Source organism: Ochotona curzoniae, unplaced genomic scaffold, assembly GCF_017591425.1.
Source record: "Ochotona curzoniae isolate NIBS_2020 unplaced genomic scaffold, NIBS_Ocur_1.0 contig_3037, whole genome shotgun sequence".
NCBI classification, from domain to species: Eukaryota; Metazoa; Chordata; class Mammalia; order Lagomorpha; family Ochotonidae; genus Ochotona; species Ochotona curzoniae.
Window position 1 is genome coordinate 5,865,153 of NW_024465699.1, and position 130,221 is coordinate 5,995,373.

At 49.0% G+C, this 130,221-nt stretch overlaps 2 protein-coding genes across 3 annotated transcripts; one reads left to right on the forward strand and one right to left on the reverse strand.

The window, feature by feature from the left end:
• The first annotated feature begins 25,246 nt into the window (after window positions 1-25,246).
• ARHGEF4 (Rho guanine nucleotide exchange factor 4) lies at window positions 25,247-83,220 on the forward strand. Its single transcript, XM_040979180.1, has 11 exons — window positions 25,247-25,304; window positions 67,507-67,646; window positions 76,735-76,914; window positions 77,812-77,988; window positions 78,071-78,250; window positions 78,924-79,156; window positions 79,478-79,607; window positions 80,907-81,038; window positions 81,590-81,833; window positions 82,506-82,583; window positions 83,002-83,220. Exons 1-11 carry the CDS (start codon window positions 25,247-25,249, stop codon window positions 83,151-83,153), a joined length of 1,704 nt encoding a protein of 567 aa, XP_040835114.1. The 3' UTR covers window positions 83,154-83,220.
• A 1,463-nt stretch (window positions 83,221-84,683) lies between these two features.
• Window positions 84,684-120,744, reverse strand: FAM168B (family with sequence similarity 168 member B). Of its 2 annotated transcripts, none has more exons than XM_040979142.1 (7): window positions 120,619-120,744; window positions 113,281-113,361; window positions 102,588-102,671; window positions 91,692-91,834; window positions 91,413-91,590; window positions 89,146-89,271; window positions 84,684-88,924 (listed from the first exon to the last, which is right to left on the reverse strand). In XM_040979142.1, exons 2-6 carry the CDS (start codon window positions 113,348-113,350, stop codon window positions 89,159-89,161), a joined length of 588 nt encoding a protein of 195 aa, XP_040835076.1. In that variant the 5' UTR covers window positions 113,351-113,361; window positions 120,619-120,744; the 3' UTR covers window positions 84,684-88,924; window positions 89,146-89,158. The 2 variants fall into 2 exon arrangements, with proteins under 2 accessions (XP_040835076.1, XP_040835075.1); XM_040979141.1 differs by having other exon boundaries at window positions 91,413-91,611.
• Window positions 120,745-130,221: the final 9,477 nt, after the last annotated feature.

Consider the following 130,221-nt stretch of genomic DNA (forward strand, 5'->3'; position numbering starts at 1 on the left):
GGCAGTCAGCGCAGGGATGTGCGCTTGCCCGGTAGGAGCAGTGCCGTCTCCATGGTTTCTCTGGGACACTACCAGGATGGGGACAGCGCTGCAGGCCACTGTGAAAGGGTCAGGTCCCCCACAGTCCGGACCTGCCTCCTGCTCTCTCTGCAGACGCTCAACCAGGACGCCCAGCAGGAAGAGTGTGGCAACAGAGGCCCCGGTCACCCCTGCCTGCGCGCGGCACCCTCGCTAAAGGACCTTGCCAGGGGCGAGGTGAGTGATCGCTACTGACCCCCAAAGGCAGGAGGAGGGAATTGGGGCTCAGTGCGTCTTAACCCATGTCCTCCAACGCTGGCATCCTGTATGGGCACAGGTTTGAGTCCTGGTTGCTGTGCTTCCGAACCAGCTCCCTGCTAATCCACCAGAGAGAGCAGCAAAGAATGGCCTGGGCGCTTAGAGCCCTGCACCCACATGGGGGACCGGGAAGAAGCTCCTGGCTCCTGGTCTTCCCTTGGCCGAATCCTGGCTGCTGTGACCATGTGGGGATTGAACCAGCAGATGGAAGCATTGCCTCTTTCTCTTCTTTCTCTCTCCCCTTCTCTGTGTAACTCTCCCTTTCAAATACATAAATCTTTAAAAAAAACAAAATAGTGGGGGAGTGAGGAGGAAGGAAGGGGAGAAAGGGAGAGAAGCAATCGGGAATTTTCCTAAGTGAGAAAAGAGGCAGAGGACGAACTGAGACGGCCCTAGTTATACTCCAGCATGGTGAGGGACCAACTTCTTACTACATTTTTAAATTTTCACTTTTATTTGAGAAAAAGAGCAAGATCTCCCACCCACTGACTCACTTCCCAAATGCCAACAACAGCCATGGCTGAGCCAGGTTGGAACTGGGAGCTAGGGACTCCATCCCAGTCTCCCACCCCTGGGTGGCAGGGTCCCAAGCACCTCCCCAAGGTGCACGGAGCCTGGAGTCAGAAGCTGGGCTACAAATGGAACTCAGGGGATATCTGAACTTGTATCTGGGTGCCGTATAATACCATGTATCAATGGGTCATAGCCAGATGGTGTGATCTCTACGTCGCAGGTGTCGGGACCCTTCAAGTTCATTTCCTCTCATTATTTTGAAATACGTAATTAGTTGTTGCCAATCGAGTTACTTCCTCCTGTGTTTTGCAGTATTAAGACTACTTCCTGTCCTCTGACAGTCCTTTGGTACCCAATCTGTCTCTGTGACATTTCACATCTTGTGTTTCCACTTGGCCCTATGTCACTCGAGCCATGTGAATTTCTTCCATTGTTAACGGCTTGTCCCTAGCCTTCACTCAGTTTCTATTGAGTGGTTGGCACACAGGGTTTTTCTGTTTTTGGTTGGTTGGTATTTTTATTGTTTTTGTCAAGCTTCGTCCTTTCTATTGCAACACTGAAGACAAATGTTGTTATCTTCTACTGCTTTAACATTTTTCAAGACATATTTTTATTTGAAAGACAGAGTTACAAATAAAGGAGAGATAGAAATCTTCCATCTGCTAGTTCACTCCTTAGGTTGGCCACAATGGCTGGAGCTGAGCTGAGCCAAAGCCAGGAGCCAGGAGCTTCTTCTGGGTCTCCCACGTGAGTACAGGCGCCCAAGGACTAGGACCATCCTCTGCCACTTTGCCAGGCCAGGAGCAGGAATCTGGATCGGATTGGCAGGAGGATTCCAATCAACAGAAAATAGTCTAAATGCTTGGACCTCACATGGGAAACCCATATGGGCACCGGTTCACATTCCAGCTGCTCCACTTATAATCCAGTCCTTGTTTATGGCCTGGGAAAGCAGCAGAGGATGATTCAAACCCTTGGGCTTCTGCACCAACGTCGGAGACCAGGAAGAAGCTCCTGACTCCTGGCCTCAGATCAGATCAGCTCTGGCCATTATAGCCATTTGGGGAGTGAGCCAGCAGATGGAGACCTCTGTCTTTCCCTTTCTCTCTTAATTCTTTCAAAGTAAATAAATCTTTTTTTTTTTAAGTCCTATAAGGAAAAAAAACCTATCCATCCTGCTATTTCAACAAGCATTTGAATTATCTTTCATTAATGCATCCTTTCATAAGTAGGCCTTATGGAGGGAGTTTTGGAGAAACGGGTTATATGATAGGCTCACACATGTATTACTATATCTAACACAGGTGGGGAAGGGTTTTTTTTTTTTTTTTTTTTGCCAAGGGTCATTTGGATATTTGTAACATTGGGCCATACAAAATTATCAACTTAAAAATGAACCTGCTACAGAGTAACATTTTTTTTTAGGTTTTATTTATTTATTTTTAATTGTTATTAACATTGTATTTTGTGATACAGTTTTATAGGCACTGGGATTCCTCCCACCCCTCCCACAACCCTCCCCTCATAGTGGATTCCTCCACCTTGCTGCATAACCACCGTTCAAGTTCAGTTGAGATTCCTTCATTGCAAGCATATTACAGAGTAACTTTTGAGTCCCATCTGCTGTTGCCATGGTAGGGCCAGGCCCGCTGATCCCAGGGTCCTCACCTGGCCCATGTGTCACACATTCCTCACTCCCACACTAAAGTCTTCCAGCCACTCATACTGCTCTCTCCCCAGAAGTTGCACAGTATTTCATTGTACTGTATGCCATGTCACAGTTCTCCCGAAGATTGCCACAGAAGTCTTCCCTACCTTGAGTCATCACGCATAATGCTGCCACGGCATCCTCCACAGGGACCCTTGGGTCCAGGTCCTTTTGTTTCTGTAGGATATCAGACTACTGCCTCCAAGGACCGCGGCAATTCACGCTCAATAGCATATAGGACTGCCCACTTCCTGACACTCCGTCCACCAAGTTACCTGTTGATCTTTTAAAACTGCCACTCTCCAAATGCAAAGGAAATGTAATTTAAAAATAAACACATCACAACAGCGACTCCAAGGTGCGAAGACAGTGACTCAAGAATTGTCAAGGCTGACTCAGCAGGGCTGGCTGAATGTGTGTGTGCGTGTGCAATACTGACACACAGGGAAACAGACATCGCTACAGGCCATCCCCTTGCACCTGTGGGTGCTGTGTACGAGACAGCAAGTGCAGTGGGGCTCAGGCAGGCACCCGCACAGCCTGCACCGTGTTAGGCTTTTCTCTTCTAGACAATAGGAAGTTTGCACTTTTGCACATCAGACCAAAGACAGGGAAAGGGAAGAGGGAGAAAGCTAGTTTCTCTCTCTCTCTCTCTCTCTCTCTCTCTCTCTCTCTCTCTCTCTCGCTCGCTCGCTCGCTCTCGCTCTCGCTCTCGCTCTCGCTCTCACGCTCTTTCTCTCTTTCTCTCTCCCTCCCTCCCTCCTCTCCCCCAAATGCTAATGGAACCTGAACCTCCTTTTGGAGGTAGGATTGCTCCACCTTGTGGACGCTTCTGGGAGAGCGGCCAGTGCAATTGAGCTGGCGTTCTGATTTTCTTTCTTTTAAGGAGCAGCTGTTCTTTCCCTGCAGCGCCTCGAGTAAACCATTCCCAGAACTTCATGACATTTCGTCCAGCTTTGCCTCCCATGAATAAGTCTGTGCTGCTGCGGGCCGTGTGTCCGCCCTGCACTGTGGCTGCACAGATGTGTGGGTGTCTCATGGCGCACAGCCTCTTATCTCATGTTCCTTTCGCATCACAGACGTTGACTGAGAGCACACTACAAGCCAGGCAATAGCCCAGGGGCTGTGGGTGCAGCTCTGAGAGAGGCAGCGTCAGTCATCCTCAAGACAGGGGGCAGAGATGAGCAAACGAGATCACCTCAGACACTGATGACTGTAGAAAAAAACAGGGCTTTTTAAATTAAAATATATATGTATTAATAGGCTAAAGTTAAGGGGCTTCAGTGGGCCTCCTTAGCTTGGAGGTTTGGGGTCTGACACTTAAAGGTGGCCCTGGCAGATCCAGTCCAGCATTTCAGTAACAGCACAGCCATCTCCAGGCTGGGGTTGGAGATGGTTTGTACTTCAGATGCTCTTTTTTTCTTTTGAAATATGTTTTTTATTTTAATGGACATATGATGATGGTACATAGTTCCGGGTTACAACATTTCAATACATTGTATGCAATATGTCATCAGAGTAACTGGTAGATCTGTCACCTCTGACAATTATTTCTGTGAGTTGGGAATGCAACAAAGTCCTGCCCACGAGCTGTTTTGAACTATTCAGTCCGTTGTTCCCAAACTGCCTCGTGGAACCTGAGAAGCCATTCTTTTCCCATCCGACACCAGCTGCGATCCAAGAGCTGTCCTCTCTCCATCCCTTCCTCCCGTCCCCTGTGCAGCCTCTGTTCTTTGAGATGACACTTTCAGCTTCCACGTGCATCGTTTATCTCATTGCAGGATTTGTTTCAGGTAGCATAATCTCCAGCTCCGTCCACGTGCTGCCAAGAACAGCATTTCCTTCTTTTACGGCTGAAAATTCCAATGTGTATGTGAGAAGGGGTGTGTGTGTGTGTGTGTGTGTGTGTGACATCTATTCTACCCCAGTATCTGTCCCTGGGCATCCTTGTTGATTCCATATCTTGCCTGTTGTGCTGCAGTAAGCAAGCAAGTACAGACATCTTTATGGCGCTTTTATTTCCAGTCTTTTGGACATACACTTAATTGCATGATGACTGGATCGTGCAGCAGCTCTACCTCTGGGTTTCTGAGGTGTGTCCATACCGATCTCCATAATGGCCGCACTCGTTTACACTCCCTTTGCATCCACACTGACATTTGTCATTTGCGATAATATGCCATCCAACCAGGGTGAGACAGTATCTCATTATGATTTTAATTTGTATTTCCTCAATGATGAGTGACGCTCAACATTTTTTCATACACTTTTTTGCTGTTCATATACTGGTTTTTTTTTTGGAGAAGATGTCAGTTTCTATCCAATTGGCTGTTATTCTCGTGTTGAGTTTCTGACTTTCTCAAACGTTCTGAGAATCAGGCTCTTGCCAGATGAATAATTTGCAACCATTTGCTCCCGTCATGCAGGGAGGCTGGTTACTCTGTCTCTCCTTTTCATGGCTGGATAGAAGCATCTGAATTTGTTGTAATCACATTTGTTCATTTTTTGCTTTCACTGCCTGTGCTGTGGGCATCATTTCCCAAAACAACCTTCTCCCAGACCCATACCTTGAAGTGTTTCCGCAATTCTATAAGTAGTTTCGAAGTTTCTGGTCTCTAAAGGTCTGAACAGTACATATGATGAAAAAACTACGCATGGACTTCAAAACTTTTGCCTCGTGATTATCTTTTAATTACACTGTCTCTTTTTTCTAAAACGTATTTATTTTATTGGAAAGGCAGATTTACAGAGAGACAGAGAGAAAGGTCCTGCATCTGCTAGTTCACTCCCCAAATGGTTGCAACAGCCAGAGCTGAACTAATCCGAAGCCAGGAGTCAGGAGCTTCTTCTGGGTCCCCCACACAGGTGCAGGGTTCTAAGGCCTTGGGACATCCTCCACTGATTTCCCATGCCATAGGCAGGCAAAGTGGAGCAGCTGGAACATGAACCAACACCCATACAGGATCCCAGCACTTGCGAGAGGAGGATTAGCCAAGTGAGCCATTGTACCAAGCCCATAATTATATTTTCCATGGACCTTTTCAAATCTCTCCAAATACACCTATTTGTAGACACCAGATTTTTATCAAAGCAGCTGGAACATGCATTGGAAAATGGAAGATTGCTTCAATAAACGGTGCTGAGAACTCTGGATAGGTTTTGGCAGAAGGAAGGAACTAGTTCTGTATTTCTCACCACATACAAACCTCAACTCAAACTGGATCAAATGCTTACATGTAGGCCCAGAGTTGGATTGGACGTGTAGTCAAACTGGCACCCATGTGGAATGCCCAAACTGCAGACAGTGACTTTATCCACTATGCCACAATGTCAGCCATTTCTGATATTTTTGATTTCTTAGTAATTGCTTTTCATGTGGTTTCTTTTTTTATTGTTGTGTTTTGGTAATTTTCCGTCATGATAAGGTTTGACTCTTCTCTTGCCCTCTTTTCTGTATCTTCTATGAATGAATTATACAGTATATATATAGTTTCCATGATGGTTATGATAATACTTTTACTTCTAGTGTAAGTTTTCCTTTAGGCTTTCTTGAAGGGCTGGTCTGGTGCCAATGAATTCCTGCACTTTGCTTGTCATGAAAGACCCTGTCTCCTTCAGTCCTAAAGGATAGCTTTGCTGGACACAGTATTCTTCATTCAAGATCTTGACTGTATCATTCCATTTCATTCTGGCCTGTGAAGTTTCTAGGGAGATATCTGCTGTTGGTCTAATGGACTCTGTTTTACACATAACCTGATGCTTTTCTTTGTGTTTAGAATTCTCTCCTTTAACTTTTTACAATCTTGACTACAGCATTCCTGGCTGATCTTTTTTGTTTGAGTTTGGCTGGATCCTCTGAGCGTCCTGTGTCCAGGGGACTACATCTGTTTAAAGGCTAAGAAAACACCTAAGGTGCAGTCCAGCTCAGCCAGCACGCTCATGGGGACCTAGGGATGCGGGCTTGCAGGGGCCTGGGGGATGGTGCTGGCGGGGACAGCAGGGACCTGGGAGTGCATGCTCAGGCAGGCAGAGTGAGCCTGAGGTTTCTTCATGCGCTTGGGTGGCGGGAGGGGAGAGCCCTAGGCTAGTATGCTTAAGAGCTAGCAGTGGTGACAGGCTGAGCTAGGCATGACCATGGACCCCTCCAACACTCATGATGCTGGGGTTGGGAACAGGCCAGGCTGGTCCAGGCTGTAGCACCCACAGGCACACCCAAGAATAGGGTGTGGAATAGGCTGGGCCACAACATCCACCAGCTCATACAAAGGCCAGGACAGGGCAAACTATGTCTAGTACCCACTGGCACATGTGAGATTTGGGTCTGGGAGTGGGCCTGGTGGGGGAACTTAGGAAACTCCCCTGGGGGGCTCTAGCTCCCACTGGTGGGCATGTGAGTCAGGCCTGGGTATTGTTCAGGCCAGGCAAGGTAACCCATCAGCAAGTATGTGGGTTGGATCTGGAGAGGGGTGTATTGGGCAAATCTCACATGTGCCAGTGAGTACTAGACATAGTACACGTGGGTGTAGGGTCCCAAGGCTTGGGGCCATCCTCTGCTGCTTTCCCGGGCCACAATCAGGGAGCTGGGTGGGAAATGGAACAGTTGGGCATGAACCAGCACCCATATGGGATCCTGGCACATGCAAAGTGAGGACGTTAGCCACTAAGCTACTGCACCAGGCCCTGTTATTCGCATATTTTAAAGCTACAGGTTTTCCTATGTTGATAGTCCTGCAACTTTGCTGAGTTTATCAGTTCTAACATTTCTTGGTAGAGAGAGACATATATGTCATGTCATCTATAAGCATGAATAGTTTAAATACTTTAGTTTTGGATGTTCTTTCTCTTGTCATATTGCTCTGGGTAAAACTATTATTACAACATAAAAGTAGTAAAAATAGTCACCTTGTCTTGCTTCTGATCTTAGAGAACATCAGCTTCTCCCCACTCAGGAGGATTTGCCTGCAGGCCTGTCTCACAGAGCCTTTCCTGTGTTGAAGTACGTTCCTTCTGTCTTATTTGTGAGGACTCGATGAGATAGGACTCCCACTTACTGAATGCTCTCTCTGCCTCTTTTGAGATGACTGTTACATTTAGCCTTTTAATGGTGTCCCTTAATTCTCGAATAGCTTGACTCAGTTCCTCTTTCAGATTTCCATTTTTCCTTCAGTGTTGAAGGAAATGTGTTACAATTCTGAGATTCGTTCTTCTGCCTCATTTACTCCATTATTGAGGCTTTCCACTGAATTTTTAATTTGCTCCTTGTGTCCTTCATTTCTAATACTTCAGCTTGACTTTGTTTCAGTGTTGCTATTTCTTGTGTAATATATTCTTTAAATTCCTTGAAGTTCTGTATGTGCTTCTCGTTGTTGCTAAGAAGCTTTATGACAAGTTTCTAAAATTCTTTATCTCCCATTTTCTCCATGTCTTCCTCAGTTAATTCTGAGGTTGACAAAGACTTCTGCTCCTTTGCAGGAGAGTCTTCAGTAAAACTTATTGTGCCTCTGTCTCTTCTTTTGCTCTTGGTCATTGCTATTCTGGCTAGCAGATGCCTCTCCTTAGGGCCAGTTTCTAAGTTGTGGTGTACAATGGCCTACAGGTTGGTTTTACTGACTGCATTAGGTATCCAGTTCTTCATTTGCAGTCACTTGTGCCACTCCCTCCAGCGAGTTTAAGTCCTAGTTTCTTGTGCTAGGCTTCTACAATGGTCTCCATAGCCCCAGCTCCTGGCTAACCACTCTCCACCCCCTGTGATCCTGTGCTGTGCCCTCACCGTTACCTGTACAATCTTTCTCCCACTTCCAGTTTGAGCAATGCCTGAGATTAGGGAAACACCAGCTGTTCTAAGTCATTGGGTTGTCAGCAGTGCTAGTCTTGCTGGAACCTGCTGGCTGTTAGGTCTGGAGACCACTTGGACCTATTTTGAGTGGAAATTATAGGATGCCAAGTCAATACTATTTTCCATGTGGGACCAGTGCTATGCATTGAGACAGATGTGAGTTCTTTCCAGCTCAACGCATGTGGACCTCGCTGTTGTTCCTCCAGCACTCCTCCCCCAAGGCTTTTCCTCAATACACAAAATGGAGCCCAGAGTGGCACTGATGAGGGGTCTGGGCCTGTTGGTCATTAGGTCTGGGGCCACCCGTACCAATTTTGAGTGGAACCTGTAGGATGCCAAGTAGGTACTAGTTTCCCTGTGGACCTAGTGCAATGAGCGAGCCAGAAATGAGCTTACTCCTGGCTCAGCGCGTGCACAGCTCGCTATTGTCTCTCCAGCCTCACAGCCTTTTTCTCAGTGCATGAAATGGCACCTGGTATGGCACTGGTTGAGTCTGAGTCATGAAATCCATCCTGTTCTTCCACCTACTTGCTTGGGCTCTGCCATTCTGCTTCTACTCAAAGTTGAATCAAGCACATCAACAGGACAGGCAGAAAACTGCCTGGGTTCACCTCCTGAGCTCCTGGTGAACTCCCCTTGCCACCTAGCTGCTGGTGGAGCTCTAATCATTGATCACTGACCACTGCTGGGATATCTGGCCACTGGAACACCACTCCACTCTCTCCGCTGCTTCCCCATGTCCACAGGTCTCCAGGTGTCCCTCTTTCATCCTCTCCTATTCCCATGATCACAGCCTCTCTGGTTCACCCTGGTTAATGATTTTCCATCTGTTTAAACAAGTCCTTACCCTATACTAACCTTTTGTCTCTCCTAGCAGTATTCTTGTAGAATCCCCCATGTGAGTGTGGCTTGCCTTCCTTACAGATGATTTATGTCATCTGCTCCCTAAATGGCTCTAGAAGGACCCAGTTTCTTTTTTTAACCTTGTATACAAAAAATACATTCCCTGGAGCTTCGTATGAAGATATGCTCAGTTAACATCCGTTCGTTTGTGGTTCCAGGTCTCTACCAGCTACAAAAAGCTGTGAGATGTGGCCTCTGCCTAGTTATGCAGATATGACTTCCACCTATGAAAGATCTGACACAGAGCACTGAAAGGACACAGGACGTAGGGTTAGCAAACCACAGTGACACGCAGGACTGTGCATGCAACTCGTACAAGCTCCGTGAGGTTTTATCACTCCACCTAAACGACAGGACTGATGCTTCAGCAGTTTCTAGACCACAGAGAATCTGGGAAAGAGAAAACTGGGCCTTTTCAGAACATAGAGCAGTATTTGGAAGCCAAACAAAAGATATTATTGGTAATTCCCTTAGCTGAATATTGGCATCACCTGGAAAGTCTGGGGGACGTCTCAGTTCCCAGGCTGTACACCAAAACCATTATGCAGCCATCCGGCCATCCATCTCTCTCCCCCCCTTTCTCTTCCTCTCCATAATTATATGATTGTGTATATGCTTCTTTAAAAAAATACTTGTTTTTATGTGAAAGCCAGAGTTAGAAAGATATGTTCCATCCCATCCCCTGGAAGGAATGGCCACAATGGCAGGAACTGGACCAGTCCCAAGCTGAAAGCCATGAGTTTCTTCTGGGTATAACCTGTAGGTGTAAGGGGTCCAAGGCCTTGGGCCATCCTCTGCTGGTTTCCTAGGCCATTAGCAGGGAGCTGAATCAGAAGTGGGGCAGCAGTGGGCCCTGTGCGATGGCCCAATGGTTTAACTCTCACATTGCACACACTAGGATCCCATATGGGCATTGGTTCGTGTCCTGGATGCTCCATTTCCCATCTGGCCCCCTGCTTGTGGCCTGGGAAAGCAGTAGAGGATGGCCCAAAGCCTTGGGATCCTGTATCCATATAGGAGACCCAGAAGAAACTCCTGGCTCCTGGCTATGGTTTGGCTCATCTCTGGTCACTGTGGCCAACTGGGGAGTGAATCAGCAGATGGAGATCTTTCTTTCTCTCCTCAACTCTATAAATCTGCCTTTCCAAAAAAATAATTTTTTTTTAAAAAAAATGGGCCAACCAGGATTCCAGTTGGTGCCCATAGAGGATGCGAGAGCCTCATACAGAGTATTAGCTCGCTATGAACCATGTAGGTCCCCAGCATATACATTTTTAAAAGACTCTTGAAATGGTTAAAAGAAGTCCCACCTTCGTTTCTTTCAAAAAGGCACAGGGTATATGTGGACGGCCTTCCACAGAGGTGGTTGCTGGGAAGGAAGTGTCTCCTGGGCTGGAGCAGGGGTGGGCAGGGAGTAGGGCATGGCTACACTAGAATAGCACATATGGGGAAAAAAAAGGCTTTCGTCTCAGTAGCCACAGGTTGATTGCAAAGACCAGAGATACCAGTGCTGCCCGCACAAGCTCAATGGCTCTGCGGGTGTGGGAAGGCAGTCTGAGAGCATATATGGGACAGCAATGCCAGTGGGTGTGGGATGGAGCCACACATAACTTCTGCCAACATCTGTGTCGAGCAAGACTAAACCTTGCCTGGAGTGTGCTGCTGCTGCTGCTACTGCTGGAATTCTGGTCTCCAGGGCCATTGTGCCAGCAGGAGCCCAGGGCCACCGTTACTGACCCATGCAATATATTTTTAATGAGCAAGTTGTTGCTTTCAAGAGCTAATTCTCTGATCAAAGTAGAAGATGGAATGGTTTGAAATGGTCTTGAAAGTAGGCATTTGAACCAAGAAAATACTTGTTTTATTCCTAATCTTCACATATTCAGAAGTGACTATGAAAAAAAAAAAAAAGGATTTGGGGTCTGCCATCGCAGCACCACAGGGTTAAGCTGCTATCTGAAATGTTGGCATCCTCTGTGGGGGCCACGTCAAGTCCCAACTGCTGTACTTCCAACCCAGCCAATGCACCTGGGAAAGCAGTGGAAGATGGCCCAAGTCCATGGGTCCTGACACACACTCATGTGCAAAACCTAGATGCAATTCCAGGCTTCTGGCTTCAACAGCTTTTTCCCAGTCTGGGCCATTGTGAGAGTGAATGAAAGGATGAAAGATTCTCTCTCTATGATTCTGCCTTTCAAATGTTTACATCTTAAAACAGAATCTCATTGGAATTTGTACTTGGAGAACATAGTGCTGCATCTAAGAGAAAGTGAACAGAGGAAGGACGATGCACCCCCATGCACCCTGTGCCCTCTCTGTCCTCTCTGCCATGCCTGATCCCTGCTCTCTGCTCTGCAGGACCCTGACACCTGGGAAGAGTCTCCAGGCGAGAAGTCCAGTCGCTCCGGCATGCAGAGAGCTTTACACGCAGAGCCAGCTCAGAGGTCGCTCTCCAGCGCCCAGGTGGCAGGGTGGATGCTCCACTCCCTCTCTGTAGGGGCTGCGCCCAGGGAGCCCCTCGCCCCTGCCAGGAGCAGCCCCTGGCGCCCACACTGCAGTGTGGATGACCTGTGGCTGGAGAAGACACAGAGGAAAAGGATGACAAAACTGGCCCAGGTGGAAAGGAAGATGCGAGCAAGGGTCCTGCACAAAGACAGTGTCCAGGTAAGCCAGGACTTGCCGGCAATCTCCTGCTCCCCTGCAGCTGCCTGCTGTTCCCTGACTGTCCTGTGCTGTCCCTCATCACCCTCAGGCCCCCTAGGTTACCGCAGACTGAGCCCCTACCCAGTCACAGCAGCATGCTCCCCAGAGCCACCGGGACTGGGGCTCCCTCCTCTTCCCTGGAATCCCTGTTTGTGCCCAGCCTTGCAAGGCCCTGAAGCAGAGAGGAGGAGTGGGGAGCCCCCTGGCACACCACAGGGACTTGACCACAGTGGTCACTTTTAAGTGAGTGTCTACTGTGTATCCAGAACTTCCTTGAAGATTTCTGGTTTGTTTGAATTATGTATGTGAATAGCAGCTTGACTGAGGGAGGGATCTCCCACACCTTCCATCTTGCTGGTTCATTCCTCAAATGGTCCCAATGGCCAGGGCTGGGCCAGGCTGGATTCAGTAGCCTGGAACTCCATCTGCGATTCCCATGTGGGTGTCGAGGCCCCAGGCATTGGGCCATCATCCATTTGCTTCCCAGGAGCATGATCAGGGAGCTGGACCTTTTGGTCAGTTCCCTAGAAGTCCAGGGCTTTTGTTTTTTTCACTGTGCCACTGACTTCCTGAGCCTGGAGAAAGCTGACAGGAGACCAGAAGGAAAAAGGAAATGGGAGCTTTCCCCTCCTCTTTTGGAACTGCAGTAGCCAGGTCAGAAAATAACCCCCTCTCTCAGAGTTTTAGGATTCTGCTCTGCCACCCTTGCCATGAATACATTGTGACTGCTGGGGGTGGGGTGGAGGGTGGAGTAGGAAAAAATAGCATCAAAATATACAAGATTCTCCCATGTCCTCATGTCTGTGGCCCCCCTTTCCTCTCTTCATACAGAGAAGGCTTATTTTGGAAATTCTCCTGGTTCACATCTGGTTTCAAGCTGCAGTTGGGTTTAGGCCAAGGGATAGATACCACAGACACAACCAACCAGAAACTCACCAGAGGATTGCTATGATTCACATCTGGTTTCCTTCTCCAGTTCACCTGCTGCCATGTGGCTTCAGACTCCTCAGATGGCTGGTCTACGCCACCTGCCTGGTGCTTTTAGTTATATTCAAAGGGAGAGTGGGGATAGTATGGAGTATGCCACTGCACCTTGACCCTTTTTTCCTAGTTTCAGAAATCACTAAAAGAATTTCCTAAGCACTCATTTTCTTAACAAAGCCAAGATTGCAAAAGCAAAAGGAGAGAGGACAAGCATTTATTGGAATACACACAATGGTTTTTACTTGTTTGTTTTTAAGATTTATTTATTTTATTTAGAAATTGGAGTTACAGAGAGAGGGAGAGACAAAGAGAGAGAAAGATCTTCTATCAGCAAGTTCACTGCCCAAATAGTTGCCAACAGCCACAGCTGGGAGCCAGGAGCTTCAAAGAGTCTCCCACATCAGTGCAGGGACCCAAGGACTTGGGTCATCCTCCACTGCTTTTCTAGGCACATTAACAGGGAGCTGGATGGGAAGTGAAGCAGCCAGAACTAAAACTGATGCCCATATGGGATACTGGTACCGCAAGTGGAAGATTAGCCTGCATGCCACCATGCCGGCAATATACCATGGCTTTTTATGGTGTTTTATTATTTGCATGTACTTATTCACACACACACAGATTGGGGAGGGAAACAGAGGGATGTTCTATCAGCTAATGCACTTCTCAAATGCCGGAAACAGCAGGGTCTCTCACATAGGTAGCAGCAACCCAAGCAGTTGAGCCATCATCACCTACTGCCTCACAGCAACATTTGCAGGAAGCTGTAAGGGAACTGGAAGAACAAGGACTCGAATCAGCACTCTGGTGTGGATTATAGGGTGTCCCACAGCATCCACCCACATACAACTATTTTTTTTAAGTTAATAACTTTATAAAACAGAAAAAAAAACTGTAGGGACCAAGTTTCTGTCTGGATGATGGAATGGCAAAGCAAACGACAACATACCTTGGCTACCCAAGACCCCACAGAACACTGATGCCTCCTATCTGAAGGGTAGGGCTTATTCTGCAATTACAAGCCATCAACATTTTAACTAAGTGCCTTCAAAATAATACAATTTAGCTTAGTCTAGTAGACTTATGGATCAGAGACTTCAACATATCAAACAGAGCAGGGCTGCCACACCATAGCTAGGCAGGCTGCACCCAACAGATCGCAGGAGAAGTTTCCTCAGGCTTTACAGTGTAAGGTGCATCTCCAGGATCTCTGCCCACCTTGACTGTGTGCTTTGCTCTCAACAAGGGCCCTGGGCACCAGGAACAACGAGGAGGTGGCAATCGCAGCATGTCATCTCTTTTCCTCATTGCCCTCTGCCTCTCCTTCCCTCCCAGGACTGCAGGAAGATGACTGTGGCCTCTCCAGTTTCTCTGAAACATTCCAGAAGAAGCTGTCCACTCTCCCAGAGTGCCCCAGCAGCACTGAACCACCTGGGCCGGCCACAGCACACACCTGTCAATGGTGAGTTTGCACGCCTCCTCTTTTTTGTTACATGTTCCAGTGTCCTGGCAAGGACAGGAGTGAATGTTGTTGGAGGCTTTCTCCATAGAAGTAGTCTTCAGGTGAGAGAGAGAAAAATAAGTGTCTCGTCCCCTTGGTTAGGAAGGAATTCTGCGTCCCAGAGAAAGGGGGATCTTAAGCTTGCAATAGATTTCATTGTTGAAGCTCTAACTTGGATTGACTGTGCCTGGATCTTACAGATGTCTAAGATGCAATTTGAAGAAACACTAGCCACATCATGGCTGTCTTCGGTGTCAGAACTTGCGGGTTTCCCCTTGTGAGAAACAGCAGCCTTTTCCTTGAGATTTATGGCCAACAGCGTCACATGCCATACTGATTCAGAAAAGAACTGGCTTTTTGTGCTAGAAGAAACTTGTGCCCAGGTGAGGGTCAGCCACAGCTACCACCTTGCTTCATCCTGACCGAGGATGGACTGTGTATGCTGAGAATGTTCAAGGGCTCCTGGTTGGCAGACACAGGTTGGGTCTCACATCTGGAGCAGGTGATATTGTAGTACCAACGGTTAAGAGGAAGCAGCCAAATGCGGTGCTTAAGAAAGAGAAGTGAGGGTACATCTCTGCACAGAGATGAAGAAACAAAACAGCTATAGTTGTCAAGCACACGTGCATGTTGTCCAGGCTTGAGGAGTGATGACTGAGTGGGGTGGCATTCGTGGCTGTCACTAGTTCGACTTTGTTGGAGCTTAAAGAAAGCCAGAAAGGTTGAGCAGATGATGAGGCAGAAAGATGAGTAAATGCCAGTTTACGCCAAGCAGTAGAGTTTGGCACCTTGCCACATGAAGGAGGTAATACTGATTAGCCAGATCTAGGATTGGATTTCTCATGCCTTTTTCTGTCATGGGTGTCAATACGTCATTCCTTTTTTGTGGCTGGACAATAACATTTCTTTGCATGGATATACTCTAATCTGTGTTATTCGTGAACATTAGGATTGTTCCCACCTCTTGGTGATTTTGCATAATGCAGCTGTAAAATCTGGGTACAAACTGCTGCCCAGATGTGTTCTGACTTCTGTTGGGTATATTCCTAGAGATGTGTATGCAAATGTGGGTCACACGGGGACTCTATTTTGAAGCACCTAAAGAACTGACAGCTGTACCAGTTGACATTCCCACCAGCAGCGTGTGAAGGCCCCATTTTCTCTACTTTCTCACCAACCTTTGATATCAAACTTTGGATTTTAGCCAAACCAGTGGTTATGAAGCTACATCTCATCATGGCTTTGATTTGTACTTCTGTGGTAACTAATGATGTCGAGTATATTTTCCTGAGCTTTTCAGCCATTTGAGTTTTTTTTTTTTTTTGGAAAGATTTATTTTTCATTGGGAAGGCAGATTTACAGAAAGAGGCAGAGACAGAAAGATCTTCCATCCACTGGTTCACTCCCCAAATGGCTGCATCAGCCAGAGCTAAGCCAATTTGAAGCCAGGAGCCTCTTCTGGGTCTCCCACACAAGTGAAGGACCCCAAGAACTTGGGATATCCTCCAGTGCTTTCCCAGGCAACAAGAAAGGAGCTGGAGGGGAAGAGGGGATGCTGGGATATGAAGTAGTGCCCATATGGGACCTGGCACTTGGAGGTGGAAGATTGGCCATCTGTATATCTTCTTTGGAAAAATGTCTATCCAAACCCTTCACTTCTTTGTGAATGAGGCTGTTTTTTTTTTAAAAAAAAAAAGTTGTGAGTGCTCTTTACATTCTAGATACAGTCCATTTTCAGATATGATTACAGACATTTTCCCTAATTTTGTGCATTGTCTGTTCATTTTCTTGATGGCTTCCGTTGATGTTTCTTGAAAGTGTTGAGGAAGTCCATTTTATCTTTCCTTTTTTGTGTGCATGCTTTTGGTGTCACATCTAAGAATTCTTTGTCGAATCCCAGCTCAGAAGCAGTTGTCCCAGGGTGTTCTCATAAGAACTCTATTGTGTTAGCTCTTCAAGCTCCCCTTTGTATACAGCGTTTAGTAAGGGTGAAGCTTCATTCCTTAGCTCACCAATTGTCCTCTCACCATCAATTACAGGGTGTAGTCTTCTCCCCCTATGGATGGTCTTGTCACTGCTTTGAAAACTGAGTGAGCTACACTCATAGGTTTTTATCGGGACTGTCCACTGCACTCCCCTGGTCTATTTGCTCCCCTTTGTGCACAAAATACACTACTTCACTACTATTACTGTACAGTAAGCCTTGAAATCGGGAAGTAGGAGTTTTCCCACTTGATTCTCAGGATCTTCTTGGCTAGCCTGAGTCCCTTGCAAGTGCATATCAGTCTAAATGTCAGGTTTTCACTTTCCACAGAAGAGTCGGTTAGGATCCTGATATATTGTTCCGCATCTGTATACATTTTAGGGAAGTACTATCAACTTAATACGAGTCCTCCAAGGCATGAACGTGGGAGTTTTACATTTACTCGGAACTTTTAAAAGTACTTTCAACAATATTTTATTATTTTCAGAGTCTTAGGTTTTTACTTGTTAAATTTATTCCTAAATCGCTCATTTTGACACTTATGCACCAAATAGAATCTCCCTGAAAAAAAAAAAGTCATAGAGTGGAGCCACATTATTCTCAATGTCATTGGATAGTGGAGACAGGGCCTTGCCATGGTCCATTCTATGTTGCTGGAAGAGAGTTCTTGAAACTGAGTAACTTATGAGATATGCTTCTCACAGTCCCGCGGGCTAAGTCCAGGGTTAAGGAGACAGCATGTCCCCTCATGCTGCATTGTAACTGGGCAGACAGCATCATGTCTGTGACAGAGTAAGAGAGAGAGATCAAGAGAGGGTCTAGTCTCTCTTATATATTGGGTCCCACCTCCCAATAAGGTTGCACAGGGAATGAAAGCCTAACATTTGAACCTTGGAAAGCACCTTGAAACCATGGCATTCCAGTCCTGCCCCCGCCAATTCAATCCTTACATGCAAATACAGTCATCACTCCATCATAGCAGCCCGAGAGTCAACTTATCCCAGCCTCAGCTCAAAACTCAATGTCAACGGGACAGCACTGTGGTACAGCAAGTTAAGGACATCCCCTATCAGAGTGCCATATCACAACCTGGCAGCTCCTCTCCCAACCCAGCTTCCTGCTAACGTATCCTGGAAGGCAGTAGATAATGGTGCCAGTACTTGGGCCCCTGCCACCCACATGGAGATTCAAATGGAGCTTCTGGCTCCTGGTTTCAGCAAAGCCAGCTCTGGCTGTTGCATTCGTTTGGGGAATAAGCCAGTAGATGTTACCAACATGTCTCATTCCCTCTGTCTCTCTGTCTCTCTTTCTGTCTCTCTCTGTTACTCTGTCATTTAGGTAAATAAATTTTTTTTTCCAAAACTCCATTAAGATAAATAAATAAAATACCAGGTAAATAAATATAGTAGTTAAATAATTTTTTTAAATCCAAAGTCCAGAACCTCCTCCAAATCAGATATGGCAAAAGGATTCATCCCAAAGGAAATTCCATTACCACTCTGAACCTGTGAAATTAAACAAGTTATCTCCCTCCAACCTACAATGGTTTTAAAAGCATAAGATGAGCATTTCCACTTCAAGGAGGAAACACAGACAAGAAAGGCATCATTGGTCCCAAGAAAAAAAAAAAAAGCTAGAGAAGCAGGTGAGCATAAGAACCAAGGGAGCAGCCCAGACCATGCCAGGTAACAGCACCCACCGGCATGTATCTGGCTCAGATCTGGGGTGAGCCAGGTTGGGCCAGTTCATATATAAATAAATATAAATAAATAAATAAATAAATAAACATTTAAAAATAATATAATGTAAGTTCTCTCCCCTGATTGATATTCTGCTTTTGCTATAATATTACCTCTGTGTCTTACATTATGGTTTCGTTTGGCTCTGCAGATGTGTTTATAAAAGTGACTACGTTTTGTTCTGATGACTCTGCCATCTGGGCACTCTCACAGGCGCTCACCCTCCCTGGTTGCTCCTCCAGTGTGTGAGTCTTACTTTCTGGCTCCTCTGCCTGTCTCAGGTTTTGTTTGGAAACTGGACACTGTGGCTCTCGTACTGCGGTACCTTTGACAACTGCCTCTTCACCACAGGCCTGCTCTTGTTCTTTGATTGTCTGTTTAGTGAGTCATTTCAACGGAGTGTGTTGTCCTTCTTGAAGCCAGTGATGTGCCTTGGGGAGGCGCAGCTCTGAGAACGTCCACGGTCACCCTCAGCGGAGAGTGGCCCTGCCTGCCGGGTGTCTTTGACTTTTCTCTGGCCACACTCAGCTGTTAAGCTGTATGCATTGGCAGCTGCTTGCTCTGTGGTTTTTTTTGATACCGTCCCAGGGCATATGTTGTTCCACAAACCGCTCTAATCAGAGTCTGGTTCGCTGGAGGGAGTACAAGTGCCTTTGTTCCTCATAGCTGGTTCCAGGACCCTGAGGGAACATCAATATTCAGGGAGTGTTCAAGTTGCTTAGTCAGAATGTGCAACATTTGCAATCAAACCTAAGTACATCCTGCTTCAGACACTTCAAATCATCTCCATGCTAACACAATGCAGAAGCTCTGTAAATAGCTCTTGCGCTGTATGAATGAGGGAGCTAAAAGCAAGGGAAATAGTTCATCCACGTTCAATGCAGATGCATTTTTCTCCCTGAATATTTTCAACCTGTGGCTGCAGGAGCAACAGATAAAGAAAACTCTGTCCTTCTGGAGGTCAAGGCTTGGTTTTGTTTTGTTTTGTTTTGTTTCATCCTCCAATCTGTCTTGTTCTCACTTCTCTCATGCAAACCACTGTGGTTACAGCAGAGGCTCCACCTTCAATAGTTCCTCAAATCTCTTTATTCCTTTAACCACAACCTCCATAGCTGTGGACAGCACCTAGAGGTTCGAAATAATGCAAAGCAGGTCGGCTCCTTTGGAATGAGTTGAGAGGTTGTGTTTCATAGATGGCTTCTGGCGCTGGGGGTGACGGCAAGAGTCAGCTTCTTGAGTGACATTCTGTGGAGTCCTTGGCTTACGGGAGCAGTAGCTAAGGTCCCCTCAGATCAACTCTCCTGGCAGGGAGCCGTGACTTATAGGCAGAGAGAAGGACTGCCAGACCATCCTGATTCCCAGGAGGCAAAAGGAAGCCTCCACTCTCATCCACTCTCATGCAGCAACAGGAAGTGGAGGCTAAGGGGGAAAAATACTGATGAGCACCCAGCCTCTGGCTGGGCGTGGGGGACAAGGAGTCCTGCGCTATTGGCTGCAGCAATCTGCAGCAGGCAGGTCTCTGCCTTGCTGCACTGTGTCTGGGATAACGAAATGCATTATCCTTCCTGCAGCCAGCAAGACATACCCTTGGGAGCAAGGGAGCAGTCTTGGCTCAGAGGCCATGGAAGCTTGCCTTTTTTCCTGAACAGTCCAGGAGAGTTGTTCCTTTATCTGCAAAAGAGGCCTGACTGGATATTTATAAAAGGCTTTATCACCAGGCAATGTGTCCCTGGAGTTCTCCCGCCCAAAGCTGGTTATCCATTCGAACTCTGGAACTGCACAAGTGAAAGGACTTTTGTTTTTGAAGTCTTAAGCATTGTAGCTTTGGAAAGGCAGGCTCAGGTAGCTCTGAATGACTATTCTAAAGAAAGGCAGGAAGGTGCAGACTTAATATGGGCAGCACAGGCTATGGGACCAAGAGAGAATAAAGCACGGACAGAGTGGAAATGTCATAAAGCAGGGTCCCCTAACCCCTGCTGTGCTTCTTGAACCTCTTGGGCACAGCACAATGGCCCCTATTGCAGGCTGCAGCTGGAATCCTGCCTAACTCCTGCTGTCAAAGTGGCTCATTGACGCTATTTTGAGAAGCACTGTCAATGTTGTTCTCATCGTATTCTCCTTCTGTTTCCACAAAGTCTTCCCTGTTTTCACAACTTATTGGTCATTTCAGCGAGCGCTGTCAAGGAGTTACGCTGGATGGCTTATGAGCTCCCATCGCTTCTGCTCTACATCCAGTCCCTAAACGTCCCCCTCATCTCCCAGTGGCTAGCATTGTGCTCTGCGCATAGCAGGCCCACAGTGTCACCTGCCAAGGACACTGACGCTATTCCAGCGAGAAGTGTCTGAGGTATATGCAGAAAGTGGAGGAAGGCCATTCACCGTTATGGAGACACAGAAAGTGTGCAAGGCAACCACTTCCCAGGTGCTCGACCTTGACTTTCCCAGAGCCTCAGTTCATTGCAACCACGGAGCGGAGCTAATAATAGCACCTATCAGGTAAAGTTATGGAGATTAAATAATATATGCAAAGTACATAATATCTAGAACATTTTGATCAGTACAGGCTTCTATTTTAGACATGTGGCTAGGCACTGTTGCCTCTCTAGGCATCATTTCAACAATCCAGTAAAAATGCCTGTGAGTATTCCTACTGGATGGGTGGGGATAGAGATACAGGTAGGTTGCCCAAGGTCACAAGTGGTCAGAGGGACAGCAAGAGTTAGAATCCAAATCACTCCGGCTTTATATGTCTTGCCATCCAGCACCTTTGTAGGAACCAAGCACTAGATTGGAGACCCAGGACAGAATCCAATCTCCAGGTTTAGCTTAGTTTCGATCCTGTTGTGGTTGTTTTTATCTGTACACTGAACTTCACTGACTTCACACCATTGAGCCTACCTCAAGAAACACGAATCCCTCTGTGTTGGCCTTTCTGGTTAAGACACTGAGTATTGCGACTCTCTATATGTGTGTTACAAACATGCATTGACACATGAGCACAACACAGCCCTTCACAGAGATACAAGACTGAGAAAAACCTATCTGAAGACTGGTAAGTGGATATCGCAGAGTGTTATCACACAAACTAGAATGGCTAGAGCGGGGCCAGCTTTGTGGCAAGGCAAGGTAAGCCACCTCCTTCAGTGCCAGCATCCCATATGGATGATAGTTCATGTCCCAGCTACTCCACTTCTGAGCCGTGTACTCACTAATGTACCTGGGAAAGCAGGAGACGATGGCCCGGTGCCTGGGGCCCAAGTGCTTGGTCCCCTGTCCCCATGTGGGAGACCCAAATGAAGCTCCTGGCTCCTGGCTTCAGCTTAGCCCAGCCCTGGCCATTGTGGCCATCTGGGGGTATGAACCAGTGAATAGAAGATTCTCTTTTTCTCTCCCTTTCTCCCTATGCTTTTGCCTTTCAAATAAATAAACCAAAAGAGGAAAAAAGATGACCACAATGTACCAGGAGATACAGTCTTATGAAAATGTGGCCCAGTATGCAACCTGCTGACAAATGCCTTTATGTGGCACATATGCATGTGTGCATATAAGCATATTACAAACATATATATATATATAAACCTAGTTATTTACAGCTGTAAACCTTTATTACAATGTTCGTGCATATATGTGTGTGTATATGTGTACATATTCTCTATGTATGAACAATATATGTAAGAACAACTTAATAGTTATTAACAAGTATGAGCCTGTCATGGACCACTAAGGGAATCAATCTCTCACTTGTCTCAGTGTCAGTCACAGAGCCCATAAGCTTTGTGGGGGCCGAATTTCCCCCAGTGGGGGCAGCCAAGAGTCAGGGTACCAAGCTTCGTCCACAGCGATCCCCCACCCCTGGCCGAGTGAACAGTACCTTCAGCTGTTGTCACCACTGGGCCACACGAACAAACACAGACTCGTTTTTCACACTGGAGCTTTCAGTGGGGATGCCAGACAGGACCCCTGGTGCAAACTGAAGCCTGGAGAAGGTTTCAAATGGAAGGGGGACTCGTGACAGCAGAGAGCTCACATGTCCGGCAGACACAGTGGCTTTCAGAGGGACCATTCCCTGCCATTGGATGCACCTGCACCTCAGAGAGAAGCCTCTTGCCTAACTGGCCTCCTGCTCAGGTAAGAACCATTCATTCCCCCTCTGCTGCTGACCAAGCACCAAGGCTGCAAGAGGCACCATGGAGACACAATAGTGGGCAAGGTGCCTCTGTACTCACTCAAGCTGAGCAGCAGACAAGGGCAAAACATATGCTGCTGACAGATGAAAGTAGTAGGAAGGACTAATCAAACGTAAACAGATCTGTGGGGATGAGAAGGAGCTGATAGCATGGAAAGCAGAGAGGAGCATCCCACTAAGTGCCAAGGCCCTGAGCACGCAGGAGAGGCAGCAAGGCTGACCACCATGGCTGCCAGGCAAGCAGCAAGGGACTGACGGGAACCAGGAATCTGCGGGGTCGGTACACGCAGAGAGAACATGAGACCTTGTGAGGGACAAGGGAGACCTCTGAAGATGGGCAAAAAGCCAGTGAGGGCTTTGTGCCCCTGGGGGCTTGGGTTACAGTCCCCAGAGGCTAATGTCGAGAGGGACTCCCCAAGCAGAAACGAGAAGGAGGGTGGGCAAGGAACAGGACAGAAGGAAAAATGAGGCTATGTTGGCATGCTGCTAGGGACACCTGGCACCCATCAGCAGAGTCCCCGTTCGGCTTCCTATTCCAGTACCCTGCTACCGCACAGCAGCAGGTGATGGGCAAGTGCCTGGGTCCCTGCCACCCAGGTGGGAATCTAGGATGGAGGTACTGGCTTTGGTCTGGTTTAGCGCCGGTTGTTGAAAGCATTTAGGAATGAGCTGGCAGGTGGAAACAGTCTTCGTGTTTCTCTCTCTCTCTCTCTCTCTCTCTCTCTCTCTCTCTCTCTCCCTCTCTTCAAGTACAGTGAAAAAATAAAACTTTTTAAAATGATGGACCTAGGGGGCAGATGTATGCATGCCATGTTTGCAGCGGTAAGAAAGGCGCACAGATCCCCCAAAGGGGATGGTCAGCTAAGGACCTAAGGCACCTCCACTCAACACCCAACAACACAGTACTACCTTGTACATGCACAAAGCTGGGTGCTCCTGCCCCGCCCCTGAACGAGCAATCAAGCCTCGTAAAAGCACATGATCTTTCACCTGGGCCACCAGCATCCCATATGAGCACCAATCCAAGTCCCGGCTGTTCTGCTTCTAATCCACTTCCTTGCTTACAGCACAGGAACCCAGCATTGGATGTTCCAAGGCCTCGGGACCCTACACACCAAAGTGGGAGATCCAGAAGGAGCTCCTGGCTCCCGCCTTCAGACTGGCCCAGCTCTGCCCATTTGGGGAGTGAGCCAGCAAGTGGAAAATCCTCCTCTCTGTCTGTATGTCCCTACCTCTCTTGCAGCTCTAACTTTCCAAGTAAGATAAATAAATCTTAAAAAAAAAAAAAGTGCATGGGCATTAGGAATCAGAGTAAGGTGAATACCCAGCTTAGAAATGGACATGAGCTGCAGCAAATGTGAGAGCAGGCAAGGGGATGCCCACTTCCGAGGCGCACACCCTCTGCTGACCAGCCAGCCAGGGCACACAGCATGCGTCTCTCATCCTTCCAAGGGCCACGGAAGCTAGAATCAACTCCGGTATGCTGGAACGGGATGGGGTGAGGACGATGCCCTGCATGGGACTGGGGGTGGGGGGGAGGTCCATAAACCTTCTAAGTGAGCCCAGAGTCCACTGTGTCTCGCCTTCTGAATTCTGTAATTCTCACATTGAGGTAGGGCGAATGGCCCGGTGTGTTTTAACCGCATCTCACCTGTTATCCCAGGCACAGGCAAAAGTGTCTGGAACTCAAGGGAGAGACCCTCAGAGAGACCACCCTCTCCTGTCCCCACTCCCACTCCGCACGCACACCCTCGCGGAGAAAACCACGCCATGCACATCCCGTACCCCGGTTTCTGGGCCGAGTGCCTCGTGGCCTCCATGGTGTCCGACCGACAGGTTCCTGAACTTTTTCACGCACTCTGCAAAACTATTCGGCGCGTTCCGTGACCTTACTTGTCCTGGCACTTCCTGCCTGCTGTCAGAGCACTTGGCCAGGCCCAGCACGGGGGCGTGTCCCGGCCGAGCGTGCTCCCCTGGCGGGCACGTTTCGCCTGCGAGGGTTGGAGTCCAGCCACCCACCTGTGACCCCGCCCCAGCCGCTGCCTGCCGGAGAGCTAGCACCTCGCGGAGGCCAAGCGAGCGCCCGCCGGCTCTACTCACCACCTCGGCGCCGCTTCTCTGAGATGGCTCTGTCCCGGTCCACGCGTGCGAACGCGCGGCCCCGCGGGTCCAGGGCGGTCCGGGGGCCCCTACGCGCCGCGCCCGCGCCCGCTGCTGCCGCCGCCGCCTCCAGGTCTGCGTGCGCGCGTGCGTGAGCGCGTGCCGGCCGGGCCCGCGACCCGCAAACGGGGTCGCCGTCGCGGCTCAGCGCCCGCCGGGCTGGCCGGGAGCGGAGACGCCGCGCGCCCTGCCCGGTGGGCGCCTGGCCTCGCCCCGAGCCGCGCGCGCTCTCGCGCGCCCGGGCGCCTGCACAGAGGGTCCCCGCGGCCGAGCGGGTGGTGGCCGGCCGGCCGGGAGCCTCCTTAGCGGAGCCCCATGATGTCAGCCGGCCGGGAGCAGCGGCCGCGCAGCGGTGAGGATGGGGCCGAGGACGCCGCGCGGCCGCCCGCACGCCCCTCGCCCTCGGACGGCAGTGCCCACCCGAGCCCCGGCTCGCGCGCCCCGTCGCCCGGCGGCCCCGCAGCTACCGCCGCGCCACCACCCCCGGCCCAGCCTCCCCCGAGCCTGTGGCTGGAGCTCGGGCCCGCCTGCATGAGGGCACAGCAATGCCCCAGCGAGTCAAGCGGCCAGACAAGCGGCGGAGACCCCGGCACTAGCAGCAGCAGCAGCAGCAGCAGCAGCGCCGGACTGTCCCCGGGCTCCGACTCGGACAGCAGCGGCGTGGTGTGCGGGGGCCGCGGCAGCAGCGGGGGCATGCGCGGCGCCCTGTCCCGCTCCTGGAGCCTGGAGAGCCTGCGCTCGGCCACCGCCGGTAAGGGCGCCGCCGCCCTCCGCGCCCAGTGCGCGCGCTCTGTCCTCTCCCGCTCCTTTACCTCCCCTGCCCTCAGCACCGTCTTTCCTCTTCCCCCTCTTTTTCCGTTTTTCATCTCTACCTCCTCGTCCCTTCCTCCCCCGTGGCGTGCCCAATTCTGTTTTTCCCCTTTCCTGTTGTTCAACTGATCCTCTGCTCTGCCCCGGCTACCTAGCACATTTCTGACAGGCGGACACCTGTTACGGCCTATGTATGAGCCAAGCGCATCCTCAGCCGAGGAAGCTGAGCGTTTGCGGTGAGACAAGAATTTGGCTGGGTGTGCTCGCCCCGTTTTCTGAACTATGTGTTAGTGACCTGTAGCACTTCTCTGGCGCTTTGACCTCTGTCTCCAAAGTCGGGAAAAGGAAGGCGAGCCCGGTGGTTGAGGGTGGGCAGGTGCGCCACCTGGCTGTGCGTGCCCCAGCTGCTGGCCCCCCAGGAGGGCTGCTTCAGGGCGCTCTGGAGCAGGAGGACTGGCTCTGTTGGAAATCCCAGAACCTTTGTGGTGCCCCCCTGTCAACTTAGAGAGCCCGGTTCTGGCTACTGGCTGAGAGGAAGGTTTTGGCTCTGAGAGGAAGTCCAGAGTGGTTTTGTGAGCGGGCTCGCCTGTCCTCAGCCCCTTGCTCTTTATCTTTTGCTGCATGAAAGTATCGTGAGCGTCCTGGGTGGGGCTGCGAAGGAGGACAGCTGCTGCCTGGAAATCAGCGAGCTGGAGCAGCCCTGGTGCTTGTGGGCAAGGCTGGGAGTGCGGCCTCTGGAACCTGCAGGGCACTGCCCCCCAACAGATGCTGAGAGGGACGTGGTGTGCCCCAGTCAAAGGAGCCCTGAGGGTCCCTCTCTTCCTTTCCCCGGAGGCAGCGCGCGCCCTGCTGGCAAGGACTGTGACTGAAGGGATTCTGGCGGGGCTGTGAGAGCAACCCGAAAGGGCAGGCGCGGGGTTTGGACTTGTTGCTGCTGTTCAGTGAACTTAGAAAAGGGAAGTGAACGACACACAGGAACTTCTGCGGTGAACGCTGCCTGGCTCCCAGAGCCAGCGCATTAAACTCAGTGAAGTTCAACAGTCCCGTCACTGGTGCCTCTGCCAATCGGAAGTTCCGTCCCTCTGAGTCCCTCCGTGTCCCTTGAAATACTATTCCCTCCTTCCTCACACTTAAATTGAACCTCCTTTTGAGAAAGCCAAGCTGGATAATACCCTAAGGGGTTTGAAGCGTAGGAACAAAGAACCCCTGCCCCTCTTTCTGCGCCGGTGGCTTTCCTTCCACTTCTGGGGAAGCTGCTCTCACCTCAGCACCTGCAGACCCAACCCAGGAGGCTCAGGAAAGGGGGCCCCCGGTCTCCCTAGGGAGTCCTCCTCCATTCTTCCTTCTGTCCCATGGCACATGCACCAGTGAAGAGATGGAGAGGGCAAAGACCTTTATTTTCGTTGAAAACCCTGAGACTGAGGGACTCCCCAGCCCTGTGCAGGAGCACAGAGGCAGTCCGGAGGAGTTTCAGAGAGAGAGCAGCCATGCTTGGCTGAAGGTCTGAGGCCTTGAAGTATCTGTCTTAGGCAACACATCAACTCCTTTCTCCTCTTCAGTGAGGCTGTTGGCCATCCTTGCGAGAAAGTGTGAAGACAGGCACTAAAGGAATTCTCTTTGGATGTGTGGTTCAAATGAGGACATCTCTGGAAAAAGCTGCCAGAGAGGAGAACTTAGTGGGAAGGAAAAGAGAAACTTAGATTCTTTGGGCAACTTTCTGCAGCTCAAGAACAATGTTCTCTATTCATCTGGATATGAAAACAGCCTCAGAGAGGTAGGGCCATTGACCCAGAGTTGCCCAGGCCTGGACTGTTGTGACTGTGATGGGGTTTGGAGTGGGGAGCGGTCTCAGGCTAGGCTAGGAAAGGCCGAGTGCTGGTCGGGTTGACCCGTGGAAGCAAAGCTGTGGTTCCACACCCACACTCACGCTGCCGATACCAACAGTTGTGACCATTTTTGTGGATGGCAGCTTCCCCGTGTGCAAACCAGCTGAAGCTCAAAGGTCTGGTGTTTGTTCAACCCAACTGTGAACTTGCCTGATTCTAGCACACGTATTAATTTGGAGTGGGCCCTTCCCCAAGCTTGCGCTTGTGGCCTCTCTTGTGTCTCAGTTTGAATCTGTTTGTGCACCTGTGACACAGCACCTGTGTATGCAGTTCAGTTGTGTTCCTCTTGCAGGGAAAAAAAAAAACCTGCTACCAGCAAGAGATTCTTCAGCAAAATGCATTGTTATCTTTTGATGGGTGAGGGGAGAAGAGCTATGGTATGGCTACTCTCTCCACACACACACATACATGAATATATTGCAGTTTCCAGCAAAACCCAGAAAGGCTAGTACTTGGGCTTGACATCCCAGCTTGCCTAAAAAGCAAAGCATTAGGGGAAAAAAAAACAAAAAACAGGCAGGAGCTGCAGTCTGCAAGTTGCAAATTAAATGTCCAGCATTGGCATTTCCCACCGAAGTGTCATCTGTCCTGCTGTGGAGAAGAATGTTCTGGAAATCAGAATCCATAGACGAAATGGGGTTGACAGAGTGGAATGCCCATGGCCCATCTTTCTGTCCCAGTGTCCTCATCTCCCGTTAGCGTCAAAGCCTACAGAGCCCTTGGCTCTTATCACGCTGCTGTGACTTGACTAGGGCTTTTTCAAATTTCCACCCTGTACATGTTGTCTGACAAGCTGAATCCTCAGTCTGGGTTTCTGAGATTGACAGCTGTTACTCCCTCAGCCTTGGCACAATCTGTGTCTCCCATCTCTTCTCATGGGAGAAGATCTATGTCACCTCCACAGCCTGCAGCAGATCTCAGGGGCGTGGGGAACTTGGGTGGGAATCAGGTGTTTGAGCAGGCAAGGTCACACATTTGTTTATTTTTTTTTTAAGATTTACTTATTTTTACTGGAAAGGCAGATATACAGAGAGGAAGATCCTCCATCATTGATTCACCCCCCCCAAGTGGCTGCAATGGCCAGAGATAAGCCAACCCTAAGCCAAAAGCCAGGAGCTTCTTCTGGGTCTCCCACATGGATACAGGGTCCCAAGGCTTTGGGTTATCCTCGACCGCTTTCCCAGACCACAGGCAGAGAGCTGGGATTAGAACTGGCACCCACGTGGAATCCCAGTACGTGCAAGATGAGGACTTTAGTCACTACCATGCTGGGCCACACATATTTGTTTTTATTCGAAAGATAGATTTACAGAGAAGAGACAGAGAAAAAGATCTTCTGTCTACTGGTTCTCCAGACAGCCAGAGCCAAGCTGATCCAAAATCAGTTCTCCTGGGTCACGATGCAGTCGCAGAGTCCCAAGGCATTGGGCTATCTTCTAGTGCTTTCCCAGGCCACAAACAAACTGGAACACTAACTCGTGCCCATATGGGATCCAGGCTCTTAAGGGTGGAGGATTAGCCAATTGAGCCATTACGCAGGGTCCAAGATGACACATTTAATGCTTGTTGTGAACACAGTCCCAGGCCCCAGACATGGTTGATGAATCACAAGGGTTCCCTGCACTTAAGGAAATCATTGCCCATAGCAGTGGGTGTTCAGCCTGGTGATTAGGACACCCACATTGAGTGCCTGGATTCGATTTCTGGCTTCGGATCCTTATTCCAGCTTTCTGCTGCTTCAGTCCCTCGGAGGCAGAGATGATGACTAAAGGAATTGAATTCCTGCCACCCACTGGGGGAGACCTGGATTGAGTCCCTGGCTCCTGGCTCCAGTCCAGTCTAGCCTTGGCTGATGGAGACATTTGAAGAATGATTCAGCAACATGGCAGCTCTCTCTCTCTCTCTCTCTCTCTCTCTCTCTCTCTCTCTCTGGCTGTCTCTCACACTCTATGTCTCCACCTTTCACATAAGATGAGATTTCTGAGAAGTCATGGCACAGAGAGAAGCAGACAAAGTTGCCCCCACGATGCACGCTGTGAGGGAAGTTAGCTCAGCAGAGTGATGTGTGAAGGGTGCCAAAGGCGCATCCTCAGCCAGGAATTTGCTGCAAGGAATCAGAGCTCAAAGATGCTGGTGTATCACAATGACAACAGAAAGATGAAAATCAGTGAAGACCTGGGAGAGACAGAGACACAAGCTCCCAGGTGTCCTTTCCCATGGAAATGCATGGATTGCACTTAATTTGTCCAGCCATGCTATGTGACTGCATGTGCGCCTGTTGCCAATGGCAGAGTTCCCCAAGTCTCAGTGTCCATTGTTGGTTATTTTTTCACTCAGTCTCCAGCCCCTGCAGAGGGCATGCTGATGCAGAGTAGCTCAAGGTCCCCATCGTAAGCCACATAGTTGGGATCAACTATCCAGCATGGCCAAGGCCCTGAGTGTGATATCAGCAGGATATTCCAAGGGCTTCCAAGGGATCTGCTAGGACATGGTCCAGTTCCGTCTTCAGCCAGGACTTCAGTGCATGAATGAAGATCAGAGAAGATGTGGGGAGGAACGGACAGGAAGAACTTTGGTCCAGGGAAACCTGTAATACCTGCTAATTGCCTGGGCTAAGGGGCAGAAGAGACTCATGTGGCCAAATGCACAGTCTGTGTGAAGGCAAGTAAGGCCCGTGTTCACTTCACCCCTGCACTGGCTCCTGCAGGATCTGTCGGTGTGCAGGAACTGTAGCCGGTATGGAATGACAAGCCTGACAAGAATCACAGCCTCAAACCAGGCTGGGGCTGCAAAATAGGAAATCTGGGCTAGTGTGCCACTCAGAGCCGTGGAGTCCCATCTGTGCTTACCCCAAGTCTGTAGTTTCAGTGGGATCCAATGTATCATCCTTCTGTAAGGGGACATCATTCTGGTTCAGTATTAAGAACTGGTTAGCCTAAAGTCACAGAGTACCTGCTATGTTTCCTTCTAGAACTACTGTGGTTTCATAGTCTAGATTTAAGTGTAGAATCTGTTTTTGAGTTACCTGGAGTTTGGAATAAGGGATAGGATTCATTGTCTTGCATGTGCGTATCCAGAATTCCTATCCATTCTGCATCAATTACCTTTGTGTGTTTGCCAGAAACAAACGATCTGTATTTGCCTGGGTTTGTTCTAGTCTCCTGTTTCTTTTTTTTTTTTCCATTTTATTATTTATTATTATTATTATTATCTTACTTAGTTGATTAGGGTACAAAGGGTCAAGGGCTACAGGAAAGTGGATAAGACCATTGTTTCCACACTAATATCATCATTTTTCCCCCCTGTATCTGGGGTCAGGGAAGAAACAAAGGGAGAAGCCCCAGCCTGCCTCCCTCCCATCTCAGGTCCCCGACGTGAGGGACGCTCCAAGGGTCCTGCTCTATCCTATTTCTGCAAGTCAGGAGTCTTCCAGTTTTGTTTCTCCTTTCCAAGATTGTTTTAGTCAGCCTCTTCCTTCCGGCTGTGTTTTAGAATCAGCTTGTCAGTAGCTACAGAATATCCTCTTGTCGTTTTGGAATGGGTGATGTTGAGCCTGGAGATCAAATTTTTTGGAGCATTAAAATATGAACAATATGAAGTTCTCTATTTTGTAAACAGCAGACTTGTGAAGCTAGGAGGCCGAGGAATGTCCAGCTATCCCTTCTCCAGGACCCAAAGATTTGAGTGAATTTCTATCTGCTTGAGGTTTCTAAGATGTCCTAAATTCCTAGACCTGCCAGAGTTAATGTCTCTCACTGATATGTGAGACTTTTATCATCCAGCTACTTGACCTGTTTTCCCAAGAAAATGATGAAACTCTTGGCTGTGTATAGTATATGGTAACTCCTTAAACATGTCTGCAGATAATTAAGTGAGCCTCATTCTCAAATGTGACATTCCAGACAAGTTCTTAGTTGCAAAGCCAATATTTCTGGTAGCTGTCCTGCTACAAGGAGGACAGGTTCTAGTTGAACTGAAATTGTTGTATCTCCAGGAAGATAAAAATACTCAATAGGAATTATTAAATTCTGGATGGATGAGGCAGAGAGAAATGTATAGAATTTATAAGTGTTTCCAGTCACAAAAGCATACCCTACTAAATGGCTCTATTAAAGGTAACCCAAACAAAAAAAAAAAAGAGATTTCAGAAAATAGAACATGAAGGCATCTGCAGTGTTGTAAATAAAGTAATCCCACCTGCGTTCCTCTGATTTCGTGTGCAACAGGCATTCTGTAACTGCACACTCCACAACCAACCCAGGTCAGAAATCTTTGGGGGAAAAGATTACATCTCTACTAAGCTGGTACAGACTTTTTTTCTTGTCATTGGTCTTTAGAATGATTTAGAAAGCATCTGTGTTGCATTGGGCGTTGTAAGTGGTTGAGTGCAATGAAAGTATAAAGGAGGAAGCCTCAGGTCGCATGCGTGTACTGTGCCATGTAGAGATGCCTTGAGCATGAACCAGTCCCTGTGGATGCTGCCAGGCAGAACTGAGGTTCTTTATGATCCTGTGTAAAAGTGTTTAGCTCTTTCCCAAGTCAGAAACTTTTATTTTCTTGAATGATCAAGGACACGACAAGATCAGACTGGTAATCCAGCAAAAACTGTTTCTGTTTTAACATAGAGAACACTAAATTCTTCTTTGCATCAGGATAATAGTTGGTACTAAAACTGGCCTAAACATTTATTTTAAAATCCATGAAATCTTTGAGCATGACGAATAAAATTTTGCTTTGGTATCCTTTCCACTTCTTTGTATGTCTTCATATGTCTGTTACATACAATTTCTCAACACTAAAACCAATCACAAGTAGTTCAGAATGTATATAACTTCTGTGTAGCATGTAGAAGTAAAAAAAAAAAAAGGGTATACAAGTAAATCGCATTGAGTAATCATCAATACTTTATCAGTTAACTCCAAGATTTTAAGTTACGTTAAAAAATCTCGGAATTTTGCTTCCAACTTATAGAGTGAATCAGAATAATGATTGATGTATATTTTTCCTACTATTGAGCAAAATATTGCTATTTTTGTTCAATCATAAAACCTATCCTGATTTTTTAAGATGAACAGATACAAGTATAATAAAAATCTACACTTACAGTTAACATGGATGAATCACAAAAGATATCACTTGTGTTTATTAAACCAAATATCAAACTGCTCTCGTTTGTTAGAGTGATCTAAATAATGTGAATTTGAATATGTAAAACATCGAGGTTTTGTTAATAAGAATACCTCCGTTGTTTGTCAACATTGTAAGCACTTGAGACTCAGTTCCTTCAACTTCTGTTCATTTTTTTAAACTTTAGGATTTATTTTATTTATTTTTGTTGGAAAGTCAGATTTACAGAGAGAAAGACCTTCCATCCACTAGTTCACTCCCCACGTGGCCATGACAATCAGAGCTGAGCCGATCTGTAGCCAGGAGCCAGGAGCTTCTTCCAGGTCTCCCACGTGGCTGTGGGGACTCAAGGCTTGGGGTCATCACCCACTGCTATCCCAGGCCACAAGCAGGGAGCTGGACAGGAAATGGAGCAGGTGCCCACATGGGATTCCGGCACATGCAAGGTGAGGACTTTAGCCACTAGGCTACTGTGCCAGGCCCAACTTCTGTTAAAAATATTTTTTTAAAAAGATTTATTTTTATTATTTTTTTTTTATTGGAAAGGCGGATATACAGAGAGGAGAGACAGAGAGGTAGATCTTCCGTCCGATGATTCACTCCCCAAGTGAGCGCAACGGGCCGATACTATGCCGATCCGAAGCCAGGAGCCTCTTCTGGATCTCCCACACGGGTGCAGGGTCCCAAAGCTTTGGGCCATCTTTGACTGCTTTCCCGGGTCACAGGCAGGGAGCTGGAAGGGAAGTGGGGCTGCTGGGATAGAACTGGCGCCCATATAGGATCCCGGGCGTGCAAGACGAGGACCTCAACCACTTGCGCCACTGCGCCGGGCCCTAAAAATATTTTTTAAATATTCAGTTTGTACAGGTGCTTTCTTATCTCCAAGCCAATCAGAACAGAGCCCCTTTAGGAGATTTTTGTTTTGCAGACTTATTTTATTTTTATTTGAAAGGTAGAGTTACAGAGAGAAGGAGAGAGACAAAGAGAGATATTCCGTTCTTTGGTTCACTCCCCCAAATGACTGCAATGGCCAGAGCTGAGCTGACCCAAACCAAGGAGCCAGGAGCTTCCTCTGGCTCTCCGACATGGGTGCAGGATCCAAAGGACTTGGCCCATTCTCTGCTGCTTTCCCAGACTGTAAACAGAGATCGGGATAGGAAGTAGAGCAGCTGGGACATGAGCCAATGTCCATATGGGATGCTGCTGCTGGAAATGAAGTCTTAGCCTAGTACATCCTGGTGCCAGCTCCTCCTCTAAGAGATTTCATATCAGATCTGGTAACTCCATCTGGAATTAGAAAATTATCACACACATGCACTAAGAGAGAACAACTTTTCTGAGTTACAGCCATAAACATGCGGCCACGCCGAACACAGAATTTCAAGTATGAGTCAAGGACAAATAGAGAAAAAGTGAAACTTATAATCTGAATATCCCCTTCCCAGTGAACATGAACTTGTAATTGATCTGAGCTCAGGACAGGCAAATAGAAAAGGCCAACAAGAGCAGAGTCTATGTCACCCTTCACTAAATAGAAACAAGATTGCTGCCCACGATGAATCTGATTCCAGCCATCAGGCCTGAGATCAAAAGAAGCCAGCCTCAGAACCCCAGAGTCCCCAAAATGAATCAAAATCCAATCCTTACAGTGCAACCCATGGGCACAAGACTGGAAGTTGGTTATATCATAGGTTGTAGATCTCCAGGTGGGCCCAGCCCTATCCAGATCACAGCACCGAAGCTGCCTAAGACAAAGTGTACAGGACAAATCGTGGACATGGTTTTGTTGAGGCTGTAGTAATAGGGAGGATATTCATTGATGAGGAGTGTCTTAAAGTGGGAGAACACTGCATTTCTAGTTTTTCTTCAAGGTCAGGGCCATCATTTAAGAAGTGGAGAAATCAATTTTACACCCAAGACCTAAGAAGACAGGCAGGTGGACCTTTGTGGCCAGTCCTCTCTCAAAGCCCAAGAGGACCCTTAAAAAAAAAGGCAGGATTGGCAGCTGTTAATGACACTGCCTGGGCTGTCCACATTCTGTGTTGAGAGTGCTCCGTTCCACTTCTGACTCTGCATCCTTGTTCGTGTGTACCCTGGGAGGCAGCAGGGATTGGCTCAAGTCCTTGAGACTCTACTTCCCACATGGGACACCAGGATTGAATTCCAGGTTCCTGGCTTCTGCCTGGCCCAGCCCTGGCTGTGGAAGGCATTTGGGGAGTGAACCAGCACATGGAAGAACTGTTTCTCTGTTTCTCACCTTCGACACAAAATTAAAATGAACCAAAAGTTAGAAGTTTTCAAAGGTAAAGGTGACAGAACAATGCTTAGATCAATTTCGGCCTTGTTGGAGCTGTTATTTGTGGGATTATGTTTTCCTGAGATGTTTGGGTAGAATTCAGTCGTGTGGCCATCTGGGCCTGGGGGAGTTTGCTCTTGAGTTCAGTTGTTTGAATGTTCTTATATACATATAGTGTCGTTCGCTTTAAGGACTGTGACTAGCCTGTATCTTTATAAGAATTGGCCCATTCATCTCAGTTGTCAGATTTATGGAATAAGATATTCGTTGTGTTGCTTCTTGGACTTTTAGCTAAGATCCAGTGTAGATAATCATTGAATCCTCTTATGCTTTTAAGGTATTAAGAGCTAGTGTGTCCTTCTTAATTGTAGTAACAGTATTTTGTGGAAATTTTTTTGAATTGTTAAGTCAGTTTGACCAAAAAGACTCATCGGCTTCAAAATATTGTGTGTTGGTTTCACTGATTTTTCTCTGTTTTTAATTTCACGGATGTGTTGTGTCTGAGTTATTTACTATATTCTGCTTCGAATTCACATTGTATTCTAGTTTCTTCAGAGGTAGACAACTGACCTGAAACATGTCCTCTTTGCTGTTAGAATTATGGCAAAGCTATAAATGTCCCTTTAAGCACTGCTTTAGCTAACCTCACAGCTTTTGATATGTTGAATTTTCACTCAACTAAAAATATTTGATCACTTCTCTTGCAATTTCCTCTTTTTTTTAAAAAAAAGTATTTATTTGAAAGACAGGAATTACAGAGAGAGAGAGAGAAACAGAACTTTATTCTATCTTCTGACTCACTCTCCAAATGGCTACATTGGCTAGAGCTGGCCCAGGCTCATGTTGGGAGCCTGGACCTCCATCTCTGCCCTCCCACAGGAATAGAAGAGCCCAAATACTTGGCCATCTTCTGCTACTTTCCCAGGTGCGTTAGCAGGGAACTGGATCAGAATGGAGCAGCTGGGATGTGACCCTGCTATGCCACACCACTGGCCTGGTAACTTCAACTTTAATGGATAGGTTATTTTGAAGTATATTTATTTAATTTCTAAAGATTTTTACTAACATCTTTGTAGATTTCTGGTTTTATGCAGCTATTTTACACATCATAATCTCATCTTTCTATTGAGGGTACCTAGGACCCTCGCTGGGCTTATTCTAAGCCCTTGTTTGTATACGTTGCACAAATCATGGAGGAAAAGCATGATTTTTTTTTTTTTTTTGAAAAGCTGGTACACACTGCGACCCCACCAAAGGGGGGTGCGGTCATCCTTTTATAGGGTAATACTCTAGCTGAATAGTCAAATTATCCTAATTGAATAATCAAACAGGGTGGAGTTTGGGCAGGGCTTGTGGGTCGTTTTCTTCCATGTCCTTTTTTCTTGGGAAGCCTTTGAAGCGTTCTGGCATCTGGTGCATGATGGGAAGTGAGACTCAGGTGCATGATGGGAAGTCAGTGTGCTGAGCATGCAGCCATGTTGGATCTGCACGGAAGGGGACTGGATGCATGGGGCTGCAGCACAGATGCTGGCTGCAGTCTCTCACTCCTTCTGGCTCCCTAGCTACCTGCCTGCCCACAGCATGTCTAGGTTAGTGTTGGGTGCAAATCCTATTGTAGAAAGTCATTGTCTTTTCTATAGCAAAGAGACCAAGCAGGAACCCATCCAGAAAGGAGCTGAGATTGGGAGAGCAGAGCTGCCAGGTGTTGGAGTCATCTGTGGAAAGACAACTGTGAATACAGCATTCAGCTGCTCATTATGTAAGCAAGAGGAAGCAGCACAGGCCTCTCCCTGCTGCTCTGCTTTTGCCCATGCAACAGGTCGAGTTGAAGGTCAGGTGCATCAGCACAGATGGCATTGTCTCCCTAAAGGGGGCTCTGAGCGGAAGGCATCTGCAGGTTTATGTTCCCAGGAGACACAGGTTGGGAGCAGGGGCTAGGACAGAGGCCGAGAAGTACTGGTGCCAAACCGGAGCATGGAAAAGGGTTCCTGGATCCCTCCTGTGAAGTTCCAGCACAAGCACCCAAGGGATACCTTGACTGAAGCCCCTGGATAATGAGGCCTCTGGTTTTTTTTTTTTAATAAAGATTTATTTTATTTTTATCACAAAGTCAGATATACAGAGACAGAGAGGAAGATCTTCCATCCAATGATTCACTCCCCAAGTGGCTGCAACAGCTGGTGCTATGCTGATCCAAAGCCAGGAGCCCAGATCCTCTTCTGGGTCTCCCACATGGGTGCAGGGTCCCAAGGCTTTGGGCTGTCCTCAACTGCTTTCCCAGGCCACAAGCAGGGAGCTGGATGGGAAGCAGGGCTGCCAAGATTAGAACCAGCACCCATAGGGGATCCCAGCATGTTCAAAGCGAGGACTTTAGCCACCAGGCCACTGTGCTGGGCCCTAATGAGGCCTCTGAATGGAGGCTCCTGTAACACTCCCTCTGGCCAAGAGGTCAGGAACCTTGGCTGCATCCCCATCCACACAGGGACAGCAGCGTCATGGCCTTTTTCAATACCTGGTGTGGCATGGGGCAAGCAAAGCCTTAGTCACTGCCTGTGATCAGGCCTGAAAGATACTCAGTAGCCTGAAGCTGGACTCCTATGTGGGACGGTTGCCTTGAGCTAAAACACTAGCAAGTGGGAGAGGGCAGTAGACACACATGGAGGTGTTAACCACAGCTTGGTTGGCAAATAGGCTAGGGTTTCCTGGGGACAGGCCTGAAATATAGAAGATAATGTCTGAGGGGCTCAACTCCAGAATAGGGAAGGGAATAGTAGGATAGGGGGTGGGGAAGGGAGTAGCAGAGGGTAGAGGGAGAAGCCCAGCCATGGATGCAGACCTGACAGCTGCCTTGCCCAACTTCCCAGAGTCCCAGGAAGCTGGAGTGGACCTCCAGGGTTGTCTCAACCAGAGCAAGATGAGGCACACGGGCCATGCCTTGCAGGGGTCTGGTCTAGGGCAAAGGCTGGAAGGGGTTGTTGCTGAAAGCTCTCTGTCCCCGGAAGGCAGACTTGGGGGCAGCAGGTCCTCCTGGCAGGGTTCAGAAAGCCAAAGAAAAGGTTTGTGACTCCAGGGATCCCACCTGGCACCTCCAGGTGAAGGCCGGGATGCGCAGGGCAGAGCTGAGAGCTGACCATGCTGACAGCTTGGGACTCCATCCACGGCTGAGGATCAGGGCCTCTTCTTCCATGCGAGCAAGGCTCTAACTGTATTCATCACTTTGTGTGTTTCCTAATGCTTTGACAGCCTTGGGACCTTGCAGGAGAGCCTGCATCTCCCAGGGTTGGCTGGCTAATTCTTAGAGACAGCACTCACTCACTCTTCTCCCTTCTTTGACATGGCTGTAGAGCCACCAACCTGTCTTTGTCACCCTGAGGGCCAGGAACTAGGCACCCTGGGGCATCCCCATAGCCCAGAGGCACAGAGAGTATTCAAAGCAGTACTAGACCTGCTCACCCCGCCCCACTGGCCTCTTCCACAGAAACCACAGGATAGGCTCTCACTCAGGCTGTCCAACTCTCCCCACCCTCAGTGGCAGTCACACCTCCCATTTCTAAGAAGCTTTGAGTGTTAACTTCTTCCCTGTCTCTGAGTCTTACTAGACCAATTGAAACAAATACCAAGTACATTTAAAAATGCTAATTACCCTAAAGCAATGACTCAGGGGATCTTGGCTTCTACACACACACACACACACACACACACACACACACACACGTGTGCGCGCACGCGCGTGTGTGTGTGTGTGTGTGTATGTGTGTGTGTCCATGTCCATCGGAGAGACAGGGCAAATGCCTTTTCATTGTGGAATGTCCTTGGTTCTCTTGTCCAGATCGGAGGAATGGGAGCTCACAGAAAACTATAAGGTGCCCGTGGGGGTCCCAGTCATGCAGGGGGTTAGTAGAACAGCTTAAGGGCCAACACTGTGGTGCAGCAAGTTAAGTACCTCCCATATGGGTGATGCTGGCATCCCATATGAATGCTGGTTCAAGTCCCAGCCACTTCATTTCTCATCCAGCTCCCTGCTGATGTGCCTGAAAAAGCAGGGAAAGATGGTGCAAATGCTTGGGCCAATGTACCCATGTGGGGACCCTGATGGAGTTCCTGGCTTCGCCCTGGGCCAACTGTGACCATTGTTGCCATTTATGGAGTGAACCAATAGACGGACTGTCTCTTCCTTTTTCTCCTTCTCCCCCTTTCCTATCCCCTCTCCTCCCTCCCTCCCCCGTTCTCTCCCTACCTATCTCTTCCCCCCCAACTCTGCCTTTCAAATAAATAAATAAATAAATCATTTATTTAAAACAAAACAAAAACAGAGCAGCTTAGATTTGACTCCAGATCTGTCTGATTTCCACCTTTGTCCCATTGTGCCTGCCTCTGATCTGAGGTTCCTGTTTGGTTCCGGGGGAACCGATGGGGAAACAACGCAGAGAGAGGCAGTCCAGGACATCGGTGTCAAGGTGAAGCTCGAGTCATGTTCTAGTGTGTCTCAGCAGGTGTGGCCTGGCTGCACTGCAGGCTTGGGTCTCTCACTCTGCTCTCAAAATACCGCGGGCCAGGGGACTTACAAGGCAGAAGGACAAAGTCAAGGCCCTCTGTCTGGTGCTGGCTTCTTGCTGGCAGGGTCCTGAGACAGCACAGGGCATCCCTGGGTGAGTGTTGGGGAACATGTGCGGGAGTCTGCTACTGGTCTCTCTCCCTGTTCTTGTGTTCTTAGGACCTTGTCGTATCCCAGGCACCACCCCTCTGTCCCACTTCTGAACACCACAGGCAGGTTAAGTTCCCACCTCCCCTACCTTCTCAGCACCACCTGCTGAGGATGAGACCTCAATACCTGGAGCCTTGAGGCACTCTGAAGCCTTTTGCAAAGCATGCAGGGGCACTTCAGAAAGCTCTTGAGAAAATAAATATAATTCGGTGTAAACTCTTATTGAGATACACGTCGTTTTCCCATAATGTGCATTTTCCATGACTTTTTTGTAAGACCCTCCATAGAGAATAGGAAGTGGGAGAGGGACCCGTGAGGCAGGTGAGTTTGGGGAACACAGGTCACCCATCTCAGGTGTTCTTACCTGCCCAGCACTGAGCTCTTAGGAGTCATTGGTTGGTGTGTGTGGGTGTGTGTGTGTGTGTGTGTGTGGTCATCTGACAGAACTGGTTTTCTGAGAACCAGGCTTGGGAATACTCAGCTAGCACCCACATGTCCTGTCCCTACCCGTACTGGGCTGTGAGCTTGGGAAAGCAGTGGGCGGGCTGTCTGGTGGGAGATGGTTTAAGGCATCCTTGTGCCTTATGGTCACTGACGTCAGCCAGGAATGGTGCAAGGAAATGAACACTGTGAAGGCAGAGGCAGAAACCTTATTCCAGAAAGTTCCAGAAAATAGACAATTCCTCATGAATCCAAAAACCCTACTTGAAAACCTGAAGGCACACTGAATAAAGAAAAGGTGGGATCCTTAGACTGGGGAAAAAAGGAATATAAACTAGAAGGCAGAGGCAAAAGCAGAGGTGTGCTGGGGGCGGGGGTGGAAATGCAGTCCGGCGTACTGAGAGTCTGGGAATCAGGCAGATGTGTGTGTATGCATCTGTGAGCGGGCCTGGGAGAGCTCTGTGGTACATGGGGCTGTATGTATATGGTTAAGGTTGTACATTTTGTAAATGTGTGCTGTGGTTTGCATGTCGTCTGTTCATGTGTCTGATGAGAAGGTGTCTGTGTATGTATATGTGAGATGGTGTGGTAGAGCTTTGTAGTATGTGTGTGGTGTGTGTCACTTTATGTATGTAGTGTATTTTTGCATTTTGTACATATGTGCTGTGGTTTACGTGTTGTGGGTTCATGTGAGTGGTATGTGTTGCATGTGTAAGGTGTGTAAGCAGTGTGTGTGTGTGTGTGTTGCTGCCTTTCTCTGCGTCAGCTTCCTCCTTTCTGTACTCTGGAAATCGGTGAGTCTTCCTGGGTCTTTTGGGGTGGCCCGCAGTGTCCAAGGTCACACATAGCAGACTGTCCACAGGGAGGGAGAGAGGCCAGGTGTCCCTCATTCTCGCTTCCAGATCCCCGGGGAGGCTCCTGACTCACCGTGTGGACCAGACAGCCCGAGCTCCAAGAGCAATCAACTGCCGAGTGTCTAGACTTGCTGAAAAAGATGCTATTTATACACACGAGGCAAAGAAGGCACAGATTGCTGGAAAGTGTAGCCCAGACAAGGTGCTGAGGCATTGAAGGGGGGAGAGGCTCCCATGCAGTGAAAGATTTGATCTGAGCGGGTGTAGCTGTGCAACTGTAAAAGGCTCAGGAAGCAGCGAGGGAGGACCCACCTGCCACCATGATCATAGGACCAAGCTGTGACCACAGCCTCATGGGACCCTCCCCTCCAGGACTCACTTGACTTCACCTCGGTCTTTTGCTTGATTTCAGCTTTCACCCTCTGTCCCAACACAGCAGATTTTAGAGGGGACAAATGTGAGAGGAAATTTGGGAAAAGTATGTGGCATTCTCTATCAGCCGCTGTTCTTCCAGTACTTCTGCCTCTGCTGTTTTTTTACAGTTGATTTGCTTATCTGTTTATCACTTGAAAGGCTGAGCAACAGGAAGAGAAAGAAAGAGATTTCCTTTGTAGGTTTCTTTTATTGGAAAGGCAGATTTAGAGAGAAGGAAAGACAGAGAGAAAGATCTTTCATCTGCTGATACACTCCCCAAATGACCACAACAGCCAGAGCTGAGCCAATCTGGAAGCCAGAAGGAGTGTCTTCTGGGTCTCCCACGTGGGTGCAGGGTCCCAAGGCTTTGGGCCAACTCCACTGCTTTCCCAGACCACACACAATCAGGGGGCTGGATGGGAAATGGAGAAGCAGGGACACAAATCAGCGCCCATGTGGGATTCCAGTGCTTGCAACAGGAGGATTAGTCAATGGAGCTATTGTGCCAGGCCCAAGAGATTTCAACTACTAGTTCACTTTCTAAACACCACAACAGACGTGCCTGGGCCAGGCGGAAGTCAAAAGCCAGGAACACCCTCTGCATCTCCCACATGGATGACAGGGACTCGGGTGCTTGAGCTGTCACTTGCTACCTCCCTTGTACATTAGCAAGGAGCTGAGTTGGAAGCAAAGGCAGCTGCGATGTGGGATTCAGCAGTCCTCTGTGGCGTCACCACAACTACCCCCACCCCTCCTGCTGTAGGCAGCTGAACAGGCTTTACAGCGTCTTCTCTTCCATCGTAATATCCATGAGCAGTGCTTGGCTCCCAAGGCCCTGGGTGGTCTACACTGAAGGGGAGGTGCTGGGGAACTGGGAGGATCACTCACTTGCTAGATCCTGAAACACAGCAGAGAATGGAGACTCTAACCGTTATGTCACTCACCTCCCAACACAGCCAGCTGGCTCCAGCTCTTCTGTAATTACATGTCCTTCTTTTGCTATACACAGGTGCCTCACACAGTTCATGGCAAATGCGTTGGTATTCAAGAGAGCACAGATGTTGTGCCTGAAGCCCCACAGTCCAGGGGGAACTGTCACGGGCCTTGTCTGCCCAGGGAGTGGAGGGTATGTGGGGCCCTTGCGGGAGCACCTGATCACAGACTCATCTGTGTGGATCAGAGGGAAATGACCTGGAGAAGGCTGACTTCCAAGATGACTTGGAAAGCTGCTCAGCATTCCCAGGTTCCAGAAGGAACGGAGATGATGGCAGATTCCTTCCAGTGGTGTTTTTCACACGGCCTCCTGGATTAAGAGCTCAGAGACTAATTGTGGGCTCGCAGAGCCTTGTCAAGGCCACACTGACCACTGGATTTTTCTTTTTTTTTTTTTAATGTAACAGCAGTTTGTGAAAGCCATAAAAGACAGAGATTGATTGTTGTTCTTTTTTAATTTCTCAAAAAAATTTTTAAAGATTTGTTTATTTTACTTACAGAGTTCAGAGAGGGCAAGATAGAGAAGGAGGAAGAGAGAGAGAGCGAGAGAAGTCTTTCATGCGCTGGTTCAGTATCCCAAATGGCTGCAATGGTCGGTGTTGGGCCAATCCAAAGGTGGGAATCAGGAGCTTCTTTCCTGGTCTCCCACATGGTTTCAGAGGCCCAAGGACTTAGCTATCCTCCGCTGCTTTCCCAGACCATAACCAGGGAGCTGAGTCAGCAAAGGAGCAGCAGGGACACAAACCTATGCCCTTATGGGATGCCAGTGCCAGCAAGTGAAGAATAAGCCTGTTAGGCTACCCTACTAGCCCCCAGACTGATCTCTTAAACTTCAAATCTATTATTTTATTGTCTTTTTTCAAGCTTTGTCTATTTTGAAGAAAAAAGAGATTGCTTTTCCATCCACGGATTCACTCCCCAGATGGCTTCAACAGCCAGTGCTGAACCATGCCAAAGTCAGGAGATTTGTTCATGTTTCCCATGTGACTTGGAGGGGCCCAAACAGGTGGGTCATCTCTCACTGCTTTTGTCAGGCCATAAGCACAGAGCTGGATCAAAGTACAGCAGCCAGGACATGAACTAGTGCCCGTATGGGATACAGTGTAGCAGGTGTCAGCTGTACCCATCATGCCACAGCACTGGCCCCTATTATTTTTTTAATCATCTAATTTGTTTGTTTGTTTGGAAAGATTTACAGAGAGAAGGAGAAACAGAGAGAAATATCTTTCATCCACTAGTTCACTTCCCAAGTGGCCATAATGGTTGGAGATGAGCTGATCTGAGGCCAGGAACCAGGAACTTCTTCCAGTCTCCCACATGGGTGCAGGATCCCAAGGCTTTTGGACGTCATTGACTGCTCTCCCAGGCAATAAGCATGGCTGGATGGAAGTGTAACAGCCAGGACACGAACTGGCCCCCTTATGGGATCCCAGCAGATGCAAGGCGAGGACTTAGCCTCTAGGCCATCGCACCGGGCTTGGTCCCAGTTATTTAAAAAGAAACAACCCTTAGGGAATGTTGGAGTACTGTTCAAAGATGCTGGACATGGCAGCTACACAGACACTGGGCTTGGATCCCATCCGTGGCTCTCCCTGGGACAAAAATGACAGGTGACCTAATTCTTTGTCTCGGGTTTCTGATGTGTAAAATCAAAATTAGCACATGATTCTCAGGATTTTTCATGGGGCTGAAAGGAAGTCGTGAATCTCTGGTAGCAACGCCAGCTCACCTGTTGGGGGGCAGTAGATCTGTCTGTGACCAGGGAGAACCCAGGTACCCTGATAGTCACCTGCATAGCTGCCCACCACCAAGGCTGGAGACCTCTGTACCCCTGGGGATTCAGGAAGGGGCCTGCCCTGTTGGCTGTAACAGGCTGGAGCTCACCAGTCCAGAGCCCAGCTCAGTGGGTGTTGTTTTGTCTCTAGAGGCATCTCAGCCCTTTTGGCAGGCTGGCAATTAGTATCCCTACACAGTGATCCATGCACACGAAGAAGTAAGAGTGGCTTTGGAGTTGAGGAGATCTCAAGTGTTCTGTGTTCCTGGCTTTTATTATTCCAGAAGTAACATGTGTTCATTACAGAGATTTCAGGGAAAATATATCATGTAAAATCTCACAACCGGAAATCATTTCTGTTGACGTCTAGCATCTATCTTTCTTCTATGTATCATTGATAATTAGTTAAATGGAGTTTATAGCATGTATTTTGTTACATGATGAAGTTTTTCCTGCTTTATTAAACCTAACTTGTTTATAATCTTTTCATTAGTCCCACCTGTTTCTTATTTGTTTTTCTCTTCTTTCTGCTTTTTTGGGACCATGTTTTATTTTCCTATTTTTTTTAATCTTTTAACTTGACATGTGTGCATTCTTACTATTTTTCCAGGGCTTATCCCTAGAGGTGGAACATACAGCCAACTCTAGCTTTTAAAAACCCAATATATCATGTTATATATCATATATGTCATAATACATGCATATATACATACATCATATGTATATTATTATGTATATTATGTATATTATTATATATATTATTATATACATAACATATATGTATAGTATATGTATACATACATATATACATATAATCATATATGACACATATATAATATCATATATAATCCATATATATCATATATATCATAATACATCTTCCTGGACAACGTGTTGACTGCCTTCTGTTGTAAGGTCATTTTTACATACTTTGATTCTCTGCAGTTTTTTTTTTTAAGATTTATTTTATTTTTATTGGAAAGGTGGATATACAGAGAGGAGAGACAGAGAGGAAGATCTTCCGTCCGATCATTCACTCCCCAAGTGAGCGCAACGGGCCGATGCTATGCCGATCCGAAGCCAGGATCCAGGAACTTCTTCTGGGTCTCCCACGCAGGTGCAGGGTCCCAAAGCTTTGGGCCATCCTCGACTGCTTTCCCAGGCCACAGGCAGGGAGCTGGATGGGAAGTGGAGCTGCCGGGATTAGAACTGGCGTCCATATGGGATCCCGGTGCAAGGCAAGGACCTTAAGCACTGCGCCACCGCGCCGGGCCCTCTCTGTGCAGTTTTTAAAAAGATTTATTTTTTATTGGGAAGGCAGATATACAGAGAGAAGGAGAGTCAGCAAGATCTTCCATCTGCTGGCTCACTCCCCAAGTGGCTGCAATGGAGCCAAGCCGGTCCAAAGCCAGGAACCAGGAGCCACTTCTGGGTCTCCCCCGTGGGTGCAGGGTCCCAAGGCTTTGGGCCGTCCTCCATTGCTGTCCCAGGCCACAAGTAGGGAGCTGGATGGGAAGAGGAGCATCCAGGATATGATTCGCCACTGTGCCACTAGACTATCATGCCAGGTCCCTTCTGTTCATTTTTAATTCGGCAGGACGTCATTGTTGTGTAGACTTGAGAATCACTTTCATTTCCTTGTACGTTGGCATTCATGATGTTCATTGTTTCCTGACTCTCCACCTTCCTGTCTGGGATTGAGTCCTTGCTGTCAGGATGACACAGGACTGGCATTTTCTTGAAGGTGCATTTCCTGAGGCCGGTGTTGTGGCACAGTGAGTTACACTGCCACCCGCAAGGCTGGCATCCGTGAGTGGTGATTGAAAGTATTTGTTCCCCTTCTTAGCAAGAAACAGCCACAGCATCCAGCTTCCCTGCCTGTACCCTGGTTGTTCTCGTGTCTGTGTCTCTCTTGTTTCTTGAAGCACTTGAGTTTGGCATCGGTCTCATTTTTTGCAAGCCGCTGAATTCTTTGAGTTATAGAGCGCTGTTGCCAGGAGCAGGGTCCTGTTGAACATGGTTTTCAGTCTTGCCTGTATCGCTGTGTCTGTTTCAGTCTTTTGATTCTCATCGTAGCCTCTACGAATGAGTTTACCATGTTTTTTGTCTATTATCCATAAATAACTTCTGAGAATGCCTTCAACCGTCTACTTCTGCCTTTGGTATTACCAAACTCTGTGGGAATTGTGTGAAACATCCAAGAAGATATGGCTTGGCAGTTGGGAATTAGGTGTGTGCCTGTTACTCCTTTTCCTTAAGTGCTCCCAGGTGACTGCGGAATCATTCCATCAGCATCACCCCGATCAACAGTAGGATGCCTGTCTTCTGCACCCTCATCAAACCCTTTCCTCAAGTCCTCATGGCTAAACAGTGGCGAGGCAGAATGTTTTTAACAACCTTTACTTGAAAGAGAGGGAACTCCTTCATCTGCTGGTCAGCGCAATAGTCGAAGGCAGGCCAGGCCAACAGCAGCAGCCACAAACTCCGTTCAGATCTCCCACTTTTGGCGGAGAGAATCTAGTGCTTGAACTGCCACTGCTACCTTTCATGATCCACGCTGGCAGGAAGCTGGGGTCAGCAGGGGCTGAATCCAGGCACTCTGATGGGGGCCATCCGAACTGTCTTCTTAACTGCTAGATGAAGTGCCCACTTCACATGGCATCATTTTCATTTATATTTCCCTAAGTACAGTTTTACTATTTGGGTTCCCATCTCTTTTCTGCTACTGTACAGTAGTTCTTTTTGCATTTCAAATATTATTCCTTGTTGTATCTACACATGACAGAAATAACCTCACATCTAATTGCCAGCCTGTCACATCCCCTACTGCATAAAATAGGTTCATGGTCAGGATTTTTGGAATATACCTCATGCTTTAGGTATTTATTGAAGTTATTCATTGCCTCTATATTTGTTATATTGTGAACTTTTATGTTTTCTCATTCATGTGAATGTATTGAAATCATTTGGAGGACTCCAGTGTGTGGGTAAGAACACAGTCTCAATCTTCTCCACACAGTAGTCCAGCTTCCCCAAGGCTGGCTGTTGGCAGTCTGTCTTTCCCTCTTGCTCTGTGTCCACATCATTGTCAGAGGCGAAGTCCCCATAGACTCATTGTCTGAGCTCTCTACTGCATTCCACTAGTTCCTCCCTTTGACTTCTGTCATTATGAAACCGTGTTATGCTTGCTGTTCTATCGTGGTTTCTGTGTCCACTCATCCCACTTTTGACCATGTTTTTCAAGTTGACTTACTGATTTATGATGTTTTGTTTTACATAAATATTATAAAGAGAGCTTCTCAACAAACTCCTCACATTCTTATCAAGCTACTAGATTTTCTACTCCCGTTGCCTATGCCTGAAATGTTATCAGGCTCTTAAATAATGGAATGTTACACTTGTAACTGTTGCTAAAGGACTATGCTACTGGAATAATATAGGGGAAAATGGTGGGAGGGGAAAAGAGAGAGGAAGAGAGGAAGGGGAAGAGGAGGAGGGAATCCCTATACCTACAAAACTACATCATGGAAAATGATAATAACAATTTAAAAAAAAACAAAGGTAGACTTTTAAACCAGTTTTCAATAAAACATTTATCAAATATTAACTTGATTGGTAGATAATGAACATGTTTAAGTTGTCCCATCAGAGGGCATTCACTTATTTTTAAATTATGCATAGCATTTTTTATGTTCCTTTAATAGAGCTTCAAAGTTTTCTCTTTAGAGAGTTTAGTTCATTTTTTTTGAGTGGTTTGGTCAATGTGTGGTGCAGTGAGTTAAGCTGCCATGTACACAGTGCTGGCACCCCCGTAATACAATGCCTATTGAAGTCCTGGCTGCTCCACTTCCGGTCCATCTCCCCACTAATACACCTTGGAAAGCAGCAGAAGCTGACCCAGGTTCTTAGGCTGCTGTGATCCACAGGAGAAACCTCAATGGAGTCCCTAGCCCCTGGCTTTGACCTAGAGCAGCCTTAGCTGTTGAAGCCATCTGACCCTTAATTCATCTGGTGAAAAGAACTTTGTCTCTACCTTTGTCTCTTTCTTTGTCTGTGTGGTTGGGCTTGTCAAATAAGTGAATTTAATAAGCCTCTAAAAGAATAAAATAAATATTTTTGAAACTCTAAAAAAATGTCTTTAAAGGGCAGAAAAAGAGGAACAAAAAAGATAATCCATCCACTGGTTCACTCTGTCTACAAAAGCCAGGGTTGAGCAGTTGAACACGAGGAACGTGGAGCTGCATGCAGGTCTCCAAAATGGGAAACAGGGACCCACGAACCTGAGCCATCACATGCTGTCACCCAGAGTGTGTGTTAGCTGTCAGCTGGATTAGAAGCTGAATGGAACTTGAACCCAGGCATTGCAATGAGGGATTTAGACATCTCAGCCAGCAGTCTAACTGTGCCTCTGAATATTTTCAGGGTTTGTGATGCTGACATTCCTAGATTCATGTAAGGCAGAGAACCCCCTGTGTGCATCCTAAAGCCGTGCACAGTCCTGGAGTCATAGATGGCCTGACCCCAGTGTCTAATGCTTTGTTGTCCCATGGAATGTTGCCTGATCCTTTTCTTCCCACAGTAGAGCTACTTATGTACCCTGAGCTTGGAACTGTTATGGGCTATTCTGACCTTGTGGAAACTTAGCTAATCTATACTCCACACACCTGCTTTCCTACCACTTACACTATACTTTTGTAAAAGTATAAAAACCCTCACTCTCTTCATCTTGGTTCATCATCCTTCAAGATGATGGCTGCCCTGCTGCCATAATAAAAAAAAAAATCAGTTCTGCACAACCTCATGTTCTTCGTTTATTAATCCCCAGTTTTATTGCTTTGGCTTGTTTTGTGCTTATAAATGCTATCATCTTGTTATATTTTCGCTTTAGTTTTTTGAAGATTTATTTGTTTTTATCGGAAAGGCAGATTTACAGAGAGAAGGAGAGACAGAGAAAAAGATCCTCCATCTGCTGGTTCACTCCCCAAGCAGCCACGCAGACACATGTACTCTATTCTCTGTTTTTAGACAAGATCCACTCTTTAACACTCGACTTGGAGAATGAAATTTGCCCCCAAACAATTGCTCTGTTAGTGAGAGCACTTGAGGATAATGCACATTTCATGTTAGACTTGAGTGTGCTTGCTTCCACAAAACCCAGCTGGTGCATCCCACTGGGAATAGTTTTGCGCAGAAGAACACAGGTGCCCAGCTGCACACAGCTGCCAGCCACCTCAGCTCCCCACATGTATCCTGAGCCCCACTCACCACTTCTAGAGTCATGACTGCCCTCTTGTCTTCAGGTAACCTCCCCCCACTACCACCACTTCCTAACATCTCCCAAGTTGCAGTCTTGCTGATAACCACTTCACCAGGCAGAGCACCTGTCAGAGTCAAGTGTCACATGTACTGGAGTGTCGGTGCTGTTTTCGTCCCATTGCATGTCAAAGTGTGTACTGCTGGGTTATTATCATTATTGTTAAGATGTATTCTTTTCAGCAGCTTTATGTTTATGGGGAAGAAAGTGTACAGATGTTATAGAGAGTTTCCATGGATTCCTTCTCTCTGGCCCCGGCTTCCCCTATTAATGGCATGTTGCATGGAGAGGATGCCTTCATGAGAACTAATGAACCAGTATTTGAATGCTATTCCTAACCAAAGTTTGTGAGGGTTATGCACTCTGTGAGCTTTGGCGTGAACATGCAGCTTCACGTGGCTACCATTGCAGAGTCATGCACACTAATCTCTCTCCTGGGTTCCATTTCCTCACTTCAGCTTGCATAGCCACCACCTTATCTTACAATCTTCATAGTTTGGCCTTTTCCAATGATGTCCTACAGGTAGCTGGTACCACACAGTACTTTTTCTATTGGTTTCTTTCACCTGCCGAAAGGCATTTAAACTTCCTGCATGTCTTTTCAGGGATTCTCAGCTCATTTCTTTTATTGCTGAATAATTTCCCATGCTCTTCACGTGCCAAATGTGTTCATGCATTTGCCACTAGAGTAAGGGCATCTTAGTTGCTTCCATGTTTTGGCAATTATGAATGAAGCTGCTATAAACACCCATGCACAGGTTTTTCGTGGACATGTTTTCAATTCATTTGAGTGTATACCAAGAAGTATGATGGCTGTGTCACATGGTACGAATATTTGAGTTGAATTTTGTAAGGAACTGACAATCTGTCTTCCACAGTGGCTGTGCCATATTGAGCTCCTCCCAGCAATGACTGGGAGTTCATGTTGTTCTACATGCTTGCCAGTGTTTGGTGTTGTTAGTATCTTGGACCTAACCACTGTAGTCATTGTTTATCTCATTCTTAATACCGCAACATGTTGAGTTTCTCTATATATATGTTTATCTGTCATCTGAATGTATCTTTGGGGAGGCATCTATTCAGATCCTGTGCCCATTTTAAAATTGCATTGCTTGCTCATTACTAAGTTTCAGGGGCTTTTGTATATTTCTGAATACTAATCGATGATTGGATATGTGTTTTGCCAAGTGGCCGCAATGGCCAGAGCTGAGCTGATAGAAAGCTAGGAACGGGCCCGGCACAGTGGCGCAGTGGTTAAGGTCCTCACCTTGCACGCCTGGGATCCCATATGGGCGCCAGTTCTATCCCGGCAGCCCCGCTTCCCATCCAGCTCCCTGCCTGTGTCCCAGGAAAGCAGTCGAGGATGGCCCAAAGCTTTGGGACCCTGCACCCGCATGGGAGACCCGGAGGAGGCTCCTGGCTTTGGATCGGCATAGCATCAGCCGTTGCGCTCACTTGGGGAGTGAATCATCGGACGGAAGATCTTCCTCTCTGTCTCTCCTCCTCTCTGTATATCCGCCTTTCCAATAAAAAAATAATAATAAAAATAAATCTTTAAAAAAAAAAAAGAAAGCTAGGAACCAGGAGCTTCTTCCAGGTCTTCCACGCAGGTGCAGGGTTCCAAGGCTTTGGACCATTCTCAACTGCTTTCCCAGGCCACAAGCAGGGAGCCGGATGGGAAAGGAAGTTCTTCTGTCTGTAGTACTGATTCAACCTGTAGGAGCATCCCTTTGGATTCCTCTTTCTTGCTGGAATTAGGTACTAAAAAAGCTGCTGGGAGGAGAGCTTGTTCCTGCTGCAGAACTAGCCCCCTCTGCTTCTGTGGGCAGCTTGACTGCTGTCAGTCTGTTCCCTGCATCGGTTTTTTAACATTGCTGATTTAACCTCTGGTTCATAGAATGAACATGCTAGAGCCCTGTGGTTGTATATGGAGTCACCTGTGGTAAAGTGTTTTCATGAATGAACATGGACAAGTTCTTTTAAAAAAAAAGAAACATATATATATATATGTTTATATATATATATGTATATATATATATAAAAGAATTATAGAGAGAAAGAGAGAGGGAAAGACAAAGAATCTTCCTTCTGTTGGTTCACTCCTGAAATGGCCACAATGGCCAGGGGCTGGGCCAGGCCAAAACCAGCAACCAGGAGCTTCTTCTGGATTTGCCATGTGGGTGCAGGGACCCAAGCACTGGTAGCTATCTTCCACTGCTTTCCCAGCTGCATTAGCAAGGAGCTGGATCAGAAGCAGAGCAGCCAACATTCCTATTGATGCTCGTGTGACATGCTCGCACCACAATCAGCAGTTTTACTTGCTGTATCATAACCTCCCCCCTCCGTCACCCATGGATAGAGTTCTAATAACCACATTTGCTGGTAGATATTTTTACAACCTGACTTTATATGAGACACTAGGATGGGTCCACAGGGATCAGAAAGCTATAAGCCAAGAATTCTGCTCTCACAGATCCAGCAGCATCCTCATGGTATAAGCCACACAAGGAATGGGAGGAAGAGCTGTTGATAGGATGTTCGCTGTTCTAGCTTGTGCACTAACTCTCAGAAGCTCTGGAATATGGTGGTGCCAGGGAATCAAGGCTACTGTATCCAGGGGTCCAGGTCTTGCTGTGAGTCATGACACTTCTGGGCTTCCATTCCTGATGGTGAAAACAGTGACAGTTTCCAAGCCAGAGTGTCTTTGAACTGAGTAAAGCAGTTTGCATCATAATCTCTCGCAAGGTTGGTGTGGAGAGGGTCAGACTTACTGGGTCAGGGAAAAAGATGATTGGCCCAACCTCCTATGAGGTCTTCCTGTCTCTGAGTCTCAGTAGCACTCGCGTTAAGATTGGGATAATCTTTTCTGGCGTCTGATAGAGCCGGCAGCCTGCCTTGCATTGGATAGTATGTGACAGTGGTTGCTAGAACAATGCTAAAATGCAGACACATTGGAAAGATCACCTTCGACAGCCTGGCCTAGATATTCAAACCTGAGCACGAACCCGTCAGCCAATGGATTCAGAGCAGTTCTTTGCTGGAACAGGTATATATGAAATTGATGGGCTTAATTAATAAGAACTTCACTAGGATACATGGGCAGTCATGACTTGGAAATATCTACAGAAGGACACATGTGGAGTTTCTGCTAAAACAGGATTTTGTAAAACTCAAGGCCTTAAATAGCCAAGGGATCATTTGTGTTGGAAAATGGCCATGGAAGAGGCGCCTTCAGCCTGCACAGACTCCCCAAACACCCCCCCGCTTCTGGGGGGCCAGGCTTACTACCGGGAAATGGAGGCTGAGTGTAGTGCAAGCTCTAGGTCCACCTTGGGAACCAAGGTGTGTCACTTGTATTGTCTTTTTGGAGGTTGATTTTTGTAGACACATTACTGTCAAGAATTTATGGAATACAATGTGTTTTTGTTTTTTAAGATTTATTTACTTATTTGAAAGGCGGTTACAGAGAGAGAGAAAAAGAGGGAGAGATCTTCCATCTGCTGATTCTCTCCCCAAATGGCTACAACAGCCAAGACTGGGCCAGGTTGAAGCCACGTGTCAGGAACTCCATACTGGTCTCCTGTATTGGTACAGGGATCTAAGTACCTGCGCCGTCATCTGCTGCTCTCCCAAGTGCATCAGCAAGAAGCTGGATTGTAAGTGGAGCAGCTAAGATGCTAACCAGCACCCATGTGAGATGCTGGTGCTGCGGATGGCAGCCTAACCCACTGCTCCCACAATTCTGCCCCACCCCCCAATGTAACTTTCAAAACTTTATTTATTTGAAAAGCAGAATTACAGAAGAGAGAGAGAGAGAGGGAGAGAGACAGAGATCTATTCACTAATTCACTCCCCAGATGGTTGCAATGGCTGGGCCTTGGCCAGACTGAAGCAAGAAGCCTGTATTTTCATCCAGGTCTCCCATGTGGATATCAGGAGCTCAAATACTTGGGCCATCCTCTGCTGTCTTCCCAGATACATTAAGGTGCTGGATTGGAAGCCTGGATTTGAACCAGCTGTCCAGTATGGAATTCCAGTGTTATAGGCAGCAACTTAACCCCTGTGCCACAACACTGACCCTGCAAATAAATGTTAGACATGTCGTCAGGAAAAAAGGAAAGTGGGCAGAACACCAGAGGAGAGGATAACAAGTATGGACACGTATTAGAAATTGTACAACTTGGAGCCAGAAAACCCAGGTTTATCTCACTACTGCGTCCGTAGCGTCTGAGTCTTGCAGAATTTCCCTGTATAAAATGAAGAGAAAACTCGTAACTCACCAACATAGGAGTCAATAGAAGCGGTGGTTGAATCTTCTTCCGAAAGATTCCAAATGCATTTTCTTGATAGTTTTAGAAGCAGTGTAGGCACGTGCCCTTTTCAATCCTTTTCCTTCCAACGTTAGCCCACTCACCCCACCTCCAGGTTATTCTAAGTCTCATCAGTGTTCAAGGCCAGGAATTTTATAGGAAGTGTTTTGACAAGGAGAAGAAAAAATAGCCTTTAGCAAATTCATTTCATCTGTCTTTAAAAGAAAATATGTGCATTTGAACAAACAGGATCAGGATTGATAGGAAAAGGGGTAGTAGCAGAAATAAGGCAAAATGCGATTTCCAGAAGTCTTAATGCTTCCAGCAACTTCTGAATGTGTACATTTCAGCGGTTTCTAGAAGGTCTGTATATTTCTTTTTAAGATTTATTTTAATTTTATTAGAAAGTCACATATACAGAGAGGAGGAGAGACAGAAAGACATTCTGTCCAATGGATTCACTACCCAAGCAGCTGCAACGGCCAGAGCTCCCATGCAGGTGCAGGGTCCCAAGGCTTTGGGTTATCCGCCACTGCTTTCCCAGGCCACAAGCAGGGAGCTGGATAGGAAATGGGGTTGCCAAGATTAGAACCGATGGCCATGTGGGATCCCAGCACATGCAAGGTGAGGACTTTAGCCGCTAGGCTACCACACAGGGCCCAGAAGGTCTGTACATTTCTAATGATTTCTAGAAGGTCTTAGGTTTCCAGAAATTTCTGGAAGGTCTTACGTTTCCAGTGATGTTACAGAACTTGATATCCCTGGTTATCAGGACCTGGATGCACCTGCATGCTCTTGGTGTTCCCTGTAGCAGTCCCAATGGCTTCTACCAACAATGGTGAATTCACGTTGGTCAGGAACCCGTCGGATCTGAGATGGAGCAGAGTCAGCAATGGAGAGGCAGAAGGGGAACGGGCTCAGGAGGCCATGGTGACGACTTGGACCTTTGCGCAGTGAGATGGGAGCCTTTGCAGAGACCCTGTGCTCCGATTGTGACACAGTTGGAATCTGGACCATTAAGAGAGAAACAGAAATATGGGGGTGCAGAGGAGTCAAAGATCACCCTGAGAGTGTGGTTCTGAGAACGTGAGAGAAGGTAGTTGTTTGGGTGTTGAGATCTAGACACCAGTGTGGGCAGTGGACAGACTTGTGCATGGGGCAGATGAAGGTTGGGTGCCTGGCAGGTACTCCAGCAGGTAGTTGGAGTGTCATCCCCTGGGGTGGGAGGAACAGCTATTCCGCCTCACGGTAGGTCACAATCTGCATTCCAAAGCTCCTGATTGATTCCCTGCCGCCACCACCTCCCCGCCCCTTGCACGGGAAGCAAAGATAGTAGTATGAAAGCGTCCAGATGTGACCAAGTCCAACAGAAGAGAAATCCCCAAAGAATTCTAGTGAAATGCCCTGGTCTTATGGCAGGGGCAGGGACAAGTGCACAGGGACATTGTGCAGTTGATGGCAAAGAGGGCAGTGTCAGTCTGCCAGCGTTTCATCCACGTGTTGGGGATGACGGGTGCATACAGAACTCACCATCATCAGGAGCCGTGAGCAGCTATTCTGATTGAAGAAACTGGGATCTCCATGAAAGAATCCACCCCAGCAGGTGCCAGGGAACTGTGACTCATAGAATGTCTTTGGATGTTGTCAGTTTCAGAACGGGGAAAAGAAGGGGCTACTTCTAGAGCAGCACAAACCTTAAGGGCTCCCAGTTCTTGCCCACCGGCAGTAGTCATCCCTTGGTATCCACAAGACCGGATGGACCCCCTGCAGATTCCAAAATCCATGGATTTGCATAGTATCTATGCACGTCTTCCAGCAAGTTTCTTCTTGCTATTGTTTCCATGTTAGTTTCCTTGTTGAGCAATGTATTGAGCATAATTTCACATGCTTGGCCATTTCTGTGTCATTTCCACAAATGAGAGGGAGAGGAAGAGAGACAGCGAGAGAAAGACAGCTCCTGCAATGACTGGATCAGGGCTGTGCCAGGCGAAGCTGAGAGCTAGGACCTCACTCCAGGTCTCCCACATGGGTGGCAGGAATATAATCACTGCCTGGCAGAGTTTGTGCCAGCAGGCAGCTGGAATCAGGAAGCAGAGGTTGGTACCCGGATAAAGGTGGGACAACTTAACAAGCATCCGAACTATCAGACCAAATTCCGGTGTTCCCCCCCACCCTCCGTATACTTCTTTTGTTTGTGTAGGACATTTAAGTACTTGAGTTTAGGTCTGTGGAAAATTATTTAATTCAGAAAGCATCATTTTCTTCCCACACATCATGCTCTGTTTTCTGAAATGACCCCGTGACCTATGTCAGTAGGAGAAAAATAGTAAAAATCAGACACAAAAGACAAGAGGAAATAAACTGATTTCTCGGTATCCACAGGAGATGCCAGTGCCCACCACACACTGAGAGAATCATACAAATCAGGAACTAAGGTTTCTCTGATCACAGATTCCCAAAGAGCTGGAGAAGGAGAAGAAATGGGATGAAGGGTTGGCGTGACAAGGAGTGGGTGTCAGCAGCCGCTGTGTTCTGAATAAAGTACCCTCTCTTGCAAGCAGTGAATTCTGAGCAAGGCTAGCCTTCAGGGTATTCCTTGCACTGCGGTGGGAAAGTTCCCTGGCAACAGAATAGACCTGGTTTTCTTCCTCACTGGTGTCTCTTGTATAATCATCACTGTGTACAAGTTCAGCCCTCTCCCCCTCTGTGTCAGATGTGTCAGCATCACTGTCATCAATGCTGTCACTAGGCTTATCTTGGCCCATGTCCCCAGGGAGGCTGTCCACTTCACTTGTGCTGGAAGCATCATTATCTGGGCCCTGCTGAGCACGTTCAGGATTATGTAACCTGTCTTCAGCCTGTGAAGGGCAAGATGTAGGGCAAAGTCTGCTATACACCTGTCAGGGCTGAGGAGGAAGCAGGCAGACCGGGAGGGAGGCCAGGAAATTGTCTACAAGGAAGCCAATGTAGAACACCTTGTCCAGGGAGAGGAGTTATAGGAACTCCCTGATGCAGTAGCTTAAGCCTCCACCATGACACCACTAGTTCAAGTGAGTCCCAGCTGCTCCACTTCCAACCCAGCTCCCTGCATGTGTGCCTGGGAAAGCAGCAGAGGAGAGCTCCAAGTGCTTGGGGCCCTGGTACCCACATGAGAGACCCAGATAGAGTACTGGGCTCCTGGCTTTGTTCTGGCCATCGTGGCTATTTGGGGAGTGAATCAGCAGATGGAAGATCTCTTTCTCTCCTTCCCTTTCTCCCCATCCTTCCACCTCTCCCTCTCTACCTACAACTGCCAGTCAAGTCTTTATAAGCACCTGGATGCTCTTTGCTATAAGGTTGGGGAATATGTCCAGAGGTTTCATGCGGATTTCAATCCTTGTCTCTCCGTACTTTCTCCTGTTGCACCAGGCTAACCTACATCTGGTTTCTGCATGTGCTAGATCATCGCTTTGAGCTCCTTCACCCTCACAAATGTGATTCGGACCACTGGGCCTCGTTTTTCGTACTCCTTTAATTCTCTCTTCTGGGCTGACTTTCAGGCTTCGTAAGTTTCTACGTTTTTTTAAAGATTTATTTACTTTCATTGGAAAGGCAGATTTACAGAGAGAGAGGAGACAACGATCTTCTGCTGATTCACTCCCAAAGTGGCTGCAACAGCCTGAGCTGAGCTGATCTGAAGCCAGGAGCCAGAAGCTTCTTCCAGGTCTCCCATGTGGGTGCAGGGGCTCAAGGCTTTGAGCCATCTTCTGCCACCTTCCCAGGCCACAAGCAGGGAGCTGGATGAGAAGTGGAGCAACCAGGATACGAACGAACCCCCCTACATGATCCTGGAGCATGCAAGGCAAGAATTTAGCCACTGAGTCATTGCACCAGGCCCTCTACTCTTTTAAAAAAGATTTCTTTATTTTTATTTGCAAAGCAGATATTAGGAAAAAAGAGGGGTCTTCCATCCACTGGTTCACTCCCCAGATAACTGCAATGCACAGTGTTCCTACTACTAGAGTCTCTCTTTTTATTTTTTTAAAAAAGATTATTCATTTGAAAGACAGGAGAGATATAGTCTTCCATTCACTGATTCACTCCCCAAATGACCACAATGGCCAGAGCCAAGCTGATCCAATGCCAGGAGCCAAGAGCTTCTTGTTGGTCTTCCACGTGGATGCAGGGACCCCCCAAGAACTTGGGCCATCCGCCACTGCTCTCTGAGGCCATAGGCCAGGAGCTGGATGGGACTTGAACTCAAAACCCTGATGCGATGTCAGCACTGGAGTTTGGAGGTTTAGCCTGAATCACCATGCCAACCCCACATCCCATTTTTTTTTTTTTATTGAAATGACATTTGGAGATGATTGTGTGGCCTCAGAGCATTTCTTAAATATGAACAGCTGACCTTTGATTCCCAAGCACTGCATGCTTCTAATGACACAGCATCAAGGTGCACAGGATGACCCATGGGAAGGAGCAAAGGGCTCCCTGAAGGAGAAGGTAGGGACTTTAAGGCTGGCAACAAGGGCACCGAGAGAGGAAGGTGGCCCATGTGGAGGACAGTCCTATGGAGGGGTCTGGAGGACCGCAGTGTCAGTCCTGCGTCTGATGCTGGTTGTCTGAGAGATCCCAGCATGTGTTTTACCTCTTGCCAGCCCCCACAAATGTCACATGCCTGCTAATCCCTCCCTCCGAGGTGGGCGTGCATCAGATGTGACAGTTGTCAGCACAGGGAATACTCTCAGAAAAGGTTCTCTCGGTGCCCGGCAGTGCAGACTTGGGGATTAGGGCGGTTCTAAGAGAAGTTCATGATCAAGCGGAAACCCTGGGAGAGAGTCCTTGGAGGGTGGAGGACTCCGATGTGGGGCTGTTGGTGGCACAAAGAGCTTCTGTTACAAATGAACAGGCCCTTGCAAAAGCTAAAGTAAGTGAGCTTTTCTGTGCCAGCTGCTGTTGAGGAGGTGACTGTATGGGGTAAAGGACTGTGGGAAAATCTGAACAAAGCATGAACTGCAGTTACTCATCAGGTGTTGGTTCCCTGGTTTATTCACTGTGACAAATGTACCATATGGACTTGAGATATTGATCACCAGAAGACCACGAGTGGGTGTGCTCCACTGTTCTGGAAGTCCAGCTCTGATTGAAAACATAAACTATGTTGAAAACTCAAGAGCTGGACATGATTTTGAGCAGAAGCAGATGCCAGCCCATGAGTCAAGCCAATGGGGTCAACAGAGAAGATAAAGAGAGACCAGTCCCAAGTCTGGTCTGGCATCCAGGATGAGGGCAGACAGCCTCTGCGAGAGTTCTTTCTTGCTCTGCCCTGGGCGCTTGCCGCTGGAGTATGGACCAGACTTTATGAAAACAGGAGGGGAGGTGGCCCCTCTGCTGCTTCTAATGGGGGTAGTAAGTGATTGGGCACTGCTGAGCTGGCTGCTGCTTGAGCAGTCAGTGTGGATCTTACCCATATCCCACTCTCCTGCCTGCAAGAGACAGACACCCCCAAAGCAAGCCCTGTCTGTTGACAACAGCCCAGATGGTCGACTGGCCTGCGAGCTGTGTGACCTCTGGCTCCCGGCCTCTCTACTCTCAGGGTGGTCACATCATTGCCCGTTCTTGACTGTGTCCTGAGGATGTTGGGAAAAGTTTGGGTCTCAGCTCAGCGTGGCCTGCACCTGCTACCTTGTCAGCCAAGGGTCCACCGGCATCCTGGCAGCTGCCTCCCAGCCTTGCCGCTCTGACTGCCCTCCCCTACCTCTCACTGCACTCTGCTCCCCTTCCTCGTCTTTGAGCAATGCCGCCTCTTGCTTCTGGAACCACTGGACTGCAACATTCTTCAGCCCCCTGGTCACTCACACTCTCACCTCCCAGCATGTCATTTTCTCATGTTGAACCATCCTCACATTCCAGAAATAAATCCCTTTGGGTTGTGGCAGATAATCCTTTGGCTCTGCTGTTGAATTCTGTGTGCCAGCATGTTGTTGAGTGATTTTGAATCTTTATTTATGTGGGATCTTCATCTGCACTGCTCTTTTGTTGAAGCGTCTTTGGTTTTATTGTCAGGGTAATACTAGCCCTACAAAATCAGTTAGGAAATAAGTATGAAAAAGTTCAAGCAGAGTTGATGTCAGCTATTCTTGAAATGTTTGCTACTATTCACTATTGGATAGTAGAAGCCATCTGGTCCCGGGCTTTTCTTGGTTAGCACATTTTAATTACTCATATGTCGTTTCCTTACTGATTATGGGCCTATTCAGATTTTTCTGTCTCTTCTTGAGTTTGTCGATTTGTGTGTGTCTAGGAATTTTCATTTCACTGTCTTATCTGACTAGTGGATAGACAACAGCTCAAAATATTCTCTCACAATCGTTTTTACTTCTATAAAATGGGCAATGAGGCCTCCTTTTTATTTTAAATGTTTTATTTTCAATATTGCTTACATAGGTAAGAAGGATGCATAGGGGTTTAAGTATGGAGGAAGGTGGTGGGACAAATGTTTCAGTCTTTTTTTTTCCTCCTGTGTCTGCAGGGGAGGAGAGGAAGGCACCAATCCTTGCTGTCAAATTATCTCAGTTCCTGGGAATGGGGGACAGCCATTTGATGACGCCCTAGAGACCCCGATGTGGGAAAGAGTGTTCTGAGGGTGATATTTGAGTGATTTTGATAGTTCTGAGACATTGCTGGCTTTGTTGCACCAGGACTAAGAAAATCTTTCCAAAGTCTAACAGCTGACCAAGTCCACGTTAGTGCATCCAGAGACCCAGATTCTTACTGCAAAGCTTGGGCAGGAGAGTTGTCCAACCTGTTCTGTTTTCCATCCTCTCAATGACCTCTGCTACCCTAGAAGAGCTGGTTGTCAGGTACCCCATGTGCATCTGGGCATGCTGTCCACTGCACAGGCATCAGCAACTGAGGAGGCTTAGTCCTGATACATACACTCCAAGGTCAGCCCACATATGGCCACATGTAGTCAGGGTTTGAGTCCTCCCAAGAAAACTTGGCTGCAGTGATCTCTGATTTGTCTTGTGTGTGCCAGCTGCTAAAGGTCAGGTTCGATCCGTCACCTGCACCAGCACATCCGGGTTGATGCAGCTGCCTGCTCAGTACTACTGCTAGGCTAATCTCTCACACAAACCAACAGGTGCTGGGATCTAGCCCAGCCCAGCCTGCCACAGGTTCAGTCCTCACACACACCAGTGAATGCCATGACATAATTGGGGCAATCCCCAGTAATCCCCATCAGGCCCATCCCAGCCTTGGTTTTTTACATGCCAGTATGTGCTGTGGTCCAGCCTGGCCTGCTCCATATCCCATCTGGCTCTTGTGCACACAGGTGTTGAGGCTTATTTCAGCATGATCCGTCCCCTCGACCCAGCGTGCACACATGCCAGTGGGTGCTACAGCTTTGTCCAGCCTGGTCTGCCCATAGCCCAGGTTTTCATGCACTTGAGTGGAAGCTGCAGCCTACCAGGGGTGTCCCCAGGGTTCCCCTACCAGGGCCATTCCCAGGCCCAGATCTTGCAGGTGCCCGTAAGTGTTTCAACCTAGCCTGGCATGAAGAGCTTCATTTTGCCAACTAATTTTTTTACAAAAAAGCAACGCTTTGGGGGAAGGACAGTCTGTTCACAGATGATACTGAAGCAATTAGACCATTCACAGGTGATTTAAAAAAAAAAGTCTTGATCTAGAGCTCACATGTTAGACAAACAGAAGACAAAACAGGGGAAAAAAAATACCCCCCAAATGGACCACAGACTTACAAGTACAAGGTAAAACTATACAACCTTAAGGGTCAAATGTAAGAATCTGATGGGTCCAGCACGATGGCTCAGTGACTAAAATCCTCACCTTGCATGTGCTGGGACCCCATAAAGGCACCGTTTTATGTCCTGGCTGGGCTGCTCCACTTCCCATCCAGCTCCCTGCTTGTGGCCTGGGAAAGCAGCAGAGGACGGCCTCAAGCCTTGGGTCCCTGCACTTGCACGGGAGACCAGGAAGAGGCCTCCTGGCTTTGGGTCGGCTCAGCTCAGCTCAGCTCTGGCCATCGTGGCCACTTGGAGTGTGATCTAGCTGCAAGATCTTCCTCTCTGTTTCTCCTTCTCTGTGTAAATTAGCCTAATAAAGATAAGTAGATCTTAAAAAAAAAAAAGAAAGAAAAAAGGAAGGAAAATAAATAAATAAATCTGGGGAGGAATTCTTGGACATGGCACAAAAAGCATGAGTCACAGAGGGAAGGGTGATAACATGAGCAGCTGGAGAAGTCGAATTTTGCTGTACAAGAGCTCTGGGTAAGTGAATGAAAAGATGAGCTACAGAGTAAGGTAAAACACTTGCAAATCACATTGTGATAATGGACTCTTACCTTGAACCCATGAGAAATTCTCAAAGGTTTAATGTTAAAAGTAACCAAAGAATCCAATAAGAAAATAAGCACAAAGGGCCAGCATTGTGGCGCTGCAGGTAAGCTGCCACTTCTGAGGGCGGTACCCCACATCAGAGCACCAGTGTGTCTGCGCTCAGTGTGTCTTCATCCTGATGTTCCGGGAGAGGCTGTGGAGGACAGCCCGAGTGCTTGGGCACCTGCCACCCTCATGGGAGCCTCTGATGACGTTCCAACCCCGGGGCTATCATTGGGTGTTTGGGGAGTGAATTAGTGGATAGAAGTTCTGTGTGTGTGTGTGTGTGTGTCTGTCCCTCCTCCTTAACCTTCAAGTGAATAAATACATCTAAAGAAAATAGGCAACAGACATAAAGTGACATTTTCCCAAAAAAGGTGTTAAAATGTAAAGAAGCAGATTACAGATGTGTAATTCACCAGCTGTTTGGGAACTGCAAGTTAATACCATGATGAAAAATCATCACTACACACCGATCATCTGATATCAAACTGATATGGCCTAGGATATCAAACAGTGACTGTGGCCATAGCTGATGACGGTTCAGAGAAACTCATCTCCCTTCTGTTGCTGGTGAGAATGGAGAAGGGCACGGCCATTCTGGAAACTAGTTCGGATGTTCCTTAAAAACTGAATATCCAAAAAACCTCCCTCTGGGGCATTTGTCTTGGAGAAATGGAAACTTGATGCTCATATGGAGGCAGCCTTATGGATGCTCGCTGCAGCTGTGTTAAAAGAGCCACCTTGCAGACAGTGACTCAAGCAAACGGTGAGGCTAACAGCGGCATTTCTGGACTATGGAAGGCAACCCAGCCATCAAAAGCAAGTGTTGATGATGCTTCAAATGAACTAGATGGATCTCAGAAAGCCAACCCCCAAGGCTTACATCCAGGTGTGTTTGTTGGGGCTACAAAATGACATAGGTCAGGGCCCAGCGTGATAGCCTAGTGGATAAAGCCTTGCAAGTTCCAGGATCCCACATGGGCTCCCAGCTGTTCTACTGCCCATCCAGCTCCCTGATTGTGGCCTGGGAAAGCAGCAAAGGCTGGCCCAAAGCCTTAGGACTCTGCACCAGTGTGGGAGACCTGGAAGAAGCTCCTGGCTCCTGGCTTCAGATAGGTTCAGCTACAATTGCTGCAGCCACTTGGAGGGTGGAGCAGCGGATGGAAGATCTTTGTCTCTCCTTCTCTCTGTAAATCTGACTTTCCAATAAAAATCAATCAATAAATAACTTTTTAAAAAAATGACATAGGTCAGGAAATGGCATAAAGTCCATAACACACATTATATCCATGTTAGTTTTATGGCTAGGCTATTGTATTAGTCATATATAAGGTATACTGTTGGCGGAAACGGGATTAAAAATCCTCAAGCCTATGTTTACCGCCCTTTAACTCTGTAATTATTTCAAAATAAGAAGCTTTTTTTTTTCTGGGAAGAGATGATAGGGTGCATTCACAGCCTTTGATGGGCTGCAGTTGGCTGGAGATATATCTTGTGGTTATTTTGTCTTAAAAGAGAGAGCTGTAGTGTTTCTTAGATACAGACCTGTGATGTTTTTAGGTGGAATTATATCGTATCTTGGATTTTTTTCAAAAGATTTATTTATTTTTATTGCAAAGTCAGATATACAAAGAGGAGGAGAGACAGAGACAAAGATCTTCCGTCCGATGATTCACTCCCCAAGTGGCCACAACGGCCAGTGTTGCACCACTCTGAAGCCAGGAGCCAGGGACTTCCTCCAAGTCTCCCACATAGGTGCAGGGTCCCAAGGCTTTGGGCCTTCGTCAACTGCTTTCCCAGGCCACAAGCAGGGAGCTGGATGGGAAGTGGAGCTGCCAGGATTAGAACCGGTGCCCATATGGGATCCAGGTGCGTTCAGTGTGAGGACTTTAGCTGCTAGGCCACGGTGCCAGGTCCAGATTTTCTTTTAAAATAATATGTTAAGGAGGGGAACCAGAAAAGGAATCAACATTGGCCACTGAATAGCTAAAGTTCCTTAAACTATAATGTTTCTTATTGCACACATTTGAAGCTTGCCACAAAAACACAGTGTTGAGGTGGAAATGGAGAATATTCTAATGGCTTCTGGGGGCTACTTACTGTGGACCAGGTCAGGAGCAGGGTCCTGGGTTCCTGCCCACAAAGCTGGGCTCAGGCCAGTGCCAGCAGACCAGAAGCAGTGTATCCCAGGTGCCTGCCACTGTGAAACAGCTTATGTGTCCACACGTGGCCACAGGCATGGAGCTGTAACTATAACTTTGGCCCCAACAGCGTGGACCCTCGCAGACTCTAGCTTGAAGATGCGTGCGGTGTGCACAACGCTTCAGCCTGCAGGGAATCCTTCCATCCTATGTATCCATCTTCTACCATTTCAGTTCACCTGCATAGTCACCATCCAGCTGCCACTCCATCCATTTGCTTGTTCCTTGACTTATTAACGTGACCAAATATCAGCATCACTGAGGGCCCAGCCCCTGCCTCCTTAGGAGTACACCGTGTGGCTGGGGAGAGAGTCAGTCCAACGCAGGCAGCCAAGGTGCCAAGACAGAGGCAACAAGGTTCATTCCTGGAGCAAAAGAATCTGCAAGACTCCTGCTCTGGAGGGAATGTCGGAGAGGAGCTTCAGAGCTGCTGGCTTCACCTCTGCTCAGCTGCCTGACCATCCAGGGTCTGCTGCCTGTTTTGAGATCAGCTGACAGCAGCCTTAACTTCTCCTTGCTTGCTATGTCTCACAATGTAGCTCTGGGGATTTTCACCTTTGGGAGACCATTTTTCTACCTCGCAGGGGACAGTCCAGATGTAGACCCAGCTCCCTGGAAGCCTGACCTAAGGTAGATAATGTGGATGTCAGGGAATGGACTGCCTTTTCCATAGAAGGTGCTGAGGCCATTGATGACAAGAAACATGGGGTGGAATTCTCATGCCACATACAAAACCATTTCCAAATGGATGACAAAACTTATGTATCAGGGCCTGCACTGTGGCATAGCAGGTTAAGCCAGCACCCCATATGTACTGGCTTGACTCCCAGTTGTCCCACTCTAACCCAGCTCCCTGCTAATGCTGTAGGAAAGCAACCAAGAATGGCCTGTGCCCCTGGGCTCTGGAGTCCACAATGGAGTCCCGGATGAAGCTCTTGGTTGCTGGCCTGGGTCTGGTCCATCCCCAGCCATTGCAGCCATTTCAGGGGCGGGAGTGAACCAGCAGATCAAAGACTTCTCCTCCCCTCTCTGTAATCCGTTCAAATAAAATGTATACATCTTTAAAAAAAAAACACATGTGTGCATAATCTGTGTTAAAATGAAAAATTCTTGTTTGCCGGAAAGCATCTTAAAGAGAATAACAGATCGAGCTAAACACTAGAAGAAGATGGTGGTGACATGCATGAGTGATGAGCTTATCCAGGGCAAAATGTGTATTAGGGGTGGCAGTTCAAAGGGTTCATGGGAAAATGGAACTAAAAGAATTAACTTTGGTGCAAAAAAAAAAAACTCATGCATAATTTTTATAATATACATTTCTCATTTTTTTTCAAATGTCCTTCCTATCATGGACTTCAAAAAATGTTTACACCCAACGCAAATATACTTCTCCTAATCCAATTTTCCACATTAATTTTAAGTCCACTTTCATATACATATTTGTATATGTGCTTCTTAAAAAGATTTTATTTATTTGAAAGCCAGAATCGCAGAGAGAGAAGGTGAGACAGATAAATATCTCTCCTTGCTGGGCTGGCTCAGTCCTGGATGGCTATGATGGCCAGGGCTGGGCCACACTGAAGTTAGAAGGTAGGAATTTCTTTAGATCTTCCACATGAGTACAGGGACCCAAGCACTTGAACCATCCTCTGCTGCATTCCCAGGCCATTCGCAGGGAGCAGGAAGTGAAACAGCAAGACACAAACCAGTGCCTGTAGGGGATTTGCCCGATATGCCCCTTGTATGTCTGTTTTACTTCAACAATAAATGTAAGGTGAGCCATACAGTACAGTAATGGGAAAAAAACTCATAGCCATTTCACTAGATGTAAACAACAAATAAAAACAATATAAGGCGTTCAACCTGTTAGTAACTAGAAATGGGAATGAAGACCACAGAAAGGTACAACCTCATGCCCATTTGCCTGTCTGAGCTTAACGTGTGTGACAACACCAGTGCCAAGCATTGGCTAGCACAGAGCTACGGGAGCATCACACACTGCTGTCGGGAGCCTAAGCTGGTAGAATAGCGTTGGGAAATGAGGGAAATGACTTGGGGGGCTTAAGCCCCAGAGGGGCACACCTCGGGCTCAACATCCCAGTCACACTTCCGGACAGCGGTTATTTTTCCCTGGGACTGTTCATGGGCAGTGACTCACTCAAGGGCCACCTGATGTGCGCAATACACTACACACTGTGGGATTGGAGTATCACTGGGGACATGGAGATTGGGAAACCGATGTGTAGGAGGCTTCTGGTGGGGGCAGTAATGAGCAACATGACCCCCAGAGAGACTGCTGGACACATGTGAGGAGTGGCGGCATCTGACACATCCATCAGTAGCAGCACCACAGGCAGATGTGACGTGTAAGAAGCAGATTGGGTATCGCGAAGAATGAGTCCACTGCTACTGTACTGTCAGTGAGCAGAACCACTCAGGGAAAAGAGTTCCTGAAGGGCTCCATCTTCAAGGGCTCAGCCAGGCAAAACCAGCCGCTGATGTCCTGGTATAGCAAGCTAATGATTTACCCACGGTGCCAGCATCCCATACAGGCACAGGTTCACATCCAGGCTGTTCCACTTCTCATGTAGCTCCCTGCGGGTGGCCTGGGAAGGCAGCCATCGCCCAAGTCCTTGGAGCCCTGTTACCCAGGTGGAAGATTCAGATGAAATTCCTGGCTCCTAACTGCAGCCTGAGCCAGCTCCAGCTGTTGCAGCCATTTTGTGAACCAGCAGAGAGAAAATCCTTTCTCTCTGTATCTCCTTCTCTCTGTGTGACTTTGCCTTTCGAAAGGAAGGAAGGAAGGAAGGAAGGAAAGAAGGAAGGAAGGAAAAGAAAGAAAAGAAAGGAAGGAAGGAAGGAAGAGAGAAAGAAAGAAAAACAGACACAATTGAACAAAAATCAACACCAAGACAAGCACAAGCATAGGAATGATTTAGAGAAAGTGCAGACTAAAGCAGAGAGGAGAGAGGCTGGATTAGCGTTTGCAGAAGGTGGGGTGCTAAGATTCTGGAGTTCTGCTTAAGCAGTATTATAGGAATAACAGCTATTCACTGTATTGCTTGCATTATGTTTCCATGTATGAACCCTCTGTTTTTCCAAATACACTCATCTGCATTTCCCAACACATGTGTAACATTTCCTTCTATGCAGCTGACACCCTGGATGTAGTTTTATTGGCTTCCGTGGGAGCCGATCTCAAGTGTCCAGCTGCGGCTGACCCTCATATTTCCATGTCTCTCCTGAGCCGCTCTGGGCTTGGCAGCAGGTGGCTGGTGGCGGTGGCGTGAGTCAGCAGGTGAACTCCAACTGTGCCACATTTTTTTTTTTTTATCAGGGATGGTGGAGGGGACCTCTCATTGGCCCCTCCCTGAGTTGGCCCCGAGGCTGAGCTTGGCCCACCGCCCTCTGCTCCTTCTCTGCCAGCTGCTGTCTCTCTTTCAGTCATGCCGGATGGAGCCCTGGACACAGTCGTCCGTGCTGAGGAGGCGGGCAGCGAGGAGGACCTGTATGAGGACCTGCACGGGTCCAGCCACCACTACAGTCACCCTGGAGGGGGCGGTGAGCAGCTGGCCATCAATGAGGTAGGGGGACAGCAGTGTGGGCAGAGGAGGGGGCAGGGTGGCACTTGACCACAAGCCTGGCAGGTGTGGGCCTGGCCATCAGGGTGACCCCTGGGTACTGTGCAGGCCAGTGATGCCCAGCTGTGTTCCAGGTAGACCACAGCGATGCCAGCCTACGGCTCTCATAGCAGATTGCAGAGTGTCTGAATAGTAGAATCTCCTATCCCCTCATCTGGCCGACACGTCCCACAAAGCTGGTATAGTTAGAGAAGGCTGAGTGGTGGGCGGGAGCCAGGGCTTGCAGCCCTCCAACAGGTAACCAGGGCAGGCTGGAGGGCAAGGCCAGTGAAAATCAGTTTTCTTCACAGAGCCCAGAGCTCAGAAGGGAGCTGTTGTGATGGCCACCATGAGCCAGTTAGCACTGTTTTTTTGTTTTGTTTTGTTTTGTTTTTGCTGTTCCTACAGAGCAGAATCTTCCAGAATGAGAACCCACTCTGGACAAAACAGGGTCCTAGCTTCTCCCTTGGCTTTCTCCAAAGAGAGAAAAGTGTGGGCTACATACATGACTCTTGCTCTCAGGTCCTATGCTCTCCCCGGCCCCTCTTGCTGCCTTCGGAGGGCTGGGGAAGCATCAAGAGTTTAGCCAAATGTCTAGAGGGAGCACACAGGGCAGCAACATTAGCTCAGCTTGCGATGAAAACCGGAACTTGACAACCCAAGACCTTGGCACACTCAAACCTTTTCAACTGGAGGGGCTCATTCTTTAAGAAGTTGGCCTTTCATGATTGCATGCCTGGGGAGCTTCTCAGAAACCAGTGTGGGCCATCATGCATAGAAACTACACGTGCAAATAAGTCTTTTCAACAAGTAAAACTGCTGACTGCCTCTTACAAACCACAGTGCCTATAAGGGTACTTCAAAAGTTCACAGCAGTGCAGATGAAATAACTGTGCATGGATTTCAAAAATGGCTTGAAGCAAAATAATCTAAAATAAACAAATAAATAAAAGGAGCCAGCTTTGTGGCTCAAGGGGTTAAGCTTCAGCCTGTATTGCTGCCGTTCTATATAAACATGGGCTTGAGTCCCAGCTCTCTGCTAGTGAGGGGTGTGGGAAAACAGTGGAAGGCAGCCTGAGTGGGAGACTTGGATGGAACGTTCTGTGCTTCTGGCTTTGGCCTGACCCAGCAGTCCCAGCCATTGCAGCCATTTGGCATGTGGACCAGTGGGTGAAGACTTTTCTTTCTTTCCCTGTCTCTCTTTTGCAAGTCTACCTTTCAAATATTTTGAAAACAGATATCAGCTTATTACAAATACTTTGTTATTTGAGACTCTGTGTGTGTGATGGGTGGGGGTAAGGTTTGAGGGGTAGGTTTCCAGCCTCTAGCTTACTCACCTGAACAGCCACAGCAGTTGGGGAACTGAAACAAGAAGCTAAGAGTTCAATCCAGATCTCCCATGTCCTGGGGTCTGCGTGATGTAAAGCTGGTGTCAGAAGCCAGAGTCGGAGTCGGTTACTAACTGCGGGGACTTCTGTGCTGGACACAGGTGTCTTCCCTGACCTCCTATCTACTAGGCCAAACAGCCCCAAGTATGTCTTGGAATGTCCTGTTTGCCACAGATTTCTTCAGGTCTCCCTAATCTTTTGGATGGAAGGTGTCCTGGCATCATGTTGTTATATGCAGGATTCACAGCCAATGGCTGTACTTTTCCATCAAATTCAGCCTTCGCCCTCCGTCTTGGGAGGAAGGGGCCTGGCCAGAGGAGGGGTGATGTGGAGGTTGGAGCAGATGGCTATCAAAGCACTGCCTCACTGTGACTGTATTCCCATGATGAGCATGGAGATTGCTGTATTCCCATGATGAGCATGGGAGGGTCTCTGAAGAGGGGGTGGTTACCTGCCCTGCTGTTGCTGCTCCATTGTGAAAGTTGTGATGTCAGATGGATAGACGCTACATCTGCTATCTGGTGATGATGTTATAGGATGGTCCCATCTTGCCGCTGGCAAGGAGGTGCCTTTTGGGGTCTTGGGCTCCTTGACAACTTTTTTCTTTCTTTGCTTTTCAAAGATTTATTTATTTTCATTGGAAAGGCAGATTTATAGAAAGAAAGACAGATATTTTCCATCTGATGGTTTATTCCTCAAATAACCACAATGGCTAGAGCTGAACCAGTCCAAAACCAGGAGTCAGGAGCTTCTTCTGGGTCAACCACATGGGTGCAGGGTCCCAAGGCTTTGGGTCATCCTTGACTGCTTTCCCAGGCCACAAGCAGGGAGCTGGATGGGAAGTGGAGCAGCCAGGACATAAACTGTCACCCATATGATATTGTAGCACTTGAAAGTGGAGGATTAGCCAGTTGAGCCAACATGCTAGTCCTGACAATGTTTTTCGTTCTAAGATGCTTTAGCTAAGGCAAGAAAACCAAGAGCCAAGACCGGTGGAGTGGAGCCAACAGGTCCTGGCAGTAGGAATTACAGATAGAAAGAAAATGGATCACAGACTCTGTAAGTGTCTGATGATGAGTCCCTCGGGAAATTTATGTCCTGTTTGGTTTAGAAGTCAGCCCCAGAGCTCTTGTCCTCATGGGACCCTTGACAGGAAATGCACAACCAATGTCTGAGTCCCGTGCTGCAGGACGTGCCATATCTCAGTGGGGACAGTGAGGAGGACTGAGAGCACCCCTTCCCAGTGCCACAGGGACTGCCTAGGACCATGGCCAGCTCCTGAGGCTGGTGGCATCCACCCTCACACTGCCCTTGGCTTTGCTAGATCATGATACAGCCGGCCAAGAAACACACTTCGTACCAGAAGCTCATCAAAGCCACAGATGTCAGAGTAGAGTCCCTGTACTCAAGGCTATCCGGCTTGCTTTAAAACTGCACGTTCACTTGTGTTCTCTAATAGGCAAGTCCATTTGTTCCAAAGTGGCTGGGTCCTAGACCATGCTGATTTTAGAAGGGGAAACCACATCTTGATTCCCTGTGCAGAAGGGGGGCCAGACCATCTGACTTGGGACCACAACAAACACAGGAACCAGAGAGGCAACTGGTATTCTGGGTGCCTGAGCAGTGAGTTTTACACACACACACACACACACACACACACACTCTCTCTCTCTCTCTCTCTCGTGATGAATGTGTGCTGTTTTTGTGTTACACAAACACCACACAAGTTACTGAGCACCTGCCATGTGCTGGGTGGGTTAGTGACCCCAGGAGACAGTAAGCTGTGCAGGCAGGTGGGAATGCCCACATGTGTCTGTGAACACTTTCCCATGTGTGCTCTGAGAGCCAGAAGGGTCTCTCTTTTTTTTTTTTTTTTTTTTTTTACTCCCTGCACAGTCTTATGCCTAGCTTCCTTGATTGTCCAGGCCCCAGCTCAACAAATGCAGATGCTGACTGTTCTGCAGCACTCAAGATCCACCCCCCTTCTTCCAGCCTCATCCCCACTCATGTCTTTTCTCCACAAGCCCTGGCCAGGCTGTCCTACCATCATCCCCAGTGGTCAGGCTGTGTTCAGCCCAAAGACTGTTTCTAAAGAGGTGAGGCTGAAAGTGAGCAGGGTCTGCCAGCATGTGTTTCTGGAAGACATTGCCTACCCATGACCACCCCCCCTCCTGACCCCCATGCTGTCCTTGCTGCTTGCATCTATGCTGATGAATTCAGCAGATAGGAGGAAGTGATAGGCCCGGCGTCTCCTGCTGCCCACCTCAGCACCATGGACAGCAGCCTGAGCCACAGCCAGAACTTGTCTGCTCTCTCCTGTCCCACACACCTCCCTGAGGGCCTGGAGGTGTCCGAGTCTCCTCTGTATACCCATGTATGCAGCAGCTCGAGCTCCCTGCTCTAGGATGGAGAGAAGGGGTCTGTGAGTGGCTTCTGGGACATGCTGCTGGGAGGAGATGCAGTCCACACTAGAAGGCAGGAAGGCAGAGGAAAGCAGTGAGCCACAGAAGTTGTCACCTGAGCTGGGCCTCAAGCATGAGAGGGGGCAATGGGGAACCACCTGGCACAGGCACCCACATGTATACACATACATGCATACCCAGGTGCTCACATATGCACACACATATATAGGTAATGTGTATAGCAAAGACAGAAGTGCCACACCCTGTCCCCTAGGTCATAAGGCTCTGCTTTCCTCCTCTCTGGTTCTGCAAGTTGATACAGGGCAGGAGGTCGGCCCTTGGCTGCCCTTCCGTGGAGCCCATCTGATCGTCTTCTTGGAGCTCCTGGGAGGCAGGATTGGGGTCATCCAGCCCGAACCCCATAAAGACCCAGACTCTTTGTTATGCTTTTGGCTATGAAGCACACACACACACACACACATGTGCCCATGTCACCCCTGCTATTCAGCTCCCTGGGATAGAACAGCTGGGCCCCTTGGCAGGGGGAGGGACCAGTGCCACATTCAGTCCTTGCAGACAGCCCTGCTGTAGTGTGGGACTTGAAACGACGGAAACACGCCTTCCTGGGCCTGGTGTAGCAGCAGAGTGGAGTGTTGTGGACTCCATGGCACTCTGCTGTGCAGGCCACAGGGTTCCCCAGTCCCCTGCACCCAGGGGTCCCAGGGTATGTGGCCTCCGAGGCTTCCCTTCTGGGTGGCCAGTGGCTGTGGAACCACAGGTGCACAGAGAACCATCAGCCTGGATCACTGGTTCCAGGTGACACCCCATTAGAGGGCAATCCTGCAGTCATACCTGAAGAGCTGAGAGGTGAGGGTAGCAGGGAACTTTCAGGTGCCTTTGGAACCTCCTGAGTCCTCGAGTTTCCTGAAGAACCGGGCAGGGGGACCCCACAGACAGATGGGCCCACACCGAAACCTTCAGTGCAGCCAGGCAGACAGCTTTCTGGACACATCCCTCACCCTTGTCTGCACACACAGGTGCCCACATATATGCACACACACGCATGCACATATCTACGCATACAGGCATCCCTGTGGGAATACAACAGGAGCCCACACTTATAAACACATGACACCTCTCACACACAGTACATGTGAACACACACACATGCATGTAGGTGCCACCTCCACATAATCAGGTGCTCACATAAACACACACATGTATAAGTAACCCCACATGCACACACGTAAATCACACGTGCACTCAGATACCGGCACAAGCCTGCCATCCGTCCTGCTGCAGCCTCTTCAAAGGGTAAGGGCGTTGACATGCATGTTACCCGGGCTCACATGTGTTTGGTGCTGACACGCAGGGAAATCCTGGCCTACAACAACAGTCACCTCCGTGTGAACAGCCAGTCTGTGCGCACTCCCTCTGCATCCCCTCCTTTCCTGCGCCAGGTGTCATGGCTCCGAGCCTGCCACTCAGAACTCTGCCCACGCCCGAGCTGTGCACTGGCAGCCGAGTCTCCTAATCTCTCCGAGGGCCGCACTGATTGAGCTTCCCCTTGGCAACAGAAAGAGCGAGCTATGAAGCCTGCAGACTCAGCTTGGGTTCTATCGGGTGGCAGTGAAACCTCTCAGTGCTTGACAGAAAGCGACTGAAGGCAGCAACTTCCCCCAGCCCAGGGAGGGGTGGAGCCCTCGTGTGAGTACTTCCTAACCGGGGTTCCTATGCGGTCCATATTCTCTCTGTACAACTTGTCGAACCAGCTGATTGTTGAACCCTTCAAAGCGTTATCTACTCATCCTTGAGATGTATTCCAGGGCGCGTGTCTTTTTAGGAATCAGAACCCCTGGCCCCGCCTTCCCCAAAGAGCTAGTGCCAGACGTCTTGGCCCCCGATCAGGGCATCCCCAAGTGTCCCGTGGCCATCTGTGCGCTTGGCCAGCCCAGCTCACGGCGGCCCGCTGGGCCGGTCTTAAAAGTTCTCCCCGCCCTCTCTCAGGGTGGCTCCGAGGGCAGAGCGCTTCGCACTCGGGAGGAAACGCCGCTGCAAACTCTAGCCCCTGAGACGCTCAGTTCTCGCCGGCGCACTTGGCTCGTTTGCCAGGCCCCAGTGCTTGGGAGACGCGGCACGCACGGCGCCGGCTGTGCGGGAGGAGCCGGGGGTCAACGAAGCCGGCGGCTCCGCCCCCTCCGCGGGCGCTGCGGGCCGCCGGCTCCTACCCTGCGTGCCGGGGATCTCGGGGCCGCACGCACGCAGCGAGCGCGGAGGCAGGGCGCCATGGCGAAGGCCCCGCAGCGCCGGCGCGGCCCCGCGGCGCCCGGGAGCGCCCTGCGCGCCCTGCTGCGCTGCAACCTGCCACCCGGCGCCCAGCGCGTGGTGGTCTCCGCAGTGCTGGTCTTCCTAGTGCTCATCAACGTCGTGCTGATATTCCTGTTGGCCTTCCGCTGAGTAGCTGGGAGGGGTGAGTGGCGCGGATCGCGCGTTCTGTGCGGGCCGCGGAGGGGTGGACTCCCTGCCCTCCCCCACCCCCTACCCCGCATCGTGCTGTCAGAGCTCGACCCTGGGGTGGTGCCGTCCTACGGGTGTCCGAGGGGTGTGGTGACACACGTGCCACAGGGGTCCTGCGGTCCGCTCTCGGTGCCATGGGCGGGGGCGGGGGGGGGGCTAAAATGGCGCGTCTGACTCAGTGCGTGACTGTGGCTGCGGATGCAGCTGTGGCCACGGCTGGCTGTGTTCTTGTGGAGACGGTTTGCATGTGACTGCCGGAAAAGGGAGCTGATCCGAGCATGCTCTTAGACCGGACATGCTGAGCCAGGGCATGGATGGGTACTTGGACACCTTAGCGCACAATATCTAGGGGTGCTCTTTTTGCGGTTTAGGCCTTTGCGGAAGTGTCAGCCATGTCAGAACCACAGCAGAACCAGCCTGGAATCCTCCAGGTCCCCCTCTCCTGTACCCTGCTCAGCTGGAGCCTGGGGGCTTCAAGCGTGGCTGTCCCCAAGACAGAGCAGTAGGAAGGGCCCTCCCTGGGTGGAAGCCGGCTCTGTTGTCCTGGAAGTAGAGCCTGAACTCCCCCTACACTGTCCCCTTGAGTGAGTCTCTGAGCTCCTGAGACCCCCTTGGTCTTAGTGACCCCACAGAAACCATCATTGTCACTGCTCTGACTTGCTAGGGCCTCTTCAGTTGTGGGCCAACCATGTGTGGGCATAGAGGGCACAGTCTTGTGTTCATCCGGTGCCTCCTGTGCTGCCCCTGGTGCTGGGACAAGGAAGTGACAAGGGTTACCAACACCTCCCTGCCCTCTTCTTTCCTCTACCCACCCCCACCTCCAGCCCCCAGCCAGGGCTTCCAGTTCTGGACACTGGACTCCAGTGGTTATGGCTGGAGCCTTGCCTCTTGGTCCTGCACCCAGACTCTGTCCTCAGTAGAAAACTGCCTAGGAAATATCCATCCACACCAGCCCACAAGGATGACCAGAATAGGGGAAGAGAGGGAGGCACGTGGAGTGGCATTGGGGCGGGGCTCCTCTGAGAGGCACTGGGGGACAAAGGGCGACACCTCAACTGGGATAGGAACCGGGAGGAAGCTGGGCTGTGTTACTTCCTCCTGGCCTATGGCCTCAGACCCCAAATTGGGGATAAGGGTCCCTGAATCTTCATGGACTTTCACACAGTAAGCCACATCCTTTAAGGTCCTGACCGGGAGTCAGCTTGTCTGATTCATGCCGGCTCCCCAACTACATACCTGCTGTGTGACGGTGAAGCCTGGCCTACCTGCAGAGATCTGCATAGGTGGGAACAAGTGGCAGTGGCCTCCGTGTGGTGGCTGGGCTTTAGGACACACCTGGAGGGACCCTGTCTCTCAAGGTATGGCTTCTCAGGGTTTGGCTCCAGGGGAGAGTCAGGGCTAGTGTTGCCTCCTCCCTGGACTGGCTTGCTGAAGCCCTCCTCTGGGAGAAGGGGTCGCACCTGAGCTGGCAGTAGTGTTGCAAGTGGCCATGCCCATGCCTCATTTTGCCCACAGTGGACACACACACACACACATACCGGCTGGCAGGGTCCTCCAGGACAGTGGCTGGGAGTCCAGGGATAAGGGTGGGGAAAAGTGTATGTGCAGGCAGGCCCTGATGCGTGAAGCAGCCCCTCAGGTTCCTATACTGAAATGTTTTTGCACACGAACTGCCCTAGGTGGTACCGAGGGAAACCTAAAGTGGCTGTGCTGTGTGGCGGTGGGGAATGGGGGGGGGCAGGACCACACGGTGCACAGGGCCCACCTGGTAGTGCTCCGATTCTACCTTGACTGCTAAGCCAGGCCATTGTGGGGTGCAAGGGCCATTGTCAGCACATGGTCCCTGTAAGGTGAGGCACACGTTCCCTCAGCCCACCCCTCCTCTGCTGTCCCAAGCCCCTGGAGCTGTTCATCCAGCACTCAGGAGCAGAAATGGAGCCCAGCAGGCAATGGAGCTCCGGGCTCTGCAGGGGCTGTGTGGGAAGGGCAAGGGAGCGTGCCTCACGCAGCCACTCAGCAGACAGGAAGCATGCAGGGAAAAACGAACCGGAGAGCTGCAGGCCAGAACTAAAGTGGTTGACCTGGCAACCGCGGGCATCCCTCACAGATGGGGCTGCTGCGGGTTGTTCCTGCTCCTGAGCTGGGAAATCACAGGAAGGAGCCTGTGCTTGTTAACACTTACAGTCCTAGGGCTCCAGACCTAGAGCTCTCATTGGGGTGCTGCTCAGCTGCTGCTGGGATTTGGGTCGGGGAGGAGTGTGGCAAGGGAAAGCAGAGCCCAAGGGGAAGATTCTACGAAGGTTTGAAGACTACAACAAACCTCATCTACGGGTGCCATGGCCGAGCCCTGGCAGATGGGGTTGGGGGGTGAATGTGGCATTATTGAGTGTGAGATGACCTCCACAGGCCCCGCAAATCCATGGTGATCCGAGTCAATAGTCACAGCCCTGGCCTGGCCAGGAGATGTGGGGATGGAGGGGGAAGGTGAGAGGGAGTCGTCTTATCACAGGCCCGTGGTGGGGTGGGTGCAGAGAAGCATGGCTGGGCAAGGGAGCATGCCATGTCAGGGACGGCCATTCCAATCCTGCCATCAGGCCCGCTGGCAGCTCCATTGCTGAGCCCTGCCCAGAGAGCACTTCCAATAACACCTGCAAAAATGGGAACCCTCTTCCAGGGACTACACATTTGGTGAGCATCCCCCACCCCTAACCCCTCAAACCTGTCCACCCACGACTCTCCCCGCAGCTCATCAGCGATGGCAGTGTGGTCTGTGCCGAAGCACTCTGGGACCATGTCACCATGGACGATCAGGAACTGGGCTTCAAAGCCGGGGACGTCATCGAAGTGATGGACGCCACCAACAGAGAGTGGTGGTGGGGCCGCGTCGCCGATGGCGAGGGCTGGTTTCCCGCCAGCTTCGTGCGGGTAATGGTTCTGACCTGCCCTCCCCGCCCTCTCCAGCCCCTAGAGAACCACCCCACCCTGCTTGGAAATCCAAGGTCTCAGCAGCACTGGGCTTGCAGGGGGCAGGGGCAAGGGGCATTGGGCAAGTGGTGTAGGGGAGCTTGACCCCCAGCCCTCCAGCTCTGCTAAGTCAACATCACGTCCTTCATCCCCTACTCCCCTTCAGCCCCACTCCTGGTGAGCCCTGGGTGGGCGGGGATGGGGGCAGATCGGAACTCATAGCCCAAGTTAGCGTGCATCATCTATTCCAACTTGGGACACACCCACTGGGCATTTACTACATCCCACAGAGCACCCTTGGGTCACCTCAGTGACCTTTCTCCAGACCCCAAGATGTGCATGCTATGATTTCATCCATGTCATTAGCTCAGAAGGGACTCAGGTCCTATCTTTGGGCTCCAAGGAAGGAATCCAGATGCAGTCACCCCAAGGCTAGGCTGAGGCTAGCCAGGAGTGGAGGTCCCAAACAGGTGGCCCTCCTGCTCCACATGCTGGCTCCCCAAACTGTTCCCTTTGGGCCCCTACTTGTAGTTCAGAATTACCCCAGCAAGGCATCCCTCCTCATCCTGAGGCTGTATGAGTAGGCAGTGCTGCACTGACACCTGGGGTGTGTCATGCACACAGTGCATCAAAGGGGCTTGGTGACCCACAAGGACCACTGATGACAGCTGCTGGCTGCTGTCCTGTTGTCCCCTCATCCAAGCCCTTGTGCCTGAGCTGAGACAGTGGGAAGCTTCTCAGCCAGAACTCCCCCACTCCCTTTGCTTGTCCCCGGAAACCCTGCTCCCTCAATACTGCTGCCCCAGGGAGGCATATGGGACACTGACGGTGGGCTGGCGGGTGTGTGGGTTCCTACAGCTGCGGGTGAACCAGGATGAGCCTGTGGACGACGAGGCCCCACGGGCTGGCACGGGTGGGGCGGAGGACGGCGGAACCGAGGCACAGAGCAGCAAGGACCAGATGCGGACCAACGTCATCAATGAAATCCTCAGCACAGAACGTGACTACATCAAGCACCTGCGGGACATCTGCGAGGTGAGGGGCAGTCCTAGGGCTACGGGCACTGGGTGGTGGCCGGCATGGCAAGGAGCATGAGCTAACCCCACCCCGCCCACAGGGCTACATCCGGCAGTGCCGCAAGCGCGCCGACATGTTCAGCGAGGAGCAGCTGCGTACCATCTTTGGCAACATCGAGGACATCTACCGGTGCCAGAAGGCATTCGTCAAGGCCCTGGAGCAGAAGTTCAACCGGGAACGACCGCATCTCAGTGAGCTGGGCGCCTGCTTCTTGGAGCATGTGAGTGTGGAGAGTGGCCTCGAACCAGCCCCAGGCCCTGCCCAGTCAGCAGCACCCCTGCCCTTGGCATCTCCACCTCCCTGTGCACCTGCTGCTTTCTAGAAGCTTCCACATGTCTTGGGTGTGCCTTGCCTCTTGCTGTCACCCTACAACACAGGCTTTTGGGGGGGGGGCTGGGAGGAATGGGGACAACATGAAGGAGGGAGGGAGGTCCCTGAGGACAGGGAGACGTGGAACGTTGCCATGGGGAGCAGAGGAGGGAAAAGGTGGCCCTGAGGGCTGTTTGTGGCAGATTGCAGGGTTCCTCAAACTGGCATGAATGTTGAGTCCACTCTCAGTGTCGCTTGGCCTTTAGCCAAGGAGCTTTGGATGGGTCGGTTGAGATCCTGCCTAGCGTCACCTCTTCCAGCAGCAAGCATGAGGCTGTGCAGAGGCTGCCGTGCCCCTCCACCCCCTCTGTGCCTGATAACCCTCCCTGATGAGCAGCACTGACTGCATCCCGACTACCAGCGCTGGGGCGGGGGGGTGACAGGGGCTTGCACCTGCAGAGATGTTCCCACCCCTGGTGGGGGGGGGTGCTGCTAGGCAAACACCTGCGGCCAGCTGGCCGCCTGGAGGGACAACAGTCCTCACCTGCAGCTCTGTTCCCTCCCCCTCTCCACCCTTCTCCCAGCAAGCAGACTTCCAGATCTACTCGGAGTACTGCAACAACCACCCCAACGCCTGTGTGGAGCTCTCCCGGCTCACCAAACTCAGCAAGTACGTGTACTTCTTCGAGGCCTGCCGGCTACTGCAAAAGATGATTGACATCTCCCTCGATGGCTTCCTGCTGACCCCGGTGCAGAAGATCTGCAAGTATCCCCTGCAGCTGGCTGAGCTGCTCAAGTACACACACCCCCAGCACAGGTAGGCAGCATGGAGTCTGGGGCTGGCAGGGGAGGGGAGTGGCCTGAGGCTTTTTAATCCCTTGCTCAGGGCCTCTGCTCACAGCACAGTGGTAGGCACATAACAAAGCAGGCTGTGTGGTTGGGAGCTCTGGCAGTACTGCGCGGGAGGGCAGAGATGCCCGCAGGAGGTGTGCTTGGCTTTTGTGCAGGGGCAGGGGCTGTGCCTTTGTCAGGTGAGGGAGGCGGCTGCATGCATGGGGCTGCAGGGAGCTCCCACCCCAGCATCTCCCCCGCTCCAGCTCTGTTGCTTCCCCACCCCCCACCCCCTGCTCCCTACCAGGGATTTCAAAGATGTCGAAGCTGCCCTGCACGCCATGAAGAATGTAGCCCAGCTCATTAACGAACGGAAACGGAGGCTGGAAAACATTGACAAGATTGCTCAGTGGCAGAGCTCCATAGAGGACTGGGAGGTGAGGGCCCCAAGGACCCAGAAAACATCCTGGGTGGGGACTTGGCCTCTGGCTTTGACATTGTGCTTGCCCCTGGGAGCCGAGGTGGAAAGCCGTGCTCCTGGCAAGCTGGGGGTGGGAAAGTTAATCCTGTCGTGAAGGTGGGGCCTGGGTGCAGCCCCACAGCAGGCCGGGGCTCCCCCAGGAGCTCCCAGCCACACCACAGAATTCCTAGAGAGGTGTTTCTCCAAGTGCTGGTCTCTTCCCCTGCCCTCAGGGGACGCACTGAATCCCTGAGTTTTAGTTGACACCCAGGATTGCCGACAGAAGGGGTCAGGTCCCTCACAGTGCACCAGGACAGGGGTACCTCCTGGCTCTGTTTTCCTGCTTGCACATTCCGGCACCTGCCACTCTTGCCTTTTAGGGCAACATCCCACCCCACTTCCCACTTCCCACCCCAGAGGCACAGAAGGATCTGATATTCAGCCCTGCCCAGCTGTCTCCTACACAGGCTGTGCTCCCGGGGACTCCCACCCGTGCAGTGACATTGCCATGCACTGTGCCAGCTGTCAGAAAGCCATCAACCACAGTCAGCTGCACACTATGACAGAAATCCAGCATTCTAGGCCTCGCCCTCGGCAGACTGAACCAGAATCCCTGCAGTGGGGCTGAGCAGTATGGGACTGGGTTTTGGGGGGTCTAGCCCTGTGTAAGGACACCTACAAAACACAGTCCTCCCAGGTGAATGGACAGCTGGCAATGGCTCCTGGCCATGGTTTATCTGTTTAAGGAGGACCTGGAGGTGGGGCAGGGCTTACTCAAATGATGTTGAGACCCAGATGGCAGGAACTGGGGCACTGCAGGCACGAAGATGGAGCCTGTGTAGGCCTCCTGTATGGAGACTGCAGAGTTGACTTCCTTCCAGCGAGGCCTCTATACTTTTCCTCTGGGCCAGCACTGAGATATATATGAGTCCCCTGTGGAATTCTGTATCTTCTAAGAGCCACCCTAAAACACATTAAGAGGTGACACTGCCATGTTACTGAATGCAACCTATGCAATGTATCATTTCAACCTGGAATCAACACATCGTTTGTGAAATGCATTCCCTTCTTAATTTCATCCTCAATCTTCAAAATCAGAGTGTACCTTACACTGATGTCTCTCAACAGGGACCAGCCGCATTTCCCGTGTTTAGGGGCTGTGTGGCTACCAGAGTCCCATTTGCAAGGAGAGTTAACTCAGGTGCACACTCCCGGTGCAGAGAGAAGCCCAAGGCCAAGTGCACTGGGCTCACGGCTGTCCTTGGGATCCTCCCAGGGGGAAGATCTCTTGGTCAGGAGCTCAGAACTCATCTATTCCGGGGAGCTGACCCGTGTAACACAGCCGCAAGCCAAGAGCCAGCAGAGAATGTTTTTCCTCTTTGACCACCAGCTCATCTACTGTAAGAAGGTACCAGGGTCACTCGGACTTACAGAGACTGATAGCAGCCACAGCCAGTGCAAGGGGACCTGCTGGGAAACATGCGGGTAGTGCCTCCTTCCTGGGAGCTTGGGCCGTTGGGGCTAGGATGGGCACAGCTCTCCCAGGCTGATTAGGGCCCAGGGCTGTTGAGAACACTTTGCTTGCTGTCCTCCCTCTTTCCCCCTCCGCTCAAACCCTCTCTTCTCTCACTGCAAACTTTAAGCCTGGGGTCCTGTGCTCTGGTCTCACCCAGCCCTCCTCTGTCTGGTGGCCATGTCCATGAAGCTCTCCTTCTTCACCGGTGCCCCTCTTGCTGTGGGATGTGGGCCGTCAGTCCTCCAGCTGGCAGGTGTACTGCCAAGGAGCCAGGCTGCCTCCATTTGGGGCTGAGCACAGCTATTGGCCAAACTGTGTCTTCAGGAGTTAGTCACCTGCAGGGGCGGTAGAGTGGATGGGTAGGTGGGCAGAGGGGTTGGGAGTGGCCTGGAACATGGTAGGTGAGTGCAAGAATGGCCAGGGCTCAAAGTTGCATCCGGCAGGACCTGCTGCGCCGGGATGTGCTGTACTACAAAGGCCGGCTGGACATGGACAGCCTGGAGGTGGTAGACCTGGAGGATGGGAAGGACCGAGACCTCCACGTGAGCATCAAGAACGCCTTTCGGCTGCGCTGCAGCACCTCGGGGGACAGCCACCTGTTATGTGCCAGGAAGCCTGAGCAGAAGCAGCGCTGGCTCAAGGCCTTTGCCAGGGAGAGGGAGCAGGTGCGACTGGACCACGAGACAGGTGCGAGACCCTGCTGGGCCTTGCCCCACCTCTAGGACCCACCCAATTCACCTGTCCCTGCTGGGTAGCCAGAATCACCTTAAAACTAAAAAAGATACATCTCAGGCCCAGGGCTTCACCGTGTGGCTCCAGGCACCTCCTGGTTCCGGGTCAGCACAGGACACCACCCTCACCACTGACAGGAGTGGCCTTCTGCAGCATTCAGCCCCAGGCCCTGGCTCTGTGGGCTTCAAACCCTGGGGAAACAGAAAGTGGGCAGTGGGCACTGGTCCCCAGGAGTTGCTCCTATGTGCAGGTTCCTCCCTGTTCTGGGTTCCCTGCATTACTCTCAGCAGAGACCAGGTCAGTTATTGGTCTTGGGGAAGGGTCCCCACGATGGAGAACATAGAGCTTAGCAGGCTGGGGTACCATGAGGGTAAAGGAAGGACCTGGCGTTTTTCAGTTCTCTGTCAAGGATTCCTCCCCAGCATCTGTCCTGTCCAAGCTGGCCAAGGCTTCCTGGTGGGAGCCTGGTACACCAGGTAGCCAGGATACAATCCCTGTGACCTAAGGGTCCCTGGGGGCACTGTGGATAGTACAGGCAGGCATGCACCTGGCACCTCAGTACAAGGAGAGAAATGGACAGGGCGGTGGTCTCATGTGTTTGTGCCCCAACCCTTCCTTCCCATCCAGGCTTCTCCATCACTGAGTTGCAGAGGAAGCAGGCCATGCTGAATGCCAGCAAGCAGCAGGCCACAGGGAAGCCCAAAGGTAAGTGGACAGTGGTCCCACATCTCCAACTGCTCAGAGGCCACTCGGGTCCTCAGAGGTGCCCTCTGCCCAAAGACTAGAGAAAAAGGGCTAGCTACTGAAGATGACGCTTGGGCTGGCTAATTGATGCTTTTGCTTTGGGCCTCCACCCACGCGGCAGTGGTGCTGGATAGTGTCGGCACGCACTTTCCACCAGGTGCCCTTCTGAGAGGTGCCATGGAAAGACACGGCAAGAAGTTACGCGCCATCTGTCCTCCGTTCCCACTGCAGACCAGCAGCTCAGGCCTTTGGGAGCAATCAGAAAAGTCCTGTGTGGTCAAGACTGTCCCTTGGTGGGGGGAAGATGTCTGGGGCAGTGCTCCCAGCAGCAGAGGCTGCTGCTCCATTCTGACCCTAGCCCCGTTTCCCCCCCACCCAGCTATTGGCCGGCCCGGCTACCTGATGCGCCAGAAGCACCCGGCACTGCCCGCCAGCCGGGCCCAGCAGCAGGTCTTGGTGCTGGCGGAGCCCAGACGGAAGCCATCCACCTTCTGGCACAGCATTAGCAGGCTGGCACCCTTCCGCAAGTGACCAGCGCCCACCTGACGGGACTCTGTGGACCTGTTCTTTGAGGCCCGCTCCATCTGGCCCTCCATGTGGCAAACAGCCCAGCTGAGGACAGGAATCCCTGGGTGCCACCAGGATGCAACGGGGTCTGTGATACTGGCACATTGAGAGACCAACTGGGAGGCGCAGACCCTTGCACGTGCAGTCTCTTCCTGCAGCCAGGGCCCTTGCTGGCCCAGCAGCCTCCACAGCCCCGGAAGCCAGGCACCACAGCCCAGAACCACCGACCAAGCTGGCGCACAGAAGATTCTGGTTGCTTTGGACCTTCTTTGGAAATCTAATCATCCCCTCTTGCCACTCACTTCCCTGTGGGCAGGAGATCCACTCCAGCCTTCAGCTGCCTACAAAGCTGGGCCCTGTGCCCCTCTGCCCTCCATTTCTCCTTTGGGGCCCCCATCCCCGAAAGGCGGCTTGTATCCTCAGAGGGGGTGGGAACCAGGAACTCCATGCCCAGATGTGTAGCCCAGTGCCACCATTCTTGCAACTGGTGTCTGTGGGAGACCCTCCTCCTTGTGACGTGTCAGTCTACATTGGGAAGAACAGAGCCGTCCAGGTAACTGTGCCCTCTGGCCCAGCCTTGTGACCCATCAGCCTGCAGCTGTGATGTGGCTGCAGGTCCACCTGGTGGCTCCTGGTTCTTGTTTGGATTTTGTCATCTGTGTTTTTCTAATAATGGAGAAAAAAAACCGTTGTTAGTGACACAGAAAGATTGCCTTACCCTAGCCTAGTGAGCGTGAGAAGCCATAAGAACTGCATTCTGCGGCCCAGCCGGGTCAGTCCCAGCTGCACATCTGGCAGTGCTGGAAGTGCAGTTAGGGCCTGGTGCGCTGGGATGGAGCCCAGGGGACTCAGCAGCATGGATGGTCACTCTTGCACTATACCTTCTCCAAGCCAGAAGCCACATTTAATTTCATAAAGAAACTTGTGAAAAGTCACCTGGCTGCTGTCTTTCTGCCAGTGTCTCTGTGCTTTCTTTCCCCCTCACCCATCCTCCCGGTGTCACCTGGCACCCCATCTCTGCCCTAGCCCTCTCTGAGCAGAGGCAGGCGGCAGGTGGGGTGTGCCTCTCGGGTCCCCAGTGCAGGCTGGCTCAGATGTGGGGCTCATGCTGAGGGAGGTCAGGAGGAGCTGGGAGGATGTAACCAGGTTGCAGTCACATGGACACACCAACCCCAGCCCGCCCTCCATCCCTAGGCTGCTCCCACCTGAGTAGCTGGATGATCAGGCAAGTGTGAGGGGACCCCCACAGTACTTCTGAGCCCCAGTGCCCTCCTCAGGGAGTATGCTCTTAGGACACCCCGGCCACAAGCCCAAAATATAGAGGCGTCTGAGGCGGGTTCCTTCCTCTTCCCAACAGTGGGAACAGCCCCCCAACTCCCTCCCTCTACCACACTCCAGCACCTGCAAGCCCTGGCATCGCCTAACTTGAAAGCAGCTACGCCTCTTTACAGGCAGATAAAAACCAATAGAGCAAAAACCATGAAAACCAGAATATGCAACACAAGTCAATCTTTATTGAAAACTGCAGTATTAATACATAACAATTCTTGTTACAATAAACGTGCTTTTAAGAATTTTAAATCTGAGCTCATCTACTCATCAGATTGCATAAAAAAATTGAAAGAGTCTGACTTTCCCCTAATGGAACTGGCTCAGGATGGGTGTTCCACTCCTTTGTACTGACACGGAATTCAATGCAGAGGCGAGGGATGCCTTAACACTGGAAGACAATGCTGACTGAAGCTTAAAAAACGTACCAAGAAAATGGTGTAAAAAACAGTATTTAAAAATTGTTTAAAAAAAAAAGGGAGGGGGACCAATCCTACCCCTTGAGGCTCCTTGCAGCCCCCTCCTCCAGCCGGGGCAGCCTGCCAGAAGAATGAAACAGCTGGCCCAGCTCCTCTATCCCAGGGCCCACTTGTGTGCACAAGGTGCAAGAAGAAGCCACGGTGAGGGAGGAGGGGCCGTCACGAAGCCTGGGGCTAACCAGCGCAAGTGACTGAGCTATATTTCAGCCCCTCAGGGTGTCTGTTCTTCAGATGAGTGCGAAAGGGGGAAAAGAGACAAGCCCTCTGAAACACCCAAGACCAAATTCCCATTTTCTACCAGAAATGATCACACATCCCCATCTCAGCTGTAGCACACTGGAAACTGCAACCTACAGACAGCTCAGGAGGGGCTGAGTCACGGCTCAGAGACAACACCGCGGGAAGATGTGCTGGAGTAGAGCCAGGCCCTGCCCTGCCCTCCCCAGCCAACCACCATGCCTCTTGAGAGGCCCCTCAGGAAGCACCAGAGAGAAGGACCATGCACAGCTGTGCCCACTGGCCAGTGCATGCACTGCAGTGCCTGACCTACTTGGCAACGCCAAGCTGACAATGAGAGACATCTGTCAGCTTCCAAATAAGGAGATGGCCCAACTGTTTATAGTAATACTGTTTTCACAAAAGACCAGTGAAGAAGTCTGACTTCCTCTTCTAAAGCAACCCCAATGTTGCCATGGCCAGTCTACACCAGCCTATCACCAGCAGCCCCCAGGCAGAGCACCCTGTCCCTGGGAGCACACTCCAAGCTGCTTGCCCTTTCACGTGCCCCAAGAGACACATGCACAGGACTTCCCAGCCAGATGGAGGAAGGTGCTGGGGGCCCAGCTGGGGAAGGGACCACCAGGCTCCTGGAAAATACTACACTTGCACAGCACAGCTTCACAGAGGAGCAACTGGCAGGCCAACAGCCATACCCTTCAGAATGCTTTTCAGTGACGGAGCACAGGAGACAAGGTAGATTCTGGAAATACTTCCATGCCCGGCTCTGGTTCTGCACGCGGCCTCACATCCCAGAGGCAGCAGTCTCCAGAGACTAGTAGTCACTTCCCACTGACCACTTAGCCCCCGGCCGGGATCTACACAAGCTCTAGGGGCACCGGGCAACAGCAGCTTTGCAGCCAAGCAACACCTCTCAGGACTTGGGGGAGAGGAGGAGACAGAACAATGACTCAGCGGAAGGACTCTCAAATTAGGGATGCTACATAAAAAGCAGAACTTTCTCAGAATGTTCCACAGTATGCTTGCAATACCAAACTACACAGCCGTGAAACAGGATTCTGACTCAAGTTCTATTCCTTAATTCATCTGGTTGGGACTGAACACTAATTAAAACTACACGCTGACAGGCTGGTTCCTGTTCTGAAGCCGAGTCTCCCCTGATCTGCAGGACCTGTCTTACACCAGTACATTCCACAGCTGACACTGCTTCAAGATCTCCACATACATACACACACATCGTATCTGATAGTCCCAACTCAACTTCACAAAATGGAAAAAAGATAAAAGAAAAACTTTACAGGGAGAAATATTTAAGAAGCGAATGTAAATAGGAGGGCAATACAGCCCGCTCTGCTCTTCTTTTAACGTGTTCTTTCATTCTGTGCTGATGGAACCACTGGCCCTGGGTCCGAGTCTCAGAAAGCTTGAGGACAGCGCACAGGACTGCCTGTCACGTTACCCACGGCTAACAGGTAGTCTCTGTGTGTGTGCCGGTGTGCGCATTGCTTACTGTGTGTGAGCTTCCACTGTCGTCATGTGGGACTTTTTCAAAGCACACACTAAGATCTAAGTATTTTCTGCTATCTACTGTCACTCAGCTGGGAGAACTGATGTCTGTTAGTCAGCTGAGACGTGGAACCCGTAGGATCTTTGGATATTGCAAACCATCTACTCTACGGATGGAATCAATCATCCACACAGACTCAAAGAAACGGACCAACTGTGTGGCGCCTGGGGTGAACGTCTGCCCTTTTCTGCCCTCCCTCCCTACACATACGGGGTAAGTGCTCAAGAAGCAATTTAAAGTACTCATCAGTAAACATTCTATGTTAATAGTCATTAGAAATAAGGAATCTTCTGTTTACAATGATCCATGCAAAAATATTCCTAAACTCCTTATAAAATAAAAATATGGAAAAGGACATTATGAAGAGTACTTGATATAAAAAAAAATACTAAAGTTATCAAAGGCTCAGTGGTCAGGCGTTCCACTTGCCAGAGGGGCTGAAGGCCAGTGGGCAGCCTCCCCCGCCGCATCAGAGCCCTGACCTAGCTGCCAGACACAGAAGCACAGAACCCCCTCCCAACCGAGGTCCAGCACTCACAATAATGGGGTGGAAAAGGCTGGACCCCCACCCCCTCTTGACAGACCCCTAAAAGGAAATAAGTCCTCACATTCCCAACCCCGACCCTAAATGAAAACAGACACCCACACCTATCCATACCAATCCAGCACATTCCGGGAGAAACAAAGTGGGGGAAAAAAACAAAAAGCTCTTGGAGTTCTTATGTACAATGTTCAGATCATAAGCTCAAAACTCTTGCCCTAATACACAGCAACAGGCAGGTGCAGCTGGCCCTGCCTGGCCCTCCTTGCTGTCCGTGCCTGCCTCGCACCGAGTGCCTCCAGCTGCAGAGATGATGGCTGAGGCTCGGAGGCCAGCCCCCAGCCCTCCTGCCTCCCTCGCCCCATCTGCAGGAGCCCCTCCAGACAATCCCCGAGGACAAGTCGCCATCAGAAGTTCGGGTTTCAACATTTTCGGACGTTATCCACGGCCCTGACTCTCTACAAAAGACATGAGGAATTTTAAAATCAAGTTTTGTTCCCTTTTAATCATTCTTGAATATACAACTTTCATCATTACAGGCAGGTGAAACCTTTGCCCTTCTTTGGCAGGGGTGAGGGGGGCACAGAAATGCCTACATTTTCAGCTGAGTCAAATGCTTCTCAGGGGGAAAAAAAATATGAAATGATTTTTCTATGCTAACTAAAGCAGAGGACCATACCTCCTCCGAGCTTGGTTGTTTTCCACCTATCATCCACCCCGGGAAACAAATCAGTTCTACACAGGACTTTCCAAGGAAGATGCATACTTCATCATTCTTCTCATTCTTCTGTAAGGAAAATTTAGATAGCAGGGAAACTGTTTTTGCTGATACACAAACCACCCCCTCGCCCCTAACTGTCCTGTCATGTCGCTCTACTCTCTTGGGCTGATCTTACGCATGCCCCTGTCCCAGTGACCGCACCAAGCCCAGCTGGAAGGAAAGAGACGCTAACTGGCTGCACCCCATCAACTGCAGCCTCCCCTTTCCCTGTCCCTGTAACCCGCTCCCACCAGTGCAGTCAGTGCCAAACAAAGAGTTGCTGAAAATTAAAAGTCCATGCCCCTAACTGGCAGCCCACATCAACCCCAAAGGGTTGAAGAATCATCTAAGGAATTTCAGATGCTCTATGAAGAAATTCACTTTAACACTTAAAACTTTAAGACTCTGCATACATTACAACAGTGCATTAGTGATACAAGTTGTAAAATACGTTTCCATTCCTTTGGATTTTGCATATGATGGTTTTGCATCAGTCACTGCAGGTAGATTGAGCAAGCTTTGTTTTTGTGTTTGTTTAAACATGCATTCAACTAGATATGATTCAGAATAGATTAATACTCCCTTTTTATCATTACAGTTAGCTAAAAAATTGCCAGGCAGTCCACAAAACAGGATTTTCTTTTGAGACCAACCCACAGAGTTAGTTGGAGACTAACGGCACTGGGACCTGCTGGGCCGGGATATAGTCGAGTTTAGCTAAGTGTCGAGAGCATAGAGAAGAAAGTCCTGGTTGGAGGCTCAAGGCCTGCAGCACCAGCTGTGGAACCCCAATGATGTGACTGCACAGCTCGTTCCTCAAACCTGCAGGAAAAAAACAGAATTCTCTCAACATCTCAGCCCCAATAGTTCAGCGAAGACCAGAGCCAACAGGACTTGTTTCTTTCTTCCTTCTACTTTGCCAAGTTCCAATAATAAAAAGTCCCACACTGTCCTGCTCTTGGACCACAGGCTGTTCTCCCTCCGTTACCCTCTGAGAAGTGCTCTCCTTATAAGGACCCAGCCAGCTTTCACTGGTAACTTACATTTGCAGGGTGATCACCACTGAGGGGGCACGTAGCTGTAGGTGGGTGTTCCTGGGGCCCGGTACGTGGGTACAGTGACTGGATGGGGAGCGACGGGAGTTGGGGAATGAGCAGTCAGCAAGGTACCTGCAAGAAAAGAACAGCTTGCCACACACACCGCCCAACCTGTTCCTCCAAACTGCCCAGACAAGAGCAGGCAGGCCTGCGCCTCTGCACGAAGAAGAGACAGTTCAGGCTCTGTGAGAGCTCAGAGCACGTGAACTGTCTACACTCACAAGCTGTACACACACAGCCCACTCATACTGATCACATGTTTGTTAAAAGCTTATGTGCCTTCCCTTCATAGGGAACATTCAATGATTTTTGCGGGTCAAACTATAAAATTATAAAAATAAGTATCATTTAGATTTTAAAAAGAAAATTCTGATATATGTTGTTACACCAATTGTAAGGACATTATGCTAAGTGAAATAAGCCAGTCACAAAAGGACAACTAATGTTTGATTCCACTGACAGGAGGACCCTAAAGGAATCAAAGTCAGGCATACAAAGCCCAGCAGGGTGGTGGCCAAGGCTAAGGGCGCAGGGGACAGGAACTATTATTTATTGGTGACTGCAGTTTCAGATTTACAGGATGAAAAAGTTCTGGAAATTTATGTCACAATGTGAAGGCATTTAACATCACGGAACTGTACCACTAAAAATTGGCAGGATTTAAAAAAACAAATAGAAAGTGAGAACCACGGATTCTAAGCTACACAAGCTTCTGAATACATCAAGAAATACACATTTCTCCCATACTCACAGAAACTTGGCAATTAGCTCATGCATGCACAAGCAGCACCTCGCACACAGCGGCCGTCACCCCTGCTGCCCTCCCGGGGGCTCTCAAACATGCAGCCTCTGACTATGCCACACTATCTTTTGCCTTGGCAGTCCAAATGGGAAAAGCTAGACCCCACACTCTGAAGAGAAGCACACATGGAATCAGAGTACCTTTCGGGCACAATTTCCTTTTACTGAGGTACAGTTCAGAAAAACAAGTTACAAAGTCATTTTTCTTAAAGTATCAGTTCTGGACAACCAGGGGCATCAAATGTGAGCACTGCCTGAAGCTGTACTGCCATATTTATCCAAATGTCAGGACACAACCTAAATTCTGCATGGTAGAGTCCGGCACATTGGCTCAACTGGCTAGTCCTCCACCTCCACATGCGGCATCCCAAATGGACACTGGTTCATGTTCTGGCTGCTCCACTTCGAATACAGCTCCCTGCTTTACAGCCTGGGAAATCAGGACAGCCCAAGACCTTTGGACCCTGCACCCGTGAAGGAGATGCATGGGAGTCCTGGCTTTGGATGGGCTCAGCTCCGGCCAACTGCAGCTACTTGGGGAACAAACCAGTGGAAACAAGATCTTTCTCTCTGTCTTGCCTTCTTTCCCTGTAAATCTGCCTTTCCAATAAAAATAAATGAACCTTTAAAAAAAATGTGACTAACAGCCAAGGCCATTTGGTCTGGTCCTGCCAAAGCAAACACATGTGCGATTCAAAATTCACTTAATCCACAACAGGTTAAATTTTTGATATATGATTTTATATGGCCCATGAATGATGTTTGCAAATCTGCAAACAGCCCTGAGCAGAAGCAGGGCTCCTCAGCCCAGTTAGAGCATAGCCTCCAAGGCTCTAGAGCCCCCAAGTTCCAGGACCACCTGGCCAAGGTCACTGGTTTTTTCCGTGGCTTGGAGGAGACCCTGAGAAGTAATGAAGAAGAGTGTCAGAGGACTTCTACATGCTGCCATTTCTGTTACAACAGATCAACTTTCCTAGATTCACAAAAACTTCCCCATTAATACAACCTGGCCTGCAAAGCCCAAATTCAAAGGAAGCTATCAAGACCACCAATCTCCCTGGAACACAGTCTCTTTCGCTCATGAGGCTGGGAGTGCATGCTGCCACACAACAATATAACCGCAAAGCCAGGGAATGCCATTCAGCCACACTCTATGTGGCAGCCCTTGGTTCATGGGTTGTTACTTCACAGAACCCCACCGTTCAGTCTCCTCTAAGCTAAAAGGAGAGAGGAAGGACAGGGAGAGAGGCAATGTCCAAGGCAACTCACTGCTCCGTCCCCCAGGGAATCAGATGTCCTCCCACACAGCCATGGTCATGAAGTCCACACCAAGGCTCTGAACCTCTGACCGCTACCTGCTGTCCGTAGCTCTCACATCACTCAGAGTGGACACCCCAGGAATGAGAACTTACCTGCTGACATTGCCATCGTGGTCCCAGCCACCATGCCCATGGTGACCCCGTTGCCTCTAGGAGGAGGGATGGGAGCAGGGTACACCGTGGCTGGCATGCCGTTGGGCTGCACCACCGTGGTGTGGTGGATGACGTGAGGGGGTGCTGCATACAGCGGCTGCGTGTAGTAGGTGCCTTGCTGCGGGAAGAATAAAGAAAACTGCCATAGGGCCCCATGGCTGGGCATGAGACTCCCACGGCACCAGTCCTTCCCACATCTCAGGGCATAGCCAAACATACCTGTGCATATGGGCTCTGCTGGGGGTAGGCACTTCGCACGGGATACACAGCCGTCTGGTAGGGGTTGGGGGAGGAAGAATACGGTGGCACGGCCCCACTGGTAGGGGAACAGGACACTTTGTAAGGTGTGCCGGGAGTGTAACCTGGAACAAAGAATGCAATGGCCTGTGTCCACCCGTGTCAGGCACGGGAGGACAGCCTCCCTGACTCAAGTTTGCCTCTCCTGCTTCGACCCAATGAGCAAAACAAGAGGAGACAGACGTGTGTCTGCCCACATCAAAACAAAATAAACACCTGATCTGCTGGAACATAAATTAGCCTTGTCTTCCCATGGTTCGACATGTCTTGTAGTTCCACAATTAACTCCTAGACATCTTAAAGAAATAAATGTGGGGGGAAAAGGAAGAAAGAAATGGGGAGTGGGGGGTGGGCAGAGCTGTGTTGTAGCAAGCAAAGCCACCTCCTCTGCACAGGAATCACATATGGGTGCCAGTTCAAGTCCCGGCTGCTTCACTTCTAATCCAGCTCCCTGATGACGGTCTGGGAAAGCACCAGAGGATGGCCCAAGTGACTGGGTCCCTGCACCCACGTGGGAGACTAGGATGAAGTTCCTGGTTGCTGGTTATAGACCTGTCCAGCTCTGGCTGCTGCGGCCATTAGGGGAATCAATCAGTGGGTGGAAGATGTCTCTATATAGCTCTGCCTTTCAAATAAATAAATTGTAAACACACACACATATATAAGACTTAGCTACAAGCATGTTTATCACAGCAAAAACAAAAAAAGGTTGTTAATTACCACCAGGTCAAGACTTGTGGGTCTAGAAATAAAATTAAACATACCCACTTCCTTTTGTCCCTCCTCCAAACAACATGACAATGACAGTACGGCAGATTAAGAAATAAAAAGATAAAAAGCCACATTGAGACCAAGAAGGCAAAACACAACATCCTGAAGCCTACAGAGCTCTACAGGAAAAAGAGTTACCACCTTGACAAAGTCACACCCTGGCAGTAGCAAGGAAAGTGAAGAAGCAAGCAGCCACTCACCAGGCCTGGAAAACACTCAGCAACCCATTTTCCAAGCTGACAAAGGATTCACAAAACAACAGCTGGGGGTAAGGGAGGGCGGGAGAGACAGTGTGGTGACAGAGAATGCTAATCCTCTGCCTGCAGTACCAGCAGCCAATACGGACACCAGCTTGTGTATGGGCTGCTCCACTTCGATTCCACTCCCTGCTTATGACCTGGGAAATTGGTGGAGGGTGGCCCAAAGCCTTGAGGCCCTGTACCCTGGAGGAAGCTCCTGGCTCCTGGCTTTGGCATCAGTTCAACTATGGCCGTTGTGGCCATATAAGGAGTAAATCAGAGGATGGAAAACCTTTCTGTCATTCCTCTCCATAATTGTACCTTTTTAAAAAGAGAAAGAAAAGAAAAAAAAAGTTATGCTTTTTCACGCCCTTCACAGTCTTACAGATGGAGATGCCAAGGCCAAGACGCTTCTGCATGCCACAGGCAGCAGGTACCTCAGACCTGGGGACAACTGCAACCTGGGTCTAAACCTCATCCCGCAAACAGTGCCACCTGGACAGAAATCAGATCTTCCCAGCATTCTCTATGTTACTTTAAATCAACTGCTATTTAAACATGAAGTCTCAACCAACTTCTAATAAGGCAGAGCAGAATACACAGGTTTTCAGCTGAGACTTGGAACCCAAGTTCACAGATGAACAGTTCAGAGTCCCTTGCTCTGCTCAGCTCCTACTCTTTCAGAATAAAGGAAAAGATGGTTGCATGAACATATTAGCTTAAAATTCATGAAGCTGAAGTACTAGATGTACATGTCCTCTTGTTTGCCAATCATACCACAGCAAGGTTGTAAACCATCTCCTTAATTATAAATGTATGACAGTATGAGTGCCATCACGTTTTAGCCTTACACAAATATAGCTCAGGTCCTCCCAAGCTATTTCCAAGGAAGAAAAGAGGCACGGTGCATGGTGGACACATTGGTGACCAAACAGAGCAAAAGGCGTATTGCACCAACACAGTGGCTCAATCACCTACTAGAGATGACCTATAAAGACCCAGCCCTTCCTGTAAACTGCTTGACTTCGGGGAGGGAATTACAAGAAAACAGACCAGTATCACAGCAGTACTAGGCAGTCTTGGCGGGCCAGCAAGGGACAGTTAGCTCAGCATATAGGTCAGGCCTGTATCAAAACAAAGGAGCTGTGGCAGTGCAGGCTTGTCCTCGGTAGTCCTCTGGACAAGCGACACCAGCATGCGCTGTGAGTTGCCGCACACACAAACCACCCCACTAATGCAACTCAATTTCTGCACCACTATTTCTACTGGCCTACATAAATGATATCAGGATTCACTAAACCCACATCTCACCAAGATGGTAACAAATTCTTAGAAACAGTCTTGTGTGTGTGACATTTTGAGAACATACACTACATGAAAAGTTAGGAATCACCTGAACTTTCTGAGCTGGCATGTTTTCACATTGTTTGAAGCAGAGATGGGGAACCTGCTTCTCTGTTAAGGGCCATTTAGACATTTACATCATTTGTGAGCGATATAAAATCATCAACTAAAAAATGGGCTTGCTACAGATGCACTGAACTTTGAGCCCTACCTACAACTGTTTTGACAAGGCCATGCCAAATAATTCTGAAGGCTTTGTATGACCCAAGGAAGACATTCCACACACCCAGAAAAGAAAAAACTAATAGGATCCCCTTCATCCACCATACAATTAAAAAGCATCCAAGCAATAGATGAAATACCTAGAATATGAACATTGTATCTCTGATATACAAGTTGATAAGTATTTTTAGCATGATAACAATACATATTTTTAAAATTTTCTTTGAATTCACTGATTTTTATCTGAAAGATTTTACAGAAAGAGGGGGGAGAGAGATGTTCCATCCTCAAATGGACACATCAGCCAGAACTGAGCCAATCTGAAGTCAGGAGCTTTTCTGAGTCTCCCATGTGGGTGCAGGGGCACAAAGACTTAAGCCATCCTCCACTGCTTTTCCAGGCCATTAGCAGAGAGCTGTATCAGAAGTGGAGCAGCAGGGACTCGAACAAGTGCCCATACGGGATGCTGATGCAACAAGCAGAGATTAGCCACTATGCCATCATGCTGGGCCCTAAGACTATTTTTTAAACACTAAAAAACTGATGAATTGGATGTCTAGATCTGCTTCAAAATAACTAAGGGAGGGTGAACAAATTCCTGCTAATGCCAGGTAATGGTAGGGATTATCCTGCTATGTGTGTGGATATTTGAAACTGTTACTAATAAAAACATCAAAGGGGAGAAGAAAGTGCTAGGCAGACTGTAACGGATCAGAAGAAACCAGAGGAACAGGTGCTTGGTCTAATGGTTAAGATGCCAGAGGATGCTTGCATCTCCCAGCAGCATGCCCGAGTTCAACTTCCAGCTCAGGAGACCTACTCCAACTGCCTGTTAATGTGGACACAGGCAGGCAGCACGTGGGTTCCATCTTCAGGAGACCTGGACTGTTTCTGGTTCTTGGCCTCCGCTTTGACCAGTCCAGACCATTTCAGCCATTTGGGAAGTAAAACAGGATGGGAGTTTGCCGTGTGTGTGTGTGTAAAGCAAACCAAAACAAAACAAGCACATTTTTTACAAGCACATTCAATATGCCATATTGAGTAAGTACTGAGGGATAAATGAAAATTTTCAGTATGAACTGTTAAATAAAATTAGGGAATCATTATTTTTAAATATAATATTGGTGCCATACACATGCATAAGAATGTCCTCACTGCAATGTTAGGAAGGGCCATACTGAGTACACAGAACACAAACCATGAAGGCTACATATGAATTCTGAACTGAATCAGCAAATACTAAAAACACCACCTAAACACACTCACCGTGATACAAAGTAAATATGACAAAATGTTAACTTATGAATCTAAGTAGTATTAAGGGAATTCCCTGTACTGTCTATATATAGTCTTCAAGTAGACATTAACAGAATGGACAAATACAAAGCTTCCAGATAGCGAAACACATCTAAGTGGAACAGAAAAGCTCCATTCTGATCACCGTCACACACAGCCTGAAGAAACAACCAGGGCAAGGAGCTAGAGCAGCCCAAGCATCGCCACACCCCACAGCCCACTGGAAAAGTAACGCGATCCTGCTGGACCTGTGAGACGGCCATCAGCAGGAAGGCAGGGCTTTCCAGCAAGCTGACCTGCCAGTTCAGCATGGGCAGAAGAACAAGGTATTCAACACTGAATATTCAATGCACACAGTTAATCTTCATCAGCAAATTATGGCTATACATAACAAAACAGAGAAGCTATTTGAGGAAGTGAAAATGCCACAATGAATTCACAATCTAAAAACATCCTCTTAAAGACTCAAGAGTATTCTTAAAAAAAAAAAAAAAAAAAGCCTAGAACTATTTTGTCTATTCAAATCACAGAACAGTGTGAACCCAGAAGATGCAAGCTTGACCACCAGAAAAAAAAAAAAAAACTTCTAAGAACACAGAACGCTGCCAAACCCGCTGAGGAAGAACTGGCCGCAGTTCCCTGGAGACAGGCTCTTGGAGCCTGAAGCATTCTGTAGCTCCAACACATCCACCAAGAAGGGTGAGGTCCTCCCCATCCCACCCCCTTAAAAGCATTTTATAAATTATGTATTTATGTGAAAAGCAAATGTTCACAACAGTTGTTTCTGAACCAAGCTAAAGCCAGGAGCTTAGAACTCATTTAAGGTCTCCCAAGTGGATGACAGAGACCCAAATACCCAAATCACCATCTGCTGCCTCCTGGGGTACACAGCAGGAAGGGGCTGGAGCTGAAGCACAGCCAGCAGCCTCGGGCCAGGGCTGGAAGCCAGGGACTCAGAGGAGGTGGCCGTCCCAAACAGCGTACTCACTGCTATGGCCAGTGTCCTCTTCACAGTCTGATTGCTTCCTTAGGAAACAGGACTGGCAATTCAGTAGGCCTTTCTCATTATCTACTCAAACCCTGTGACTCTCCTATATACTGCAGGAGAGTACTAAGGGAAATCCACCACCAAATCTAGAGTAAAGTCGGAAAGAAGACAAGGACCCAAACGAAGAGTGAGGCTAGAGGCTCCTGGGAAGCTTCCTGGACTTGAGGGAGAACGTCTGGTGAAGGTCAGAAGACAAGCAGTTCAGAGCACAGCAAGAGGCGAGGCCTCCAAAGAGAGCACCCCCAGCTCTACAGCAGAGGGCCACTGCCTATGATACCGGCATCCCACGTGGGAGCTTGTTCTAGTCCCAGCTGTTCTATTTCTGATCCAGCTCCCTGCTGCTGTGTCTGGGAACGTACTGGAGGATGTTCCGCACCCATATGAGAGAAGCTGTGCACTCCTGGCTTCAGCCTGGCTCAAGCTCGGCTTGCACACCATTTGGAAGATTGAACCAATGGATGGAAGATCTGCTTCTAACTCTGCCTTTCAAATTAAATAAATAAATCTTTATCTTTAATCTTTATTTATTTAATTTGAAAGGCAGATGTACAGAGAGAAGGAGAGACAGAGAGGAAGATCTTCTGTCCAATGATTCACTCTCCAAGTGGCCGCAACAGCCAGTGCTGCGCCAATCCGAAGCCAGGATCCAGGAACATCTTTCCAGGTCTCCCACGCGGGAGCAGGATCTAAAGGCTTCGAGCCATCCTCGACTGCTTTGCCAGGCCACAAACAGGAAGCTGGATGGGAGGTGGAGCTGCCGGGATTAGAACTGGTGCCCATATGGGATCCTGGCACATTCAAGGCGAGGACCTTAACCATTACGTTATCACGCCGGGCCCAAATAAGTAAATCTTAAAAAAACAAAAAACAGGGTCCAGTGCTAGTGCTAAAGTCCTTGCCTTGTACACGCTGGAATCACATATGGGTACCAGTTCGTATCCCAGCTGCTCCACTTCCCATCCAGCTCCCTACTTGTAGCCTGGGAAAGCAGTCAAGGATGGCCCAAAGCCTTGGGACCCTGCTCCCATATGAGACCTGGAAGAAACTCCTGGCTCCTGGCTTCGGATCAGGTCAGCTTGGGTTGTTGCGGCCACTTGGGGAGTGAACCAGTGGACAAATCTGACTTTCCAATAAAAATAAATCAATCTTTAAAAAAAAATTCTCTCTGCAAATAGACACGCATCCTCTGAGATGAGATCCCAACTCCTGGGCAGTAGTGGGAGTGGGGTGTGTGTCTTACTAAGGACAGGTTCCACACAAACCTAACCCAGGTCTCCATGCAAGTACTTATCTACAAAGGGCAAAGGGGCTGAACAAGAATACACATGTGCGGCACAACTGCACAACGTGTGCAAGGCCACAATGACAGGAAGAGACATGCAAGAAGGGAAAGCTGACTTCACATCACCCAAACAAGGCACCAAGAGGGACTCCCAGGAAGAATGGCAGCAGCACGCTACAGGAATCGTGGAAGAACCAGAGCAACAGCTCAGAGTCCGAGGCAGAGCCTGCCCCTGGGGTGCAGATGCGTTGCTGCTGACAAGGTGGTTCTGCTGATTTTCAGGTTTCCGAGTCGTGCAGAACTACTGGAATTGTTCTACTATGTGCAGGCAAGCCTTCAGCTTGAAAGAAAAAGAAAGCCACGCAACCCTCCGGCCTGTGAACATTCTCAAGCTTTGCTCTCAAGTAGGTGCCAGGCAGGTGTGACTTTTAGACAAATCTCTTGTCACCTCATGGACATTACTCTGAGTATAAAAACAAAGGCTGAATCATAAAGCATATTAACTTCTCAAACATTCTTCATTTGTACTCTGACCAAGGTACCCTAGATGACTGTTTAATGAAACCATTATGTTGTTAGCTGGACTTTCTCATAAATATTTACAGATCTGATTACTGATTCCCTTAGACTGTCACCCTTGGCAACTCTTACGCACTGTTCAAAAATATGTGCTAACATAATATCTGAACCAACTGTTACCAAAGGTTACCAAGAGGAACTAAATGCTTTCTTGACAATTTCAAACCATCAGTGCAATATTAGTTACAGGTGCATGTGACAGTAAGCAGAAACCAGACAGAGGCCTGAATGGCCTGGCCTTACTGTCATCTGTGCAGCTCATGGGCCTGGGGCCGGAATCCTCTAATAACACTTCCAAGCGGTACATTTATTCATTATGCAAATACTAAGACTGAAGTTAAACACCTTTCCCAGGACTGACAGATAGCAATTAAGCCACATTCAGTTTAACGTCACAGTCCAAGCAAACTCCGATTCCAGAAACAGCACATCCAGCCGAGCATGCAGACGGCCCACTGCAGTCACCTGCTAGGAAGACGGAATGATCAATACCCTCACCATGTACAGGCTAAGCAATGGTAACTCCCAGCAGAAGCTTTGACACTTCATCAGCAGGCCTCTGGACCTCTTTGTGCTCTACTTGGAAGAGGACTAGAAACAGGCCAAGCTGAGCCTGTCAGGCATTCTACAAACTCCTGCACGACAGACCAGCCTTATCCAGTGCTAAGAGAACCAAAAGGTAGATGAAGAAAGCCACAGAAATGCATAAAAACTTGTCTGTTTAATATCTGATTCCTGGTGGCTTTGGTTTGCTCAATAAGGGGAAAGGCCCATCAAGAAAAGAGATTGCAAAAATTGAAGACATGAAAACAAGGAAGAGGCTCTAGAAAAAGGGTGCAGTGTGGGACAGACTCAGGTCAGATGTCATCAGGACCATCAAAGGGCCTTTGTTTTTCCATTTATCAATTTCATGCAGAAATCTGTATTTGTAGCTTCTCCCAAAAAACCAAAACAGGTGGTAATGTTGGGTTACCTGCTGGCACCCATCAGTAGGCTTCAACAGGGCAGCCTCAACCTCACTTGTCTGTCCCAGCTTCTTCCTGGAGGAACCTCCGCAGAGCAAGCATGGAAAGGGGGCAACAAACAGCGCTCTGAGAGGTGGCTGCGAGGGGTGGTGGGTGACCCTGCCTCGCCTGTGGGCTCCACACGGGGACATGGTGAGAGGTGGCTACAAGGGGTGGTGGGTGACCCTGCCTCGCCTGTGGGCTCCACACGGGGACATGGTGAGAGGTGGCTACAAGGTGTGGTGGTGACCCTGCCTCGCCTGTGGGCTCCACACGGGGACATGGTGAGAGGTGGCTACAAGGGGTGGTGGTGACCCTGCCTTGTCTGTGGGCTCCACGTGGGAACATCAGCAGTAGCATTGCCCTCTCTGCAGAGCAGGGCTGGGCACTTTTCCAAGAACAGCTCTGTGAGCCTCAATGAAACGCGAAGCTGGTTTTATAAAATGAAAAAGGGCTGTAAGCTTTTGGTACATTTTCCCATGGTACTGTATCAAAAAAATGAGTACAAGTAGGCTAACTGTGCACATTCTAGAATAATTTATACTGGTGTCAGCATGAGCATATGTGAAATAAAACACTTGAGCAAGAAAATGAACCTCAACTTTTTCTTACCACTATAAGCAAAAACTGACCCCAAATGGATCTCAAATATGGTGGCAGAACAGGCCAAGCCACTGCCTGCCATGCCAGCCTCCCATGTGTGAGCAGCTAGAGCCCCACCTGCTCTACCTCTGACATAGCTCCCTGCTAATGTGCCTGGGAAAGCAGCATAGCACAGTCCCAAGTGTGTGGGCCCCTGTGCCCACATGTAAGTCCAGACAGAAGCTGCTCACTCCCAGCTTCAGCCTCGCCCAGCCTCAGGCATCATGGTCATTTGGGGAGTAAACCAGCAAATAAAAAGATCTATGTCTCTCCCTCTAACTCTGCCTTTCAAGTACATAAATAATAAATCATAAAAGCAAAACTAAACAAAAGCCTAAAATATTTTGCAAAACTTGCAGAAGAAATAGAGAATGTGAAGTTTTGGGTAGACAAGTTTCTTAGACTTGATATTAAATACAGGATCCATAAAAGAAGACAACGATAAACTGAACCTCATCAAACTTTAAAAAAAAAAACCCTCTGCTGTTTGGAAGACATCATTAAGAGAATGACAAAGCCTGGGGAAAACATCTGCCAGTCATACAGCAGCACGGGCGGGTACAGTCGTTAAAATGCCACTTGGGACGCCTGCACCCCATCTTGGGATGCATGGGTCTTCGTCCTGCTGTTTCCACTTGCAGCTTTCTGCCGATGGGACCCTGGGAGGCAGCAGGTGACAGCTCAAGGAGCTGTGAAGATGCCATCCCCAAGAGGGCCCTGGGTTGTTGGGAGCATCCAGGGAAGGAACCAGTGCAGGAGAGCTCTGCTTGTGTCTCTGTCCCTCCCACGCTCTTCAAATAAAAGAAAAGACAATTCCCTGAAAGACTTGTACACGAATATTCACCACCATTTCATTTGTAATGACCAAAATCTGCAAATTAACCCAGAAGCTATGGAAAATGGATAAGCACAATGTAGTTCTGGAATACTACCAACAATAAAAGGAAACTACGGAGACACACAATATGAATGTCAAAGTAATTATGATTTAAAAAACCAACCAAAAAAAGTACACCCTATATGATTCTATAACACAAGATTCTAGAAAACAGAAATAGCATCTATAGCAAGAGAAAGCAGATCAGCGATACTGTGGTGTCTGGAAGCTATCAGAAATGGCCAAGGGGACGTCCGGCCAGTCATGTGTATGCTCACGCCCCCAAGTGGGACGGTGGTGCACATCAGAACAAACACAATCAACACAGCATTCCACATTGGTGCAGTTTATGGTTTATGTGCCTCCTCAACAGAGCTGGTTTTTTTTTTTTTTTAAAGCAAAACAATGTGAAATGTTCTACAAAAGACAGGTGATGCCAGTGAGGAACTCACTGAGTAGTCACGTATGACGACACCTGCCACTCTCTAAGAGACCCAGAAGACAGGCAGAGCAGAAGCAGTTTGGGCCAGGTCTGGAGTGAGACGGCTACACAAGGACACAAATCAACACCTGTTCTGAAAAGATTAACAGGGACAGTGTGGAAAAGAGCTGGTGAGCTCAGGTCCAACTCCTGGCCTGAACGACCTCCAAGTCACGGGAAGGCTCTGCTGGGCAGGGACAGCGTGGGGGCACCTTTCTCTGGGCATGTTCTGAGGCTGACCAGAAGTGATCATGGAGGGAGCAGTGAGGAAGCGGAGGGTGGACGGGAAGAACACAAAGGCAGAATATCAGATTAACAAGACAGGAAGAATTCAGGAGAGGATATTGCTAATGTCTTTTCAATGTTGAAGTTAACTGAGAGCCAAAAAACAAAAGTCCCAGCAGCCCCCTCCATAACATGTCTGACCCCGGCAGGCCTGGGGTCAGAGCACACACCAAGAGCACCGCAGTGCAATCAGAGAGTCCTGTCCAGGGATCCGATGCTCACGAAGACCCAAGGAGAAGCGTGATGCAGTGCTGCTCGCAGTACGAAATCCCAAGACACAAACAAGTTTTACAAGATACAGACTCAAACTGAGGCCATTTTCAATTTTAACAAAATTTCAAAAAACCTAAATATAACCCCCTGCATTCAACAGAGAAAACAAGACTTCTTTTTACAAAAATAACTAATGTGCTGTAAGAACACCAAATTCTGCCTCTAAGACTGCGAGCACAGGAAGGCGCCACATCCGAGCAAACCAACACAGCCCTCAGCCTAGTTGGCCCTCAGCTGCCCACTGTGTCACAGGAGCGGCCTGAAACAACCCGGCACTTAGACTGAAGCCGTGTCACTGGGAAATGAGAAACACAGCAACTCGAGCTTTAAGTGTGCAAAAACACAAAACTACATCTCTTCTTTCCTGTATCAACTGGGTGATTCCACGAACAACGAGTTGAGTCAACCCGGATTCCCAGTTCTACACATCCTCTTTTTAAAGCCGCATGCACGAAGCATGACACGCAGCACGTACCTGTCTGGAAGGCAGGATTCGCTCCAGGGTACATGTTGGGAGAGTAGGCAGGAGCAGCTGCTGCGTAGCCCATGGGGAAACCAGCTGAAGAAAAGCACACAAAACAATCAGATGTCAGCAAGCGCAGGAATGACGTGATTTCACACCTAGAGCCCCAGCAGCCCCACCATTCTCTTTCTTCATCCTATCTCCACATGCTGACCTAAGGGGCCCCAACGGCTTATCTAGAGATGTCTTCTTTCCTCAGAACACCGATGAAAGTAATTAAAAAAAAAATAAAACTTAAAAGGGAGCAGGCAGTTAACATAGCTAAGATGCCCACATCCTATCTGAAGTACCTAGAGCTCAATTCCTGGCTCCCCTCCAGACTCCAGCTTCCTGCCAACACAGACCACAGGAGGCAGTAAGGGCTGCAGTACCACAGGTCCCGCTAACCACGCAGATCTGCACGAAGCGCCCAGCTCCTGGCTTCAACCTTAGCCTGCCTCCGCCCTACTGCCAGCCACTGTGGACATTTGGAGAGAACACTAGCAGATGAGAACTCTCTCTCCCATCTGTATTATCTGTCTCTCTCTCTGAGTCACTCGGTCTATCAAACTTTAAAATGATTTTAATCAGGTCATAATCATGTCTTTTAAATTTGTACATGTCTTTTAAATCTTTCCACAACTGGAAATATCAGCAGAAACCAACAAGTCCACTGCTTCAGAAGTGGCACTATGATGCCACCCCGAGACACCCAGAACCCACTTCTGAGTGCCTGGAATCAAGTCCTGTCTTTGCTGCCCAACCAGCTCCGCACCGCTGGACGGCAGCAGATGCTGGGTCACGTGCCTGGGTTATGCCATATCCATGAGACCCGGCTGCAGCTCCTACTTCCTGGCTGCAGCCCAGCGAGCCCAGCTAAGGAGTGAGCCAGCAGCTGGAAAACATCTTTATGCCACTCTGCCTCTCTCATAAATTGAAAAGAATAAACACCAAAGGGGGGGGGGGCTCAAAGAAGACGCCACACCCTAGCACAGCCAAAATCACAATTAGACAAACTAACCCTCAAGCTAAATTCAAAAACTCCTCAGACTACGTGAGCTGTTACTCAACAGAGCAGTTCACAACACTAGAGGCCTCACCTGCCGGCTCCTGTCTCACGGGCCTTCACTGAACGTCGTGAAGAATGGGGATCCAAACCTAGCTGACATCCAAGCGCCTGTTTTTGCTGATGCTAACAAACAGCAAAAAGTGTTTGGTTTTTTTAAAAGATTTATCCATTTTACTTGAAAACCAAAATTACAGAGAAAATAAGGAGAGACAGAAGCTTCCACCTACTGGTTCACTCCCTGAATGGCCACAATGGCCAGAGCTGAGTCCATCAGGAGCCAGGTGTTCCTTCCCGGCCCTTCCAAGTGGCACATTTTTATTTAAAAGATAGAAAAACTTAGGGCTGACGACTAAGGCATGGCAAGTTAAGCCACCGCCTGCAGCGCCTACATCAGATACAGGTGCCAGTTCAGTTCCCAGCTGCTCTACTCATCCAGCTCCCTGTTAATGGTCTTAGGAAAGCAGCAGAACAGGGCCCACTCAGGAGTCCCAGGAGACGACCTGGAAGCCCCAGGCTCCTGGCTAGACTGGTCCGGCTTCAGCCACTGCAGCCATGTAGGGAGGGAATCAACAGACGGATGGTTCCTCGGTATCTCTCTTGCAATAAAATAAGTACATCTTTAAAAGATATACATTTTAAAAGGCTAGCCATTTTTTTTAAATTCGAAGGCACTGTTTAAAACTTCTAAACTCACTTTGGGCTTCTTCACATTCTGAAATTTTTTAAGATAATATTTTATTTTATTTTTATTGGAAAGGCAGATGATACAGAGAAGATTCAAGGAGAGAAAGATCTTCCATCCACTGGTTCACTCCCCACGTGGTGGCAACAGCTGGAGCTGAGTTGATCCAAAGCCAGCAGTTTCCTCGACACCTCCCATGAGCATACTGGGTCCCAAGGCTTCCCAGACCATAAATAGAGAACTGGATGGGAAGAGCAGCAGCTGGAACACAAGTTGGTGCCCATTTACTATCCTGGCACTTCCAAGGTGAGGATTTAGCCACTAAGCCACCACGCTGGGCCCCCACATTCTGAAATTCTAATCACAACTTCCATAATTCAAGATGCTCAGTCATGGGCTCGGCACGGTAGCCTAGAGGCTAAAGTTCTCACTTTGGAATCACTGGGATCTCATATGGGCTCCAGGTCATGTCCCGGCTGCTCCACTTCCCATCCAGCTCCCTGCTGTGGCCTGGGAAAGCAGTAGCAGATGGCCCAAAGCCTTGAGATCCTGCACCCACATAGCAGACCCAGAGGAGGCTCCTGCCTCCCAGCTTTGGATTGGCTCAGCTCTGGCCATTGTGACCACCATGAGAGTGAAACAGCGGATGGAAGACCTTTCTCTCTATCTCTCATTCTCTGTGTAAATCTGACTTTCCAATAAAAAAATATTGGAAAAAAAGATGGTCAATCATACACTCAAGAATGTCATTAAACTTCAAACACACATGTGTAATCACAAATAATGATCCTTGTGCAAGATGATCTTTTTATGAAAGGCAGAGTTAGAGAGAGAGAGAGAGAGAGAGAGAGAGAGAGAAATTAGCCTAAACCACTGCACCAGACACACAAGATAATCTTTGTCAACATAAATGAGAAACACTCTAGGCTAAACCAAGCCATGACAGTTCCTAACATGACCATGATAGAAACATCAAAGAATGCTGACTGCCATGTGTCCATACGCAGAGGGTCTCCATCACTTTACCAGCTCTGCTCAGGACACAAAGAGTGGTGAGGCCCCACTCCCTGTCTGCCTGACCCTACTCACAGTGGCAGCTGGGCATTAGAAAGCTGTTGAGGGCACACAGCCAACAAGATGGCCCAAGTCTTGACTACTACAAAAGGTCTAACTTCCCGAACCTGGAAATACAGTTGTCTTTAAGGAAACCACTGTAGAGGCTCCAAGGAAGGCATCTTCCAGGAACCCTGACCAAGGTACTCAAGGTGGTGTCATAATCCTAACGAACTGTGATGGCAACGTAACAGTAGCCAAGATTCTCCCATTTGAAAGGCAGAGTGAGAGATCCATTAAGTCCCCAAATAGGGGCAATGGCTGAAGCCAGGAGCTAGGAACGCCATCTGGGTCTCCCACAGGGATGGCAGGAGCCCAAGGAGCTGGGCCATCTTCCACTGTCTCAGCAGGCATCTTAGCAGAAACTAGAAGCAGCCAGGATTCAAAGTGGCATTCTGGGGCCCAGTGCAGTAGCCTAGTGGCTAAAGTCCTTGCTTTGCACATGTCAGGATCCCATATGGGCACCAGTTCGTATCCCAGCAGCTCCACTTCCAATCCAGTTCCCTGATTGTGACTTGGGAAAGCAGTCAAGAACAGTCCAAAGCCTTGGGACCCTACACCTGCATGGGAGACCCAGAAGAAGCTCCTGGCTTCGGATCAGGTCAGTTCCGGCTGCTGCAGCCACTTGGGAAGTGAACCAGCATTTCTCTGTCTCTGCTTCTCTCTGTAAATGTGATTTTGCAAGAAAAAAATAAATCTTAAAAAAAAAAAAAGTGGCAATCTCACATGGAGTACAAGCTACAGCTTAACCAACTGTGCTACAACACAAACCCCAGGCGCAGTTCTAATCAAAGAGTCTGAATAAGGCCCTTCCCTTCCATCCCTCCTCAGTTGGTGCTGCCAGTGCCCCGGAATCCCTGCCAGTGCCTGGTCCACATTCACCGACTCAGGTCAGTGCGAGTGCTGTCCCCGCTTCTTAAACTGACCCTTCCCCTCAGCAGAAGTTATTTTGGGCTTGCTCCTGGATTCTCACTCTCCCAAATGCCTTAATCAGACAACAGTGTGTGGCAGTCAAATGTTTTATCAACCCTATTCACTGTGGACATAAAATGCAGATTCCACCTGAAGCAGACTGGAAAACGCTCACTGTGAAGACCAGAGCAGTGGCTTTCCACAGGAGTTCTATGGACCCCACGGTTCCCAGGGGCTCTACCTTGAGAGGGGAAAGGATGAGCGGCCTCTGGAACTGCCCCAGTTCCCTCAGCTGCTGTGATGCAGCTCAGATGCCTGTACCTGATTTGGATGAGGTTTTTCTCTTTCTGAAACTCACACTGCAATGTGATCTTTGTCCCCACCTTCAGCTGCAGGCAACTGCCCAGGTTTCCTTGTACCCACACAAGTGTTACACTGATGGGAGAAAAGCAGCCAAAAGCTGGCTGGCATTCTGGGCCTGGTTCATGCCAACTCTGTGTTCACTATACCAGTGTACCAGTAGGGTAGCCAACTCTTTGATGGGGTGGAAGGGGCAGAGAGCAGATTCAAGACAAGCTGCAAATGGAGGATTGGGGCTGGGCCTAAGACTGGCTCACTCCCTCCAATGAGTTCTTTTGATGTGGGCAGAGCTGAAGCCACAGGCCTTTAGCAAGCCAGCCACTGTACCCACCAGTGTGCACAAGAGGCTAGCCAGGGTTGGGCAGGGCCAGGGGCCTAAACAGCCACTGTGCCTGGACTCCCCGGGCAGGCTGCAGCCTCGGCTGTGAGAGGAAGACCATCAATGGCTTCTGGCGTTGGCCTCAGCACATCACTTCATCTCACAGTCAACTCCCATCTCAGGGACCAGAGTCCGAGGGCGTGTGGTCTGGCCTCAGCGCCTACACAGCTAACTCCTGCGCAAAGACGCCAACAGCATCTCAGAGTAATGAAGAAGATGAGGGGACACAGCCACGGGCACCGAGTGGAACTTCTTTGGCTAGTGAGAAGGGTCCACAAGACAAGTGAAAGCGTTCTGAACCTGGGACAGGCAAACCCTGCTCCCCTAACTGGCAAGAAGTACTAGAGAAAACATGATAAAACTGTATCCTTCAGCAACCCATAGATGAAGAGTCGGAAATGAAATGGAACAGGCGAGTACCCAGCTTAAGGCCATGAACTAGAAACACATTCCCCTGCTCTTTGTAAATCCCACCTACCTACCTATCAACCAAACAGGGCCAAAGGGTGGTATCGTTAAACCACGCCCCTTCCCAAGGACACAGAATGGAAGACAGAAATATTTCCCTCTCCCACCTTTCCCCACTTGATCCACTCTACCCCTAAGCATGCCTCATGTGTACCTGTGATCGCCCCACCTTTTAAATACACTAAAAATGAACGTGATTCTCCGGGTCAGAGCTGAAAGGCTGTAGGACCGTCCAGAAGTGTTTGGCTCACAAAGGGTCTGCCCTCACACAGATGATAAACGGGGCTTTCACAAGAGTGCATTCTTTGCTGTGAAACCACCATGTCATAAAAAGTGGGTCTCTTCCTCTCTCCACCATTAATACCCCAAGCCCTTAAGTTTCTATGCCATGAGGCCCTCAATAGAAGCCAGGCAGATGCAGCTGTGCCACAATGGACTTTTAGCTTCCAACCCTGTGAGCTAAATAAATCCGTACCGAGTCCCATTTGGTTACAGCAACACAAAATGAACTAAGATACCAGGCGAGCAGTTTGAATACCTTCCCAAGTAGTTTCACTGTTAAAAACCAGTGTTGTGGCATACCCATTAAGCCACCGATTGCAACATCAGTATTCCATATGGGTAACCTGGTTACCAAAGGACACCTGCTCTCCTAATTCCATCGAGTCCTGGTTGCTCAGTTTCCAATCCAGTTCCCTGATAATGTGTCTGGGAAAGCAGTGGACAATGGCCAAGACCCTGAGAGACCCAGATGCAACTCCTGGTTCTGGTCTAGGCCATTTTAGCCATTTCAAGAGTAAACCCAACAGAGGAAGATTCTCCATCTTTCAAGCAAATAAAATTAGATCTTCTTTTTTTACTCAGACTTGGGAACATTCAGGTTTGGTTTTGTTTTTAAAGCTCATTAACAACTTGCAGGCTCAATGCTTTCGTCATCAGTTACAGCAGGATAAACACTTCTTCATATCGTCACATGACAATCTAATGGGTAGTAAGAGATACAATTTTAATGTTTTGTTTTTGTTCTGCACATTAACATATTTCACTAGCTTTTGTTTTACTCAACGAATCTGTAACAATGTCAAAGCAAAAACCCAGAGCATGTTGGAAAGAATTAATTTTAGAAAGCCCTTAAGAAACTAGACTTGCATATCCACAATGGATAGCAAAACACAAGCTTTCAGATTTCCAGAAAGGGATGTTCAACATCCCTATAAAATCATCCAAAGAGCCAGCAAAAGAAAAAGGGGACAATACACTGTGAAAACCCCATGAGAGGAACAGTTATGCAGCAAAAATTATGAACAAAAATTACAAAGAGCAAAGCTAGTATGGACTTTTATGCAGTGATTCCTAAAACACACTACTTTGCAGCTGTTTTCCAGAAAGATCTTCCTGTTCAGCAAAGAGGAGACCGTGGGCCGAGAGCCCCCAGCAGCATCACCTGTCCTCCAGACAGTTTCCGTCTAACGCAGGGCCCCCAACAGCCAGGCCTTGACCCTCAGCACTCAAAGCAGGTTCAGACTTCAGTAAGAGGCTGTTCAAGTCTGAGGCTCTCTCCACCTAATACTGTTCCTGACCTTGACTTGTCACAAGGATTAGCCTCCCAAAGGACACCTGCTCTCCTAATTCCATCCCAGCGTCCTTTAAGCTTTCATGTAAAGAAGGAGAAATTAGAATACAGCGACTTAGGACAGCACAATGGCTCAACTGCCTAATCCTTCATCTCCAAGCACAGACATTCCACATGGGCACCAATTTATGTCCCGGCAGCTCCACTTCCCATCCAACTCCCTGCTTGTGGCCTGGAAAAGCAACAGAGGACGGCCCACAGCCTTGGGATCCTGCACCAATGTGGAGACCCGGAAGAGGCTCCTAGTTTCACATTAGCTCAGCCCCAGCCGTTATAGCCATCTAGGGAGTGAACCAACAGATGGAAAATCTTTTTGTCTGTCTCTCCTCTATGTAAATATGCCTTTCCAGTAAAAATAAATCTTTAAAAATCTCGTAAAAAGATTTAGCCAGCGAGAGGATGGACCTAGGCCTTCTGTAATCAAGAGGCTATGATCAGAGGAAAATGAAACAAACATGGGTTCTGATGGTCTTGCAAGGCTGATGTAAAAAAATCTGGGTCTTTAGGAAGCTTCAAAATTAGCTATAATACTCTTTACAATATATGCCAAATCCTAAAGCTACTCTAACAAATGAAAACCAGAAACCATGGAAATATTAAGCAATTTCCCATGCTAGTCAGGTACTTAAGAGACAAGAGTTAAAGATCTATAAGAGAAAAGGGTTTTGTAGAGAAAGCCAGACTGACAAAGCCAGCACAGCAAACCAAGGGGGACCGAGCCTGGCCATAGGGGAACCGTCTCTGGCTCTAGCCTAATCACCAGGAGCTGCTGCCCGACCTGACCTCTGCGGGTATGATCAAATTGTGATTAGGTCCTCTTGGACCCTGTCTGCAATGGCAACTGTCCTTAAAAATACACGAGAGAGAGATATGGCCTGAGAGACAAAGAGGGGAATAAAGCAGCCACAAGCTCACTTGCTGAGGACTGCCAACAGGACTGCAAGTGACCCCAGAAGCACGCAAGGGGAGGAGGCAATGAGCAGTGATGACAACTCATGTCTGAGTTAATACAACAAACTGTTCACCAAAACCAGGAGCACCTCAAGGCAAGGTAATAATGACGAAAAATGAAAAGCATTTTAAAATGTGATCTACGTAGTAACCACTAAAGAGAACAGTACAATAGTATTAAATATATTTTAAACAGAAGGAAAATTGAATAGAAGGCAAGGAGATAAAATAAGCAAAACCTTATGATATCAATGAGAAAATGCCGGTAGGTCGGTATTTTATAAACCCAATTGTGCCAGTAACTGCCTCACTGCAACTGAAGACAAAGCGTCTTTGCAAGGAACGCCTCTTCTACATGAGAAGTTAGGGAGCAGGCTCGGCACCAGGCTGGGGGTGCAGCCAGCAGCTAAGGTGGCAGTCAAGACGCTCACATCTGCACTGGAGTGTCAGCACCACACCCAGCTGCCCAGGGATGCGGACCCTGGCAGGCAGCGGGACTGTGCCAGCCTGCTCCTGTGGGAGATGCGGATCAAAGGCCCAACCCCGGCTCTCACATCTGGGAAGGAAATCCATGGATCAGAGCTACCCAACCATTCATCTGTCTCTCAAATAAATAAATAAATAAATTTCTTATTATGTATTTTTATTGCAAAGTCAGATATACAGAGAGGAAGATCTTCAGTCTGATGATTCACTCCCCTAGTGGCCACAACAGCCGGTGTTGTGCAGATCCGAATCCAGGAGCCAGGAACTTCCTCCAGGTCTCCCACACGGGTGCAGGGTCCCAAGGCTTTAGGCCATCCTTGACTGCTTTCCCAGGCCACAAGAAGGGAGCTGGATGGGAAGTGGAGCTGCCAGGACATGAACTGGTGCTCATATGGGATCCCGGCACGTGCAAGGCGAGGATTTTAACCACTAGGCTAGCATGCCGGGCCCTCAAATAAATTTTTAAAAATTCAAACTCTAGGGCCCGACGCGGTGGCGCAGTGGTTAAGGTCCTCACCTTGCACGCCCGGGATCCCATGTGGGCGCCGGTTCTAATCCCGGCAGCCCCTCTTCCCATCCAGCTCCCTGCCTGTGGCCTGGGAAAGCAGTCGAGGATGGTCCAAAGCTTTGGGACCCTGCACCCGCGTGGGAGACCCGGAAGAAGTTCCTGGCTCCTGGCTTCGGACCGGCATAGCATCAGCCGTTGCGCTCACTTGGGGAGTGAATCATCGGACGGAAGATCTTCCTCTGTGTCTCTCCTCTCTGTATATCCGCCTTTCCAATAAAAACAAAAAAAAAAATCTTTAAAACAAAAAAATTTCAAACTCTAAAACCAAAACAGTACGCAAACATGAAGAACTTGTGTTTAAATTGTTTTTTTAATTAATGTAATATTAACACAAGAAAATATACGGAAGTGCTTTGCTCCAAGTCTCTTGACAAACGCGGACTCAACCAACTGGAGCCCTCAGGGCAAGCCTGACTCAGCCCATTTTAGGCTTTATTTCAACACGTTACCCTGTGGATCCAACAAGGCAGAGCTGAGCACATGTTTGCCCCGCACGCGACAGCAGCTGTAACCCAGCCCTCCGCAGTGTGTTCTAAGCAGAGCCCAGGAAAACACACACTCGCAGACTGCTGACTAGCGCCCAGCGATCACGCAAGCGATCACGCAGGCTCTGCTTTCTGGCTCCTGGCTTTCTGGCTCCTCCTGGGCTCTAGATTCACTCAGGACCATCTTCAGCTATCTCACATTTTGTCTAAATTTTAAAAACAGCAGGTCTCATCACTAAATCACCGTTTATCAGTTAGTTCTGAAGCGAACACCTTCTCTTCCAGTTGCTCTACTCAGCTCCTCGAGAACTCTTCATTCTCGAACAGCCGAACTCGGCTGCTTTCCCGCTTTCCTTACGTCACAGTCTGTGCCTCCGTTTCTGTGGATTCATCTGAACTTTGTCCAAATGTTTTTCATTCAGGCTCCAGTGGGTTCACTTTTACCCCCGGGTCTTGTGACATGGTTCCCACCCGACGGTTGCGCCTGCAGTCTGTCACAGCTGCTGCTCCCTCGCCAAAGGCCAGCTTGCCCTGTTTGAGGATGACTCTGCAGGCTAGCAGGCAGAATTTCATGCAATCTAGGTTGAGGATCTGCACTTGGTGCTGCCGGGGGCTTCAGGATTCACGCAGCCTAGGAACTACTTCCTAACGAGAGGCCCTCCACTTCTGGCTCCCTGGGAAGTGCAAGTCATAGAACTAGAGCTCCAAACACCCCTGAATAGTCACACACTCCTAGGAAAGACTCCCCCGTCAGGAGCCCGAGCAGACACACATGTCCTTGTGGGAAGTGAATGGGCAGCTGAACCGCCCTCTTCTTTGGCAGTACCACCCTCTAGGGGCACAAGCCCAGCTTTACAAGCTTCACTTTCAGTCCAGATATAAGCCGTTAAAACCCACAGACCCTAAAACTCTCCAGAACAAACACAACATTAGCTCAATGGCCAAGTGTGCTAAATTTCTCATCATTTTCTTATTCAGCCCCACAAAGTTTCTCCTGCAAGTTCAATTACACATGTGTAAGATGTATTACTCCGTTTTTTAAAGTTGCATGGCACCAAAGTTTTAGTGTAATCTCTTTACCGTATCACCAAAACCCACAATTCAATTTTAACATAACAAGTGATCATTATTTGCGTGAAGTCTGTCTTTGACCAATCAGCTAACTGATTCCATCAAGGATGAAGAATGTGGTCTGAGTCCACTGAGGGTGAGGAACGTGGCTGAGGCCTGCGTTCCGCATTTAGAATTCCCTCCTTGGCCTTGTGTGGAGGGTGAAGTGACTTGGAACAAACCCTAGGAGCCAGCCCCACTGCGCTTCCCAGCAGCGTGGGCAGTAAGGCTGCTGCCTGCAGACGGCAAGGGGAGGCGGGGGCCTGTGAGCAGCACAGCCACACCCAGGTGTGCTGCTGACCCCAGGAGGGAGCCATCCTGCTGCTCTTCCTCCCCACACTCACCTGAGCCACCGTAACCTGGCCTGTCTTTTGGAAGCATTCTTAGGTGATGATGAACTATTCCAAGTGCTCAAAGGTCAGTAGTGAAAACAAGGTTTTACTTGCTTACCTGGATAACCAATTCCTTTGGCATTTGCATAGGGAACCCCAGAAGATCCAGGGCTATAAACAGGATTCATGATTTCAAGTACTGGAAGAGAAAGAAAAGTGATTTAGTCACTTGCTTTGTTCTTAGACTGTCCTGCAGCAACAGCCTCAGAAGCACAGGGAGCAGGACTCCTCCCGGCAGCCCACGCGCACTTCATGCCGCCCCAGCCAGCAGCAACACGGGGGTGCAGTGTCCCTACGGTACCAAACTCCATCCTCTTCAGTCCATCAGAAGCTAGCGGTGAACACTCCACAAATAACCTAAACATCCTTGTAACAGAAGGGTAAGTGTAAAAACCAAAATATATCCAGAGCACGAGGTACTGCCTGGCTTCTTTTTTACATGTGTGTAAAACCCTAAGAATGGGAGGGAGACTATAACACAGTGATTTAATCACGCAGCTCCTTTCTTAACATCACAAGAATGGGACGCACGCTGTAGAGCAGTGTATTAACCTGCCACCTGGGACGCCAGCATCTCAGTTTGCAGCTAATGTACCTGGAAAACAGGACATGTTGGCTGAAATGCTACAGCCCCTGCCACCCACGTGGGCATGCAGCAAATGCATCAGCAGTTGGAACATCTCTCTCTCCTGTCACTCTTATTTTTTAAAAACACAAACATTTTTAAAACCATATAAACAAAGCAACAGTAAGTGAAAAAGTAGGGTATGGAGCCCCAGCACAATCGCTCAGTGGCTAAATCCTTGTCTTGCATGCACCAGGATCCTATGAAGGCACTGGTTCACGTCCCAGCTGCTCCATTGTCCATTCAGCTCCCTGCTAGGCTACCGCGCTGGGCCCGCCCCCTGTATTTTTAAGGGGCGAGTGCTCACTACCCTCACCGGACAAATTGCTCAATCCCAGATGTGGTTGGAAGGATTAAGGTGACCATTGAAACAAAAGCAGTCAAGCGTGGGGGCAGGGAACTTGTGGGAAGTCTATTTTCTGCTTGATTATGACGTGAACCTCAAACAGCTCTAAAAAATTATCTACTGGAAAAAAATTTAAAGACATAAAATGTGTACTTATCTACCTATTTAGTGTCCCCTTTCCTCACATCCTCAATGGGAAAGTACCCAGGTGAGCAGGGGACATGCACTCTGTCCAGGTCAGCACCAACGGCAACAGGCGGTGTTTGGACAGGAGCCTGCAGACTCTCCAGCACGGGAGGTATCAAGCCCCATCACAAGACAACACAGTCAAAGCCTTCCCGCTTCAGCACACTGGGCCAGCTGAGAAAGTGCACCAGCGCAGCAGGTCAGCACAGACTAACACAGGAGGCTCAGGCCCTGCAAACAAGCTCCAATCTGAAGGACCAACTGGCAGTGTGGGCGATTAGCTCACAGGTCGCCTGATCAACTGCTTAACATTTTTGTTGATTTTTAACAAAAGTCAGATGACGAACCTGATAACAGCTACAGTGACGTGTTAAGACTCCGTCACCTGCCAGAAGTGAGCTGAGCAAGGTGGCTGGTATGACATCAGCTGCCTCAGCTTTAGCTAACTTCCATTTGCTAGACACAATGCTAGGGGGATACACCTTGGCTGGCTCGAGTACAGCCCCGAGCAGGGAGACAGGACAGGACAGCCAGCAAGCAGGAGAACCGACTGCTTCACGCTACAATCCAGGGATAAACAAACCGGCCACTGCCAATCTCTGCTCTGCACGGTGTAACCCATTCTTGGCAGATTACAACACAGGACCTGCAGAGGTAGGTATTTTCATCTACTTCTCCCGTTCAACTACTGTCCCTTGAGAAGCGAATGCTTTCCAAACGCTGTTTCTCTTTTCTGTGCCAAAACCTAATTTTACTTTCTCAGTTGAATTCAAAACAAGCAAAGCACTATGCAAAGGCCACAGAAAAACCAAAGAGTAAAATATCACAGTCCCTTTGGAAGCCTATGTGTGTGCTGTCCAAATACAGTAATTGAACGGCCATAGTGGATGACAGCTACTACACTAGACACGAGAGGCCTCAAGTTCTAAGACAAAAATCCACCAACAATGGGATTACAAGGACAGAATGATAAGAGTCATTAGAGCATAAGTATCCTAAGGGCTGAGCTGGGAGAGCAAGAATTCAATGAGGAAAGCGAGAAAGGGACGGGAAGAACACCATTACAAAGGGTAGCATTCCCAACCAGCAAGACGCGGGAAGATGCAGGATATACCACAGGAATAGAAGGCAAGCACGTTCTGCTGGGGCTGAAGCCACATGCAAGGACTCAGTGATCCATTACAGAAACAGACTGGGCTACAACCATCAAGCGAGGACCCTCAATTGTGGGCTGACACAGGGGCTGGTTTCTGGTAAGGCAACAAAGCTCCCAAACAGCCGAGCGGTTCAGGAAAGCTTTAGGTATATAACCAAGGGAGATTAAGACATGACTACACCAAAAACACCACGTAGGCTTTTATCACAGCATAATCCATCACAGTGTGAACTGCAAAAACCCAAATGGTGCACTCAACACCAACGGCTCTCCCTCCACCATGTCCTGACCTGGCATGTAACAACTTTACAGAACCCGATCTGAATTCCAAATACTTTTAACTTCAAACTACCCAGAACTTACATTTTCTGAAAGCCTTTTTTTTTTTTTAACCTTTCTAGGGGGTCAATGTTTCTTAAAGCTGTAATGAATTCAAAATTATGGGAGGACAGATTATAACAGAACTGAGGAAACAAAGTACAGTTCCCTCTTGAATTTGACAAAAGGGTTTGCTCTGCTGAAACCAAACCAGTAACATATCAGCCATGCTAAATGCCAAAACGCTCCTTAGGAGTTACTTGTTCAAATGATGAGAATTCTCCAAGAGCAGGAGCCCAAGGTGTGAACCATCTCCCCACAGCTCACACAGTTGCCTCATAAATGCTTTCTCAGTTGTTCCTGTGCAACTGACAAACTATCCAACAGAAACCATGGATAGGCCCAGCTCAATAGTCTAGTGGCTAAAGTTCTCACTTTGCATGAGTCAGAATCCCGTATGGGTGCTGGTTCTTACCCTGAACCTGGCTGCTCCACTTTCCTTCTAGCTCTCTGCCTGTGGCCTTGGAAAGCAGTAGAGGATGGCTGAAAGCAGTAGAGGATGGCCGAAAGCCTTGGGACCCTGGCTCCTGGCTTCAGATCAGCTCAGCTCTGGCCATTGTGGCCTCCTAGGGAGTGAACCAGCAGATGGAAACACTCCCTCTCTGTAAATCTGACTTTCCAACAAAAATAAATAAATCTTACAAAGGAGAGAAACAGAGGGAGGGAGGAAGGAAGGCAGCCAGCCAGCCAGCCAGCCAGACCGACCGACCGACCATGGGACTCTCCATTTACTTGAAAATACAATTCAGAATTATCAAAACATGCCTGTTTGATCAGTGGACTTGGATCCTGAGCCCGCTGATCTTGTTTTTATACAAACTTACCTTTCGAGAATTTTTAAAACATATTTATTTACTTGAAAGGCAGAATGAAGGGTACGTTCCATCCACTGGTTCACTCCTCCAATGCCATCGCAGCAGCCGGGGCTAAACCAGGCGCCCAGAACTTCCCTGGGGTCCCAGGAGGTGGGGCAGGCACTGGGGCCACAGTGCAGCAGTGCAGCAGCAGGAAGCTTGATGGCCTGGATCTGAAGTGTCACTCTGATACAGGATGTGGGTGACCCAGGCGGCACCTGACCCAGCTGTGCCAACGACACCTACCGACCTAAACGAAGAGGTACTCAACACCATGTACGTCCTTAGGAGACGTCAGGATGAATTTCTAGTGTCATAGAAGACAAGCTGCTACAAATAGCAAATGGAAGCAAGCCCTTCTGTCAAAGTGGACAGGGAACTGCAAACATTTTGCATCATCTATTGTTATATCCTGCCTACCCGGTTTACAAAAGACACAGAAGTTGGAGAAAGATACTGAATGGTACCATAAGGCAATCAGACAAATCCAAAAGTTGAGATGAACAGTGATTTTAACATGTCAACACTCTGAAAAAGGATGTGGCAGGGGAGGATGCATTCTCCCACAAAACAAACATAAAGGTCAATTCTATTTGGATTCTGATTTTGTTTGCAAAAACTAAAAAGATATTTTAAAAATATTTAGGACACAACAAAATAAATGCTGAGTCTCAGATGATACAAAATAAGTTTGTTAAATGTGATAACAGCATTGTGGTTATTACAGACATATATAGTAAGCATGTAAGGATGAAAACAACACGCCTGTAATTTAAAATATTTCCACAAAAAATGGGAAGCGTAATAAAAAGGTAATAATCTTTACATCAAGATGTCAGGTATAGGAATGTATTTTAATACTCATGGAATGAGTTAGTAAAGACAAAACCCAGGACCAGTGCTGCGGCTTAGCCAGTTAAACTGCCACCCCCAACGCAGACATCCGGTGTGAGCATCAGTCTGAGGCCCAGCTCACACTACTTCCATGTCTGCTCCCTGTTCACAGGCTGGGAACGCTGTGGAAGATGGTTCAAGTACCTGAGACCCTGCGCCTACAGGGAGACCCAGATGGACGTCCAGGCTCCCGGCTTCAGCCTTGCCCAGCTCTGGGGGATGCAGCCCTTGGGAACTGAACCAGCAGGTGCAATCTTTTTTATGAAGATTATTTATTTTTATTGAAAAGTCAGATATACAGAGAAGAGGAGAGACAGAGAGGAAGAGCTTCCTCCGATGATTCACTCCCCCACGTGGCCACAGCTGCACCAACCTGAAACCAGGAGCCAGGAGCTTCTTCCAGGTCTCCTATCGGGGTGCAGGAACCCAAGGCTTTGGGCCGTTTTCAACCGCCTTCCCAGGCCACAGACAGGGAACTGGATGGGAAGCGGGGCTGCCGGGATTAAAACTGGCACCTATATGGGATCCCGGCACATTGAAGGGGAGGAATTTAGCCACTAGGCTATCACACTGAGACCATAAACAAATCTTTTTAAAAACAAAGAAAAAAAAAAAAAACACCATCAGCAATCTGACTTGGATCCTCGTGCTACTGGACAACCAATGACCATCAATTTCCACTGAGCACGAATGCTAAAGCAGCATCTAGAAGTTTCCCATTCGAGGGACTGGGGTTGTGACATAAACGCAGCCAATGCCTGAGCCAACAGTACCAGGCACAGGTTTAAGTCACTGCACCACTTCCAGTCTAAGTCCTCCTTGCTAACATGCCCGGGAAAGTAGCACGTGGATGGCTCAAAAGCTTGGGCCCCTTGCACCCACATGGGACACCTAGAGAAACAGCCCAGCCCTAGCCGTCGAAGCCATTTGGGGAGCAAATCAGCAGATGGAAAATTTCTCCCTCCCAGTGTAACTCTGCCTTTCAAATTAATAAAAAGAAACCTTTTAAACACAAAAAGGGCTGACATCCGCATCACAAAAAAATGCAGATTCGCCTTTAAAGAGATGACAGCAAAAATCCTTAACTTGAAAATCCAGTAGTAATCAGAAAAGTGATTTTAATCTGGAAAAACTGAAAGACTCATCACTTTTGATTTCTAACATACTAATTACAGTATGCTAAAAGTCTAGTTGTCTTAATATTTCGTATCAACAAGCGTAATCTCAAGGGACCTGTATCCTACCCCTTTCAGAAGCACGCACACACACAGTACCCTTCAGTATGCTCGCAGGGAGACACTCTCAGCAGGAACTCATTACTCTAAACGGCATAATTAGATTTCAAAGATAAAGAGAACTAGATTCCTCCAACTGGTGTACGGCTGCTAAGACTAGCAGCCAGCCTGTTCCCTCTAAACCGCAGAACCTGTAAAAAGTGAAAACATTTTTTTTTAAAGCCCTTCAGATGTTTTTCCAGTTCTAATCCTCTACCCGTGGGGCATTACACAACTCTTCAGTTCGTTTGGAATTCAAGTAACTTTGCCATCAGAATTCCATCTAACCTTAAAATGAAACGGAGCTGAAAGCAGTGCTACAGCGAAACTTAACAAATTTGCCAGGACCTAAGGGGAGGGCACAGCCAGTGACGGCAGACGGGGTCTCGCATAGCCCCAATCCTCGAACCACTGCAGAAGAACCAGGAAGAACCGAGCAGTTACGCGCCTCTTCCCGCGGACACTTAGAACCCAGGAGCGCCAGCCGCCCCCCACTCCTCCAGCCAGCGCCACCAGCGAGTCCCTTAACTAGCTTCCTTAACTAGCTTCGGCACAATCTCAGCGAATGTTAACTCCTGTTAAAGCTTTCCTGCATGCCACACACACACTCTAAAATTTAACCCGAGCAACAAGGGCAAACGCTGTACCAAAGTCCGCAAAACGAAAACCAAGAGAAACGAAACTCTTCAAAAAAAAATTTCTGCCACAATAACTTCCCATTCAGGAACCACAGCATTTGATACCCAGCTCCCTGCTGTCAACATAAAAATAATAATAACAAGCCACTACATTCCTGTGCCTACCAAAGTTTTAAAATGCACCCGTAATATTGCCAGAGATTAAGCCAAACTTTTTCACAATAGGATCTGGGAAAGAAATCTCAAATTACACAAAGATAACTGCGGAATTTCAACCTGGGGACCGAGAAGCCTTTTCCATTTTCCCAAGCTCCTTGCAAACCACAACACTCCAGGATATCCTAAGGATTAAACATTAACTCGTGCAATCCCCTAGATGCGCATCCATCCCTTTTTTTTTTTTCCGTCCCCCGAAGTTAACCTAATCTGTGCCAGAGAAACGTCCTTTCCCAAGGAAAAAAAAAAATCTTCAGAAGCCCAATTTAATGGTACCTCCCTCCCTTCCTCCCCCCTCCCTCTGCCCAAGCCGCACGGAGGAGGACGGCTCGGTTTCCGCCAAAGGCACTCGTTTTTCCTCGGTTGGAGGGACATCCCAAATCCGACTTAGAGAAAGGACGCCCCCCACGGTCACCCCGGTTTAACTGGGGTGGGGGCGGGCGGGGATGCTCGGTCTGCTGCTCGGCGCTCACCGCGCGACCTCTAAGCAGGCCTGGAGCATTCGTGCACCCGGGAAGCCGCTGGTCGAGGCCGCAGCCCACCCGCACACCCGCACACCTGCCCGCACCCGGTCCCGCCCCCTCGGGCCGCGGGGGACACAAAGCGGCGGCGGCCGGGGCCGGGCGAGCCACCCCGAGCCGCGGCCGGCCCGACCTTGGCGTCGCCCCCGGGGGGCCCCGGGCTCACAAAGCGCCGCACTTCCGGCCGCGCCGCCGCCGCCGCCGTCCCCCCCCCCCAAAAAAAAATAACCAAAGACGAGGCAGCGCCGCGGCCCGGGAGGAGCCGCCCGCCGCGCGGGGTCCACCGGGACGCCCCCGCCCGCACTCACCGCGCCGCCCGCGCCCACCGCGACGGCCTGGACCTCAGGGAGCCCGCGCGCACCGGTCCCCGCGGCCGGCAGCACAGCAGCGGCTGGACACAGCGGACAGGACGAGCGCCGCCGAGCCGCCCGCCGGCCCCGCGTCTCCGCCGCCTCCCGCGCGCTCGGCCCGGCCCGGCCCGCCTCTCCGCAGCCCGCGCTCGACCCCGCCGACGCTGCGCAGCCACCGCCGGGAGCCGCCGACCTCACTTCCGCCCCGAGGCGCGCCGCGTCGGCGGCGGCGCGGGCCGCACAGAGCGGGGCGGGGGTGCGGCGGGGCGCGCGCGGGCACGTGACGGGCCGGCGTGCGCGCTCCCGCGGGCGGCCCGGAGGCTCCCGGATGCAAGTGCGCGCGCGGGAACCGGGCAGGACGCTGAGGTGCTGTTTTTTGGGTTGTGTTTTTTTTTTGTTTGGTCTGTCAATTTTTTTTTTTTTTTGCGCTCCTGTGGTTGACGAGTGCTAAATAAGTAAATAATGCAATAATGAAAGCTTTGCAGGACTGTCCTGTGACCGCGGTGGTCGCCAGGGACGCTTCCCCCAGCCTCCCTCGGTGCGGGGCTGCTTCTCCAACGCCCGTCCGTCCGCCCGCCACGCCGGGGGCTGCCTATTCTGTGGCGGCCTGGGCGTGAAGAGAGTTGGAATGCGCTGCTAGCGAGAGGCGGGAGAAAAGTCCTGGCCTCCAGGTCTCCTAGGGGTGCTCCCGGGGACACCCACATCCCACTCCCCCAGTGCCCCGCCTGGCCGGTGCCCATGGGTGGGTGTGCTTCCGTGGGAGTGAGCGCTTGCTGAACCCAGGGCCACCCCGCCTGGATCTCTGCTTCCAAAAGGAGCCTGGCCATGCACCATGCCCACCCCTGTACCACCCGGTAAAGCAGAGAGCAATTCTGGAACTACAATTGTAGCTGGAGAACCTTGATTTTGCCGACTCTTAAATTGCATAGCATTTTTCCCCCTTACCTTGCATGCATAGGACCTAGGTGCTTTTTTTTTAAGGGAGCGGTGACCTTTGCATAACATAAATGTATATTGGGAATGGGACCCAAGCGTAAACACGGAGTTCACTTGTATTTCGTGGATGCCTTATGCACGGAGCCTGAAGGTAGCGTGCACAACGTTAGTTGGTCGTGTTTGCGCATGATACGGAATGTTCCCCTGGTGACATGTCTTTGCAAACAAACTCTCTGATGTTGCAACCTTCTGGACTCCGAGTCATTGCATTGCTGATGCTCTACGTGCATCTGTACACACTCAGATTTTAGAGAAAATGTGCGCAGCTTTCAATCAGTACATTGCATTTTCCTGCGTACCTGTTAGAAGATAAATACTGCTATGATTTGATTCTCGTTTTTCCATTTCAAAAATACTTGGAATCAGGAAGGTGTTTCAGCAGTGAAGGCCTACACTGCGTGTCCGAGTACCTGGGTTTGAGGCTTCACTTTGCTTTTGATTCCAGTTTGCTGCTGGTGCCAGCCCTTGGAAGCAGCAAGTGTGGCTTGAGTCCCCTCCACTCAAAAGGGAGACTGGGTTGAGTGTCCTTGGCTAAGCCCTCACTGTTTTGGACGTGTTGACAATGAACCAGTGGAATGTAGATACCACTCTCTTACTTTGCCATACAAGGAGTTGGAAATAAAGATACCTAAAAAGAGGCAAAAGCCCTTAAAAATTGAAAAGCCTATACAAATAATAGAATTCATTAAGAAGTCAAAATTTTTTAAAAGTGTAGAACAATTCTGTAGCTGGGCCTGGGATGATGGCCTAGTGGCTACATCCTCACCTTGCATCAACTGAGATCCCATATGGATACCAGTTTGTGTCCCTGGCTGCTTCACTTCCCATCCAGCTCCCTGCCTGTGGCCTGGGAAAGCAGTAGAGGATGGACCAAAGCCTTGGGACCCTGCACCCACATGGGAGACCCGGAAGAAGCTGCTGGCTCTGCTGCAGCTGCTGCAGCGACTTGGGGAGTACACCAGTGGATGAATGCACCTCTCTCTCTCCTCTGTATAACTCTGCCTTTCCCATATAAATAAATAAATCTTAAAAAAAAAAAAATACCTACATAGTGGAAGGGAAAAAAATACATTTTATAAGACATTTATTCTAGGAAAAATAAATAACCAAATTTAATAGCATTCTGAATATGATACAGTGTTTACTTTCCTTATGTACAACTTTCATTTCACAGTACATATTTATGTATGTTATATATTTTAAAAATAGAATTCTGTGTGGATTATAAATAAATGTAAAGATAGACTGTGGGGGTAGACAATTCATGTAGCAGTTACCATACCACTTGGAAGGGCAGGCCTTGCAGCACAGGAGCTAAGCCACGACTTGGGGTAATCCCATGCCCTATCAGAATCCCTGGTTCAGCTCCCGGCTGTCCCACCTCTAGTCCTGCCTCCTGCGAGTGCACACCCTGCAAGGTAGCAGTTAATGGCTCCAGTGCTTGGGTTCCTGACAGCTGCAAGGGAGACCTAGATGGAATTCTTAACTTCAAGTATGTCTCAATTCTGGCTATTGTGGGTATTTGGTGAGTTCACCAGCAAAGGAAAGAGATTTCTCTCTCCCATTCCTTTACGAATAAATTTAAAGGAAAAAAATTATGTAAGAGCAACTACTTTAAAAAAGACAGGAAAAGATGCCCCCCTTGGAATGCCTGTGTGCTGGGTTTGAGTCTCAGCTCCGCTTCTCATTCTAGCTTCCTGCTAATACAGTAGGAGCCACAGGTAATGTTCATGGACCCAGGTTCCTGTCCCCCAGATAGAAGGCACAGACGGGTTGGAGCTATGGGTTCTTGATTTAAACCTGGGCCAGTCCTAGTTCCTGTAGGCCTTTGGGGAGGATCAGTCTCTGTACATTTCAAAATGAAAATGGAAATCAATAAATTAACATGCTTGTCAAAAAGAATTGAGTAAGATCTGCTTGAGTACAATTTTAAATAATCACCAAAGGTCACAAAAAGAACATTTAAGTGCACACAAAAGTTTGAACCAGCAGCTGCCATTCTGGAAGTTTGTCTTTAGAGAGGTTCACAGCTGTGTAAAATGGAATAGGTTTTTATTTGCATGGCACACACACTATTCAGTGCAGTGTTGTTTGTAGTAACAGAACTCTGGAGACAATTCTAGAATCCATTCCTAGGGGAATGATCAAATACATTGACTCATCCTTTCAGTGAAATGCTATATCTCTCAATAAAGACGTGAGAACGTTTCTATGTAGCAAAATGCAAAAAATATCTCCAAGGAGTTCAATGCAAAGCAATTCAGAGACAGAACTCTGAAAAAATGGACATGGGGGATGGGCACTTGGCACAGCAGTTAGGTGAGATGCTTGACAGGCCCGTGTCCCGTATCTGAGTGCTTGGTGCCTCTGCTCCTGTGCCAGCTTCCTGCCTTTGTACATCGTGGGAGGCAGCAGATGCTGACTCAAGCATCTGGGTTCCTGCTACCCATGTTGGGAGACTTGGATGGAATTCCAGGCTCCTGGTTTCCGGTCGTGGCTGCTGCAGACATTCAAAGCATAAACCAATGAATGCAAGATATCTTTGTGTCACACTTACCCGAGACTGTGTCTATCTTTTATTATTATTGTTTTTAATTGTATAAATTTTGTTTTTGATAATTTTTACATATTTGATTTTTACATATTTACATTGGCAAAGGCTAGAGAAAAGTGGGTGAAACCATTATTTGGGCATTATGTTTTTTTCCTTCCTGTATCTGGGGAGAGGGGAGAGATAAGAGGAGAAGCCACACCCAGCCTTCCAATTATCCCAGGGTCCATGATGTAGGGCATGCGCTGAGGGTCCTGCTCAAGTGATTTTGATAGTTCAATAGTTCTGAATTGCTGCCAATCTTGCCACTCCACTCACAATGAAATCTCTTCAGAATCTACTGGCTGACATAGTCCACCTTAGAGACTCCACTTGCCCAGGTATTCACTGCCAACCCTTGACTGGGGTAGTTGATTGACTTGTTCTGTCCTCCATCCTCTACTGTGGTACCAGCTGTCCTCTGCAGGCTCCAGTGTGCTGCCATATCCTCTATGTGTATCTGGATATGCTGTCCACTGCTTCATCTAAGCCACTGAGGGGACCCAGCTCTGACATATGCATTCCTTGATCAGATCATGGAATCTGTAATTTCCTCCATGGTTGGAGTTCTGAGTCCAGCAGTTCAGCTGGGGAAATTTCCAAAGAAAGTTCATCTGAGGTGCTCCCAGATCAGATTCTTGTATGTATATGCCATTACAGGGCCTGGCACAGTCCATCGCCCAAATTGGCCTACCCATGCACACTATTAGTCACAGTTGCTGGGTCAATTGTCTCCAGCCTTGTCTTCTACACAAACCAATGGGTGTTACAGTCCAGCCTGATCCTACCAACCACACATCTGTCCCCCACCGCAAACCAGTGGGAGCTGCAGCCTAGTCGAAGCAACCCGCAATAACCCCCACAGGCTCACCTCCTGCCCTGGTTCCTGTACTTGACAGTATGTGCTGCAGACTGGTCCAGTCTGTCTCACATCCTATTCAACTCTCATATGTGCTACATGACCTGTCCCATCCATCCTGACCTTTGTATGAGCTGGTGTGGCCCAGCCCACCTTACACCCTGTTTTACGGTGTTTATGTGGGTGCTGCAGCTGAACCTGTCCCACTTGTTCCCAGCCCCAGTACCAGTGAGCATCTGTGAGTTCCATGGTCATGCCTAGCTCAGCCCATCACCATCCCAACTCAAGCTAACCAGTGGGATTTATAGATCCATAGGGTTGAGCCCACATATTCCCTACAGAATTCAAACCCAGACCTAGTTCTTGTGTGTTGGTTGGTGTCATGGTCAAGTCTAATGTGACACATCCCCTGATCTGACACTCACTGTCAGGTACTAGGATCTAGTCCTGCCAAACAGGCCCCCAACCATAGCTTGTGTGTGCACTGGCGTGTGGTGATCAGCCGTGTTCCATGCTAACAAGCCCAACCCAGGACATCCATCAGTCTACCCCATAAAGATCTTCAGGTCTCTCCCCTCCAAACTACCAGGTCTCAGATTCCTCACTGCAAGTACAGTGGCCCTGTCGTTGGGTTCCCACAGGATTCATTCCTCAACTACACATACAGTGGCCTTACCCATGGATGTCCCTAGGCAGTAATTCCTTACCCCCAAGACCCCAGAGCTCACTGCCGGGCAGCTAGTGGGAAGAACCCAGAGCCAGTTGGTGCTTTGGCCACCAACAAGCCCAGGGCCCTCCCCACCACCTAGCAGCTGTGGATGGGGAGTTAGGATCTCCAGCAGGAAGAGTGGGCTGGCACTGGTACCCCCAGCCACAGCTACATGGCTGGGGGATCCAGGCACCCGCACCTCTACTCAGATTTACCTGGACTCCTGTATGTCTTTCAAATGAAAAAAAAAAAAAAGAATAAAAAAAATTTTTTAATTGGACCATGCAAACACATTGTCTATTATCAAATTAAATTCAAAATAAGAATCTGGCACATTGATTTAGTGGCTAAAACCTTACCTTCCATGCACCAGACACGAGTTCATGTCCTGGGTGCTCCACTTCCCATCCAGCTCCCTGCCTGTTGCCTGGGAAAGCAGTGGAGTTGGCCCAAAGCCTTGGGACCCTGCACCCACGTGAGAGACCTGGAGGAAGTTCCTGGCTCCTGGCTTCAGATCGGCACAAAACTAGCCATTGCGGCCACTTGGGGAATGAATCATCAGCTGGAAGATCTTCCTCTCTGTCTCTCCTCCTCTCTGTATATCTGACTTTGCAATGAAAATACATAAATCTTAAAAATGTACTTGTATGTCTTATCCTATCACCCTGTAAATGGTTGTGAAAGACAATAAAATAATACACTCATGCATGGATTTGTACAGAAGTTTGTAGCAGTTTTGGAAAATGGTTAAACTTTGATATTCTTTTTTTGTAAGATTTATTTATTTATTGGAAAGTCAGATATACAGAGAGACACAGAGGAAGATCTTCCGTCTGATGATTCACTCCCCAAGTGAGCGCAACGGCCGATGCTATGCCAATCCAAAGCCAGGATCCAGGAACTTCTTCTGGATATCCCACACAGGTGCAGTGTCCCAAGGCTTTGGGCCGTCCTCGACTGCTTTCCCAGGCCACAAGCAGGGAGCTGGATGGGAAGTGGAGCTGCTGGGATTAGAACTGGTGCCCATATGGGATCGAGGTGCATTCAAGGCGAGGACTTTAGCTGCTAGGCCACACTGCCGGGCCCTAAACTTTGATATTTTGGGGCCACTGATCGAAGACAGTGTATGTACCTTTGGCAATTGGACATCAAGAACAAAGAGCATACGTTCTCAGACTATGCTTTGTTCTTACCTATGCCCTACAGGTGCTTCCCGTCTACCATACCTGTCTGTGGGCAGACTGGAGACCACTGCGCCCCCGCCACCTCCCTTCCAGGAACATCACGTCACAAAGTTTAAATCCATCATGGCAGAAACACTAGGACACTCACCTGCTGATACTGATCAGGTTTTGATTTATGGTTTGTTGATTTTTTTCCAGGATTAAAGAGATGATAGAGGAAATAAGACTGAAGATTAAACTTGCAAGTAATGTCTAAAGTGATCACACTATGAATAGCTTAGATTTTTAGGAAACTTTGAAGCTAGTTCAGTGGTGCAACAGGCTCAACCTCCACCTGTGGTGCCAGCATCCCATATAGGTTTCACTTTGAGTCCCTGATGCTCTCTCTGCTTCTGACTCAGCTCCCTGCTGATGGCCTGGGAAAGCAATGGAGGATGGCCCAAGTCCTTGGGCCCCTGTACCCATGTGGGAGATCCGGAAGACGTCCCTGGCTCTTAAGACAAGCCCACCTCCATCACTGATGGCAACTGGGGAGAAAACCAGCAGAAGATCTGCGTCTCTCTGTTAAATAAAATAAATACATTTCTTACATTATGTAGTAAATTTTATATTCTTTAAAGACGTATTTATTTATTTATCTGGTTAGTTAATTAATTATGAAAAGCAGATTTACAGACAAAAGGAGAGACAAAGATTTTTTTTATTCCCTGGTTCACTCACCAAATGGCTGCAATGCCCAGAGCTGAGCCGATCTGAAGCCAGAAGCCAGGAGCTTCTTTTGGGTCTCCCATGTAGGTCCCAGGGTTTTGGGCCATCCTCTACTGCTTTCCCATGCCATAAGCAGGGAGTTGGATGGGAAGTGAAGCAGCCGGGATATGAACTGACACCCAAATGGGATGCTGGCACTGGCGGGCAGAGAATTAACCATTTGAGCCATCATGCCGGGCCCCTCTATGACTTTTTGGATTCTTTCCAGTTGAGTGGCAAGATTGCAGTTCCAAGTCATGATTGCTTTGTCAGTTTGCCCAACGCTCATCTGGGAGTGGCAGAACCAGGGAGAATCCCAAATTTTTTCACAATCTCTGAACTCTCATTCTGACTCTAAAAAACAAACAAACAAACCAGAACAATCTTATTTATATATTGGAAAGGCAGAGTGTTAGAAAAAGGGGAGAGGTGGAGAAAAAGAGATCTTCCATCTGCTAGTTCATCATCCAAATGCCCACAACAGCCTAGGCTGGGCAAGGCCGATGCCAGGGCCAGGAATGCCATCTGGGTCTCCCACAAGCATGGCAGGAACCCAACCATTTGGACCTTCCCCTGCTCTCTCCCAGGTGCATCCAAGGAGCCAGATCAGGATCAAGGAACTGCCAGGACTGGGATCACTCTACTGCGGGGGGCAGGCGGTCCAGATGAACCTGCCGGGCCACCCCACTGCCCTCTGTGTTCTTTCTCCAGAGTCCTGCCTGGCCATCCCACTGTGCTCTGTGCTCTTTTTCCAGAGAGGAGCTGGGTTCAAATGGTGGCCTGACTGATGGATAATGGGCAGGCTGCCCCTAGCCTTTTGTTTTCTTTAGAGTTCTTCCTTTTGAAATTAGATATGCTTTATATATAAAAGCACATGAAACTGAAGTGTTCTGACACGTAACTGTGACTTATTATGCATATACACGCATTAGTCACATCATACCTGGCATTCCAAGAGTCTTGCCACACAGTACTCCCATTCCACTCCTGGAGACCCCACAGGAACTTAAATGCATCTAAACATTTAGCAGCAAAGACCAATAGTGCTGCCTTTTCTCCTTGCCTTGTCTCTTTTAAAAAAAAGAAAATGTTTCCTTTGGGAGTCATTGCAGATTTAGAGAAAAACTATGATGACAGTTTGTCCTTCTCCTGATGTTGACATCTTACATAATGTCAACGCCCTTGTCAAGAGCGAAAGTTACTAGTAATTACTATTTACCAAGTTCAGAATTTTACTTGGAACTGACAATTCTTTTTTCCACTTACTATTCCTTATTTTGTTTCAGGATTCTATCCAGAACAGCACAATGCATAGGACAATTTCTAGGTCTTTTTGGGGTTTTTTTTTTTAAGATTTATTTTATTTGCATTTGAAAGACAGGAGAGAGAGAGAGAGAGAAAAAGAGAGAGACAGCAATGACCAGAGCTGGGCTGATCTGAAAGCAGGAGCCAGGAAGTTCTCCAAGGTTTCCCACATGAGTGCAGGGTCCCAAGGTCTTGAGTCATCCTCTGCTGCCTGCCCAGGTCCTCAGCAGGAAGCTGGATCAGAAATGAAACAGTTTGGAGCATGAGCCAGCACCCACATGGGATTCTGGTGCCACAGGCCAGGCTGCTGCCCTTCAGCCTTTTCTTGTTTTTGATGAATTTTTAAAAGATGTATATATTTGAAAGGCAGACTTAGAGAGAGACATACACACAGAGGAGAGAATATTCTGTGTGCTGGTTTTCTCCCCAAATAGCTGCAATGATCTGGCTGGGTTCGTCCAAAGGCAGAAGCCTGGAGCTTCTTCCAGGTCTCCCATGTGGGTGGGTGCAGGGGCCCAGTGGCTGGGACCATCTCTGTGCTTGGCCAGGCACAACATGAGGAAACTGGATCAAGAAGTAGAGCAGCTGGGCTCGAACTGGCACCCAAGCGGGATGCTGGCGCCACAGGCAGTAGGTTTACTCGCTACGCCACAATGCATTCTGGAGAGGTATTTATGGTACACCCCTCCAACGGAATTTGTCTGCTGTTTTTCTCACACTTACACTGGCATTATGATGTTTGGGGAGAATGACTAGCGGGGCAGTGCCATTATCATCACATTTTATCACGGGAAAGGGCTACCGGCATATCTAATCCCTGTTGCTATGCACCTTAGCACCTGACTGAGGTTGTGTTTGTTGGCGTCCTTATCAGAGACCTTACTTTCCCTCTTTTTCCACACTATACATTAGAAAGGAAATCACTATGCATTGGGTGGGTTGGGATTCCCCACGGGGTATTGTTACTAAGTACATTCTTCTGTAGGGAATATTTATCTCCCGTTGCTCATTGATTCAGGGAATCACCTATTTCTATTGACACAGACTCAAGTGGGTTCTACATTCTAGACCACGATCTGATCCTGTGATTAGCATCCGTTCTGGGGGCTCGTTCAGAGCGGTGGCTTCTTACTTCTGGCCTGCAAGATGTGCCAGGCTTTGCTCGCACTTG

Coding starts and splice junctions, on each gene's coding strand:
- ARHGEF4 (XM_040979180.1), top strand. CDS start 25,247: ATGCGCGGCGCCCTGTCCCGCTCCTGGAGCCTGGAGAGCCTGCGCTCG. Junction 67,647..76,734: donor AGCAGCTGGCCATCAATGAG/GTAGGGGGACAG, acceptor CTCTCCCCGCAG/CTCATCAGCGATGGCAGTGT. Junction 79,157..79,477: donor TACACACACCCCCAGCACAG/GTAGGCAGCATG, acceptor GCTCCCTACCAG/GGATTTCAAAGATGTCGAAG.
- FAM168B (XM_040979141.1), bottom strand. CDS start 113,350: ATGAATCCTGTTTATAGCCCTGGATCTTCTGGGGTTCCCTATGCAAAT. Junction 102,672..113,280: donor CAAAGGAATTGGTTATCCAG/GTAAGCAAGTAA, acceptor GCTTTTCTTCAG/CTGGTTTCCCCATGGGCTAC. Junction 91,835..102,587: donor GAATCCTGCCTTCCAGACAG/GTACGTGCTGCG, acceptor TCTTTGTTCCAG/GTTACACTCCCGGCACACCT.